At 41.9% G+C, this 144,179-nt stretch overlaps 5 protein-coding genes and 1 long non-coding RNA gene across 16 annotated transcripts; 3 read left to right on the forward strand and 3 right to left on the reverse strand.

The window, feature by feature from the left end:
* Positions 1 to 15,079: 15,079 nt before the first annotated feature.
* Positions 15,080 to 20,200, forward strand: LOC118358510 (VIP36-like protein). 2 transcript variants are annotated; one of them, XM_052479079.1, is made up of 9 exons: positions 15,080 to 15,311; positions 16,867 to 16,985; positions 17,347 to 17,464; positions 17,692 to 17,761; positions 17,957 to 17,999; positions 18,425 to 18,586; positions 18,682 to 18,796; positions 19,454 to 19,573; positions 19,745 to 20,200. In XM_052479079.1, exons 1-9 carry the CDS (start codon positions 15,107 to 15,109, stop codon positions 19,885 to 19,887), a joined length of 1,095 nt encoding a protein of 364 aa, XP_052335039.1. In that variant the 5' UTR covers positions 15,080 to 15,106; the 3' UTR covers positions 19,888 to 20,200. The 2 variants fall into 2 exon arrangements, with proteins under 2 accessions (XP_052335039.1, XP_035592316.1); XM_035736423.2 differs by lacking the exon at positions 17,957 to 17,999 and having other exon boundaries at positions 15,083 to 15,311; positions 17,692 to 17,774.
* An 18,402-nt stretch (positions 20,201 to 38,602) lies between these two features.
* On the forward strand, positions 38,603 to 47,683 carry LOC118358511 (leukocyte surface antigen CD53-like). 4 transcript variants are annotated; one of them, XR_004820472.2, is made up of 8 exons: positions 38,603 to 38,763; positions 40,226 to 40,309; positions 43,060 to 43,248; positions 43,637 to 43,711; positions 43,949 to 44,062; positions 44,294 to 44,433; positions 46,499 to 46,582; positions 46,920 to 47,045. XR_004820472.2 is itself a non-coding variant. In XM_035736425.1 (8 exons), the coding sequence occupies exons 2-8, from the start codon at positions 40,247 to 40,249 to the stop codon at positions 46,986 to 46,988; spliced, it is 687 nt and encodes a 228-aa protein (XP_035592318.1). In that variant the 5' UTR covers positions 38,603 to 38,763; positions 40,226 to 40,246; the 3' UTR covers positions 46,989 to 47,683. The 4 variants fall into 4 exon arrangements, 2 of the variants coding, with proteins under 2 accessions (XP_035592318.1, XP_035592319.1); XR_004820473.2 differs by having other exon boundaries at positions 44,294 to 44,420; XM_035736425.1 differs by having other exon boundaries at positions 44,294 to 44,386; positions 46,920 to 47,683.
* Positions 47,684 to 50,872: 3,189 nt separating this feature from the next.
* On the reverse strand, positions 50,873 to 68,697 carry LOC118358512 (serine/threonine-protein kinase A-Raf-like). 4 transcript variants are annotated; one of them, XM_035736427.2, is made up of 16 exons: positions 68,358 to 68,683; positions 67,187 to 67,391; positions 66,744 to 66,847; positions 66,351 to 66,453; positions 65,980 to 66,134; positions 63,685 to 63,789; positions 62,367 to 62,511; positions 62,148 to 62,178; positions 61,914 to 62,041; positions 61,481 to 61,683; positions 61,105 to 61,281; positions 59,193 to 59,239; positions 57,253 to 57,371; positions 55,010 to 55,141; positions 54,635 to 54,769; positions 50,873 to 54,483 (listed from the first exon to the last, which is right to left on the reverse strand). In XM_035736427.2, the coding sequence occupies exons 2-16, from the start codon at positions 67,295 to 67,297 to the stop codon at positions 54,343 to 54,345; spliced, it is 1,836 nt and encodes a 611-aa protein (XP_035592320.1). In that variant the 5' UTR covers positions 67,298 to 67,391; positions 68,358 to 68,683; the 3' UTR covers positions 50,873 to 54,342. The 4 variants fall into 4 exon arrangements, with proteins under 4 accessions (XP_035592320.1, XP_035592321.1, XP_035592322.1 ...); XM_035736428.1 differs by having other exon boundaries at positions 68,330 to 68,360; XM_035736429.1 differs by lacking the exon at positions 68,358 to 68,683 and adding an exon at positions 67,629 to 67,650.
* Positions 68,698 to 68,800: 103 nt separating this feature from the next.
* On the reverse strand, positions 68,801 to 72,106 carry LOC118358513 (U3 small nucleolar ribonucleoprotein protein IMP4-like). Of its 2 annotated transcripts, none has more exons than XM_035736432.2 (9): positions 72,051 to 72,106; positions 71,525 to 71,633; positions 71,282 to 71,365; positions 71,019 to 71,128; positions 70,619 to 70,751; positions 70,150 to 70,304; positions 69,957 to 70,051; positions 69,767 to 69,840; positions 68,801 to 69,540 (listed from the first exon to the last, which is right to left on the reverse strand). In XM_035736432.2, exons 1-9 carry the CDS (start codon positions 72,051 to 72,053, stop codon positions 69,428 to 69,430), a joined length of 876 nt encoding a protein of 291 aa, XP_035592325.1. In that variant the 5' UTR covers positions 72,054 to 72,106; the 3' UTR covers positions 68,801 to 69,427. The 2 variants fall into 2 exon arrangements, with proteins under 2 accessions (XP_035592325.1, XP_035592324.1); XM_035736431.1 differs by having other exon boundaries at positions 72,077 to 72,097.
* A 254-nt stretch (positions 72,107 to 72,360) lies between these two features.
* LOC118357946 (uncharacterized) lies at positions 72,361 to 75,664 on the forward strand. The gene is made up of 3 exons (XR_004820389.2): positions 72,361 to 72,612; positions 73,900 to 74,016; positions 74,224 to 75,664. It is a non-coding gene; the product is annotated as an uncharacterized LOC118357946 (long non-coding RNA).
* A 12,825-nt stretch (positions 75,665 to 88,489) lies between these two features.
* Positions 88,490 to 102,155, reverse strand: LOC118376636 (rab-like protein 6). 3 transcript variants are annotated; one of them, XM_035763374.2, is made up of 17 exons: positions 101,883 to 102,155; positions 100,801 to 101,293; positions 99,106 to 99,240; positions 98,517 to 98,564; positions 98,258 to 98,287; positions 97,397 to 97,449; positions 97,151 to 97,239; positions 96,583 to 96,723; positions 96,251 to 96,356; positions 95,927 to 96,030; positions 95,305 to 95,705; positions 94,344 to 94,497; positions 93,114 to 93,308; positions 91,835 to 92,150; positions 91,364 to 91,568; positions 91,020 to 91,078; positions 88,490 to 90,879 (listed from the first exon to the last, which is right to left on the reverse strand). In XM_035763374.2, exons 2-17 carry the CDS (start codon positions 100,928 to 100,930, stop codon positions 90,679 to 90,681), a joined length of 2,367 nt encoding a protein of 788 aa, XP_035619267.1. In that variant the 5' UTR covers positions 100,931 to 101,293; positions 101,883 to 102,155; the 3' UTR covers positions 88,490 to 90,678. The 3 variants fall into 3 exon arrangements, with proteins under 3 accessions (XP_035619267.1, XP_035619268.1, XP_035619269.1); XM_035763375.2 differs by lacking the exon at positions 101,883 to 102,155 and adding an exon at positions 101,718 to 101,857; XM_035763376.2 differs by lacking the exon at positions 98,258 to 98,287.
* Positions 102,156 to 144,179: the final 42,024 nt, after the last annotated feature.

Consider the following 144,179-nt stretch of genomic DNA (forward strand, 5'->3'; position numbering starts at 1 on the left):
TTATTGAATTGCAGTGGTAAATGCTGTCCCTTGCCTTTGGCACCATGTAAAAACACTTTCAAATGCCAAAAACATGACACATAATACATTTTCCATTTAATTTACCTGTTATTTAATAAGAAAACATATGTAAGTCCTTTATGCTGCAAAACATCTATTTGTATGCGTTGTGGACTATAAAATTGGTTTTCCCACTGGTGATGTGTTAATTATCGTATTTCGTATTTCGTCGCCCTACGTAGCCTTCACTGCTATTCGCCCAGGAGCTAGCAACGCTAGCTAACGCACACAGATTAGCATCACTGTAGTGCTATTCACTCAACTGTACGACTTGATTAGTTCAGTGTTAGCTAGCTACATAGCTGTCTTTGTTTCCAAGATAATTGTGTAGTTTAGTGTGTGTAGCCTTGGAGTGATTATCTTAATTCACTGAGGTTCGCTAGCCAGCTATTTGTCGTCCTTAACGTAGGAGACTCTGCTAGCTAGCCAACAGCTAACAGCTAACAGCTAGCCAACGTCTACTGAATAGAACCCAACAACCCGGTCGCATTCACAGGTAGTATCACATTTTCATTTCATTACAGTACAACGGTTTGATTTGTTTGATCGTAGCTAGCTACATAGCTAGCTACATAGCCGTCTTTGTTTCAAAGATAATTGTGTAGTCTAGACCGATTTCCTAGGTTAGCTAGCCAGCTATTGTCGTTCTTTTAACTCAACGTAACGTAAACAACACTGCTAGCTAGCCAGCTAGCCCCGAACAGCAGCACTGTAGAAATTATTACACTCAACGGAACGACTTGATTAGTGTAGTGTCAACAACGCAGCTACTGCCAGCTAGCCTACTTTAGCAGTACTGTATCATTTTAATCATTTTAGTCAATAAGATTCTTGCTACGTAAGCTTAACTTTCTGAACATTCGAGACGTGTAGTCCGCTTGTCATTCCAATTTCCTTGCATTAGCGTAGCCTTTTCTGTAGCCTGTCAACTATGTGTCTGTCTATCCCTGTTCTCTCCTCTCTGCACAGACCATACAAACGCTCCACACCGCGTGGCCGCGACCACCCTAACCTGGTGGTCCCAGCGCGTACGACCCACGTGGAGTTCCAGGTCTCTGGTAGCCTCTGGAACTGCCAATCTGCGGCCAACAAGGCAGAGTTCATCTCAGCCTATGCCTCCCTCCAGTCCCTTGACTTCTTGGCACTGACGGAAACATGGATCACCACAGATAACACTGCTACTCCTACTGCTCTCTCCTCGTCCGCCCACGTGTTCTCGCACACCCCGAGAGCTTCTGGTCAGCGGGGTGGTGGCACCGGGATCCTCATCTCTCCCAAGTGGTCTTTCTCTCTTTCTCCCCTTACCCATCTGTCTATTGCCTCCTTTGAATTCCATGCTGTCACAGTTACCAGCCCTTTCAAGCTTAACATCCTTATCATTTATCGCCCTCCAGGTTCCCTCGGAGAGTTCATCAATGAGCTTGATGCCTTGATAAGCTCCTTTCCTGAGGACGGCTCACCTCTCACAGTTCTGGGCGACTTTAACCTCCCCACGTCTACCTTTGACTCATTCCTCTCTGCCTCCTTCTTTCCACTCCTCTCCTCTTTTGACCTCACCCTCTCACCTTCCCCCTACTCACAAGGCAGGCAATACGCTTGACCTCATCTTTACTAGATGCTGTTCTTCCACTAACCTCATTGCAACTCCTCCAAGTCTCCGACCACTACCTTGTATCCTTTTCCCTCTCGCTCTCATCCAACACTTCCCACACTGCCCCTACTCGGATGGTATCGCGCCGTCCCAACCTTCGCTCTCTCTCCCCCGCTACTCTCTCCTCTTCCATCCTATCTTCTCTTCCCTCTGCTCAAACTTTCTCCAACCTATCTCCTGATTCTGCCTCCTCAACCCTCCTCTCCTCCCTTACTGCATCCTTTGACTCCCTATGTCCCCTATCCTCCAGGCCGGCTCGGTCCTCCCCTCCCCCCGCTCCGTGGCTCGACGACTCATTGCGAGCTCACAGAACAGGGCTCCGGGCAGCCGAGCGGAAATGGAGGAAAACTCGCCTCCCTGCAGACCTGGCATCCTTTCACTCCCTCCTCTCTACATTTTCCTCCTCTGTCTCTGCTGCTAAAGCCACTTTCTACCACTCTAAATTCCAAGCATCTGCCTCTAACCCTAGGAAGCTCTTTGCCACCTTCTCCTCCCTCCTGAATCCTCCCCCCCTCCCTCCTCCCTCTCTGCAGATGACTTCGTCAACCATTTTGAAAAGAAGGTCGATGACATCCGATCCTCGTTTGCTAAGTCAAACGACACTGCTGGTTCTGCCCACACTGCCCTACCCTATGCTCTGACCTCTTTCTCCCTCTCTCTCCAGATGAAATCTCGTCTTGTGACGGCCGGCCGCCCAACAACCTGCCCGCTTGACCCTATCCCCTCCTCTCTTCTCCAGACCATTTCCGAGACCTTCTCCCTTACCTCACCTCGCTCATCAACTCATCCCTGACCGCTGGCTACGTCCCTCCCGTCTTCAAGAGAGCGAGAGTTGCACCCCTTCTGAAAAACCTACACTCGATCCCTCCGATGTCAACAACTACAGACCAGTATCCCTTCTCTCTTTTCTCTCCAAAACTCTTGAGCGTGCCGTCCTTGGCCAGCTCTCCCGCTATCTCTCTCAGAATGACCTTCTTGATCCAAATCAGTCAGGTTTCAAGACTAGTCATTCAACTGAGACTGCTCTTCTCTGTATCACGGAGGCGCTCCGCACTGCTAAAGCTAACTCTCTCTCCTCTGCTCTCATCCTTCTAGACCTATCGGCTGCCTTCGATACTGTGAACCATCAGATCCTCCTCTCCACCCTCTCCGAGTTGGGCATCTCCGGCGCGGCCCACGCTTGGATTGCGTCCTACCTGACAGGTCGCTCCTACCAGGTGGCGTGGCGAGAATCTGTCTCCTCACCACGCGCTCTCACCACTGGTGTCCCCCAGGGCTCTGTTCTAGGCCCTCTCTTATTCTCGCTATACACCAAGTCACTTGGCTCTGTCATAACCTCACATGGTCTCTCCTATCATTGCTATGCAGACGACACACAATTAATCTTCTCCTTTCCCCCTTCTGATGACCAGGTGGCGAATCGCATCTCTGCATGTCTGGCAGACATATCAGTGTGGATGACGGATCACCACCTCAAGCTGAACCTCAGCAAGACGGAGCTCCTCTTCCTCCCGGGGAAGGACTGCCCGTTCCATGATCTCGCCATCACGGTTGACAACTCCATTGTGTCCTCCTCCCAGAGCGCTAAGAACCTTGGCGTGATCCTGGACAACACCCTGACGTTCTCAACTAACATCAAGGCGGTGTCCCGTTCCTGTAGGTTCATGCTCTACAACATCCGCAGAGTACGACCCTGCCTCACACAGGAAGCGGCGCAGGTCCTAATCCAGGCACTTGTCATCTCCCGTCTTGATTACTGCAACTCGCTGTTGGCTGGGCTCCCTGCCTGTGCCATTAAACCCCTACAACTCATCCAGAACGCCGCAGCCCGTCTGGTGTTCAACCTTCCCAAGTTCTCTCACGTCACCCCGCTCCTCCGCTCTCTCCACTGGCTTCCAGTTGAAGCTCGCATCCGCTACAAGACCATGGTGCTCGCCTACGGAGCTGTGAGGGGAACGGCACCTCAGTACCTCCAGGCTCTGATCAGGCCCTACACCCAAACAAGGGCACTGCGTTCATCCATCTCTGGCCTGCTCGCCTCCCTACCACTGAGGAAGTACAGTTCCCGCTCAGCCCAGTCAAAACTGTTCGCTGCTCTGGCCCCCCAATGGTGGAACAAACTCCCTCACGACGCCAGGACAGCGGAGTCAATCACCACCTTCCGGAGACACCTGAAACCCCACCTCTTCAAGGAATACCTAGGATAGGGTAAGTAAGGGTAAGTAATCCTTCTCACCCCCCTTCTCACCCCCCCAACAAGATTTAGATGCAAGTGGCTGTTCCACTGGTTGTCATAAGGTGTATGCACCAATTTGTAAGTCGCTCTGGATAAGAGCGTCTGCTAAATGACTTAAATGTAAATGTAAATGTAATGTGTGGAGACTTAGACATAACTATCTATTATTTTGAAACCCAGACAGTGAACAGAAATATGCCATATATTGTATAGATCAATAAAAACAAAGAAGGCTATTAAAATACTTGTCTTTTTACTAGTATGTGTATCCCTCAGTTTTATGTCATTGGTGATACCATTTTGATAATCACTGATTACCAAGACATACAAGGACCTTGAGAATTCTCTCCAGTGACAAACTGTTATCAGTTTAATAAATACAATTATTAGCTAATCACACCCTTTTAGAATGTCATAAATGTGAGGATTCCGTTGATCATTGTGTCTAAATCCAAAGTGTCACTTGGTGTTAGTCAATTGTCACTCCCATGCTTCTTATTTTGGTTCTGGGACAATTGGAGATGTATTTGAGTGTGAGTGCACAGTGCTCACTCAGATGGTCTTCAGCAAAATTAAAGTATATCAATCCCCTGCTCCACACACACAACTAATCAATACAGTGCCCACACAAAATCCTGAGTGGCACGCCGGCTTTAATGAAAAGTTTGACAATTTAAGTGTTTTTTCTTGGCTATGATAATGCTGAAATTCAAGTGACCTTGGTCTTGCTTTGGTTCCAGAGAGTGTCTTGAAAATTCGATGACACAGATGTAAAAAACATAACACCTTACTCTCTAAACCTGATGGATAATTTCCCATCCATTACCATTTTAGGTTACAAATTATGGAAGGACCATCAATATACTGAATGATATGTTCATGGTTCAGCATGTCTGCTTTGTTGAATAGCTAACTGAATGAAGGGCATCTAATTTGAATTCTTTTCAGAAATTTGAGGAACTGTATAAAACTGTAACATTTTTATAAGGAGATAAATCATAACTTTGTAAATAAGGAAAACATCTCATTCCAGCTGTCTCTCGTGGCAGATGATTGCCTATGGTTGTTTCAATATACCATATTGTATACTAAGTTGTTACCGGTAAACACCATGCAGACCAATGAGTATACTATGACGGATTTAGTGTTTCCCAATAGTTTATGAGGTCACTATGACTGTGAAACATTGACTTATGTGCCTGGATAACAAATCCCTAATAGAGGATAGTTTGGAAATTATAGTTTCAATTAAGACGATGTGCTTTCCTTATTGTCAGCACAAACAGCTATAAGGAAGAAGAAACACATGAAAGGACATCCGACACTATGGGTGCGTCCAAAATGGCACCATTTTCCTTATATAGAGCCGTACTTTTGACTAAGTAGTGCACTATAGAGACTTCGGAGCCATTTGGGATGCACCCTATCTGTTGTCCTAGCGACGGGCTTGACAATATTCCCTCAGGCCCTTTGATTTGAATAGTGTGAATATTTATGTTCGATAGGTGTTTGACTGTTCCTACTGTGTGCAGTCTGCAGGAAGATAAAGAGGACAGTTATTGCCAGGATAAATGGCTATTGATTATAGGAAGCTTGTCCTGACAAAGGAAGCATTAAGGGCTCTTCATTATCTCATCATTATCAGGTACACAATGGATGTGAAGAAGAAAAGGCACAATGAATATGCTCCGGATTAACTCTGTCCTGGTTAACACCTTTGTAAAAAAAATACAATCCATATAATCAGAGTAATCCAACATCATTGTAAATACACTTTATCAGATTAAAAAATAAAACATTTACATAGAAAATATATTTTAAAAATGAAAACACTGAACTGATACCAAATAATTACATTGTGATTATCTAAATAGCTTTACCTTTCGTTGGAGGTTGCTGAGGGGAGGACGGCTCATAATAATGGCCAGAGCGGCACAAAAGGAATGGCATCAAACACCTGGAAACCATGTTTGATGTATTTGATACCATTCCACTGAGTCCCCTCCAGTCATTACCACGAGCCCCAATTAAGGTGCCACCTACCTCCTGTGAACCTATCATCTATCGTGTAAGTCAATACATGACAAATTCAAATTGTTACGCAAATCAATGCATGATTTGATGTGAAAGAGTTCCAACTGTGTATAGAATTCATCCTTTACACTGTAAAATAGACTGCTTTACAGCTAACTACATGCAACAATGAGACATGGCAGTAATGGTAGAATATGTGAACAACTGGTAAAGATATGGAGGATGGATGGGACAGACAGACAGATGGAACAGGTTTTTAAAATTCTTCAGAACATTCACATTCACTGATTCTGTGCATCCATTCTATGGGCTGGTTGAAGTCAAAAGTAAACGCAATGCACTAAGAATGATCAGACACAGTAATATGAGGTGCTAATGGTGTGCATGGACCTGTACTGTTTCCCATGTCCCAAGGCTGGTCCATCCATCACTGTTGTCACGGGCCAAGAACGTTTGATTACGCCTAGTCCAACCACTTACATTCAGTCTGTAGGGACAACAAGAAATAGACCATCTGTACCAAATAAATGTATGTCATTATAGCTTGTCCACGTATACTCGCAACCTGGATTTGTTAGACATACGGTGGTAGGCTATATATTGGTGATTTCTGCCACTGAAGGTATGCTATACCAGATAACCTGGTGACAGGGGACTCTGAAAAACATGACAAGATAAGAGCTTGATCTTATAAAAATAATACCTTCCTATCTCATAGGTAGCAACACATGACAATATCCCCCCCATCTCCCTCCACAGCCATGGGAACAGGTGCAACCTGGTATGAATAAAGCGGTAGACCAACACAGCAGGAGAAGACAGTAAATAACATGGTCTGGTGCTCTGAATTCCCTCCACACTCACAAAGCTGAGTAAAGGACACACACGATACAGTATATCAGTGGTTTATGACACTCAGACCTATACCGAATGTATTTCTATGGAATTAGGATTATGGAAAGCACAAATGGTGTTGTGTGGGTGTCGGAAAGTGGATGTGGCAGACTGACTGGCTGACTGGGGTGTTTCAGGTTTCAGCTATAAGCTGACGTTCAGCAGCAGCTTTTCCAATGTAAGTAATATCTTCCCTCGGGACATATAGGGGAAATACTGATGATTTAAAGTCACTTGCTGCATCCTTATGATCTGTGGAAGTCTTAACACCTACATATCGGCGCTCTCATTTCCACCTCAATTTGTTACTCAATGACCAGCCTCTCTCTGGGGAGCAACATCTCCCACAGTAAACTGCATTAGTTTAATTCCTCCTAGGATGTTGCCAAAAAAGATGGCTGGCGCCAACTAGTTGTCAATATTCAATGTCATTAATCACACCCACTATCACCCTTTGTGAGATGAGACGTGGATGAGTAGATGTACTGTACGCATGGATCAGAATGTGCCAACTCATAGTGGTTGACCTGCATTTGGGGAACTTTACCTATACATTCCTTACTCCTTCCATCATTCCTAATAAATCCAGCACTTTTTTCAACAATAATGGTCAAATGTAAGTAATTTTGTGATAAAATGCATCTCTACAACTTTACTTTGGTATAGTAACCTATATTATATAAATAATGATGATTTCTGTGAATCAAATGCACTGATAGTGCAAGTGAGAGGGTGACAGCAAGGAGGTCAGACATCAGAGCCCTGAGGAGCCTGTGATAAACTTCAATGCCACACTCAAAAGTTCAGACTCCCTGCTGTGCTAGGCCAATACATCAAAATCAAATCAAATCAAATCAAATTTATTTATATAGCCCTTCATACATCAGCTGATATCTCAAAGTGCTGTACAGAAACCCAGCCGAAAACCCCAAACAGCAAACAATGCAGGTGTAAAAGCACGGTGGCTAGGAAAAACTCCCTAGAAAGGCCAAAACCTAGGAAGAAACCTAGAGAGGAACCGGGCTATGTGGGGTGGCCAGTCCTCTTCTGGCTGTGATTATAACAGAACATGACCAAGATGTTCAAATGTTCATAAATGACCAGAGATTATAACAGAGAAGCACAGGTGGACTGGGGACAGCAAGGAGCCATCATGGGTGGCACGGTCCTAGGGCTCAGGTCCCCTGAGAGAGAGAAAGAAAGAGAGAATTAGAGAGCTTGTGGGGTGGCTGGCTGTGCCGGGTGGAGATGAACGTGGCCAAGATGTTCAAATGTTCATAAATGACCAGCATGGTCGAATAATAGTAAGGCAGAACAGTTGAAACTGGAGCAGCAGCATGGCCAGGTGGACTGGGGACAGCAAGGAGTCATCATGTCAGGTAGTCCTGGGACATGGTCCTAGGGCCCAGGCCAGTTGAAACTGGAGCAGCAGCATGGCCAGGTGGACTGGGGACAGCAAGGAGTCATCATGTCAGGTAGTCCTGGGGCATGGTCCTAGGGCTCAGGTCTTCCGAGAGAGAGAAAGAAAGAGAGAAGGAGAGAATTAGAGAACGCACACTTAGATTCACACAGGACACCGAATAGGACAGGGGAAGTACTCCAGATATAACAAACTGACCCTAGCCCCCCGACACATAAACTACTGCAGCATAAATACTGGAGGCTGAGACAGGAGGGGTCAGGAGACACTGTGGCCCCATCCGAGGACACCCCCGGACAGGGCCAAACAGGAAGGATATAACCCCACCCACTTTGCCAAAGCACAGCCCCCACACCACTATAGGGATATCTTCAACCACCACATGAGCTGCTTTCTGTAAATTACAATGTTCAAACCTGATGGCCTGACTGCTATCCCTGAAACAGATAATCAATGATGCATTCATAAAATAGTTATATGAAATTCCCAGAGATGGGCATAATTTATGGACAATCGTAGGCTACTTACATGCAAAAAATGTATATCAAGTATTGCCACCTGAGCTGTACTGTTGTCCTCAATTGACTAGATTGAATGTTCAAATTGCACCCTCTACAGTAGACTTTTGGGATTCATACAGATTATATAAAAAAAATATTTAAAAAAAATACTGGGCAGTTGATTTAACCAATGGTTGAAGGGCTTAAAACAAAAAATCCAATGGGAAATGTGCACAGGCTTGTTTTTGAAGGAGGAAGAGCAAGATGGCTGCCACCAGTGGGGGCCTTCAGGTTCCTTGGGGTGTACTTTGACTCTAGGCTGACCTGGGCAGAACACATTTAGAGAGTGGTGGGAAAGTGTAAGAAGGTGCTAAATGTTATGCTCTGTTTGACAGGGAAGAAGTGGGTGGCTTGGTTGGGTCAACCTACAGGGACATGGGTGTCTCATCCTGCGAAAGGGATTCTACACATATGCTGGGAACATGAGAGAGGACAGAACATGAGCTTTGGGTGGGTGGGTGGGTAATACCCAGGCGAGGGAGATGGGACGCTATGGAAGGGAGTTTAGCCCCACGGTAGTTATTCCTGTGAACCCACCATGGCTACCCCCTCCTCCAGTAGTTGATCTCGAAGTGTTGGAGAGACTACGGAAAGATAGGGAGGGGGTTGATCCATCTGATTCATTTAATAGACATCTGGATATTGTATATCAGGATTTTGTGGCCATTTACACAGATAGGGGAACGAGGCAGCTGATGTACTGACTAAACAAGCACTTAGTAGTGGGGATGTGGATGTTTCAATGAGCAAGGCAGAGGTAAAAAGTGGTGGTGCCGAGATGGCAGGAGTAATGGAATAGAGACACTAAGGGCAGACATTTATTCGAAGTTCTTCGGAAAGTTCCAAATCAAATCAAATTGTATTGGTCACATACACATGGTTAGCAGATGTTAATGTGAGTGTAGCGAAATGCTTGTGATTCTGGTTCCGACAGTGCAGTAATATTTAACAAGTAATCTAACTATTCCCCAACAACTACCTAATACACACAAATCTAAAAGAGGTGAATGAGAATATGTACATATAAATATATGGATGAGCGTTGGCCGAGCGGCATAGGCAAGGTGCAATAGATGGTATAAAATAGAGTATATACAGTGCCTTGCAAAAGTATTCGGCCCCCTTGAACTTTGCGACCTTTTTGCCACATTTCAGGCTTCAAACATAAAGATATAAAACTGTATTTTTTTGTGAAGAATCAACAACAAGTGGGACACAATCATGAGGTGGAACGACATTTATTGGATATTTCAACTTTTTTAACAAATCAAAAACTGAAAAATTGGGCGTGCAAAATTATTCAGCCCCCTTAAGTTAATACTTTGTAGCGCCACCTTTTGCTGCGATTACAGCTGTAAGTCGCTTGGGGTATGTCTCTATCAGTTTTGCACATCGAGAGACTGAATTTTTTTCCCATTCCTCCTTGCAAAACAGCTCGAGCTCAGTGAGGTTGGATGGAGAGCATTTGTGAACAGCAGTTTTCAGTTCTTTCCACAGATTCTCGATTGGATTCAGGTCTGGACTTTGACTTGGCCATTCTAACACCTGGATATGTTTATTTTTGAACCATTCCATTGTAGATTTTGCTTTATGTTTTGGATCATTATCTTGTTGGAAGACAAATATCCGTCCCAGTCTCAGGTCTTTTGCAGACTCCATCAGGTTTTCTTCCAGAATGGTCCTGTATTTGGCTCCATCCATCTTCCCATCAATTTTAACCATCTTCCCTGTCCCTGCTGAAGAAAAGCAGGCCCAAACCATGATGCTGCCACCACCATGTTTGACAGTGGGGATGGTGTGTTCAGGGTGATGAGCTGTGTTGCTTTTACGCCAAACATAACGTTTTGCATTGTTGCCAAAATGTTCAATTTTGGTTTCATCTGACCAGAGCACCTTCTTCCACATGTTTGGTGTGTCTCCCAGGTGGCTTGTGGCAAACTTTAAACGACACTTTTTATGGATATCTTTAAGAAATGGCTTTCTTCTTGCCACTCTTCCATAAAGGCCAGATTTGTGCAATATACGACTGATTGTTGTCCTATGGACAGAGTCTCCCACCTCAGCTGTAGATCTCTGCAGTTCATCCAGTGTGATCATGGACCTCTTGGCTGCATCTCTGATCAGTCTTCTCCTTGTATGAGCTGAAAGTTTAGAGGGACGGCCAGGTCTTGGTAGATTTGCAGTGGTCTGATACTCCTTCCATTTCAATATTATCGCTTGCACAGTGCTCCTTGGGATGTTTAAAGCATGGGAAATCTTTTTGTATCCAAATCCAGCTTTAAACTTCTTCACAACAGTATCTCGGACCTGCCTGGTGTGTTCCTTGTTCTTCATGATGCTCTCTGCGCTTTTAACGGACCTCTGAGACTATCACAGTCCAGGTGCATTTATACGGAGACTTGATTACACACAGGTGGATTGTATTTATCATCATTAGTCATTTAGGTCAACATTGGATCATTCAGAGATCCTCACTGAACTTCTGGAGAGAGTTTGCTGCACTGAAAGTAAAGGGGCTGAATAATTTTGCACGCCCAATTTTTCAGTTTTTGATTTGTTAAAAAAGTTTGAAATATCCAATAAATGTCCTTCCACTTCATGATTGTGTACCACTTGTTGTTGATTCTTCACAAAAAAATACAGTTTTATATCTTTATGTTTGAAGCCTGAAATGTGGCAAAAGGTTGCAAAGTTCAAGGGGGCCGAATACTTTCGCAAGGCACTGTACATATGATATGAGTAATGTAAGATAGTTGAAATCGGAGGTTTAAATACACCTCAGCCAAATACATTTAAACTCAGTTTTTCACAATTCCTGACAATTTACCCTAGTAAAAATGTCCTGTCTTAGGTCAGTTAGGATCACCACTTTATTTTAAGAATGTGAAATGTCAGAATAATAGTAGAGAATTATTTATTTCAGCTTTGATTTCTTTCATCACATTCCCAGTGGGTCAGAAGTTTACATGCTACCAAATACTAGTTGAGTGTATTGCCTTTACATTCTTTTAACTTGGGTCAAACGTTTCAGGTAGCCTTCCACAAGCTTCCCACAATAATTTGGGGTGAATTTTGGCCAATTCTTCCTAACAGAGCTGGTGTAACCGAGTCAGGTTTATAGGCCTCCTTGCTCGTACACGCTTTTCAGTTCTGCCCACAAATTTCCTATACGATTGAGGGCAGGGCTTTGTGATGGCCACTCCAATACCCTGACTTTGTTGTCCATAAGCCATTTTGTCACAACTTTGGAAGTGTGCTTGGGGTCATTGTCCATTTGGAAGACTCACTTGCGACCAAGCTTTAACTTCCTGACTGATGTCTTGAGATGTTGCTTCAATATATCCACTTAATTTTCCTTCCTCATGAAGCCATATATTTTGTGAAGTGCACCAGTCCCTCCTGCAGCAAAGCACCCCCACAACATGATGCTGCCACCCCCGTGCTTCACGGTTGGGATGGTGTTCTTTGGCTTGCAAGCCTCCCCCTCTTTCCTCCAAACATAACTACCAGAGGACATTTCTCCAAAAAGTATGATCTTTGTCCCCAACCGTATTCTGGCTTTTTTATGTCGGTTTTGCAGCAGTGGCTTCTTCCTTCCTGAGTGGCAATTCAGGTTATGTCGATATAGGACTTGTTTTACTGTGGATATAGAAAATTTTGCACATGTTTCCTCCAGCATCTTCACAAGGTCCTTTGCTGTTGTTCTGGGATTGATTTGCACTTTTCGCACCAAAGTACATTCATCTCTAGGAAACCGAATGCATCTCCTTCCTGAGAGGTATGACGGCTGCGTGACTCCTTGGTGTTTATACTTGCATACTATTGTTTGTACAGATGAACGTGGTACCTTCAGGCGTTTGGAAATTGTTCCCAAGGATGAACCAGACTTGTGGAGGTCTACAATTATTTTCTGAGGTCTTGGCTGATTTCTTTTAATTTTCCCATGATGTCAAGCAAAGAGGGACTGAGTTTGAATGTAGGCCTTGAAATACAGCCACAGGTAAACCTTCAATTGACTCAAATGATGTCAATTAGCCTATCAGAAGCTCCTAAAGCCATGACAATTTTCTGGAATTTTCCAAGCTGTTTAAAGGCACAGTCAACTTAGTGTATGTAAACTTCTGACCAACTGGAATTGTGATGCAGTGAATTATAAGTGAAATCATCTGCTTGTAAACAATTGTTAGAAAAATTATGTCCTAACCGACTTGCTATAGTTTGTTAACAATACATTTGTGGAGTGGTTGAAAAAATGAGTTTTAATGACTTCAAGCTAAGTGTATGTAAACTTCGGACTTCAACTGTATGTAAAAATAATTAAAGTGGCATTATTTAAAGTGGCACTGTTTAAAGTGACTAGTAATCCATTTGTTAAAGTGGCCAGTGATTGGGTCTCCATGTAGGCAGCAGCTTCTCTGAGTTAGTGATTGCTGTTTAGCAGTCTGATGGCCGTGAGATAGAAGCTGTTCTTCTGTCTCTCTGTCTCAGCTTTGATGCACCTGTACTGACCTCGCCTTCTGTATGATAGCGGTGTGAACAGGCAGTGGCTGAGGTGGTTGTTGTCTTTGATGATATTTTTTGCCTTCCTGTGACATCGGGTGCTATAGGTGTCATGGAGGGAAGGTAGTTTGCCTCCTGTGATTCGTTGTGCAGACCGCACCACCTTCTGGAGAGCCAGGAGAGGGCTGAGTATGCACCCTTGTGGGTGGCCCGTCAGAAAGTCCAGGACCCAATTACACAGGGCGGGGTTGAGGCCCATGGCCTCCAGCTGATGATGAGCATTCTCACATAGGTATTCCTCTTGTCCAGATGGGATAATTGCATTGTCTGCGGACCTGTTAGGGCGGTACGCAAACTGACGTGGGTCTAGGGTGGTCGGTAAGGTGGAGGTGCTGTGATCTTTGACTAATCTCTCAAAGCACTTCATGATGACAGAAGTGAGTGCTATGGGGCGATAGTCATTTAGGTCAGTTATTTTTGCTTTCTTGGGTACAGGAACAATGGTAGCCATCTTGAAGCATGTGGGGACAGCAGACTGGGATAGGGAGCGATTGAATATGTCCGTAAACACACCAGTCAGCTGGTCTGCGCATGCTCTGAGAACGTGGCTAGAGATGCCGTCTGGGACAGCAGCCTTGCGAGGGTTAACAAGTTTAAATGTTTTACTCATGTCGGCCACAGAGAAGGAGGGAGGGCGCAGTTCTTGTTAGTGGGCCGCAATGGTGGCACTTTATTATCCTCAATTTAGTTAGTCTGGAAGCGTGACGTCGTTGTTGGTGACGTGGCTTGTTTTCTGTTTGTAGTCCGTGATTTCCTGTAGACCCTGCCACTCCACTTTGTCCCTGTACAGGCATTTTCGCTTGTTTGATTGCCTTGCCTTGTTTGGTTGCCTTCAGACATATTCCCAGACCTCTTTCCATGGTTAAATGCGGTGGTTCGCGCTTTCAGTTTTGCGCGAATGCCACCATCCATCCACGGTTTCTGGTTAGGGTTGGTTTTAATAGTCACAGTGGGTACGACTTCTCCAGTGCACTTCCTTATAAATTCACTCACCGAAGTCAGTGTATAGGTCAATGTTATACTTTGAGGCTGACCGGAACATATCCCAATCCGCGTGATAAAAACAATCTCAAAGCTTAGATTTCGATTGGTCAAACCAGCGTTGAATGGTTCTAGTCACTGGTACGTCAAGTTGGGTAGGAGGGGACGGCAGAAAGAGACAGAAGAAAGGAGGCTATTTTCACAAGACTAAGGGTGGGACACAGCCGGATGAATAAGACTTTAAATGTGATTGGAAAGCATCCAACAGGAAAATGTGGTTATTGCCAGGAAATAGAGACAGTAGAGCATGTACTGATACAGTGTGGGCAGTATGAGAGGGAAAGAGAGAGGCTGAGATCCTGTATGAGGGAGAGGGGGATACAGGAAATTAGTTTAAAGGGCATGCTGAGTAAAACGTCATTAGATACAGTCTCAAATATATTTTTTAAGAGAAACCACTGGCAGGATCCAGGCTGCATCACCAGCCGTGATTGGGTGGCGCACAATTGGCATAGCGTCGCCCGGGTTTGGCCATCATTGTAAACAAGAATTTGTTCTTAACTGACTTGCCTAGTTAAATAAAGGTTAAATAAAAAATAGGTAGGATTTCGTTTCTTCATGTCTCTGGCCCACACTCCAGTACAGTATGTGGCGGTAATGCACCATAACATTGGATGGCAACCGCAGATAAACACCACCGAAGAAGAAGAATGGCCGCCACCATGAGCAAGTCTAATTGGTTTCGGTTGAACAGTTTTCAGATATTTGATTTAATGTTTAATCAGCGAAACAATCATAAATTAACATGTCTGTTTACTATTGTCCTTATTTTAACGTGTCAGTGTCTGGCAGACGATGGCTACGAAATGGATGACTTTTTAAAAAGGGAGCACTCGCTTACCAAACCATACCAAGGTAATGTTGGGCTGTCTTGCCGGTGTTGTGTCGAACATCTCTCCCCCTTCGCGTTCTTCATTGCTGCGACCTGTTTTGGTTTCAGAATGATTGTATCTTTTGATTTCCAGACAGCGTATACAAATATTGACATTTGTCTTCTACAAAACCAGTAATGAGTTAATCAGAAAGTACTTACTGTATAGCTAGCATTCGCTATTGTCTCTAATGTTGCGATATGGATATTGGCAGTATAGTGTTAACCCACCTAGCTAACAAGTACCACCTAGATTATTGATAGTAAAATAATACGGTGTAGTTATGTAAATGTGTAGAGAATTGTGTTATCCAAGGTGGATCACCACAACCATTTACTAATGACATTATGGGTAGCAAACTAGGTATTTTACAAATGTAGCTTCTGCATTGATCCCTCTAAAAAGGACAAAGTTCGGTTGAAGTGCAACATTTACCTGGAGCTAACTTTGCAGATAGCACTACACGGTGATTTAAAAAGTCACTCAGTCGATCAAAAACATTTTTGCTAAAAGTATTATTATATTCCTATTTAATTTACAATCTGTAGAAACATTTAGAATAGAAAGTTTCAGAACTTTTGTGAAACATCACAGCAGTGTTGAAAAATATATGGCAAATATAAATAAATTGATTGTTGGGGGATAGATGGGAAGGTTTGAGTGGCTCTGAAGGGTGAGATTTAAAACAAGATGACAAATGTAAAATATGCTGTGTCTGAGAAATTTATATTTGGAATTTTTGTGAAACAGCACAGTTAAAAATATATGTCAATGTAGAAATCAAGCTGGATGGGAGGGGTTGATGGTAGCTGAAGGGTGTGATTAAAAACAAACGAACATTAACTGTTGTAAAGTGCATTGGGTCCGTAAAATGTAAATAGTATGTATAAGCTTGAAGTAGGAACCTAAGTGTTGTTGACCATTAGTTTACTCCAATTAAGAGGGGTGGGTAGGGTTAAGGGAAAATAATAAAGACAAATATATTGGAAAAAAATATATGCCATAAATTACAAGAATGTGCAAAGCTGTCATCAAGGTAAAGGGTGGCTTCTGTAGCTCAGTTGGTAGAGCATGGCGCTTGTAACGCCAGGGTAGTGGGTTCGATCCCCGGGACCACCCATACGTAGAATGTATGCACACATGACTGTAAGTCGCTTTGGATAAAAGCGTCTGCTAAATGGCATATATTATTATTATTATTATTATTATTATATTACTTTGAATAATCTCAAATATAAAATATATATTGATTTAACACTTTTTTATGTTACTGCAATATTCCATGTTTATGTTATAGTTTTGATGTATTCACTATTATTCCACAATGTATAAAATAGTAAAAATAAAGAAAAACTCTTGAATGAGTAGGTGTGTCCAAACTTTTGACTGGTACTGTATATATAAAGGACAAAGATCGTGATTTGTTCTCAAAGGTGAGCTACAATATTCTCACATTGCTGTGATACAATGGTGAGACCACTGGACAAAGATGCCTATATCAAGTTATGCATAGGAATTGATTGTGTTTGTTCGGGTAGGGGTGGGCTCCTCCAGTTCCTCCCATTGGGACCTGATGGGCAACGCCATAATCACCACTGAGCATGTGCGACTGACCCCTGACTTGCAGAGCAGACAAGGAGCAGTTTGGAGCCGCATTGTGAGTTAAGCTCTCTCCATCCCCAAGTAGATACCAGCACCCACCAGCACACTACTGCTTATCCTTGAACAACCCAAGACTCCTACATCGCTGTATTGTTAAGAACTCTAACATCATAGTTTGTAGTCTGTGCAACCTATAGGCTTAGACACGCCACAAATTACGGCAATCACTTCCCCTCATTTGTAGTAACATGAGCATAAATTAGGCCTATTCTTTCTGACTACATGTACTACTCTATATAGGACATAGCATTTGAACATATTATGACAGAGAGCACTCCGGTAACATGCCGTGCCACAACCTGCCTTTCCTCATTCACTGTACTGTCTATGTCTGCCTGTATGGTCTCCTACCACAGCCCTGTTACCTGAGGGACTGGGAGCTGCAGGTGCACTTTAAGATCCATGGCCAGGGGAAGAAGAACCTGAATGGAGATGGAATGGCTCTGTGGTACACCAAAGAACGCATGCAGACAGGTACTGCGCTTGCACTGTCTAACACACAAACCAGGGTTTCCCAAAGGGCACCCTGTCCCCTATATAGTGCTCTACTGTTCAAAAGTAGTGCCCCATATAGGTAATATAGGGTGCCATTTTGGATGCACACCAAGGTTAAAAGATTCAAGTCTCTAGTGTTGTTAATATTACAACGCTGTCAGAATTGCCTCCCTAAAGTGTTGACTGCTGGGGTTTAACAATTGCAGGTCCTGTGTTTGGAAACATGAACCTCTTCACTGGCCTTGGAGTATTTTTGGACACCTACCCCAATGAAAATAATAACCATGAGGTACTCCAATCCCACCCTCTGCCCAATCCCCCTACTCAGATCAAATAGCCTACACTCACTCACTCAGGTGGACAGCCCAACACGTATTTATTATGGGGATCTGTCTATTCCCAAACACTGATTGTGTGTAATTGGTTTGGGTGTACAGTGTTGTGTTTATGCTACGACCTGTGTTTCCTTGCTTCCCTCTTGGACACACAGAAGAAGTACAGCCCTTCAACTCAGGTAGCTACAGTAAACTATCAGCCAAGCCCAGTCATTTTCCCCTGAATTGAATTGCATGTTTTGTTTATAACCTTATCACACCACAACCTGTCCCATCCATGTCGGCCATCCCACATCATTTACGTGTCTCTGACTTGTTTGATGGGTGACATGTTTCAACTCTCATCCATTTTGTGCAATATGTGGTACATCGAAAGACGAGTGTGAAGTTGTTCTTGTTTCCCTGAGAATATAACTCTGGCAGAACTTCATGCATTTAGTCAATGGTTGTGTCTGAAATGGCACCCCATTCCCTATATAGTGCACTACTTTTGACCAGAGCCCTATTAGGGGATAGGGTGCCTTTTTAGATGTAACACGTGTGTCTCAGGTCACTGAATGACAAACATCTGGCATATCACAACTACTTCTGTTTGTCTCTGCAGAGGGTGTTTCCATACGTGTCAGGTATGGTGGGAAACGGGACTCTGGCATATGAGCACGATCGTGATGGCCAGTCTACGGAGCTTGGCGGGTGCACGGCCCTAGTGCGCAACATTCCCCATGACACCTTCCTCCTCATCAGATACACCAAAAACAGACTGACTGTGAGAAAAACACACAGCACCACATTTAATAAAGTAAAAGGTGGCTGTTAGCATTTAGTAACATATTGACCTATGTTTGACCTCATGTCCTACAGATACAGATTGATGTTGATGGCAAACAGCAGTGGCGGGACTGTCTGGACCTACCAGGGGTGCGGCTGCCTCAGGGCTACTTCTTTGGAGCCTCCTCTGTTACTGGAGACCTGTCAGGTACTGATCTGGTCCACTGTCTGAACATCTTTTTAGTTGTTCTATTTTTTATTTAACCTTTATTTAACTAGGCAAGTCAGTTAAGAACAAATTCTTATTTACAATGATGGCCTACACTGGCCAAACCCGGACAATGCTGAGCCAATTGTGTGCCGCCCTATGGGACTCCCAATCACGGCCGGTTGTGATACAGCCTGGATTTGAACCAGTGTGTCTGTATTGATGTTTCAAGCACTGAGGTGCAGTGCCTTAGACCGCTGCGGCACTCGGGAGTCTAAAATCTCAGAACAGCACTGTCTCTGTTACTGGAGACCTGTCAGGGACTGGTCTGGTCTTCTGTCTGAACATCTCAGAACAATACTTACTGTCTTTGTGTTTCCCTATCTGCATTATTCTCAAATATTTTTAGAATCTGATAAGTTCATACTAATCAGATCTATGTCAATTCTGAATGGAGAATGGGGGAAAGCCCGTGGTGTAGCGGTAATGCTGAAGTCCTGGGTTCGATCCCCACCTCCACCCTTCCTAATGTGATCTCTGTTCCTGTCTCCCTCTCTTTTCCAGTTGTCTGAATAAAGTGTGAAATGTAAAAAAATGGATTAGCAAATATTCTGAATGTTGAATTGTATTCATTTCTCCCTTCCTGTCGTTTCCAAGACAACCATGATCTGATCTCTATGAAGCTGTACCAGCTGACCGTGGAGCGTCCTCAGGAGGAAGAGGAGGAGGAAGAGCTCACTGTCCCCAGTGTTGATAACTTTGAGCAATTGAATAAAGGTAAGATTATACAATGGCAAGGTTTTCACATCTTGCATGCATCATTTAATTGTTTTTGCAGAAATAGTTTGTTTCAGAAAATGTGTGATAATTGTTTTTGCCTGTCTATTTAAATTAATGCATTTGATTTTAATGTCTTAATTTCATGATTGTGTTTGTCTTTCATTACAGTGGAGGTGCAAGAGGAGGGGATGAGTGGAGTCCAGCTCTTCTTCACCATAGTCTTCTCCATCATCGGTATCTTCGTACTGGGGGTGGTGGCGGTGGTCATGTACGGGCGCTGGAAGGAAAACAGCCGCAAACGTTTCTACTGAGAGGAGAGGGGGATAGTCTGTCAGCATCCCAAATGGCTCCCTATATAGTGCACTACTTTTGACCAGGGCGCATAGAGCTCTAGTCAAAAGTAGTGCACTCCATAAGGAATAGGGTGGCATTTGGGATGCTGTCTGAGAGAGGGGGATAATCTGTGAAGGAGCGCAAGAGCCTGTGAAGGATCAAATAGATTTTTAAACAACATACAACCAACATGCTGTCTGCCATACATAGCTTTATTCAATAATACCTCAACTGAGAGAAATGAACCTATCTCAGCCAAAATAAATCAAATGTGACCCTTTTCATTTTTAATACTGTGAGATTCGTCTTTGTTGCCCTTTATTTCACCTCCGTGTTGAACACATGCCGAAGCTAGCTATCGTAGGAAAGGAGACCATGACCTGTGAATCGCTGACACTGTCATCAGCACACTGCACTCACCTATGTGTGATGTGCATGATGGCTGTGAGAATAGTGCTCTGTGGTTGGTATTGCACTATAGCCTTGCTGTCATGTTCTGCCGTTGAGACACAGAATTGTTTGCACTGACATGAAACGCCCACAAGATGTACAGTGCCTTGCGAAAGTATTCGGCCCCCTTGAACTTTGCGACCTTTTGCCACATTTCAGGTTTCAAACATAAAGATATAAAACTGTATTTTTTTGTGAAGAATCAACAACAAGTGGGACACAATCATGAAGTGGAATGACATGTATTGGATATTTCAAACTTTTTTAACAAATCAAAAACTGAAAAAGTTAATACTTTGTAGCGCCACCTTTTGCTGCGATTACAGCTGTAAGTCGCTTGGGGTATGTCTCTATCAGTTTTGCACATCGAGAGACTGAATTTTTTTCCCATTCCTCCTTGCAAAACAGCTCGAGCTCAGTGAGGTTGGATGGAGAGCATTTGTGAACAGCAGTTTTCAGTTCTTTCCACAGATTCTCGATTGGATTCAGGTCTGGACTTTGACTTGGCCATTCTAACACCTGGATATGTTTATTTTTGAACCATTCCATTGTAGATTTTGCTTTATGTTTTGGATCATTGTCTTGTTGGAAGACAAATCTCCGTCCCAGTCTCAGGTCTTTTGCAGACTCCATCAGGTTTTCTTCCAGAATGGTCCTGTATTTGGCTCCATCCATTTTCCCATCAATTTTAACCATCTTCCCTGTCCCTGCTGAAGAAAAGCAGGCCCAAACCATGATGCTGCCACCACCATGTTTGACAGTGGGGATGGTGTGTTCAGGGTGATGCGCTGTGTTGCTTTTACGCCAAACATAACGTTTTGCATTGTTGCCAAAAAGTTCAATTTTGGTTTCATCTGACCAGAGAGCCTTCTTCCACATGTTTGGTGTGTCTCCCAGGTGGCTTGTGGCAAACTTTAAACACTTTATGGATATCTTTAAGAAATGGCTTTCTTCTTGCCACTCTTCCATAAAGGCCAGATTTGTGCAATATACGACTAATTGTTGTCCTATGGACAGAGTCTCCCACCTCAGCTGTAGATCTCTGCAGTTCATCCAGAGTGATCATGGGCCTCTTGGCTGCATCTCTGATCAGTCTTCTCCTTGTATGAGCTGAAAGTTTAGAGGGACGGCCAGGTCTTGGTAGATTTGCAGTGGTCTGATACTCCTTCCATTTCAATATTATTGCTTGCACAGTGCTCCTTGGGATGTTTAAAGCATGGGAAATATTTTGTATCCAAATCCGGCTTTAAACTTCTTCACAACAGTATCTCGGACCTGCCTGGTGTGTTCCTTGTTCTTCATGATGCTCTCTGCGCTTTTAATGGACCTCTGAGACTATCACAGTGCAGGTGCATTTATATGGAGACTTGATTACACACAGGTGTATTGTATTTATCATCATTAGTCATTTAGGTCAACATTGTATCATTCAGAAATCCTCACTGAACTTCTGGAGAGAGTTTGCTGCACTGAAAGTAAAGGGGCTGAATAATTTTGCACGCCCAATTTTTCAGTTTTTGATTTGTTAAAAAAGTTTGAAATGTCCAATAAATGTCGTTCCACTTCATGATTGTGTCCCACTTGTTGTTGATTCTTCACAAAAAAATTGTTTTGTATCTTTATGTTTGAAGCCTGAAATGTGGCAAAAGGTCGCAAAGTTCAAGGGGGCTGAATACTTTCGCAAGGCACTGTATTATATTGAGCTGCCACAATAATTGTGTAATGAGAGATATAATTGTTCTGAACTTAAGTGCCTAGCTAGGGCCAGTTTAAGATCAGGGCCCATATCCACAAAGCATCTCCGAGTAGGTGTGGCCTTCTAGATGGTAATGAATAAGATTATATGGACGGGGGGAGCTGATCCTAGATCAATGCAGTAACTTTTTGAATACAGGCCCATGTATCACTATGTATACACACACAACCTCTAGTTGGCAATTCTAGCCTCTAGCCCTTGACAATTCTGTATTGCTGTGCTGTAACTACCATCGATATATCATACTGTGCAGGTCATTGGATGCTACTCCCTTTTGTTTGATCAAAGTTACACACTCCGTTTCCTCTGAGACTCTCGACCCTCCTTTGTAGGTTTTAAGTTAACAAACCATTGTCTACCACATCGTGTCAAGCACACAACTATCTCAAGCACTTAATTGAAACAGATCATCTCACCTGTGGCAAATATATTTATTGTAATGAATTAAGTGTTTGTGTAACCCGATTTGAAGTCACTGTTTGTCTAGTACACCAACAACTGTCAACCTTTTATTTGACCTTTATGATTGATCAATTGTGTGTTGTTGACCTGTGAGTTTTTGTTGTTTTCTATGTTGACATGTTTTTACCCTGTAATGAAAAACTACACATTGACCATCCACATTGAGCCTCAAAAGTGAACTGAGTTACCTGAAGTGGTTGTGTAGGAATTGTGGTTCTGTTGGGTATGGCTGAACTGTAACCCCTAAATAAGTAGCCTTAGTTTGTAATCCAATTTATAAAGCTACATTACCGATCCTCTCCAGCCACTTATTTCCTGGTGCCTTACCTGGGTTCGCAGGGTGTTGGTGGCACCTTAATTGAGGAGGGCGGGCTAGTAGTAATTGCTGGAGTGTAATGGTATCAAATACATCAAACGCATGGTTTCCAGGTGTTTGATGCCATTCCATTCCAGACAATATTATGAGCTGTCCTCCTCTCAGCAGCCTCCACTGCGGTTGTATTCTATTCATTAGTGCAAACTGTAGTAAAACCACTGGCGTAGCACATTTTATCTCGGCCTCATGGCGAAATGTGTAAAATAGCATGAGATTAGCTATAATACTGCTTATTTGGACCTTGAACTGCACTATGCCACTGAGTAAAACGGTTTAGATAAACTGTTAACATTGCAAAAAGTTTTGCTATGGTTTTCACTAATGAATACGACCCAGGATATGTCATATGTGTCCCACTTGTTTCTAGGAGGTCAAAAGTCGTATGTGAGACCCTCCAGCGGTGTATTTCTGTTTGTTCATAACGAAGCCCGAATGGATGGGGCTCGATGTGCTGTTTTCACACAAAATGGTTAATTAATTAAATATTGACGTCTCTAGTTAATTATGTTTGGGGCTGTGTGATATGACAGTAATTTATTGTCATCATAAGATATCTTGAAGCAACCCACTCAATCTTTACTATTTAAATAATTATTTCAGTGGAATGAAAATGTGAAGTTTTGAAATGTACCACTAAAATATTATCTTGTTTGTGTACATGAAGAGAATGTGCACTGTAGTGCTCCTGTGTCAAATCCTTTTGAATAAATGTTTCTAATCTAAAACATTTCTAATCTTGCTCATTTGGAAACATATTTTGCCATGTATTTTTACCTCTCTTAACCCTTGTTCACATTGCAGGGCTTAATGCTCACACAGTTTTGTTTTTCAAATCTGTTTTGGAATACTGACAGTCCAAACAGCAAGTTACAAATGACCAAATCGGATTTGTGTGTGTTCAGACAGCAGTAATTTGCTGACATGGCTTCAATAGTTGTCATAGTAATGAGGAGTGTGTGCGCAGTGTTGTAGGCCGATTTGGTGGTGGTGCTTCCTAACACTCAGAAGTTATGTAGCAAGCTAAGGTGACAACAATGTCTGCAATGGACCTTTCACAGTTGATTTGAATGTTCAATATCATAGTGTACAAACACTTTTAAAACCTCAAAGGATAAGATGATCCAACTTTCAAAACAAGTCATTTTTGTCTAGCCACAGAGTCAACTAGCTAGCTAGGCGGTTGTTTTGTTTTCTAGCACATTCACTAATTTGTTTGTAAACAATTAACAAGCTAGTTAGCTACCACATGTTCTTGTCAACTGTCAACAGAGTAGTTAGCAAGCAACAAGATATGCCAAATTACAGTCTTAATACCACTTTAGGGCAAATAAATCAGATTTGACCGTTCAGACAGGAGTTGCATGGCCAGGAATCAGAATTGTATCCGACTTCAAACCACCTATGAAGGTGGTTTGAAATGTGGCTTTAAATATCCTTTTCCATGTGCTTTCTGGCTATTAAGAATGGCAGCCGTTTTACGAGCTCCTAACCAACTTTGCTAATTTGTTCGTTTTATCACATTGTTTGTAACTTATTTTGTACATAATGTTGCTGCTACAGTCTCTTATGACCAAAAATAACTTCTGGACATCAGAACAGCGATTACTCACCTCGAACTGGACAAAGATTTTATCTTTAACGTGTCCGACGTGAAGGATATACTGCGTTCTCGGGAATGAGCCCAAATCCCCATCATTTGCGTGAAGACTTCTGAGAATTCGTAGGCGAGTGAGTAAACCTCCACTAACATCCATTCTATTGGCCAACATGCAATCGTTGGAAAACAAAATGCATAATATACAATCAAGACTATCCTACCAACGGGGCATTAAAAACGGCAATATCTTATGTTTCACCAAGTCGTGGCTGAACGACGACAGATGATATAGAAATGGCGTGATTTTCCATGCATCGGCAGGACAGAGAAGCTACTGTATGTCTGGTATGACGAGGGGTGGGTGTGTGTGTCAATTTGTCAATAACAGCTGGTGTGCGATGTCTAATATTAAAGAAGTCTTGAGATATTGCTTGCCTGAGGTAGAGTACCTTATGATAAGCTGTAGACCACACTATCGAACAAGAGATATTATTCGTAGCCGTCTATTTACCACCACAAACCGATGCTGGCATGAAGACCCCACTGAACCAGCTGTATAAGGCCATAAGCAAACAAGAACATGCTCACCTAGAAGCGGCGCTCCAAGTGGCCCTGAAAGACGGCCCTGAAATAATTTCACAGGACTCTATGTAAACTGGAAACCATATATCCCGAGGCTGCATTTGTTGTATCTGGAGATTTTAACAAAGCTAATTTGAGAACACGGCTACCTAAATTCTACCAGCACATTGATTGATGTACCTGCTCGAGCAAAACACTGGACCACTGCTTCTCTAATTTCCACGATGCATACAAGGCCTCCCCCACCCTCCCTATCGCCCGGGCTTATCTCTATCCAACGCTGGTTGACCAATCGGATTCTATGCTTCAAGATTTCTTCGATCACGTGGACTGGGATATGTTCCAGGTAGCCTCAGACAATAACATCGACATATATGCTGACTCGGTGAGTGAGTTTATTAGGAAGTGCATAGGAGATGTTGTACCCTCTGTGACTATTAAGACCTTCCCTAACCAGAAACCATGGATTGATGGCAGCAGTCATGCAAAACTGAAAGCGCGAACCACCGCATTTAATCATGGCAAAGCGACTGGAAACATGACTGAATACAAACAGTGTAGTTATTCCCTCCGCAAGGCTATCAAACAAGCAAAGTGTCAATATAGAGACAACGTAGAGTCGCAATTCAATGGATCAAATACGAGACGTATGTGGCACGGTCTACTGACAATCACGGATTACAAAAAGAAAACCAGCCCCGTCACGGACATCGACGTCTTGCTCCCAGACAAATTAAACAACTTCTTTGCGTGCTTTGGGGACAATACAGTGCCACCGACATGGCCCGTTACCAAAGACTGTGGGCTCTCCTTCTCCGTGGCCGATATGAGCAAAACATTTAAACTTGTTAACCCTCTCAAGACTGCCGGCCCAGATGGCATCCCTAGCCGCGTCTTCAGAGCATGCGCAGACCAGCTGGCTGGAGTGTTTATGGATATATTCAATCAATCCCTGTCCCAGTCTGCTGTCCCCACATTCAAGATGACCACCATTGGTCCTGTTCCCAAGAAAGCTGCGGTAACTGTACTATATGACTATCTCCACCCCGCTGATCCTTAACACTGGGGCCCCACAAGGGTGCTTTCTCAGCCCTCTCCTGTTCTCCCTGTTCACCCATGACTGCATGGCTGGCCATGCACGCCTCCAACTCAATCATCAAGTTTGCAGGCGACACTACAGTGGTGGGCTTGATTACCAACAACAACGAGACAGCCTACAGAGAGGAGGTGAGGGCCCTCAGAGTGTGGTGTCAGGAAAATAACCTCTCAACATCAACAAAACAAAGGAGATGGTTGTGGACTTCAGGAAACAGCAGAGGGAGCACCCCCCCCATTTGGCTTGTTACCGAAAACTCTCACAAAATTTTAAAGATGCGCAATCGAGAGCATCTTGTTGGGTTGTATCACCGCCTGGTACGGCAACTGCACCGCCCTCAACCGCAAGGCTCTCCAGAGGGTAGTGTGGTCTGCACAACGCATCACCGTGGGCAAACTACCTGCCCTCCAGGACACCTACAGCCCCTGATGTCACAGGAAGTCAAAAAGATCATCAAGGACAACAACCACCCGAGCCACTGCCTGTTCACCCAGCTATCATTCAGAAGGCGAGGTAAGTACAGCTGCATCAAAGCTGGGACCGTGAGACTGAAAAACAGCTTATATCTCAAGGCCATCAGACTGTTAAACAGACATCACTAACATAGAGAGGCTGCTGCCAACATACAGACTCAAATCACTGGCCACTTTAATAAATTGATTTAATAAAGGTATCACTAGTCACTTTAAATAAAGCCACTTTAATAATGGTTACTTATCCTATATTACTCATCTCATATGTATATACTGTAGTTTAAACCACCTTGCCTATGCCGAATGGCCATATCTCATCCATATATTGATATGTACATATTCTTATTCCATCCCCTTACATTGTGTGTATAAGGTAGTCGTTGTGAATTTGCTAGATTACTTGGTATATATTACTGCACTGTCGGAACTAGAAGCACAAGCATTTCGCTACACTCACATTAACATCTACTAACCATGCGTATTTGACCAATACGATTTGATTTGGTCCTCCCACTGCGAATCGGGAAACCATGCCGGTTAAATTAGGCGACAGATGATGAAGTTCACAAGGTGGTGAAAGTGCATGGTATGAGCTTGATGCTCCTTTCCAATAAATGTCAAGGGTCTTATTCTGGTGACATGGTGATCCCAATGCTTGACTTCTGTTTTGACAAATACATTTAAAACATTCTCGCTCTTTTCTATAATCTCATCATGTAGACTAGCCTTCCCGCACTGTCTCCGTGTCACACCCTGACCATAGTTTGCTTTGTATGTTTCTATGTTTTGGTTGGTCAGGGTGTGAGCTGAGTGGGCATTCTATGTTACATGTCTAGTTTGTCTAGTTCTATGTTTGGCCTGATATGGTTCTCAATCAGAGGCAGGTGTTAGTCATTGTCTCTGATTGGGAACCATATTTAGGTAGCCTGTTTGGTGTTGGGTTTTGTGGGTGATTGTCCTTGTTACTGTCTCTGTGTTACTTTGCACCAGTATTAGGCTGTTTCGGTTTTCGTGTTACGTTTATTGTTTTTGATTCGTGTTTACTTTGTTTCATTAAACATGGATAGCAATAGCCACGCCACATTTTGGTCTGACTCTCCTTCACATACAGAAAACCGTGACACTCCGAGCTGTTGGCTAGAGCCGATGTACCAGAGTAGGCACATTTGCTATTTAACGCAAGAGTTTTTGTAACAAAACTATCCGTAGAGTTGAAAAGGGGAAACACAGTGAACATTCGATTTTTATTCAGAACGTGAAAATTTAAGCAATTTTTTTTTGTGCACTAGTCATCACGCACTGATTTTTTAAATCTGTGACAAGTCAGTTTGGTGGAAAATACAACTGGAGGGAAAATGCGCATATTTTCTTTATGTGGATTTTAGAATATTTTCATGAAAATCTGTCGCAACTGGATGGAAATCTAGCTATTGAAGAGGTTTGAATGGAATGCTAGTGTACTTCCTGAATTGACTGGAATTTAAATGGAATTGTCCCCAAGCCTGATAGATAAACATTGGACTGTTTACATTGGTAATTACTCAATACTGTAAAGTAATTACCTGTTTAGCCAAGGCCAGGTGTTTTTTTACAGTAGATTTTACTTAGATATTATAATTTATATTATTTTTATTAGATTTTTGTTTTGTTTCAGACACAGCTGAAACAACAGTAGTACAGTCGTGGCCAAAAGTTTTGAGAATGACAAAAATATAAATTTTCACAAAGGCTGCTGCCTCAGTTTGTATGATGGTAATTTGCATTTACTCCAGAATGTTATGAAGAGTGGTCAGATGAATTGCAATTAATTGCAAAGTCCCTCTTTGCCATGCAAATAAACGGAATCCCCAAAAAACTTTTCCACTGCATTTCAGCCCTGCCACAAGGACCAGCTGACATCATGTCAGTGATTCTCTCATTAACACAGGTGTGAGTGTTGATAAGGACAAGGCTGGAGATTTACAGGCAAGGATATTGCTGCCAGTAAGATTGCACCTAAATCAACCATTTATCAGATCATCAAGAACTTCAAGGAGAGCGGTTCAATTGTTGTGAAAAAGGCTTCTGGGCGCCCGAGAACAGTGAGGCAAAGACTTTTGGAGGATGGCCTGGTGTCAAGAAGGGCACCAAAGAAGCCACTTCTCTCCAGGAAAAACATCAGGGACAGACTGATATTCTGCAAAAGGTACAGGGATTGGACTGCTGAGGACTGGGGTAAAGTCATTTTCTCTGATGAATCCCCTTTCCGATTGTTTGGGGAATCCGGAAAAAAGCTTGTCCGGAGAAGACAAGGTGAGCTCTACCATCAGTCCTGTGTCATGCCAACATTAAAGCATCTTGAGACCATTCATGTGTGGGGTTGCTTCTCAGCCAAGGGAGTGGGCTCACTCACAATTTTGCCTAAGAACACAGCCATGAATAAAGAATGGTACTGACACATCCTCCAAGAGCAACTTCTCTCAGCCATCCAGGAACAGTTTGGTGATGAACAATGCCTTTTCCAGCATAATGGAGCACCTTGCCATAAGGCAAAAGTGATAACTGAGTGGCTCGGGGAACAAAACATCGATATTTTGGGTCCATGGCCAGGAAACTCCCCAGACCTTAATCCCATTGAGGATTTGTGGTCAATCCTCAAGAGGCGGGTGGACAAACAAAAACCAACAAATTCTGACAAACCAAGCATAGATTATTCAAGAATGGGCTGCCATCAGTCAGGATGTGGCCCAGAAGTTAATTGACAGCATGCCAGGGTGGATTACAGAGGTCTTGAAATTAACACTGCAAATATTGACTCTCTTCATGTAATTGTCAATAAATGCCTTTGACACTTATGAAATGTTTGTAACTATACTTCAATATTCCATAGTAACATCTGACAAAAATATTTAAAGACACTGAAGCAGCAAACTTTGTGGAAATTAATATTTTGGTCATTCTCAAAACTTTTGGCCACGACTGTACAATAAATAATAATGAGGACAATTGACCTTTTTCATTATAGATTGTTGATGAGATGTTTGAAAGTTTTATAACTTAAAATCACCATAACCATTTAAGTTTCAGTGAAATACAAAAGATCTGATTATATAAAGTAAATCTAGACTTAAAAAGCAAACTGCAACAGGCTCTGACAATTAGTGGCATATAGTCAGTCATGGCTCTGTAATGGTAAATCATGCAATAAATTGGATTCAGTTTAAATTGTGTATGAAATAAAAAATATGCTTGGGTCAGGCACCATGCTGGGTTGCCATACAGAACAGTGCTGTCTTGTCAACACTTCAACCATTATACCTAAGGAGTAGTCATTGTAACTTGAAGCAGCTACTTTCCTACTGTAAAGATGGATTAGACATTATTTATCATCTCTAAAATGTGAAATGATTGGTGACATCATACATCTATAATATCAAATGCATCCTGTAGAGGGAATAAAAGCGTAAACACCACTTTCTATTCAGATACTTTGTTAATACTAAGTCATCAAAAATATTTTTATTCCTGTAATTATTTTTTTTCTCTCAAATGTCTACATTTTAATATTAACAGTTTGAGAGTTCTACAATATCATCTATTCCCCTTTTTGACCCTGATGTAAACCTTATGTTCCAGTTGTGTGGTGCCTTCATCATGGGTTTTGGAGATTTCCAGGTGATGTAATCTAGATTTTTCTCTCTCATCACATTCCTCTGCCCTATCAACCCTACCAACACCCTGGTAGTCACGGGAACCATCGTGACCTGTGTGTTACCTGGGAATCATGAATCATCACCCATGAAGGAAAACCATTGTATGCTCATCACTGTGAGTTTGCACAGATATTCTTTACTCGTTATTTTATTAGGTAATTTGTCAAGGACTTTGCAGAAAAGGTACGCGTTCCAAATGCCACTCTATAAGACCCTGGTCAAAGAAGTGCTCTATAAAGGTGCCTGTGGTCTGTGAGTGATTTGTGATCTGTTGTAATTGCAGTTTTGCATCCGGTTGTTTAGCTTGATGCTGGTGGAGCTGGCCATTGTGTTTGAGAGGGAGACAAGAGACATCTCAAAGCTTCTCTGCTGTTCTTATGACCTGATTTGAACATGGTAATGGTGGTAGTATTTGTCATATAATCATGTGACCTGTTTGCCACACAGATTGACACTTTCTTTTTAGAAAGACCTGATGGGTAACCTGGACATAGAAGAAATCAAATCACATTTTATTTGTCACATGCACCGAATACAAAAGGTGTAGGAGACCTATAGTGAAATGCTTACTTACACAAAAATAAGTATTAATAACACAATAAAAAAAACAATAACGAGGCAATATACAGGGGGTACCGGTACCAAGTCAATGTGTAGGGGTACAGGTTAGTTGACATAATTGAGGTAATATGTCCCTTCTAAGAGTATTCAGACCCTTTGACTTTTTATCATTTTGTTAGGTTACAGCCTTATTGTAAATTTGAATAAAACATTTTTTCCCCCATAATGACAAAGCATTTTTGCTAATGTATTAAAAATTAAAAACTGAAATAGTACATTTACATAAGTATTCAGACCCTTTACTCAGTACTTTGTTGAAGCACCCTTGGCAGCAATGACAGCGTCGAGTCTTCTTGGGTATAACAATACAAGCTTGGCACACCTGTATTTGGGTAGTTTCCCCCATTCTTCTCTGCAGATCCACTCAAGCTCTGTTAGGTTGGATGGGGAGCAATGCTGCACAGCTATTTTCAGGTCTCTCCAGAGATGTTTGATCGGGTTCAAGTCCGGACTCTGGCTGGGCCACCGAAGAATATCCAGAGACTTGTCCCGAAGCCACACCTGCGTTGTCGTTGCTGTGTGCTTAGGGTCGTTGTCCTGTTGGAAGGTGAACCTTCACCCCAGTCTGAGGTCCTGAGTGCTCTGGAGCAGGTTTTCATCAAGGATCTCTATGTACTTTGCTTTGTTCATCTTTCCCTTGATCCTGACTAGTCTCCCAGTTCCTGCCGCTGCAAAACATCCCCACAGCATGTTGCTGCCACCACCATGCTTCACCGTCGGGTTGGTGCCACATTTCCTCTAGAAGTGACACTTGGAATTCAGGCCAAAGAGTTCAATCTTGGTTTCATCAGACCAGAGAATCTTGTTTCTCACGGTCTGCGAGTCTTTAGGTGCATTTTGGCAAACTCCAAGCGGGCTGTCATCTGTCTTTTACTGAGGAGTGGCTTCCATATGGCCACTCTACCATAAAGTCAAATCAAATCAAATGTATTTATAAAGCCCTTCTTACATCAGCTGATATCTCAAGAGTATCTCTACCTCTCCTGCTGTCTCTATAGAGTTGAAAACAGCAGGTCTGGGACAAGTAGCACGTCCGGTGAACAGGTCAGGGTTCCATAGCCACAGGCAGAACAGTTGAAACTGGAGCAGCAGGTGGAGTGCTGCAGAGTTGGTCCTTCTGGAAGGTTCTCCCATCTCCACAGAGGACCTCTAGAGCTCTGTCAGAGTGACCATCAGGTTCTTGGTCACCTCCCTGACCAAGGCCATTCTCCCCTGATTGCTCAGTTTGGCCAGACAGACAGCTCTAGGAAGAGTCTTGGTGGTTCCAAACTTCTTTAATTTAAGAATTATGGAGGCCACTGTGTTATCGGGGACCTTCAATGCTGCAGAAAGGTTTTGGTACCCTTCCCCAGATCTGTGCCTCGACACAATCCTGTCTCGGAGCTCTACGGACAATTCTTTTGACCTCATGGCATGCACTGTCAACTGTGGCACCTTATATAGACAGGTGTGTGCCTTTCCAAATCATGTACAATCAATTGAATTTACCACAGGTGGACTCCAATCAAGTTGTAGAAACATCTCAAGGATGATCAATGTAAACAGGATGCACTGGAGCTCAATTTTGAGTCTCATAGCAAAGGGTTTGAATACTTAAGTAAATAAGGTATTTCTGTTTTTAGTTTTTAATAAATCAGCAAAAAAAACTAAAACCCTGTTTTCACTTTGTCATTATGAAGTATTGTGTGTAGATTGCTGGGGATTTTTTTATTTATTTAATACATTTTAGAATAAGGCTGTAACATCACAAAATGTAGAAAAAGTCAAGGTGTCTGAATTCTTTCCAAAGGCACTGTTCATGTAGGTATGGGTAAAGTGACTATGCATAGTGTGTCAGACCAGGGAGTTGGGTCAAAACGTTTACACAGATCAGACACAGACAGAGTAGGTTTAGCTTAGTTTCAAAGGGGTTTATAAAAATTATAGTTCAAAAAGAAAATAATAGGTCTCCCCCATGAGACCCTCTCTGGGATACCGTCTTCTTGGCTGTCTTCTTGGCTGTATCCTGTGGGGATCAAAAACTGAACTCACTCCTGTTACTTCTGCAACCGTCCCCAACTATACGGGAGTCCTTTCTTCCCACACTCTCTCCCCTGTTTGCTGCCCTTCTGGCAGCTTTATGGGACTTGCACAACTGGTAAGCAATCAGCCCTTGATTACTCACAACTCCCAATCAGCCCCAATTAGTTCTGGCCGGAGAGCCCGTTGAGACCTGGCACGTCCAGCAGATGGAGCCATCGCCTCATGATGTATACTCAGCCTGTCACCAGGCCTCGACAAGTCTCCTCCTGGTGGCTGAACTGCTGTAGGCCACCCCTCCCCCTTAGCTCTGTCGGAGAGGGGACTGTCTTCAGTGCTACGCATGTCTCCCTTCTCGAAAGGGCATCACCGTTTCCATGCATCGCCCATGACCTGTGCACACCAGAAAAAGAGGAGTGTTGAAGGGACAAGAACAATCTGGTGACCCAATCGTTTGTGTCCTTTCCCCTGGCCATCCAGACCAGGGGAGCATGGTCTGTGACCAGGGTGAAGTGGGTACCTAACAGGTAATACTTGAGAGTGTCTAGCGCCCACTTCATCGCTAAACACTCTTTCTCAACAATAGAGTACTTTTTTCCTCTAGGTATCAGCTTTCGGCTGATGTACATGATGGGGTGCTCCTACCCATCGTGTATCTGGGACAGAACGGCCCATAGTCCCGTATCACATGCATCCGTCTGGACCACCATCGGCATCTGGAAATCGGGTGTTACAAGAATCGGATGTGAGCACAGCGCTACCTTCAGACGGCTGAACGGCGCTCCTGTCTCGCCTGTCCAATTCACCGTTTTCGGGAGGTGGGCCCTGGTTAGATCGGTGAGGGGGAAGCTATAGTTGCAAAGTTGGGGATAAACCGGCTATAGTATCCTGCCAGTCCCAGGAAGGCATTGACCTGTGTCTTGGTGCGTGGAACGGGCCAGTCACGTACAGCGTGAACCTTCCTTCTCCTGGGGCTTGACGTTCACCCGTCCGATCACATACCCCAGGTACTCCACCTCCTCAAACACTCATTTGCATTTCTTGGGGTTTGTGGTCAATACGGCTTGTCTGAGCACGTCCAGCACCGCCTGGAGGCATGTCAGGTGCTCTTCCCAACCTTGGCTGTGGATGATGATATCATCCAGATAGGCTGCTGTGTACTGCTGGTGGGGTCGAAGCACTCTGTTCATCAGTCGCTGGAATGTGGTTCGGGCTCTGTGGAGACCAAACGGGAGCACCTGGTACTGATACAAACCGCCTAGTGTCAAGAACGCTGTCTACTCCCAGGAGGAGGCTGCCTATGGTACCTGCCAATATCCTTTGGTCAGGTCAAGGGTGCTGATGTACCTGGGCCTTTCCCAATTGGTCGATGAGCTCGTCCACCCTCGGCATGGGGTTGGCGTCGAATAAGCTTATGTCGTTCACACCCCAAAAATCATTACAGAAGCAGAGGCTACCGTCTGGTATGGGGAACCAACACGATGGGGCTGCACCATGGACTCACCAATGACCCCCATCCTCAGCATAGCCTCCACTTGTTGTTTCACTGCCAGCCTTCGGGCCTCCGGAATCCGATATGGCCTCTTTCGTACCGTTTCCCCTTCTCGGAGAACACCACCGTGTTCCGATCGACGAGCTCCCTGAGCTCTTGCTTCTGGGCCAGGTCGAGGTCCTCGTTGCTCGGGACCACCACTGGTACAGTTGGCGTCCTGGGTCCCGACCATAACACGGACAAGACTGTCCTCTTGTGCCACTTCTTCAACAGGTTCACTTGGTATATCTGTTGGGGTTTCCGTCTCCCTGGTTGTCGTACGCGGTAATTGCCGTGTTGCCAGGAACTTACTTTCGTCCGTGGGGATTAAGACCAACACCCTGTCTCCCACCTACAATTCTCGGGGCTGGGCTCCCCGATTGTAGACCTGGGCTTGGGCGCGTTGGGCCTTCTCCATATGTTCCCTCACAACTAGCCATATGGCTGTCATCTGCTGCCTCATCATCTCCACGTGCTCTACCATGCTGCTTAATGCAACCGCTATGTCAGATTTCAAAAAAGCTTTACCAAAAAAGCACACCATGCAATACTTTGAGTACGGCACTCAGAGACCAAAACAACCCAAACAGATATCCACCATGTTGTGTAGTCAACAGAATCAGAAATAGCATTATAAAGATTCACTTACCTTTGATGATCTTCATCATAATGCACTCCCAGGAATCCCAGTTCCACAATAAATGTTTGTTTTGTTCAATAATGTCCATAATTTATGTCCAAATACCTCCTTTTTGTACGCTCGTTTAGCTCAGTAATCCAAAATCATGACACGCGATCACTAGGAGCAGACAAAAAGTCAAATAGTTCCATTACAGTCCGTAAAAAAATGTCAAACGATGTATAGAATCAATCTTTAGGATGTTTTTAACATAAATCTTCAATAATGTTCCAACTGGAGAATTCCTTTGTCTTCAGAAATGCAATGGAACTCAAGCTAACTCTCACGTGAATGCGCGTGGCCAGCTCGTGGCTCTCTGGCAGACCTCTGACTCATTCCCCTCTCATTCGCCCCCACTTCACAGTAGATACATCAAACAAGGTTCTAAAGACTGTTGACATCTAGTGGAAGCCTTGGGAAGTGCAGTTTGACCCGATAGACACTGTGCATTTGTTAGGGAATGAGTTGAAAAACTACAAACCTCAGATTTCCCACTTCCTGGTTGGATTTTGTCTCAGGTCTTTGCCTGCCACATGAGTTCTGTTATACTCACAGACATCATTCAATGTTTAAGAAACTTCAGACTGTCTTCTATCCAAATCTACTAATAATAAATCTTAATCCAAATGTACTTATAATATGCATATTATTAGCAACTGGGCCTGAGTAGCAGACAGTTTACTCTGGGCACCTTATTCATCCAAGCTACTCAATACTGCCCCCAGCCATAACAAGTTAAGGTGGTCTGTTGGGCTTCCCACACCTCCTTGGCGAGGTCCAGTAGGCCGTGTGGCCTCCTCCCGTAGAGGAGTTCGAAAGGGGAAAACCCAGTGGAGGACTGGGGTACTTCTCGGATTGAGAACATTAGGTGGGGTAGTAACTGATCCCAGTTCTTCCCGTCCTGCTCGATGACCTTCTGCAGCATTTGTTTGAGCGTTTTATTGAAGTGCTCGATGAGCCCATCCGTCTGCGTGTGAAAAACGAAGGTCCGGATCTGCTTGATCTGCAGGAGAGCACACAACTATTTCATTAGGCGGGACATAAACTCAGTGCCTTGGTCTGTCAGGATATCGTTCGGGATGCCTGGGAACATGCCTGGGAACAGCTCCCAGGCGATTCCTTTGGATACCGCAGCCTGTAAGGGAATGGCCTCGGGATACCGGGTGGCATAATCTACTATCACCAGGATGTACCGTGTCCTCATGTTGTTTTTACCAGGGGTCCCACTATGTCCATGGCGATGCGCTCAAAGGGCACCCCAATGATAGGTAGGGGGACCAGAGGGTTTCGGATGTGTGCTTTTGGGGCAGTGAGTTGACACTCCGGGCAGCTGCGACAGTAGTCTTCCACGGCCCTCCTCATCCCGGGCTGCGATTCATTCCCGGGTTTTCTCCATTCCCAAGTGCGCCCCCAACATGTGGGTGTGGGCCAGCTGAAGAACGCTTCCCACGTACCGTCTGGGCAGCAACAATACTTCTCGAAGTTCCACCTGTTGGCGCGACACCTGATACAAAAAGTTATTCTTGATTTGGAAATTAGGGTATTGCCAGTCACTCACCCCCGGAAGTAGCTGTCCATCCACCACTATCACTTGGATTGTGACGGCTTTCAAGTTCGTATCCTACCACTGGGACGTCCCAAATTGTCCCCTCAGTTGGCCCCCAGCAGGTGTCTCGACTGGACCCTCGAAATTTAGGAGGGGGAGGCTGGGTTCCTCCTCCAGTGGTTCCCCAGGGGGTTGGGTTCCGGCACTCCCTCCGACTCCGGACCCGTAGATAAAGGTTGGTCAAGCGGTTGCTTCCGGGCCGCACAGGCGATGGGTCGTCACCGCTCTCTCCTTCGGCCGGCTCGTAACTTTTTCTTCAGATCGTGCCCCCATAGTGCCGCAAACAGCGGACAATCCCGTCCCACTAGGAGGTACCGGCAACTCTGGTTTTGCATCCACCATCATCTGGAAACTCCCTTGTGGTGTTACGATGTTGGTCCATCCGGTTGGATACCGCTATGTGTTACCGTACACCTACCCCGTTCGGTCTCCTGGTTCCGCAGGCTCATGGTTACGAGCGTAACCATACTTCCGGAGTCTAATAGAGCTTCTGTGTCATGTCTGTCAACCTTCACCGGGACCATGGGTGCAGTTGATTCGTAGTGTGCCCAACAGGAGGTGACATAGTTCAACAGTCACAACAACGTAACCTCTGTCTCTTTCTGGGCTGTCATATGAAGCTCAGGAACTGGGGAGGAACTTTCTCAGCACTGGAGCAGGTGTCGTCCCCCTGTTCATTCTGCTGCAGGTACAGTATACTTTCTACACTTTTACTTATTTGGATCAATGTGTGTGTCCCAAACGGCACCCTATTCCCAATATAGTACACTACTTTTGACTAACGCCCTATTGACCCTGGTCAAAAGTAGTGCACTATATATAGGGAATAGGATGCCAATGTGATTCTCACCATCTTCTTCATTCTACTTAGCCTGTTTCCTCTTCCTCAATCTATAAGACTGTGGTCTTAGTTCAAATGTCCTGACTATGCATCCAAAACATGTTTCTGTTATTGTTTGCTGTTTATTTGCCTGTGTTTCACCGTCCCCATCTTCTGACACTTCAGTCGTAATGGATATGGTTACAAGTAAAAGAAGAACCCATGACTTTCAACTGGCTTATTACGCAATACAGGATCTCATTCACTGTCTGTAAATAGAACACAAAGCAATCGGGTACCTTTTTTGAGAGAAGTAATGTTATGAGTACTTAACATAATGACCAAGCATCTGACAAGAACAGTTGCCATTGAGACTGAGCCATTTTCAGGTATCATTCTGTATTTTCATGTTTTGATTTCATTCTGGCCTGCTCGCCTCCCTATGAATCTCACCTGAGAGACTAATATATATATATAGACACCTAAACCCCACCTAATACCTATATAAAGTATATAAAAGATTTATGCACTATTGTATATATATATATATATTTGTATATATATATAAATAAATAAATATATATATGTTATAGGGGTTGTTTCAAACTTACAGAAAATAATGTATGTAAACAACAATAATCAAATGTTTTGACTGCTCCTACCTGTGTATTAAACCATTGATTATCTCTCAAAATGTGGATGTGCATAGCACATTTTCACTCTTACAGAGTAGGTATGACTTAAACAACAATGAGTCAGTTTTTACTTCAGAAAGCATTTTTTGATCATTGGTTTATTTATAGTTGAAAACATAGGTGCCAAATTCCCCTCCACTGGTAGAAAATGGTTACCACAGCTTTAGACCTTGTGTGTTTCCTTTTGCTAGTTTTGGCACAAGCTCTCAGTATAGATTTGTCCCAGTGTGCCCCAGAATAAGGAAGTAGAATGAACAGACAAACCCCTTGCCTTCAGAGTCTAATAAGAATGTAAAGTACCAGTACGGTAAAGTGAAAGGAGCAGTGCATCCTCTAAACAATGTATTGTAGGGGGTATTGTGCTTGAGTTACACTTGTATCACTATTTCAACTGACAAGGTAAGCACAAGGTTGACATTTTCTTAATTCACTAAAGCTCAATCGATACCATTCTCACAGGAATTTAATGACGTCTCAATGTCATCATCTTTAATTGAAAGTTATATTTTGTTGGTTATAAAACAGGGAGGACATTTGATTGTATTTTGATTGTTATGAGTGACTTACTGCATGAGTCTATTGATCTAATAGACATAGCTAACCAAGGGATAAGAAACATTGGTCATGGGTTTATAAAGAGAGAGTAACTATAAGTTATTAAACCTTGTCTGAGAACAATCTAAAATGTAATGTTGTCAGTATGATTGAAAACATATATTTGAAGACATTTTATAAATGTGGTATAACAAGAAAGGTAGGGTAGTTTGGGGTTTATTTGGCTCTTAGAGGTCATTTGGCAGTAATTGAAATTAGCTTGAATGTCAAGGAGGAAATGAAGTACATTTTAAATTTGACATTGAAACAGTTTCATTTCAATATGTTTATCAATTACAGACACAGCATGGTTTCAGAGGATGAGGGTGATATTGGGTTGGACACATTACTGAACAAAAATATCAACGCAACATGTTGTGTTGGTCCCATGTTTCATTAGATTAAATAAAAGATCCCAGAAATTTTCCATACGCACAAAAAGCTTATTTTTCTCAAGTTTTGAGGGAGCGTGCAGCTGGCATGCTGACTACATGAATGTGCACCAGAGCTGTTGCCAGAGAATTTAATGTTAATTTCTCTGCTATAAGCCACCTCCAACATCATTTTAGAGAATTTGGCAGTACTTTCAACCGGCCTCACAACCGCCAACCACGTGTATCCACGCCAGCCCAGGACCTCCACATCCGGCTTCTTCATGTGAAATCCATAGATTAGGGCCTAATGAATTTATTTCAGTTGACTGAGTTCCTCATGTGGACTGGAATTCAGTAAAATCGTTGAAATTGTTCCATGTTGCATTTATTTTTTTGTTCAGTATATTAACCTGAAGAAGGTGTACAAATCTACCCACATTCATCCCGCAGATGAATTAAATATTGTTATGATGTTGGTTTACTTACACAGATATTTCCTCAAAGACTAAATCGATATCAAGCTGTCTTGGTCTTAATTAACATCAGTGTAAAAACTATGATAAAAACCAGCCTGGTCCCCTGGGTAAATTTAAAGGAATTATTATACACAGGAAACCAGATAAAGCAGGCTCATTTCCTCATACTGTGTGACACTTGATGGCCTCACTACTCAGTTTCAGACAATGGTACCATGCTCCTTCTAATTTCTTTGGATGATCAAAATACAAATCTGACTCAGAGGTGTCCTCACAGTTTTTAAACAATCTTTGCTGAGCATTTGTGTGGTATTGTATGTTGATATTTTCACTGATGGTTTCTGTGTTAAAGACACACTTTTCATTGATCTGTTGGCACACTGTGTGTTTATTTGTCTCTTGTTTTGTTTTTTTCAGGTCTGAACGCACTTCTGGGAAATGGCTCAAAATTGCCTCAAGTGCTTGAAATACACCATGTGTGTGGTTAACTTCTTGTGCTTTGTACGTATCCCAAACATCCATCTGTTACCTTCTACCCTTCCTTCCCTCAATGAGATTTAAAAAAAAAACATGTTCAATATTTCAGTGTCCATTTATCATTTATCATTTATTTAATTTGTACAACGAGTGGGTATAATCCTGAATGCTGATTGGTTAAAACCGCATTCCAGCTGGTGTCTATTCCACACTTTACCACCGGCTAAATCTATGACTTTAAAATGCCTATTTACTCTGTTCCACTTTTTTTAGACTAACATTTGGTTTTCAAAAGCGGAGATTAGTATACAACTTGCTGTCTGTCTCTCCGACATTTGCAAAGTTGCTTCAATATTCAAATTGGATCTCCAGCTGTCCATAGTAACGTTCATAGTAATGAACGTGTCGTGACGAGACAGGCAGGCGGACAGCGTTTCTCAACCAGTTTATTTAATGGATATATACACAGAAATGTCAATTGAAAAAGGTCAAACGAAACGAAATGCAGCTAGCTTGCAGTCTTTCCAGCTTGTTGTTGGCCAGCTCCTTTGAACAATAGTGCCCTGACTAGAGAGCACATTCTCTATGCCAGGTGAAATGGCACCTCATTAGATCATTGTTATTGTGTATTTAAATAAATGTCACTAGAAAACAGCTTAAACAAATGCAAATACGGTTTCTTTGCTGTTATTCTGGATGCACTTTTTTGATGTGATTGTTAGCCGTAGTTGGCTAGCTAGTAAGCAAGGGATAATAATGTTGCCAGCCAGTATGGCAATGGAACATTTACAACGAACGACTGGGTCGCGTCCATAGATACAGAACAAAAAGACTGAACGGCTGGGTCGCGTCCATAGTTACAAAACAAAATGACTGGATGGCTGGGTCGCGTCTCTAGCCACCCGAAACGATAGAACAAACTACCAGCCGGCTTGGGCGGCAGGGTAGCCTAGTGGTTAGAGCGTTGGACTAGTAACCGGAAGGTTGCAAGTTCAAACCCCCGAGCTGACAAGGTACAAATCTGTCGTTCTGCCCCCGAGCAGGCAGTTAACCCACTGTTCCTCGGCCGTCATTGAAAATAAGAATTTGTTCTTAACTGACTTGCCTAGTTAAATAAAGGTAAATAAATTGGGTAGCAACCCTAGATTTGTGGCAGGAATATATATTGTGTAAGGATGAAATAGTATGAATAAATTCATCAAAATAATGTTTTTAATGAAAATATGTTGGTAACCCGTTGTATTAAAATGATTATGTCCTCGAAGCCAGTGTTTGGAGGATATATTTGACATCAAAACTATGAAATAACATATGGAATCATGCAGTAACCAAAAAATTGTTAAACAAATCAAAATTTATTTTATATTTGAGATTCTTCAATTAGCCCCCCTTTGCCTTGAGCTTTGCACACTCTTGACATTTTCTCAACCAGCTTCATCTGGAATGCTTTTGCAACGGTCTTGAAGGAGTTCCCACATATGCTGAGCCATTGTTGGCTGCTTTTCCTTCACTCTGCGGTCCAACCCATGCGAAACCATTTCAATTGGGTTGAGGTCGGGTGATTGTGGAGGCCAGGTCATCTGATACAGCGCTCCATCACTCTCCTTCTTGGTCAATAGCCTTTACACAAGCTGAAGGTCTGTTGGGTCATTGTCCTGTTGAAAAACAAATTATATTCCCACTAAGTGCAAATCAGATGGGATGGTGTATCGCTGCAAGAATGCTGTGGTAGCCATACTGGTTAAGTGTGCCTTGAATTCTAAATAGCACACCCACACCACCATCACACCTCCTCCTCCATGCTGCACAGTGGGAACCACACATCCGGAGATTATCCGTTCACCTACTCTGCGTCTCACAAAGACATGGCAGTTGAAACCAAAAATCAGACATTTGGACTCATCAAACCAAAGGACAGATTCCCACCGGTCTAATGTTCATTGCTCGTGTTTCTTGGCCCATGCAAGTCTCTTCTTATTGGTGTCCTTTAATAGTGGTTTCTTTTCAGCAATTCGACCATGAAGGCCTGATTCACGCAGTCTCCTCTGAACAGCTGATCTTGAGATGTGTCTGTTACTTGACCTCTTGTGAAGCATTTATTTGGGCTGCAATTTCTAAGGTTGGTAACTCTTAATGAACTTATCCTCTGCATCAGAGATAACTTTGGGTCTTCCTTTCCTGTGGTGATCCTCATGAGAGGCAGTTTCATCATAGCGCTTGATGGTTTTTGTGACTGCACTTGAAGAAACTTTCAAAGTTCTTGAAATGTTCCGTATTGACTGACCTTCATGTCTTAAGCAATGATGGACTGTTGTTTCTCTTTGCTTATTTGAGCTGTTCTTGCCATAATATGGACTTGGTCTTTTACCAAATAGGCCTGTCTTCTGTACACCACCCATACCTTGTCACAACACTACTGATTGGCTCAAACGCATTGAGAAGAAAAGAAGATACACCTGTTAATTGAAATGCATTCCAGGTGACTACCTCATGAAGCTGGTTGAGAGAATGCCAAGAGTGTGCAAAGCTGACATCAAGGCATAGGGTGGCTGCTTTGAGGAATCTCAAACCTAAAATATATTTAGATTTGTTTAACAGTTTTTTGGTACTACATTATTCCATATGTGTTATTTCATAGTTTGGATGTCTTCACTACTATTCTAAAATATAGAAAATCATAAAGTAAAGGAAAAACCCTTTAATGAGTAGGTTTGTCCAAACTTTTGACTGGTACTGTATGTTGAACACATGCTGTTGTGTTTGGTTCTTGTCAGATCTGTGGAACTGCAGGTTTTGGTTTTGGAGTGTTCATGATGATGAACTCTAAGGTGTCGTCTCTCATCCCATCCCTGTCCTCCCTGAACATTGCCAACATGCTCTTCATCACCGGCATCATCATGACCTGTGTGTCCTTCCTGGGGTTCCTGGGGGCCCTGAAAGAGAACCGCTGCCTCCTTGTCACTGTAGGTCTCACATTTGACATAATTTCATATTTTTTTGAGACATTGGTCTCATCCCACTGGGCAGACACCAGTTCAACATCTAGTTTTGATTTACATTTGGTTGAGTTGTCTAACATGAATTCAACATGAAATCATCCAACAATGTCACCCTGTCGTTGGATTTAAGTTAAAAGTTGGGTGAAAAAAAGACAAAATTCCCTGATGTTGATTCATTTTTTCAAATCCAATCAATTTTCCACATTGATTCAATGTCATCACATTGAATTTTTGAGTTGAAATGAAGTGGAAATAACATTGATTCAACCTGTTTTTGCCCAGGTGGGGATCATTCACTGTCTTTGCTTAAATTAAAATGACTTACAAACACTTGTACTTTCTTGATTTTCAGTTTTTCATCCTGCTGTTCATTCTGATGTTGGTGGAGCTGACTGCAGCCTTTCTACTGCTTTTATATGAGAGCAAGGTAAGATATAGCAGAAGGGCACTGGGATGTGGGCACTGGGATGTTGGGAGGAGGTTTGAGAGGGGTGACAGAAATTGAAGTGAAGAAGAGAACTTTAATACATTACTAATTTACATGAGGAACGTCAGGGATTGATAGAGGGCCATTGTTGTGAGGAAAGCTCAAAGATGACAGGAGATAATCAGGTAGTGTTTTATGAGATGTTCATACTGCCAAGTAATTAATGTGTGTGCTTAGATTGACAGCTTCCTACAGAGGGATCTCACAGACAGTCTGGAGAAGTCCAGGGAATCAGCTAAAGGTGGGAATTCAACAATGAGCAAGGGCGACTGGGACATCATTCAGACCATGGTGAGCATGTGCTGTGAAATATATAAGAAACATTTAGTGTGCGTACCAAATGGTACCCTATGTACTATATGACCAGGTCTTATACGGAGACACTGAGACTTTACAATGAAACATGTATACTCCCTCTTTTGCCCTCCCAGGCATGTGAACAAAAGTGAGTGGAAATGTGATGTTGTTTCATGTGTTGATAACACTGATTTTGTCATGTTTAATTCTATTACATACATGTAGTTCCAGTGCTGTGGGGTCCATAACTCAAGTGACTGGAAGGATAAAGTGCCTGCGTCCTGCTGCTCCAAGACCCAATGTGACATCAATCAGCCAGTATACTGGAAAGAGATATGCTGCCAGGCTTGAGGTCAATTCAGGAAGTACACTGAAATTCCATTTACAATTCCCTTCAATGCTTTTCAATGATGAACATTTTGAATTGGAATTAGAATTTTAGTTTACTTTCTGAGTTGACTGGAATTGAAATGGAATGGTACCACATAATGGTATTCCCCTCTTCAAAGGGGGAGACGCCTTAGACCTAAACTGTTATAGACCTATATGCATCCTACCCTGCCTTTCTAAAATCTTTGAAAGCCAAGTTAATAAACAACCATTTCGAATCCCACCGTACCTTCTCCACTATGCAATATGGTTTCCGAGCTGGTCACGGGTGCACCTCAGTCATGTTCAAGGTCCTAAACGATATCATAACCGCCATCGATAAAAGACAGTACTGTGCAGCCGTCTTCATTGACCTGGCCAAAGCTTTCGACTCTGTCAATCACTGCATTCTTATCGGCATACTCAATAGCCTTAGCTTCTCAAATGACTGCCTCGCCTGGTTCACCAACTACTTCTCAGATAGAGTTCAGTGTGTCAAATCGGAGGGCCTGTTGTCCGGACCTCTGGCAGTCTCTATGGGGGTGCCACAGAGCTCAATTCTCGGGCTGACTATTTCCTCTGTATATATCAATGATGTTGCTCTTGCTGCTGGTAATTCTCTGATCCACCTCTACACAGACGACACCATTCTGTATACATCTGGCCCTTCTTTGGACACTGTGCTAACAAACCTCCAAACGAGCTTCAATGCCATACAACACTCCTTCCGTTCCTGCTTTTAAATGCTAGTAAAACTAAATGCATGCTCTTCAACTGATTGCTGCCCACACGCTCCCGCCCGACTAGCATCACTACTCTGGACGGTTCTGACCAAGAATATGTGGACGACTACAAATACCTAGGTGTCTGGTTAGACTGTAATCTATCCTTCCAGACTCACATTAAGCATCTCCAATCCAAAATGAAATCTAGAATCGGCTTCCTATTTCGCAAAAAAAGCCTCCTTCACTCATGCTGCAAAACATACCCTCGTAAAACGGACTATCCGACAGATCCTTGACTTCGGCAATGTCATTTACAAAATAGCCCCCAACACTCTACTCAGAAAATTGGATGAGTCTATCACAGTGTCATTCATTTTATCACCAAAGCCCCATATACCACTGCGACCTCTATGCTCTCGTTGGCTGGCCCTCACTACACATCCGTCGCAAATCCCACTGGCTCCAGGTCATCTATAAGACTTTGCTAGGTAAAGCCCCACCTTATCTCAGCTCACTGGTCACCATAGCAACACCCACCCGTAGCACCCACTCCAGCAGGTATATCTCACGGGTCATCCCAAAGCCAACATTTACTTTGGCCGCCTTTCCTTCCAGTTCTCTGCTGCCAATGACTGGAATGAATTGCAAAATTCTCTGAAGGTGATCTCCCTCTCTAACTTAAAAAAATATATATATTTTACCTTTTTTTAACTAGGCAAGTCAGTTAAGAACAAATTCTTATTTTCAATGACGGCCTAGGAACAGTGGGTTAACTGCCTGTTCAGGGGCAGAACGACAGATTTGTACCTTGTCAGCTCGGGGGTTTGAACTTGCAACCTTCCGGTTACTAGTCCTAACCACTAGGCTACCCTGCCGCCCTACTTTAAGTATCAGCTGTCAGAAGGAGAGTGATGGAATGCTGCATCAGATGACCTTGCCTCCACAATCACCCGACCTTGCCTCCACAATCACCCGACCTCAACCCAATTGAGGTGGTTTGGGATGAATTGGACCGCAGAGTGAAGGAAAAGCACTCAACAAATGCTTAGCATATGTGGGAACTCCTGTTGGAAAAGCATTCCAGGTGACTAACTCATGAAGCTAGTTGAGAGAATGCCAAGCGTGTGCAAAGCTGTCATCAAGGCAAAGGGTGGCTACATGATTCCATATGTGTTATGTAATAGTCCTGATGTCTTCACTATTATTCTACAATGGAGAAAATAGTAAAAATAAAGCAAAACCCTGTAATGAGTAGGTGTGTCCAAACATTTGACTGGTACTGTGTGTAAAAAAAATATAGCTGTCACTCAGCAATGTTTTCTCTTCTTCATCTCAGGGTTGTTACAATAAATTGAAGGCCTGGTTTGAGGGGAACTCCCTAGCCACTGGAGTTGCTGTGATTGTGCTCTGCATTATTGAGGTATGGTCATCTTCCCATACTTGTTAATACTTGTTAATGAGTGATGGGTTTATCCACATTCACATGACAAACATGTCTTATTCTTGACCACGATAAACTGTCAACTATATGTATCAATCATCATGTATAGCTTCTAAGATATATGTATTGTGTCCCAAATGGCACCCTATTCCCTATATAATGCAGTGTGAACTAATTTTGACCAGATAAGCCCATGCACTATGTATGGCCATTTGGGAGGCTGTTGCATGAGTTTTTAAACATGTATTAGATGGAAATGAAAACTCCACCAGAACACCATATAGGCTAACACATCAATTTTTTTCTATGTTGGTAGGTCCTGGGCATGTGTTTTTCCGTGACTCTGTTCTGCCACATAAGCCAGTCTGGACTCAGCTACAAATGATGAAAACAGTGTTTATTTTCATGTTTGTTTTTTTTGTAAAATAATTCCCTCTCGGTTCATGCTCTCTATGATGTTTCATTTCATTACATGCTAAAAGGTAGGCAGGCACTTTTTACATTTTAGTCATTTAGCAGACACTCTTATCCAGAGTGACTTACAGGAGCAATTTGCTCAAGAGCACATCGACAGAGTTTTCACCTAGTCAGTTTGTGGGTTCGAACCAGTGTCCCTTTTGTCTTCTTAACAGCTAGGCTACCTACCTGCACTTTTGAATGCTATATAATACTATTGATACTGTGACTGCACTGACACATTTTGTAAACAACCCAAATAATTCCATAAACATTGAGCTGTTATTTCATTTTAACCCCACAATGAACCTGACTGAAATTACTTTTCGATCTTTGAAAGTACGCAGTGACTGACTGTGTAGTTACTTATGTTATTTGTGACAGCTGCTTCTCAACATCACATGGTTTCCTGTCACTAACTTTCAACCTGCTTTGTGAGTGTTCATATAACCACTATTTTTAGCTTATCTGATGTAGCTGGTGGTTTCACAATATAACAACGAGGGCGATGAAGTCGGATAAAAGGAGCCTTTGTTAAAAGTCCTCTCTGAGTGAAAACGCAACCACATTTTTTTGGGCTGGGTTGTTTGTGTTTGTAACAAGGAAATAAAGGATGATAAAGTTTTTCACCCCACCTTAATATACAGAACAAAAATATAAATGTAACAATTAAGTTTTTACTGAATTACAGTTTATATTAGGAAATAAGTCAATTGAAAGAAATGCATTAGTCTCTAATCTATGGATTTCACATGACAGGCAGGGGTGCAGCCATGGGTGGGCCTTGGAGAGCATAGGCCCACCCACTGGGGAGCCAGGCCCAGCCAATCAGAATTATTTTTTTCCACTCAAAAGGGACTTATTACATACATACTCTTCTGTGGATGCAGCTTATGGTAGAGAAATTAACATTCAATTATCAGGCAACAACTCTGGTGGACATTCCTGCAGTCAGCAAGTTACATGCTCCCTCAACTTGAGACATCTGTGGCATTGTGTTGTGTGACAAAACTGCACATTTCAGTGGCCTTTTATTGTTCCGAGCACAAGGTGCACCTGGGTAATGATCGTGCTGTTTTATCAGCTTCTTGATATGCCACACCTGTTAGGTGGATGGATTATCTTGGCAAAGGACAAATACTCACTAACAAGAATGTAAACAAATGTGTGCACATTTTAGCAAAATAAGCTTTTGTGCATATGGAACATTTAAGTTTTTTTTTTTTTTCATCACATTAACATGGGACCAACACTTTACATTTTTTCTCAATCCTGGGGTGGGATATATTTAACTTGAGGTGAGAGAACCATATGCAACATCTTGCAGGTACATTTGCAAATAAACTTGAAGGTAGCCTATGCATTAAAGGTCCAATGCAGATGTTTTTATCTCAATATCAAATCATTTCTGTGGAAAATATCACAACCTTACTGTGATATCTTTTTCATAAAAAAACAAAAGCTTCTTAGCACATAGCAATATCTCAATCAAGAATTTGAGAAAAAAAATGAAAACTACCTGTTATTGGCAGAGGTTTGGAACTCTTTCTTATTGGTTTATTAACTAATGTAATCAATTAAGAGACAGGTCAACAGGCAGGCATAAAACTCATTGTGGAAACACACGATACAGAAATTCACTATATTCAGAAAGTATTCAGACCCCTTGACTTTTTCCACAGACTTATTCAAGAATGATAAAATAGCTAAATAAAAAAACTGAAATAAACCATTTACATAGGTATTCAGACCCTTTACTCAGTACTTAGTTCAAGCACCTTTGGCAAAAAATTACTGCCTCAAGTCTTCTTGGGTACAATCTTGGCACACCTGTATTTGGGGAGTTTCTCCATTCTTCTCTGCAGATCCTCTCAAGCTCTGTCAGGTTAGATGGGGAGCAGGCTCTCTGGCTGGGCCACTCAAGGACATTCAGAGACTTGTCCCGAAGCCACTCCTGCATTGTCTTCGCTGCGTACTTAGAGTCGTCCTGTTGGAAGGTGAACCTTCGCCCCAGTCGGAGGTCCTGAGCGCTCTGGAGCAGGTTTTCATCAAGGATCTCTCTGTACTTTGCACCGTTCATCTTCCCTCGATCCTGACTCGTCTGCCAGTCCCTGCCGCTGAAAAACATCCCCACAGCATGCTACTGCCACCAACATGCTTTACCATAAGGATGGTGCCAGGTGTCCTCCAGATGTGATGCTTGGCATTCATGACAAAGAGTTCAATCTTGGTTTCATCAGAACAGAGAACCTTGTTTCATATGGTCGGAGAATCCTTTAGGTGCCTTTTGGCAAACTCCAAGAGGGCTGTCATGTGCGTTTATCAAAGGAGTGGCTTCCGTCTGGCCACTCTAACATAAAAGCCTGATTTGATTGGTGGAGTGCTGAAGAGATGGTTGTCCTTCTGGAAGATTCTCCCATCTCCACAGAGCAACTCTGGAGCTCTATCAGAGTAACCAATGGGTTCTTGGTCACCTCCCTGACCTAGATCTTTCTCCACCAATTTCTCAGTTTGGCCGGGCGGCCAGTTCTAGGAAGAGTCTTTGTGGTTCCAAACTTCTTCCATTTAAGAATGATGGAGGCCACTGTGTTCTTGGGGGACCTTCAATGCTGCAGAAATATTTTGGTACCCTTCCCCAGACCTGTGCCTTGACCCAATTCTGTCACGGCGCTCTACAGACAACTCCTACCTCATGGTTTACTTTTTTTGCTCTGACATGCACTGTCAACTGTGGGACCTTATATAGACAGGTGTGTGCCTTTCCAAATCATGTCCAATCAATTGAAATTACCACAGGTGGACTCCAACTTGTAGAAACATCTCAAGGATGATCAATGGAAACAGGTGGAAAAACATGTGCTTAATTTTAGAATAAGGCTGTAACTTTATCAAAATTTGGAAAAAGTGAAAGGGTCCGAATACTTTCCGAATAAACTGTTTATAGAAAATGTTGACACCCCTTAATTTGTGGATTTGTCCATTTCAGCCACACCCATTGCTGGCAGGTGTATAAAATCAAGCACACAGCCATGCAATCTCTGTAGCCAAACATTGGCAGTAGAATGGCCTTACTGAAGAGCTCAGTGACTTTCAACGTGGCACTGTCATAGGATGCCACCCTTCCAACAAGTCAGTTCGTCAAATTTCTGCCCTAGTCGAGCTCCCTCGGTCAACTGTAAGTACTGTTATTGTGTGGAAACATTTAAGAGCAATAATGGCCACGAAGCGGTAAGCCACACAAGTGTACAGAATGGATGTAGACACTCATTACGAGTTCCAAACTGCCTCTGGAAGCAACATCAGCACAATAAATGTTAGTCGGGAGCTTCATGAAATAGGTTTCCATGGCATAGCAGCCGGACACTAGCCTAAGCTCATCATGCGCACTGCGAAGCATCAGCTGGAGTGGTGTAAAGCTCGCCAACATTGGACTCTGGAGTGATGAATCACACTTCATCTGGCAGTCCGACGGACAAATCTAGTTTTGGCGAATGCCAGGAGAACACCACCTGCCCCAATGCATAGTGCCAACTGTAAAGTTCGGTGGAGAAGGAAAAATGGTCTGAGACTGTTTTTCATGGTTCTGGCTAGGCCCTTTAGGGAAATCTTTGGCTGAAATCTTTGGCTGAATGGAAGTAAGTCCCCGCAGCAATGTTCCAACAGCTAGTGGAAAGCCTTCCCAGAAGAGTGGAGGGGGTTTTTGCAGCAAAGGGGGGACCAACTCCATATTAATGCCTATAATTTTGGAATGAGATGTTTGGCAAGCAGTGGGCCTTTTAAGTAAAGAATAAAAACAGACATTTAAGCATTCAATAAGTATTCCACAGTTTTATTTAAAGAATAAAATCCTGCATCAATATTTTAAGACAAACCTAAGATCTCCTTTAAATTTTAAAATAATTGTTCTTTTTTGAAACCATCACAAAAAAGAAACAAGTAGAATTTTGTAATTTAAAATGTTTTACTGTACACAGCAGAATATACTATTTATTGCAAACTGAACACCCCTGATACCTCAAACTATACACACAATTATTTAAATTCACCTAGAGATATGCAAAACTACCGAGTTCGTTAATTATATTTTCTGGTCAAATATGACAGTCCGGTTTCTCTGCCATGCGCCCCTGTAATTACCGTGTCTGAAGCACAGTAAGTGGTATCTTCAATGTGACGTCATGCCTTTAGAACAGTCCATTTCAGGAGATGTCAATTCCTTTATTTAGTTTGTACAAGATTCCAGTAAATGTGGCACTTTTGTCCTCCTTTCTGCAAACACAAAACAGAATAAACTAATGGGGAAGTCACAAAAAAATAAAATAATAATAATAAAAAGAGCTCGCCAGAGTCCCTGTGACAAACATGTTTACTAATTACTTCAGCAGAAACCGACCGACTTACATTATGGTAAAGCAATACCACCAAACGTAAGATGCTAGACTATTCCTGCATTATGGACATCTCTAAACACACAGGACAATAAAATGTCTATAAAAAGGGATTTCATTTGGAAAGATATGTTTCATTCAGCCTTTGGGCTATTCAATTACTTATGACCTACAAGACAAAAGTAATGTTTGATGTACAACGCCTTAACTGTGTTCCGTGGTTTTTTCTTTCTTTTGCTGCATATTGCAATAATAACAGTACATGCCATTTTAATGACACATTCCATGTTTACTGGTCTAATCAGAGGAGGGTATGGTTGCAAAATTCTAATTTACCAAAAGTTTGAGTTTTCCAGAAATCCTAGTTAGAGGATTCCGGATTTCCTGCTCATTCTGGGAATATGCCAACCGGGATTTCTGGGTATGACAATGTAGCCCAGTGGCCCAAGAGGACACTGTATATGCAGTATAGTGGGTGTATACGACATTATTCCACCCCAGTAAATTACTCATTGCGGCCAAGTAACAGTTGCAAAAGAAAATGTAATCGAAAGCCAAATAAATACACCTGCATGACACAGAGTATCAGAAATCTGAAGCTCAATTAGAATAGTTTGAGACAGTACCATGACTAGAAAGGACATTTCGTTAAGTTAGAGAGAACCCAAACCATCCATGATTTAAATGCTGTAAAGAGTGATCTTATCACTCAGTAAATATTGAATCCACCAAAAGGTCCATGACAGCAGATCCATCACACTGCTTTATGTAATGACAATAACATTAATAAATAAGATGAGAAATCTTTCCCAACCCTTTTCTACCAAAATCCCCAAGCCAAACCTATTCATACAACCCAATCATAACCACCAACCTCATTGGAATGAGGAAACAAAATAGGGTGCCCAGCCCCTCTAAAGAATCTAGGTTAAAAACCTGTATATCATCTGTTTTTTATAAAAGCTGTCAGTTATGTTTGTTAAGTAACCATCGACCCATGATAGAATCGGCACTTGTTTAAATTGATAACGTCAAATACAGCATCAAGAAATCACGCCCCTGTACTGTCCATTGCGAGCATACATAACACCAAAAACAACAGACCCCTTTATGGGTTAAGATCACAGTTACAGTTAGTTAAAATAAAAAAAGTTTACAATGATGATTCAAATCTGCCTCTTTTGTAACCAGTATTCAGCCAAATAACTGCCATCCCCACCCCATTGCACCATGGAGCCATCTACTTAGCATCAATTGAAAAAGCCTCTCAAAATAACAATCAATGCACTTTCACTGAAAGAAGCTGGAAACAAATAGGCTATCACTGCTAATGCAAACCAAGTAAGCAACCACCTTTCACTAGTTACAACGCTCAATTGAAGTAGCAGCCCGCAATCAACAGCAATAGGAAGGAGGAACAGGATAAATTATTGATTTAACAGCAACTATTTTCCAAAGTGTTTAAGCTACTCAAAAATATGGCTTGTATTTGTTTTTAACTGTTCCAAAAACAAAAGTTAAATTGAAAGTAGGAATCAGACGTCAAACTAGAGGTCACATGATAATGACTAGCACATTTGAAACTAAACCAAAAACATCCACGGAAGAGGCTACTTTTCACTTCAACCACAGCCATAACCGTAGTGTTACAATGAGCAAGAAATCTGTACAAGTAAGGCAGCTTGTTTTAACTAGATTAGTCAAAGCTAGCACAAGTGCTGCCCCATGGTGCATTGGAGAGTCAAGCAGACTGTAAGCATGTAAATCATTGAGAATACTCTTTACTCATCTGTTAAGACTACAGGTTTCATGGTCATACAGAAGCTCTCTGGGCTGAACTAACCTACCGGAACCACCCCGTAGCCATGATACATGTATTTAATGGAAAAAATGCACAGGATTGAACATGTCTGGGTCGTATTCATTAGGCACCAAACAGAAGAAAACAGACTGAAAGATGGAGGGACTACCTTACCTTGTCCAATAAGAACGACTTGGTTTTTTTATATTTCCGATGGCAAAGCACTATGTCATGGTGTGAACTAATGAATAAGACCCTTCTGTGCATTCCAAAATGTTGCTGTACCCATGACACTGCAGTTCACGGCTTCCAAACTGCTGGTCTTAGTGGCATATCGATCCATGTTGTATAGCAGCAATACAACTTATTCATCTTCATATTCTAACAACGCATTGACAACACTAATTTACCAAAACCGTTACGGGACCGGAAGGACCAATAACTTAAAATATGGTCATAAAACCCAAGTGAAATTCACTTCTCAGTTTGCTGTTGTTTTGCAAGCACTTCTTCCATCGCTTGCACTTAATCTCAGAACGCAGACTTCAAGATGATTAAAAAAAAAAAGTTGTGTCCCTTCCCCCCCCAAAAGCAGCCTTGAAATCCATAGCCACAGTTACAGTATAGGAATGTAGGGGGTCTGACATGGCCAGGCTAGCGTGTGTTCTGCAGTTCCAGTTTGTGTAGGCCTGTGAGCAAGAGGAAAGGAGGGGAGCTGTGCATTTTGAAGTAGAGTAGGGAGAGTGAGGGCTCAGGAAGTTGTGATGGAGTGTCTGCATGACGAGGGGTTATATGTGTTGGTGGTGGTTGTCTGTGGGAGGAGCCCCAGCCAGTGCCAGAGGAAGGGGAACGCTGGGTTGTGTCCCAAATGGCAGTCTTATAGTGTCCCATAGGGATCGGGTAAAAAGTAGTGCACCATGTAGGGAATAGGGTGCCATTTGGTACGTAGCCTCTGGGGTGTTGGGATGGGCAACTGTCAGTACACTCTCTCTTATGGGAATAATGCAGCCATCGGTTGCATCAGTGATGGTCTCTTTTCTTCTTACTCGCTCAGACAGAGGGCTTCTGGGACTGGGGGCCTGGCAGGTCAGGGCTCAAATGGGCATCAGCCGAGTGGTGTTGAACAGGAGTGGGTTCAGTTCCTCTGCATGCACAGCCCTGTGGAGGGAGGGCTCTGAGGCACTCCGCTCGATTTTTGGTAACAGGTCCTGGACCTGCTCAATGCCTAACATGATCTGAGGAGAAACAAAGTAAACATTGTAGAATTGGAAAGATACTCACATTCGAACCAAGGAGGCGGAGATGGATAAAACAAAAAGAGAACTGTATGTAAAAGAGGAAAATACCCTGTTGTTGACTTTAAATGCTTTGGCAGTGCTCTCTCACCTGTGGAAAGAGGGGCCTCTCATCACGTTTGAACTTCAGGCAGTCAATGATTAGCCTCTTCATTGATTTGGGTGAGCTACTGGACAGCAAACTGAGGTCTGGAGACAAATAGCCTCGCCCAACCATAAAGAGTATCTGAGAGGAAAGACAGGTTGGTAAATGTATGTCTCTTGTTGGGAATAGAATATACAACCATATCAGTTCTTATGTACGAGACGTTTGAATGTGAATGATTTTAAATAGCATACGTCAGCTGCACCCTTCAGATCTGTATTAAGAGGTAAACCGCTCCCATCCTCCTCTCGGTAGTCTCATTTTATATTTATGTTTTATTGTAAAATTATAACAATTTCATTGCCATTATAATCATTTCACCTGGTCTCTGTTGTTGATCTGGGAATAGGGCAGAGTCCCTGACATCAGCTCAAACAGAACCACACCGTAGCCATACACGTCTGACTGAAACGTGTAAGGGTTGGTGTCCTGCATCCGGATCACCTCAGGAGCCTAAAAACAGAAAACGCACACATATCGTTGGACAGCTGATTCAAGCACAAACATTTTATTTGATCTGTTCCATGAAGATTAATTTAAGACTAAGACTTTTTCCATTTGCCTGGCTACCCAGTTTCTCCTCTGCAATGATTCTGGATTGGAGTACATCCCTGACTGTTCACCGAATGCGAACACATTCGGGCTGTCTGACTGGACCAGGAACTAATGGGTTGGGCCAGAGCCGGAACACACGTGGGTAAAGCGGCAGTTTGAAAATGTGTCATTAGCTTTGATACTCTGATTGGTTTGAGACGATTAGATACCCAAAGACTTATAGTCATTGCGCCAACGCTAGATAGCAACTTTCCTCAAACTGCACACAGAGCAATACAAATTGTATTCACAAGTTCAGGAAATTCAGTTGTGTCACGTTTTTGTGTACTTGCCACGATACCTCCGATTATAGCAACAACCCTAACTGTTATACTAACATAAAGCTGAGTCTGTCCTCTTAACAGTAGTTTTAAAAACAGTCTTTCCCACAAATACATTTTGAAAATATTGCTCAACTGTCAGTGTGCTTGTACTTATCACAAAGCATCTCTCCCTTCACTTCATGTGCAAAGCGGAGAGGGAGAGGCAGCGAAACAGAGACAGGACAGAGACAGGGCAGTGACTTTCATTGCAGGAAGCAGGTTAATCCAGATTCATACACATTGACAGATGGAATGGAATTGCTTTTCCATTACTTCTAACCAAATTTCCAAAAAAGTATGTATAATATTGTATTGACACTGGGAGGCTGCTCTTTGATCCCATGTACCAACTCTTGCTGTCGCGCAAGGCACTCCCCCATTCATAATAATACTTGTTAAATGAATTGTTAAAAAAAAGTAAATCCACTTTGTATGGCCTTGTTCGCGAGTGTCAGTGGTACGGTTTTGGGGTCACGACGAAAATATTAATACATTCTAATAATATCTAAACAGTTAACTAGAAGGTACAAGATATGTTTTGTTTTGGTTACTAGTTTCTTCTCCATCATATTTTATAGGCTAGGCCCACCTGCTGCTGAAACGTCTGACTGACTCCTTGAGCAACGGCCCACTCATCTTGCACACATGCAGGTGATGCGAGCAAACAAACGAGCTGAAGTGTCATTCCGATCCTGGTGGATATGTAGATTTTTTTTATTTGACTGACAAAATCTTTAAACTGTGCCTAAATATATTAAATTAATTTCCATGACCTTTCCAAAACTTTTAGGATGTTATAATTTTCCAAACCTTTTTCAGGCCTGGAAAACACAATTTCAAGATGTCATGACTTTTCTAGGATTTTCATGACCGTAGGAACCCTGGTTAATGCACATTATGGTTGAACAAAAATTTGTTTTAGAACCCCCAAAAATCTGCAGGAACGATGTTTAGCCTAATCACCGAAATTATAGACATAATCAAAATGACTTCGGTAAGAGGGCAATGTCGGTGTCTAATTCTCAGTTAAGTGTCCCAGTTCAAGTTACTGTTGTCTTAAATTGTGAAGACCACTTTTCTCTCTCTGCAACAGCTCGACTTGCACATGCACAAAACGAGCACATGCAGATAGATAAGCTCTGTAACATCTTGAAAGTGTGCCTCAAAGTGTGCCTAAAAAAATATATACATATTACCGTGGTGGCAACAATTCAGCAGCTGCACAATATAACAGAAACTGTTTGCTTATCGGCGTTGTATTTTTTAAGACCTTTGAAAACTGAATTGAAGACATTGTAAGACTTAAGGCCTTTAAATCAGATTAATTTAATTAAGACAAACACTTTAAGGACCCGCAGACACCCTGTTTAAGATGTTACAACTGCGGTCTTATACTGAAAGATTAATCACGCATAAACTACAACCCCTCTAAACTCTCCAGGAAAACTCAGACATTACAAAATCACATTGCTAAATGTAGTTTGACAGTTGATGTGAAATGATGCTACCCCCACTATCAGCCAGTGATATCTAGGATGTATTCCTAGACACCAAATGGAAGAAAAAGGCTTGAAACGGACTGCCTGAACTTGTTCAATGAGACACTGTGCTGTAAATTAATGCAACCCAGGGGTGCAAGGAACTTACCATCCACAGAATGGAACCGCTAGGCTGTTCTACCTGCTCGGAGCCACTCCATCGAGACTTCACTGTGGCCAGCCCAAAGTCCCCGATCTTCACAGTCCAGCCCTCATGGAGGAAGATGTCTGACACCAGAGCTCAGGAACATGGCAGCAGGTAGGTAGGTATATACATTTGGAAAAGAAAAATCACACTGATGATTTTAATACAACCTTCAAAATGACTAAATAGACTTGAAATTGATAGCATTCTACAAAAGTGATCTAGATTTAGACACAAGCTTTGGCCTCAAGTGATACTGGTGGTGGGCATCTTTCTCTGACAAACATTTGATACATTTAGTTTCATTTTGACAAATACGATAAATTGATACATTTGTTCTAATTACTCTCCATGAATGTTTGATTTGACAGAAATAATGTGTTTTAAAGGCTACTTCGCATTTAAAAAGAGGAAGACTACAAGATACTCTGGCACAGTTTGAAGGTTTAAAAAAAAAATCTCACACCAAGCAATATAAGCACTAAACTCATGATGCAAAGATTTCACAACTGAACACATAGACAGTCCATAAAATATTAATATCAGTGGTGAACACAGCACTGAACACAGACAAAACACACAAATTAATAGGGTGCTCAAAAATGCTTCTGTGGTCATTGATCATTGGCTTCTAACCAACCACATAGGCCTACACTAGAACTGACAGATCCTCACCAGACAGTGTTAAGCACACCACAAATCCAAACTCATGGCCCGTATTCATAAAGAGTCTTAGAGTAGGACTGCTGATCTAAGATCAGGTCCTCCCTATCCATATAATCTACACTGATTCAAATGATAAAACGCAACATAGTAAAATCTTTTAAATTGTTATGAGTTACAGATGAAATAAATTCATTAGTCCCTAATCTATGGATTTCACATGACTGGGAATACAGATATGCATCTGTTGGTCACAAATACATTAAAATTTAAAAAAATAAGTTAGGGGTGTGGATCAGAAAACCAGTCAGCATCTGGTGTGACCACCATTTGACTAATGCAACATCTCCTTTGCATAGAGTTGATCAGGCTGTTGATTGCGGCCTTTGGAATGTTGTCCCATTCCCCTTCAATGGCTGTGCAAAGTTCCTGGATATTTGCAGGAACTGGAACACGCTGTCACACAGATCCAGAGCATCCCAAACATGCTCAATGTGTGACATGTCAGTATGCCATGGAAGAACTGGGACATTTTCAGCTTCCAGGAATTGTATACAGATCCTTGTGACATGGGGCTGTGCATTATCATGCTGAAACATGAGGTGATGACGGCGGATGAATGGCATGACAATAGGTGTCAGGATCGTATCACGGTATCTCTGTGCATTCAAATTTCCATCGATAAAATACAATTGTGTTCGTAACCCTAACCCCACCATGGGGCACTCTATTCACAACAGCAAACCGTTCGCCCACACATGGTCTGCAGTTGTGAGGCCGGTTGGACGTACCGGCAAATTCTCTAAAACGATGTTGTGGTAGAGAAATTAAAAGTAAATTATCTGGCAACAGCTCTGGTGGACATTACTGCAGTCAGCATGCCAATTGCACGCTCCCTCAAAATATGAGACCTCTGTCATTGTGACGTGTGACAAAAGCTGCACATTTTACAGTGTCCTTTTAATTGTCCCCAGCACAGGGTGCACCTGTATAATCAGCTTGATACGCCACACCTGTTAGGTGGATGGATTATCTTGGCAAAGGAGAAATGCTCACTAACAGGGATGTAAACAAATTTATGGACAAAATTTGAGAGAAATAAGCTTTTTGTGCGTATGGGAAATTTCTGGGCTCTTTTATTTCAGCTCATGAAACATGGGACCCTTTACATGTTGCATTTATATTTTTTGTTCAGTGCAAATTCATCTTCAGAAGTAAAAGCCCAGCTCAAGAAAGGATACTGTTTGATTTCAGGTCTCGATGAATTATATTCTTGGCATGAAGATAACTGAAAAAAATAAATAGAAAAAAGCCTGTTTTATTTCTAAATGTATACATAAAGTAAATACAAAAGCAGATAAGCTAAAAAAGAACATACTGCATGTTAATACTTTTCAAAAGCACCATGTGTTGTGATAAAGACAGTTGAACAAAGCTCATGAGGCATTTAAGTTATATTCTAAAAGAATCAATAGCTATACAGTTGAAATCGGAAGTTTGCATACACTTTGGTTAGTCATTAAAACTTGTTTTTCAACCACTCCACAAATTTCTTGTTAAGAAACTGTAGTTTTGGCCAGTCGTTTAGGACATCTACTTTGTGCATGACACAAGTACATTTTCCAACAATTGTTTACAGACAGATTATTTCACTTATTATTCACTTTATCACAATTCCAGTGGGTCAGAAGTTTACAAACACTAAGTTGACTGTGCCTTGAAACAGCTTGGAAAATTCCAGAAAATTATGTCATGGCTTTAGAAGCTTCTGATAGTCTAATTGACACCATGAGTCAATTGGAGGTGTATCTGCAGATGTATTTCAAGGCCTACCTTCAAACGCAGTGCTTCTTTGCTTGACATCATGAGAAAATCAAAAGAAATCAGCCAAGACCTCAGAAGAAAAAAAATGTAGACCTCCACAAGTCTGGTTCATCCTTGGGAGCAATTTCCAAATGCCTGAAGGTACCACGTTCATCTGTACAAACAATAGTACGCAAGTATAAACACCATGGGACCACACAGCAGTCATACCGCTCAGGAAGGAGATGCGTTCTGTCTCCTAGAGATGACCGTATTTTGGTGCGAAAAGTGAAAATCAATCCCAGAACAACAGCAAAGGACCTTGAAGATGCTGGAGTAAACAGGTACAAATGTATCTATAGCCACAGTAAAATGAGTCCAATATCAGCATAACCTGAAAGGACACTCAGCAAGGAAAAAGCCACTGCTCCAAAACCGCCATAAAAATGTCAGACTACGGTTTGCAACTGCACATGGGGACAAAGATCATACTTTTTGGAGAAATGTCCTCTGGTCTGATGAAACAAGAATATAACTGTTTGGCCATAATAACCATTATTATTTTTGCAGGAAAAAGGGGAGAGGCATGCAAGCCGAAGAACACCATCCCAACCGTGAAGCACGTGGGTGGCAGCATCATGTTGTGAGGGTGCTTTGCTGCAGGAGGGATTGGTGCACTTCACAAAATAGATTGCATCATGAGGTAGGAAAATGATGTGGATATATTGAAGCAACATCTCATGACATCAGTCAGGAAGTTAAAGCTTGGGTCTTCCAAATGGAAAGTGACCCCAAGCATACTTCCAAAGTTGTGGCAAAATGGCTTAAGGAGGGCAAAGTCAAGGTATTGGAGTGTCCATCACAAAGCCCTGACCTCAATCCTGTAGAAGATTTGTGGCAGAACTGAAAAAGCGTGTGTGAGCAAGGAGGCCTACAAACCTGACTCCGTTACACCAGCTCTGTCAGGAGGAATGGGCCAAAATTTACCCAACTTATTGTGGGAAGCTTGTGGAAGGCTACCCGAAACGTTTGACCCAAGTTTAAATTGTTTAAGGCAAAGCTACCAAATACAGAGTGTATGTAAACTTCTGACCCACTGGGAATGTGATGAAATAAATAAATAGTTCTCTACTATTATTCTGACATTTCACATTCTTAAAATAAACTGGTGATCCTAACTGACCTAAGACAGGGACTTTTTACTAGGATTAAATGTCAGGAATTGTGAAAAACTGAGTTGAAATGTATTTGGCTAAGGTGTATGTAAACTTCCAACTTCAACTGTATATCATGAATTTAAAATAAAAATGGATTGCCACTTTAATAAGTGTTTGAAGTGAAATAGCTTACTCCATGCCCTGTGCTGTCTGCCTGGCAACGTCGATGCGGCGCATGGTTTCAAACTTGGTCTCGGAGACATGCAGATGACGGTACAGGCTGCTGCCCTCACACCACTGTGTGATGATGGCAAAGTTAGGCTTTGTCATAAAGCCCATAAACAGCAGAATGTTGACGTGGCGTGTCTTTCTGCAAGGGGGGGGACACCAATATCAGTCACAACACACAATACTCATGTTAACTCATGGTAGGTCAGTTTCAGTCAAAACAGCTACATAAATTGCAATACAGCACCATCATCAAGTAATGTGCCTTATATCAAGACCCCCCCCCCAAAAAAACATGAATTAATTTGTCAATGTAAGAAGAGGGCAGGTACAATACTCACCTGAGGACTTGCATTTCATTTTTAAAAGCCTGCAGCTGCTCAGGTGTTGGCTCTGTCACTTTGAGGATCTTGATGGCCACATCTCCATGCCACTTTCCCTTGAAAACAGTCCCAAAGGACCCTGCACCTATCCTTTTCTGCATGGTGACTTCTCGAGAGTGGACCTCCCAGTAGTAACTTGAGTCTCTATAACCGCCACGGTGCTGAAACACACTTTTACTTAACACCATTTTCAACAACATCCATCACTAATTAACAAGGAGCACCAAGGGTTCAGTCTCAGAAAAATACCACTTTCTAAAAAAAGAAAAGATAATGACGGCATCTCCCAAAAAGACTGTAACAAATGATGCCAGAACCTTTTTCCACTCAGATGAGATCCTGATTCCATAGAAGGGTTTTAGTAGCGCCGGCAAATATAAACTTTACTTACCACTTTCTTTTTGTCGTCAGATGAAGAGGGCTTGCGCTCTTTATGCTCTGAGGGAGATTTAGGGGGTCTCCTGCCAGGGGAGTCCAGGGAGGGGGGGCTGGTGGAAGGTTTGGATGAGGGTTCAGGACCTGTAAATAACAGTATTCAAATGAGCAGATTATGAAACAAATGAGCAAGTGCAAAATAATCTCAAAGACATGAGTAAGGATAAAGAAATCAGATTTGAAATCTCACCCATTGTATTGTTTTGTATTTTTAACGCCTCCTAAAAAGGACAAACACATTGTCTAATATTAATGAAACATTCACAGACACATTGATGGCCACTGTGTGTGATGTATGCTATTGTAGGGGTTGAGAAATAAGCAGAAGACACATTTCCATGGTTCACTGTAACAAATAGACTAATGAATTTGTTTTGTAAACCCTGTGTTGTAGGAGTGACTGTCTCACCTCTATGATGCTGACTCCGGCAGGGCCCACAGTGCTGACCATGTGGACGTTGGGGGTGGAGGTGGACCGATGCCTCTGTAGGGATGGTCCATCTCCAACTGGCTGGGGAAACAGGAAGGCAGAGGTCGGGGACAGAAGTCCATGCCTACAAGACACAAAGGGGCACAACAGAACAGGTTCGGTTCATTTCTGAAGAGCTACGGTTATCCATTTGAGGGGGCACCAATACCATATGGTTTCTGTGACTGCATCCTAAATGGCACACTATTCCCTTTAAAGTGCACTACTTCTGACCAGAGGCCTATGGGATAAGTAGTGCACTACTTCTGACCAGAGGCCTATGGGATAAGTAGTGCACTACTTCTGACCAGAGGCCTATGGGATAAGTAGTGCACTACTTCTGACCAGAGGCCTATGGGATAAGTAGTGCACTACTTCTGACCAGAGGCCTATGGGATAAGTAGTGCACTACTTCTGACCAGAGGCCTATGGGATAAGTAGTGCACTACTTCTGACCAGAGACCTATGGGATAAGTAGCGCACTACTTCTGACCAGAGACCTATGGGATAAGTAGCGCACTACTTCTGACCAGAGGCCTATGGGATAAGTTGTGCACTATATAAGGCATGGCCCACAGAGCATTTTCCTAAGATCGGTGTCAACTTACTGACTTAGAATAAAAAGGTACAATTTCAAAATGTGGCATTGAATCATTACATTTACATTTACATTTAAGTCATTTAGCAGACGCTCTTATCCAGAGCGACTTACAAATTGGATCATCAGTTTCTCTTGTTATGTCAGTCACTCAATTAGGCTATGTCAGCTACATTTTTTAGAATAGTTTACCCAGCCATCTAAACTTTTAGTAACCATGGTCAAATTATTAAATTTTGTTAGTCCCTCTCACTCAGGCAATCAAAACTGTAAACATTTCTCTACACCCTAGGGCAAAATGAGTAGAAATGCATGAAATGTGTTATAAAATGTCTAAATCTTCACTCCGCCCCATGGCAAAATGTGTAGAATTGTAGAACTCTAAAAATAATTATCCGCTGTCAAGAGGGGGGGCCGCAAAACATGTTTTGCTTGTAATATGGGGGGGACCCTCCCAACAGAATGTCACTTAGGGCCCCCAAAAGGCTAGGGCCAGCTCTGACTGCATGTGTGGGTATGGGTATGGAGACCCACAAGTCACTGCGGTCTCATGAGTTCAGATTTTTTTGTGGCCCCCACCCCCATCAAAGTTACCCATCCCTGATATAGGGAATAGGGTGTCCTTTGGGACGCATGTGACTATGGTTCAGATCCACTTACCCAGAAGAATCTGGGGTTAAGGCTATGTCGCTCTGGGATATGGAGTTGTCTGGCAACAGTATGGATATCTGAGGGTACTCATCTGTGCAGGGATTAGGTGTGAACCTGGAAATAAGGTACAGTACACACACAGAGGGTAAGCAGAGGGTAAAGAGCTGTTCCAGCCACACAATGCTAAAAGTAAAACAAATATGAAGTGATATTGGTGACATTGCACAACAAAATGCATGGAGAACATTATGGGATTTGATTATTTTAGTTTGTGACCAACTTTTTATTTAGTTCGGTCTTTTTGAAGGGCGGGGTGGGTGGGGTGGAACTACAGAAATTCAGCCGTGACAACATACTCATTTTGATTTGGCTAATGAAAAAGCAGCCTTTTGTACAAATGGTGCTCTATTTTTTGCGAGTGCTTTTGGAGCAGGTGTGTTTCTTGGGTCATCGCTATATCAACATGGTTTCTTATTAGGATATCAAGAAAGCTGGAACGTTTATTATAGGACAGTTTGGGCCTTTCAAATGCCAAGACAAAATAGCTAGCATTGCCTTTTATCTTTAGTGTTAGTAAGCCCATGGATGTGAAACAAAAAAGGCTGGACCCACAAGGAAACCCACATTGCGCGCACGCGCGCCCTCCCCCCATGTGAACCACTCTAAATTACCCCTAAATATAATGTACCCTCAATTTGTATTAAGCATGTATGTGCTCTATGTAAAAAGAAAAATGTTTTAAAAAGGCAGGGGGGGGGGTGTATGTGCAATAAATGTAGTCTAATCTAGATCTTCACAATAATTAATCATGACCTGTAGGCCAAGTCGTCCCTGGGAGATAAATTCAGCAGCGTAAACAGAGGGGGACAGCTATCCTAAACAGTTTAGCCCAAAGGGATGAAATGCTCTATAGCCCCACAAGGAAGCAACCCGTGTAAATGTTACCACACTATTGACTCATACAATCTAGAACAGTATCCCCATTCCGTCTCCATGTCTTCGACCAGGGCTCTAAAGTACAACCCTTTGGATCGCAATATGGGGCGGCAGGGTAGCCTAGTGGGTAGAGCGTTTGACTAGTAACCGAAAGGTTGCAAGTTCAAATCCCCGAGCTGACAAGGTACAAATCTGTCGTTCTGCCCCTGAACAGGCAGTTGAAAATAAGAATTTGTTCTTAACTGACTTGCCAAGTTTTAAATAAAGGTAAAACATTTTTTTTTTTTTAAATAAATAAATAATAATATGCTCCTAGATATTTTGCTGTGTGACATTACATATTATTTTGGGAGCACCAGTGAGACAAAACATGTAATAAAAATAAACATCCAGAGAATTGCTGTAATGGTAGGGTTCAGTGTGCAGATGTTTCCAAGTCCCCTAGAGAAAAAAGCAAGCACAGATGAATTTGTTTAATCCAAAGCCTACATGTAAATAATAATAATAAAGACCGCTTCAGTGATTTGTATTTCTTGCAACTTTCTGAAGAAGTCATGCGTCTACCACTGTGCCGGCAAAACTTATTTTTCAAGGCTTCCCCAAAAAACTTGGGGAATGATATATCATGATTTGTATCAATCGGGTAGTTTTTTGTTTTGCAAACTCTATTCCACATGCAGTACAGAAACACCGTCAGCCAAACACCAGTCTCTTGAGGTGCGTAATTGAAATAAAAGGGCAACTATACTTGCCAAAATATTTTATTGTGGTCTGCTGATGTGGTTTAATCATTGTTATCGAAATGTTGTTTGATATGAAAAGTGAGATTTTTAAGCATGAAAACCAGAAGGGGGAAGAAAACAAAGGGGAAATCCAAAACGTTTGTTTCTTGTGTTATGGCGAATAAATGTATTGACTGGTAAGAATTCTGAGTGGCTGGTAGTTATTTTCATATAACTGCCATAGTGGTTGGTGGACCAAAAAGTTGGTTTATGAACAGTGCCTAAAAACTATCACGAGTCGTTCCCAAACCACTCATGGGCATTCGTTTACACCTGGTTACTCTACCAGTACATCAAAACATTTGGGGGCACAAAAAGAAAGGAAAAAGGTCAGCTTCTTTAGAAGACCACTGATCATAGCAATGAATGAATGAGTGATCTCTTGCATGTCGTCACTCACAAACTTAACGTGCTTAAAGAGACAGGGTAGAATTGTCTATGTAATGCATCTCACTAGGTTGTGCTTTTACACGATATAGAAAGCTAATATAAAAATATATCTTCTGGCACTCCTAGATTTGTTGTGGGAAAACTAGTGCTACCAATGAAAAATGCTAATTTAGAACCCTGTCCTCGACAGACTCACCGTTTTGTCATAGTGTCCATGTCCACACACACAGTGGGAACTTTGCTGCTGCAGTGCTGGTGAAACTTGTAGCCACATGTCTGACATCTGAAGCCGTTGAACAGAAACTTGTGGCAGAAGTCACAATAGGCCAACTTGAAGAAGGTTTTCCGTACCTGCAATAAAAATAATGTGAAAGTATATTTGTCAGACATTTCAGTTGAAGAGAAAGTGAGGTGAGAGTTGTGACAAAGTAGTGTTAAGTCTGCTATACTAACCCACACAGTCTGTACATGTGTGCAGAAGGTGGTGGTGTTAACCACTTCTGGAAAAATAAGTGTTGCCTTACAATACACAAATGCAAAGGTGAAACATTTACAAGAGCTACTTACAAAGTTATGCATGGCGAGAGGGACATCATCCAACACATCTACAAGCAGCTCTTCTCCTACCAGCGGGGTGATGTCAGTGTTCCAATCAGTTAGTCTCTTGCGACTGTGGGGGAGAGGGGGGGGTCAGATAAAAAAAAGTAATAATGATATAAAAAAAACACAAAAAAAAATCTGAAAACTGTATTACCATGAAAGAAATGTTGCCAGAAATGTATCTTGGGGTTAAGACGCATCAACAATGAACCACTTACAGATTATTTCGTAAACAGACACTGCTATGAACCTTTTACTTATTGAACTGTACACACACCTTGCCAGATCAGACAAGAAAGATGCTTAAAAATGGAGATGGTGCAAAACAAGATATTAAAATGGGCTAGGGCAGACACTTACCCCTCTAGGAGTCGAAACACTGCGCAACAGTCCTGGCTCAGGCCCCTCACTTTAAGGGCTTTATCCAAACTGTCATAAACAGTCTGGCCAGGGCGAACATTCACCTGCAGACACAAACAGTAGGGAGTTTCATGTAGTTTAGCAATTTCAAGTAGGGTGTGCAAGTGGCTTGTTGTGTCAGCGAAAGATAACTACTTTCACATAATAAAATATAGCACCAACTTCATTTACAGTTATGAAATTGTGTGAGTATTCACAGTGAATTATTTGGATCTCTATGGTAAATCATGCGTTTTATGATAAGAAATAGATTGGAACTGGGCCTTAGGCACCAGCTGTCTGCTAGGAGTTAGTCATTGATGCAGTCGTGAATCATTAGTGTTGAAAATAATTCAATTTTCCGTGTAATATAAATGCCCAAAAGATTATTGTGAAACTCTTACCACAGTCCTCTGTTTATTGGGGAGGTAGACACGGATGGTGCCGCCACCTCGGGGCACATCCTCTGGACTGGTCTCACCAGAGGAGGAGCAAGAGGAGGAGTTGGAGGACATGATGAAAGGCAGGAGGAGCAGGGGAGGCAGCACTGAGATGCTTCAACCGCAGGCGAACTTCATGCACTGGGGATCCGGGGGAGTGAGCCCTTACCTGGAACAGACAGTGCTACGAATTAGCTACGATCCATCTGAATTCAATCAAACGAGTGAGACAAATGTGCCCACAATTATGAACATAGATTGACTAAGTATGTTGCAACTTGCAAGGATTATACAACATTGTGTAAACTAGGTAAATAACTGCTAAATACACAGAAGAGGCCTCATTTTTACAACTCCAAAAAATAGCTTCTCACAGTAAAAACAGTCTAAAAAGGGTTGCTTGTACCAAACAGCTGAGTTGGTGTAGGTTGTCAATGGCTCGAACAAATGTTATTTATCATGGATGATTACTACTTTGACACTAACTAGTTAAACTTACTAACCAGCTAGCTAACTTCATAGGCAACTTTACGTAGCCTAGACATTGCTAGTTAACGTTCATTACTACAGCATGTCTCGCTGCACTTTGACTCACAGCTAGACATTTAACGTTAATGTGCACGCGAAATTGCATTATTGTTGTCAAGTACCGTAGGAGCCTTGTTGGCTTTGTAAAGCTACAAATGTTATAGCTAAAGTCGTTGGCAAGGTAATTACGTAGCTATCCTAGCTTAGCATATAGTAATGATATGACTGTTTAGCAATATGACATTTCCACATTTTGGAAGCCATATTTCTCTCAGCATAACTACCACTGAGGCGTGCAATTTGTTTATATTATTTTGACGGAATGACAATACCGCGTCGACGAGGTTGTTATAAATAGTTTCTTAATTCCTGTCAGGTGTTTTTTTCACGTTCGAGTGCTTTCATGAGGCGGAAAGGGATTAGCTAGCTAGCGCGTTAGGTTGCTACTTTTGCTGTCTGATACCATCAAGTAACGAAAAGCTTCTTTCACTCTAATTTACGTAATAACATAAGCAACTGCTTAATTCATAATCGGCAATTCAGTACCATTGCAAAACGAGTAATTCATAAACAACTAACCGCAAATTTGGTTTTGGAATAGTCTTACCTGAAGGAGCCATCTTGAATGCTCTTCATCAGAAGTAGAATCTCTTGGAAAGCGGAACACCTCCGTGATGCGCGCTCCCTATTGGTCAATTCTCACATGTACACTCGCTCATTGGATAACATAATATAACAATGGGGCGGGTGTTACAAGTAAACATGATAAAAAAAAGAAAAAAGTTAACATTCTACAAACTTATGTTACAGTAAACTACAGACAAACGACGTGGATATGATTCAGTTGACCTATTAAATATCCGGGGGGAACATTGTTACATCTGAATCTACCATATTAAATGGCACATCCATAACTATTAATTTTAAATAGCTACATGCAATAAATGGTGGTTGGGCCTCATTCTGTGATAAAGCAAATGTACAGTATGTATGATCCTGATTTTTTTTGCAGTAAAGTAGTTTGTATCATATGAGCAAGTAAAAACAAGATTAAAACCTGGGACTGATTTTATTTTCACATGTTGATCATCTCTTCGCAAGTCACTAGCTCAGTTACAGTACATATTTATTTTTTATTTAACTAGGCAAGTCAGTTAAGAACAAATGCTTATTTACCATGCTGCGCCAATTGTGCACCGCCCAATGGGACTCCCAATCACAGCTGGATGTGATGCAGCCTGGATTTGAACCAGAGACTGCAGTGACCCCTTTTGCACTGAGATGCAGTGCCTTAGACCGCTGCGCCACTCAGGAGCCCAAATGTGTGTCTTTCTATAAACTTGTGTACCAGTGAACATTTCTTGTGGTTATTATTGTGAATAATTTTGTTGACAGAACTCGTTGTATTAAATACCAATTATTTAAAAAATATTGAAATGCTGTTATCTTTTTCATTCTCTGGAAGGTTTACCATGGCTATTATACATTTAAGAAAAGTTGACTAAAGCAAACAGACATGCCTACTAGGCATGACAAAGAAACATGCAGTTTAACGCCATATTACCATGAAATACATATACGAGGAATGATGTGTAAAACTTAACACAGCATTATGCAACTATGTGGTTGGGCTGCTTTTGCCATGAGCGGTCCATGAAAGGGGCATACTGGTTGAGCCTACTCCACGCTGAGAAACTTCCTCTTTTTGGCAGTGTGTGTGTACGAGTGGTGGCGCCATTCAACGTCCGCGGTAGCCTCATTCTCCAGGGTACCAAGCTTGATCATGTACACTACAGACGGAAAACCAGTTGTTAAAGCACTAGTGTTTAATATAACAATTATAATGATGTGTGTACATCATCAACACACACAAGAGGAAGATACACAAATGGTTTATGGGCTGCAGTGCAAGAAAGGGTAAAACACAATTAATACAAAATTCCACCTTGTAAAAAAAATAAATAAAAAACTCCTTTGATGTTGCTAATGATGAGAAGGGGAAAACATTGCACTTACATTTCATTTCAAATCTGGGCCCAACTTCTGACAACTCAACGTTCTTGTGGTCTGTTTTCTTATAAGTGTGATGTCTGCAATGAAAATAGGTCCTTACTTTAAGTGAATAAGTCTGAGCCTAGAAAATTAAATCAGAAAAACACAAGGTACATTTTCCCAAATAGCTCATCCAAAGCATCCCTCTACTCACCTGAAAGATATAAAATCCTCCTGGTTGGCAAATGTGATAACTCGTCTACTGTCCTCTTTAGGCACTGGGAACAAATACTTGAGGATATTGGAAACCTGATTGAGATTTACTTAGTCAGTGTCAAACATTTGCATACATTACTCAAATAATAAGTCTAAACATTTATTAAGAATTGTTAAGTGTCAAGACTCACCCTCTGTCCAAGTCGTGAAGAGAAGTTGTGAAAGATGAGGTGGGGGTAGGCCTCAGACATGGTTTCAATGTCCGGCACATCATGTCTCATTACCACATTGTAAAGGGTGAAGTATGCAGTTGGTCCAAAAGGTAGGTGGCACACCACCAGGCCATCTATTAATACCACAGGCAATATAAAAGTAGTTATTTTAAGGTTACCTCAATGCAGTGTTTTTATACTTGGAAATAGTCATTATAGTCTACCCAGACCCATTTGTGCACTCTTGCCTACACTATTGCTGTTCTTGTGAAGCCAAACATGTCAAGGAGTGACAAGGAAATAGCACGATATAGCACAAACAGACTGGATAATTACAACCTCTGTTTGCATTAAACAAACACCTAATATTATTAAACCTAGAGGAATATTAGTGCAGGGCTATGATACTTAATTGAGAGGATTTGGTGTTGGTTATGGATGGGCTTACCTGGCTGTCCTCTGGTTTCATGAACAATGACCAGGTCTGTAACATTGTTGGCTTTACAGGCTTGTACCAGAGCATTGATCTCATGACCTCCCCTGTTCATACGCTGAGCCCCTGGAAAGATCAGCTTCACCTCCTGTCAACAGTAAAAGTTACACACCAGGCACAATTGAGGAGATGTCATTACTGTAAACATACTTTGTGTTAGAGATTGGGCAGAGGACAGACATTTAACAAGAAGGCATCTCTCAATGAACCTTTCTACGATTCCTTAATCCTATCTCCTTGCCTCCTATATTCTCCAAAGCCTTTTTAGAAGGAGGCGAATAAAGAGGATGCAAGGAATCAAGGAAAGACAAATTGAGATAGGGCCAATATCCTGAGACATATAATGGGGACAGACTTTGACAAACATCTTGAGTCGAGAGCTGGGGTCTCTTGATGTTGTGACCATGACCTTTGGATCCTCCACTCCAGCCCATTTATATTCATCATCCATGTGAGAGCTGACACCTGCAAACACAGAGAAGGTCCCAGTCAGTCACTGGTTTGCTCATTGTCATGAGCGATATAATATTTACAGTGTATGTGCAGATGCAGAACCTGATGTGTGTAAAAAAAAACAGAATTATATGGAGAATGTCATTCTATTTCTATGGAACAAACCTTCAGCTCCCTCATCGTCATACTCCAGCAATTTCTGTAACTGTACTGCTTCTCTGCGAACCTCCGTAGGGATGAGACGATTGTCTGCGAAAAAAGAAGAAGAGTCATAGTCTCGGAACTAACTAACGTTACCCAAAATGTCACTTGTTTTCAAGGCCATGCCTATTGCCAGCCTAAAAAGTATCAAAACATTTCAGATTGTTCATCATTCACCCAATCTTCTGAATTACATGCAATCCTCACCATCAAGAGCAGATTTCAGCTTCTGTTTCTTCTCCTCAATAGTCCGCACTCTGTCCTCCTGGGCCTTCCTATACAAATACTCCCGTCTCAGTCTCGTCTCTCGGCGAAGCTACAATCAGACAAAAACACACCATGTACAGTTGAACGCTGGCTATATCATTCATTCATAAAACAGTATCATAGATTAAAGTTTCAAAAAATTAAATTAAAACACCAGACATAAATCAAAATAGTGGCTATCCATTAAACTCATGTAGCATAAATAAAACCAACCCAGATCAGTCTAATAAAATCTTAAATACACAACAGTTCAAAATGTCCACTTGGCTGTGTTTGGCTTGCAAACTAGCTAGCTAGCTAACGCTAAGAAGCGTACCATTGCCAGCATGGTAACCTGGATCAGCAACGTTTAAACAGAGTCCGACATCAAAATATTTGTTTAATTTCTACTCTGAAGTCGGAAATAATCTGATGTTTTAAGAAATATGAGATTATTAAAAGCTAAACAAATGTTCAGTAAATTTACCATTGTGTTGCTTTGCTAACACTCACACGCATGGGAGGCTGTAAGGAAGACACCAACACTCTTTTTCATTGGATACGCCAACAGCCAATGGCAGTGAGCAAAACTGTCTAGCAAGATGACACGTTCGCGCCATCGAAAAATAAAAGTCCCAGGGACAAGCCATAAGAAACATTGATTGAACCAAATATTGGAAATTCATAAGCATTTAACGTTCGCATATTGAGTCATTAGCTGTTTTTTATTTTCACAGATATAAAGACAGCTTCCATTCACATTTGTAAATGTGTACTAAGCTATCCTATATTTGCGTATTAAACATTCACAACTTTATATGATTCAATGTGATTAAATCAACCCAACTATGCAAAAACAAGAAGAAGAAAACAAGCGCTCTCTCTATTAGGCTCGATATGTTTGGTTGGCCATTTTCTGACATGCCCCTCTCAGACACTGACATACGCTGACAAAACCACCTTCTGCTCAGTTTTACCTCATATTTTGAACATTCAACATTCAACAACATAAATGATTCTACTGACTACAGTGTTGTTCTGGCTTGGAGGTAAGGTCCAGATATGCTTTAAAAAAGTGCTTGAGAATTTTTGGTGTATTTGTTTTGAACATTTGCTGTTTTTGATCTGACCAAGGATATATTTCAATAACCAAAGCTAAATGAAGGCATAGCAACAAAAAAATTGTTTTACAGAGTGAATATTGTTTTGACTGAACTGATATTCAAAACTTTATTTAAGTGTTTGTTACAATGTTACAAAACACTGTCAGCTGTTTTCAAAATAGAAAAGTTAAAGATGACTCAAATAAACAATTAAATATACTTTATGAAACCATTTGGGATGCGTAACAAGTTTAATTCTACTGCCATTCACATGCTAACAGATTCTACCCCCAACCCACAAGACTGCTGAACATTTAATCAAATAGCCAACAGGACAATTTACATTGACACCCCCCCCTCCCTTTGTTTTTACACTGCTGCTACTCCCTGTTTATTATCTATGCATAGTCACTTTACCCCTACCTACATGTACAAATTTACCTCGACTAACCTGTACCACCGCACATTGACTAGGTACCGGTACCGCCTTTATATAGCCTCGTTATTGTTATTTTATTGTGTTACTTTTTCTTACATTTTTTACTTTAGTTTATTTAGTAAATATTTTCTTAACTCTATTTCTTGAACTGCATTGTTGGTTAAGGGTTAAGGGCTTGTAAGTAAGCATTTCATGGTAAGGTCTTCCTACACCTGTTGTATTTGGCACATGTGACAAATTTGATTTGGTTGTGATATTTAAGACGGGAAATTCAAAATAACTTTTCTTGAACTGATGTCTTGATAGGTCTACGCCTACAAGTACAATTAGAAAATTAGCTATGTAGCTTACGAACGGTTTGGCCTACAAACTAATATGACCACTCCATGGACTCATTTGAAGGTAACCAGTACCAGCTAAGTAACATAATACAATAATCCTCATCAAAATCTGTTAGTGTAAGTTAGCAATGTTTTTTTGCATGGGCTGCGTCTCAATCCGCATATATATAAGGCCGCTCGAAGCTACACTCTGTTGATCTACTTGTGTGCACATGGGTGGAGTGGGATTTTTGGGGGCAGCGGACTCTTTTCGTTGTGTTCCACGCAGAGAGGAAGTCCACCTTGTGTAGTGTATATCCACTAGGGACTTGAGGAGCCAGAATAGTTTACCAAGCTAGAGGGGCCGAGGCACTCTTTTTTTACTGTAGCTAAAGACAACATGCCTGTTTACAAATACTAGTAGCTAGCTAGTTACATGTCAGTCTAGCAATTTTGGTTCCCCACTCATTGCAGGCCAGCTGCTGCTACCAATGCCAGAGTGATGGCTGGGGACCCAAACACCAAGCCCTTATGTCTTTGTGGGATGCGAGGCATTCCCTCTGAGGGTAAACCTGATGCAACCATATCCAGGTAATAAACATTAAATACATGTGACTATATACATTTATGAAAATTATACCAATATAGACATTGTAATTATATGCATAAAAGTGATCAAGCATCTTAGTAAGAGAATAAGGGCCTTTGTCCAAAGCATATGCTACACAGTTGTTACAGTACATTGATAGCCTTCATATTCCTGTTCAATACTAATGGAAATGCTTATTTTATTCAAAGGGTCTTCTGGCCTTGATGACACTAAGATCTACAGCTACTGCCACTCAAGAACCAGAAGAATTTCAGAGAACTGCTTTGGGATCCTTGCTACAAGACGTGAGGATCCTATAGAAAGCTGAGACCATTGTGAAGGCCTGCATGGCCCTCCACAATTACCTGCACCACAGACACTAGACATTGACAACACAGTCATCAACACAGTACATCCACCCCATGTTTGTTGACTACTCCATAACCACTGGGGATCTGTGTCCAGGAGAGTGAAGACAGCTCCCTGGACCAAAAAACATGTAAATGTTGGGAGTGTGGATTGGAAAACGTGTTTACATACATTCTCTTATTTTGGTTGATGTCTGTCATGTTGAGTTACACACAATGGTTTTCTGTTCTTCTTATTCACACTTTACAAATCACAACAAAGACTACAATAATGACAGTCACTTCATCCTTGTTTTAGCTTTTCATATTCTTTGGAGGCTCAACCTTGTTATGTGTAGTGGCCTTTCAGTGGAGACCTTGCTGCTATAGTACATGGGTGAGATTGAGTGTCCAACTGTAGACAATAAGGACAGACCCCCCAAGACATTAACCTAATCTACAAAGTAGTACAAGTTTACTGAGTGATTGATTCAAAACAGTAATATTTTCTGCCACAAGTGCAAATACATTTGCAGACCTTTTAGATATTTATTTACTATCTCAAGAGGAAAAGAGTGATAAGTAAAACACAGGGTAAACGTGTGGTGAAAGGGGAAATAAGAGAAAAAACTAAGTAAAAACCAGTAACAAGAATTATTTCCTCAGTCAATATAAAAAATCATGCAAAAAAAACCTGTAAATTACCCACCACTCTTACGTGTGAATAAGAAAAAAAGCACACAACACACGTTTTTGGAGTGAGACGGAGGGCTCTGTATCACTCGAGAGCGGATGGGTCGGACACTGTACTAATTGATGGCCCTGTGAAAGTACATCATCACGTCCCTGACAAACGGGAGACATTGATCAGCTGGAATAAATACTATCCATGGTACCATGACATCGAAGATGGCCATTGCTGGACACTGCTGCCGTTTCTGTAACTCCTGTTGCCAAGTCATCCACCTGCTGCATAATGTCAGTGTCCAAAGGATCCTCAGCTGTCTTCCTCAGTTGGCCATTGGAGCTGGGTCAGGAAGATGGAGCGGAGGTTGATGAGTTGCAGGGCAGAGAGCAAGGGTGCGCCTGGACAGTACGTTGGGTGTTGGTGAGAAGGGCATTGGGGAAAGGGGCCGGGAGGTGAAGAATCAGGAGGCGATTAACCACTTTTAGATAGGCCCTCAGGGCTCTGCTTTGTCCAAAACACCAGCCCCCCCAAAACTACAAGCAGATTATGAATACATTAGAATACAATGCACACAATCTTAAAACATCTCCATGCGCTCCTTTGAGATAAAATGTTTACCCAAAATAACTGATTTAATAAACATCTCAATCTAATTATCACACTGTCTGTTTTCAGATGTTTGAACTAACCCTGCTATTCATTATGATTTGACAACACAGGCTCTGAATATTTCCCACTAACAATTTATTCCATACAGAAAAGAGCTGATTCCTCATGTTCTAACTAGGTCGGCTAAACATAAGATATCATGACGAGAATATACCATATCTGGCATATTGATGTCTGACGATGTTTCACGTGAACACGAAGCTAATCCAGTTGTCAGACAATCGGCGGGACACACACGAGCGGCAGCCCCACTCCTCGTCTCCTTCACCTTTTTCAGATTGCGAATGGGTCCGGAATCCTTCTCCATGTTTCTTTGATATTAATATCGGGTCAAGAATCCTTCTCCATGTTTCTTTGATATTAATATCGGGTCTGGAATCCTTCTCCATGTTTCTTTGATATTAATATCGGGTCCGGAATCCTTCTACATGTTTCTTTGATATTAATAACGGGTCCGGAATCCTTCTCCATGCTTCTTTGATATTAATATCGGGTCCGGGAATCCTTCTCCATGTTTCTTTGATATTAATATCGGGTCCGGAATCCTTCTCCATGTTTCTTTGATGTTAATATCGGGTCTGGAATCCTTCTCCATGTTTCTTTGATATTAATATCGGGTCCGGAATCCTTCTACATGTTTCTTTGATATTAATAACAGGTTTCTACATGTTTCTTTGAATTAATATCCTTCTACATGTTTCTTTGATATTAATAACAGGTCCGGAATCCTTCTCCATGCTTCTTTGATATTAATATCGGGTCCGGGAATCCTTCTCCATGTTTCTTTGATATTAATATCGGGTCCGGAATACTTCTCCATGTTTCTTTGATATCAATATCGGGTCCGGAATCCTTCTCCATGTTTCTTTGATATTAATATCGGGTCCGGAATCCTTCTCCATGTTTCTTTGATGTTAATATCGGGTCTGGAATCCTTCTCCATGTTTCTTTGATATTAATATCGGGTCCGGAATCCTTCTACATGTTTCTTTGATATTAATAACAGGTTCCGGAATCCTTCTCCATGTTTCTTTGATATTAATATCGGGTCTGGAATCCTTCTCCATGTTTCTTTGATATTAATCTCGGGTCAGGAATCCTTCTACATGGTTCTTTGATATTAATATCGGGTCTGGAATCCTTCTCCATGTTTCTTTGATATTAATCTCGGGTCAGGAATACTTCTCCATGTTTCTTTGATATTAATATCGGGTCAGGAATCCTTCTCCATGTTTCTTTGATATTAATATCGGGTCAGGAATCCTTCTACATGTTTCTTTGATATTAATATCGGGTCAGGAATCCTTCTACATGTTTCTTTGATATTAATATCGGGTCCGGAATCCTTCTCCATGTTTCTTTGATATTAATATCGGGTCCGGAATCCTTCTACATGTTTCTTTGATATTAATATCGGGTCCGGAATCCTTCTCCATGTTTCTTTGATATTAATATCGGGTCAGGAATCCTTCTACATGTTTCTTTGATATTAATATCGGGTCCGGAATACTTCTCCATGTTTCTTTGATATTAATATCGGGTCCGGAATCCTTCTCCATGTTTCTTTGATATTAATATCGGGTCCGGAATCCTTCTCCATGTTTCTTTGATATTAATATCGGGTCCGAATCCTTCTCCATGTTTCTTTGATATTAATATCGGGTCCGAATCCTTCTCCATGTTTCTTTGATATTAATATCGGGTCCGGAATCCTTCTCCATGTTTCTTTGATATTAATATCGGGTCCGGAATCCTTCTCCATGTTTCTTTGATATTAATATCGGGTCAGAATCCTTCTCCATGTTTCTTTGATATTAATATCGGGTCAGGAATCCTTCTACATGTTTCTTTGATATTAATATCGGGTCCGAATCCTTCTCCATGTTTCTTTGATATTAATATCGGGTCTTTGATATTAATATCGAATCCTTCTCCATGTTTCTTTGATATTAATATCGGGTCCGGAATCCTTCTCCATGTTTCTTTGATATTAATATCGGGTCCGGAATCCTTCTCCATGTTTCTTTGATATTAATATCGGGTCCGGAATCCTTCTACATGTTTCTTTGATATTAATATCGGGTCCGGAATCCTTCTACATGTTTCTTTGATATTAATATCGGGTCCGGAATCCTTCTACATGTTTCTTTGATATTAATATCGGGTCCGGAATCCTTCTCCATGTTTCTTTGATATTAATATCGGGTCCGGAATCCTTCTACATGTTTCTTTGATATTAATATCGGGTCCGGAATCCTTCTACATGTTTCTTTGATATTAATATCGGGTCCGGAATCCTTCTACATGTTTCTTTGATATTAATATCGGGTCCGGAATACTTCTCCATGTTTCTTTGATATTAATATCGGGTCCGGAATCCTTCTCCATGTTTCTTTGATATTAATATCGGGTCAGGAATCCTTCTACATGTTTCTTTGATATTAATATCGGGTCTGGAATCCTTCTCCATGTTTCTTTGATATTAATATCGGGTCCGGAATCCTTCTCCATGTTTCTTTGATATTAATATCGGGTCCGGAATCCTTCTACATGTTTCTTTGATATTAATATCGGGTCCGGAATCCTTCTACATGTTTCTTTGATATTAATATCGGGTCCGGAATCCTTCTCCATGTTTCTTTGATATTAATATCGGGTCCGGAATCCTTCTCCATGTTTCTTTGATATTAATATCGGGTCCGGAATCCTTCTCCATGTTTCTTTGATATTAATATCGGGTCCGGAATCCTTCTACATGTTTCTTTGATATTAATATCGGGTCCGGAATCCTTCTCATGTTTCTTTGATATTAATATCGGGTCCGGAATCCTTCTCCATGTTTCTTTGATATTAATATCGGGTCCGGAATCCTTCTCCATGTTTCTTTGATATTAATATCGGGTCCGGAATCCTTCTACATGTTTCTTTGATATTAATATCGGGTCCGGAATCCTTCTCCATGTTTCTTTGATATTAATATCGGGTCCGGAATCCTTCTCCATGTTTCTTTGATATTAATATCGGGTCCGGAATCCTTCTCCATGTTTCTTTGATATTAATATCGGGTCCGGAATCCTTCTCCATGTTTCTTTGATATTAATATCGGGTCAGGAATCCTTCTACATGTTTCTTTGATATTAATATCGGGTCTGGAATCCTTCTCCATGTTTCTTTGATATTAATATCGGGTCAGGAATCCTTCTCCATGTTTCTTTGATATTAATATCGGGTCCGGAATCCTTCTACATGTTTCTTTGATATTAATATCGGGTCCGGAATCCTTCTACATGTTTCTTTGATATTAATATCGGGTCCGGAATCCTTCTACATGTTTCTTTGATATTAATATCGGGTCAGGAATCCTTCTTTGATATTAATATCCATGTTTCTTTGATATTAATATCGGGTCCGGAATCCTTCTCCATGTTTCTTTGATATTAATATCGGGTCCGGAATCCTTCTCCATGTTTCTTTGATATTAATATCGGGTCCGGAATCCTTCTCCATGTTTCTTTGATATTAATATCGGGTCAGGAATCCTTCTACATGTTTCTTTGATATTAATATCGGGTCCGGAATACTTCTCCATGTTTCTTTGATATTAATATCGGGTCCGGAATCCTTCTCCATGTTTCTTTGATATTAATATCGGGTCCGGAATCCTTCTCCATGTTTCTTTGATATTAATATCGGGTCCGGAATCCTTCTCCATGTTTCTTTGATATTAATATCGGGTCCGGAATCCTTCTACATGTTTCTTTGATATTAATATCGGGTCTGGAATCCTTCTCCATGTTTCTTTGATATTAATATCGGGTCCGAATCCTTCTCCATGTTTCTTTGATATTAATATCGGGTCCGGAATCCTTCTCCATGTTTCTTTGATATTAATATCGGGTCCGTTTCTTTGAATCCTTCTCCATGTTTCTTTGATATTAGTTTCTTTGATATGTATCCAATCCTTCATGACTATCGGGTCCGAATAATATTAATATCGGGTCAGGAATCTTCTGTTTCTTTGATATTAATATCGGGTCAGCTAAATGGCATATATTATTATCGGGTCCGAATATTCTCCATGTTTCTTTGATATTAATATCGGGTCCGGAATCCTTCTCCATGTTTCTTTGATATTAATATCGGGTCCGGAATCCTTCTCCATGTTTCTTTGATATTAATATCGGGTCCGGAATCCTTCTCCATGTTTCTTTGATATTAATATCGGGTCCGGAATCCTTCTCCATGTTTCTTTGATATTAATATCGGGTCTGGAATCCTTCTCCATGTTTCTTTGATATTAATATCGGGTCCGGAATACTTCTCCATGTTTCTTTGATATTAATATCATGTTTCTTTGATATTAATATCGGGTCCGGAATCCTTCTCCATGTTTCTTTGATATTAATATCGGGTCCGGAATACTTCTCCATGTTTCTTTGATATTAATATCGGGTCCGGAATCCTTCTCCATGTTTCTTTGATATTAATATCGGGTCAGGAATCCTTCTCCATGTTTCTTTGATATTAATATCGGGTCCGGAATCCTTCTCCATGTTTCTTTGATATTAATATCGGGTCAGGAATCCTTCTACATGTTTCTTTGATATTAATATCGGGTCTGGAATCCTTCTCCATGTTTCTTTGATATTAATATCGGGTCCGGAATCCTTCTACATGTTTCTTTGATATTAATATCGGGTCCGGAATCCTTCTCCATGTTTCTTTGATATTAATATCGGGTCCGAATCCTTCTACATGTTTCTTTGATATTAATATCGGGTCCCTTCTACATGTTTCTTTGATATTAATATCGGGTCCGGAATCCTTCTCCATGTTTCTTTGAATCCTTCTACATGTTTCTTTGATATTAATCTCGGGTCAGGAATCCTTCTACATGTTTCTTTGATATTAATATCGGGTCCGTCCGTTTCTTTTATTAATCCTTCTCCATGTTTCTTTGATATTAATATCGGGTCCGGAATCCTTCTGCATGTTTCTTTGATATTAATATCGGGTCAGGAATCCTTCTACATGTTTCTTTGATATTAATCTCGGGTCAGGAATCCTTCTACATGTTTCTTTGACATTAATATCGGGTCCGGAATCCTTCTACATGTTTCTTTGATATTAATATTGGGTCAGGAATCCTTCTACATGTTTCTTTGATATTAATATCGGTGTTCAAATTTCGTGATATCTCCCTCCAGCTGTTGTTTTTGCATACTTGGCCCAATACAACCGTATGGAAGGGTTTTAAATGTTCTCGTATTCTCACCAGCTCGCACAGACACTCCTTAGAACTGCACATTGACATAATTGCACATAGCAAATCTCAAAATAAAAGCACAAGAAAAAGCTTAATAGCAGACCTTTCTTCTTCTTCAGTATATTGGCGATCGCACAAGTTAATGGGGCATCCTGCCACCTACTGTGCGGAATGGAAACAGGATTCCCCAAAATGCAACAAAATACCAACAAAATGAATACAAATACTACCATAAATAAAATACATAAAATATAAACTAAGGGGAATCTGGGATGGCGGTTCTTGTGGCGCCAGTACCCATTGCAAAATCTTTAAGACCCAAAAGCCTTTCTGCTGCAGTCACAATACTGTCCAGTTTCGTAGACTTCTTCGAGACTTGTGCCGTACAGTTTATAACTGTGGCAATGAATGCCACATAATCCACCTTTTTAACAAGCAGGGTATCTTTTTATTTCAGGCTAAGGTGCGTCCACTACCATATCTTCCCTAGCATATTTTTAATTGCCTCCGCATAGGATATTCAATTGAACGCTCTAAATTTTGCCACCTCAACCTCCTTTACAGGGCACTCCAGGAACTGGGGATCATGACTCTCATCACAATTGCAACACCGTTGTCCTTCTACACACCATTCTTCAATATACTTGGTCTGTCTGCACACACATGAAACATGGCCAAATCCTTTACAATTGTTACACTGCAATGCTTTGGGGGCGAAAGCTCTTACAGCGTATCTTATATAACCAAGCTTCAAATGCATAGGTATTTGCCCTTTATCAAAAAACAACAGGACCGACAGACTTGTATTTGTTTTTCTCCATTCACCTATCGGGTCAGACGCTGTGCACCAACCACACCAGGAATTATCTTCAGGTATTCAACCTGAACATCAGTTGTCACCCCTGAGATGACTCCTTTGACGGTTGATCTACTCAAGAGTTCAAAACACAAAACTTCTGTTGTTCGGATTCTATTGAGGCTCACTGCAATCTTGCTATGTTCTTCAGAAATACAATTCATCAAAATAAGACCACTCAAATGGGCCAAATCAAATCAAAGTTTATTTCTCACGTGCGCTGAATACAACAGATGTAGACCTTACAGTGAAATGCTTACTTACAGGCTCTAACCAATAGTGCAAAAAAGGTGTAAACAATAGGTAAGTAAAGAAAAGAAACAGTACAAAAACAGGCTATAAAAGTAGTGAGGCTATAAAAGTAGCCACATACAGACACCGGTTAGTCAGGCTGATTGAGGTAATATGTACATGTAGATATGGTTAAAGTGACTATGCATATATGATGAACAGAGAGTAGCAGTAGCATAAAAGAGGAGTTGGCAGGTGGTGGGACACAATGCAGATAGCCCGGTTAGCCAAGCACTGGTTAGTCGGCCCAATTGAGGTAGTATGTACATGAATGTATAGTTAAAGTGACTATGCATATATGATAAACAGATAGTAGCAGCAGTGGAAAAAGAGGGTTGTGGGGGGAACACAATGCAAATAGATTTGCAGGTTTGATTACCTGTTCAGTAGTCTTATGGCTTGGGGGTAAAAACTGTTGAGAAGCCTTTTTCTCCAAGACTTGTCACTCCGGTACCGCTTGCTATGTGGTAGTAGAGAGAACAGTCTATGACTGGGGTGGCTGGGGTCTTTGACCATTTTTAGGGCCTTCCTCTGAAACCGCCTGGTGTAGAGGTCCTGGATGGCAGGCATCTTAGCCCCAGTGATGTTCTGGGTCGTATGCACTACCCTCTGTAGTGCCTTGCGGTCAGAGGCCGAGCAATTGCCATACCAGGCAGTGATGCAACCAGTGCTCTCGATGTTGCAGCTGTAGAACCTTTTGAGGATCTCAGGACCCATGCCAAATCTTTTTAGTTTCCTGAGGAGGAATAGGCTTTGTCGTGCCCTCTTCACAACTGTCTTGGTGTGTTTGGATCATGTTAGTTTGTTGTTGATGTAGACACTGAGGAACTTGAAGCTCTCAACCTGCTCCACTACAGCCCCGTCGATGAGAATGGGGGCGTGCTCAGTCCTCCTTTTCCTGTAGTCCACAATCATCTCCTTAGTCTTGGCTAAATTGAGGGATAGGTTGTTATTCTGGCACCACACGGCCAGGTCTCTGACCTCCTCCCTATAGGCTGTCTCGTCGTTGTCTGTGATCAGGCCTACCACTGTTGTGTCGTCTGCAAACTTAATGATGGTTTTGAAATTGTGCCTGGCCATGCAGTCATGGGTGAACAGGTAGGACAGGAGGGGACTGAGCACGCACCCCTGTGGAGCTCTAGTGTTGAGGATCAGCGTGGCAGATGTATTGCTACCTACCCTTACCACATGGGGGCGGCCCGTCAGGAAGTCCAGGATCTAGATGCAGAGGTGTTTAGTCTCAGGATCCTTAGCTTAGTGATGAGCTTTGAGGGTACTATGGTGTTGAATGCTGAGCTGTAGTCAAGGAATAGCATTTTCACATAAGTGTTCCTTTTGTCCAGGTGGGAAAGGGCAGTGTGATGTGCAATAGAGATTGCATCATCTGTGGATCTGTTTGGGTGGTATGCAAATTGGAGTGGGTCTATGGTTTCTGGGATAATGGTGTTTATGTGAGCCATTTCCAACCTTTCAAAGCACTTCATATATATATATATGTAACGGATGTGAAACGGCTAGCTTAGGTGGTGCGCGCTAAATAGCGTTTCAATCGGTGACGTCACTTGCTCTGAGACCTTGAAATAGTAGTTCCCCTTTTGTGGAGCGATGGGTAACGGCTTTTGTGGAGTGATGGGTAACGATGCTTCGTGGGTGTCAGTTGTTGATGTGTGCAGAGGGTCCCTGGTTCGCGCCCGGGTATGGGCGAGGGGACGGTCTAAAGTTATACTGTTACATATATATATATATATATATATATATATATATATATATATATATATATATATATATATATATCAGCGTGGTCTAGTTCATCCTGATAACCTTGTAGTCCTCACGCAGATGAGTAGGGACTCAGGACATCTTTTTTTTGTGTTTTTCAGAGTCAGTAGATAGGCCTCTTTCGTGTCCTAAATGTTCATAACTGTGACCTTAATTGCCTACCGCCTACCGTAAGCTGTTAGTGTCTTAAAGACCACAGGTGCATGTTCATTAATTGTTTATGGTTCATTGAACAAGCATGGGAAACAGTGTTTAAACCCTTCACAATGAAGATCTGAAGTTAATTGGATTTTTTAAAATTATCTTTGAAAGACAGGGTCCTGAAAAAGTTTATTTTTTTGCTGAGTTTATCTTACTATACACCAGGGGTTCTCAAACAGGGTCCGTGGACCCCTACGGGTCCCTGGTGTAATTGCAAGGGGTCCGTGAAATAAAAAGTGTTATGAATGTTTCCAGTAACTTTACATTTAATATAGAAGGGGCGGGGGTCCCTGAAGACCACTCAAAACCTTGCCTGCCTTGCCTCAAAATATGAAGGAGTTCCTGTACCCAAAAAAGGTTGAGATCCACTGCTATACCCACTACTGAACTAATGAACAAAAGAAGCAAACATATGTTTGTGGGTTTCAATGGATCCAACAAATTGCTTGCAGATATTTTCCCTCTTGAGACTGTCCAGCCTGTCTTTATGTACATTACAGACAACTACGCTGTTCAGTCTCTCTTTGCCCATGCTAGCCCATAGCCAAGTCTCCAACCTGCGGAGTGCACTGAAACTCCTCTCAGCCTCACATGAAGACACTGGCACTACAAACAAAATTCTGATCAGCACCTCAACTTGGTCAAACAACCCCCGCACCTCCAATGGAAGCCTCCTGAGATCCTCTGCTGCCTCTCCACTGCTGCTACATGGGTATTTGTTGCAAAAGAGAGGCAACTGCACTGAAAGAGAATCTATGTTCAGCTCAGGGTACTGATATAGAGGCTCATCCAACTCCCCCGTGAAAAGCGCTCTTTCCAACTTTTGCAGGACGTTTAGACTGTCCTGGTCAAAACGGTCGCCAAACTGAACCTTCACACAATCCAACACTTAAAAAGATTCTGCCCAAATTCATCCACTGCTTTGCCAGCAAATCGTCTTGAGTGTGTCTCAATGAATTCAATGGAGTCATTCTATGTTGTTGCTTTCTCATACAGTGCAAGGAAGCTTTCGTCTTTTCTCTTGCCCCTAAGAGGACACACAGTCGACTGCAGCCTGCATACCAGAGACAGTCTGAGTTTCCTTCTGCAGTGAAATGTTTAGGCATTCAAGCTCTCCAAGAACAGCAGAGGCAAGTGTGAGGCCCAACAGTCTTGCCTTTGCTGAAGTGCTCAAATAAGCCACTGGCAGTTGAAGCTGTCTTGGATGCAGTTTTTGCCATCTCCTCTAGGCTGCTTTGTACCCGCTCATACTGCCCTAGCACAGCTCTAATAGCAGTATTCCGCACAGTCCACCTTGTTGGACATAGGGGTTTCAGGGTGGTCAGATGTGTATCTTTGGACGTGGCAATTGATTCAAACATGCTCTTAAACTTTCATGACTGTGACATCGGCTGATGTAAAAACGGCTTTATGAATACATTTGATTGATAGAGGACACCTAACTGATGGACACAAGAAAGGAAATCCCGGGTCAGTGGGGAGGCTGAGCAGTCAGCCTGTGTAATCAGATTTACACAGTGTGCTCCACAATGCACATAGAGGGCTAATGGCTGCCGCCTCCTCACAATTGCCTGTGCACCTGTCTATTTTCCTGCCATGTTTGAGGCACCATCATAACTCTGCCCACGTAAACCAGACATGGGCAAATTGAGCCTCAACAACACATCAGTTGCAATTTTGTAATGCCCTCGCCTGTTGTCTCCGACACCCTGTATAGCCCAATAAACTCCTTGTGAGGGACAAGGTCATGGTAAACATAACGCAGGCAGACACTCTCCTGTTCAGCACCAGACATCTTGAGTACCATCAACAATTACTGAAAATTGTACAATCGGAAGAGACCTAATCTCAGCTGCAATGCCTCGAATGACTGTATTGGCCATGATGTTCAGAATCTCATTCTGTGCTTTGGGGCCTGTGTACATTGTGGTACGCTGTTAACCACTTCAGTAAAATGGGATCATCCTCTTCTGCCCTAAGTTTCAAAATCTGGTATAAATTCCAACCGTCATCCGTGTGGCCTCTAAAGGCTTGTCCCCGTCTTGCTGCATGCCGCACCGAAGTAATAATTTTCATCAAGCAATGCCTTGCGTCTTCCTGCTGTTTACCCCACGCGCTGGATAACTGGGCACTGGATTTAGCTGGTGTGCTGTTAGTTACAAAGTAGTGGTGGGTTTGGAAGTTTTGATGTGCTGTGAATTTTACAATGGCTCTTCTCCAGTTCCTAATTCCTGCACTAATGAAGGCAGCATCCGCTCTTTGGCCAAAAGATGGCTGGCTTGAAAACCCTTGGCTACAGTGAAAACACAACACTCCTTTGTTTGATGGATTATGATGTGGCCAGAGGAAATCGCAAAACCATCACTCTTGAAACGTCAACACACTGTTGGCAAGAGTTTGCGGTTCTATAAATTGTGGGTGTGGCTGATATGGTTTTGTGCCATCACTGAGGTAACTGGACAATGCTGTGCCGCTGTCCCCTATACTGGTGCTGCTGGCAACAAGGTTTGCACCTGGTCCTGCCGTGGCTGTGACACTGTCATCTGAAGTCTCTTTCCCTTTCACTACCCTCACTTACTCGCAGTCTGTCGCCTAGAAAATAAACAAGGTGTTTGCCATACTCCTAACTACCGGTACCCAAAACTACACAATCACAACGGCAATACGATTGCCTTACCACAAATATTGGTTCAGAGTGGGGGTATCCATGGCATTGTCCAATGATGTTCCCTATTTTACAAGTCTAAAAAAGAGAGAACCGAGAGAAAAAGAGAGAACAGCTCTGCTGTCTGTGTGCCATCTGTTGCCTGCTCTGCCTAATGACATCATTATGAAACATTTCATTTCTTTCTTATGAACACAACTAGTCTTTGAGATATTAGACTACTGTGGTTCTTACTTTGTGTTTTGGTGTACTGAAAAATGCTCTGATGCCCATCTTTTTTTCTGCCATTTTTCTACCTGGCTGACGACACACACATATACATACAGTGTGCAGGTTATTTACAGTAGGAGATGAGCTTCTATCATTCTATAATGAGATTCGATCTACCAGGTTGCTAGCTAGTCAGCTGGCAAATGTGAAACGGATTGAAGTGACAAGGGTTGACAGCTGTATGAGTTCATTTACACAACATAAGCTGCAACCTTTTGTAATTGTAATATAGTTTGTTTTCTTTTTATACTGGCTGGTTTACCACAATAGATTAATTTGTAGAGCTAGCGAGCACCAATTCTGTTTCTGTGGTGTTTGCTATCTTTACTATCGTCAGTTTACTCCAAGATCGCCACACAGGTGCTTCGAAGTCCCCTAGCGTCAATTTAGCTTTTGCAACGAGACCATTAAATATATTTAAGACAATGGTAGAAGAGTGTAGTTCTGTTCAGTTTATCGCTAACCTTATCACAGGGACTTCGAAGCACTACAGCTGCATGCTGATCTTGGAATAAACTGACGATAGCAAAGATATGGAATAGGTGCTTGCTAGCTAATGTTTGCTTTAGTTTGTTCCATCGGTTTGCTCGCTAGCTCTGAAAATTCAGCTATTGTGTGTGTGAACCCTGCAAACATAAAACAACATCGCTATGGTGTGTTTGACTGGATTAACCTCACGTTAGTTACGTGCATTGAGTGCCTTTCAGACGGTAACTAGACACGAACACTCTGTCACCTTGCCAGCTAAAGCACACTACATTACATTGCATTGCTTGCTTCATTGACTCGAATTCAAACAGTGACCTGTAATTCATGGCAGCGAAAATGAAGACTGATGACGGTTGTGTTTTATTGTATTGCGTGGTAGAAGTAAAGAAATCTCTAACATATCCTTTGTTTGAACTACTTACTGGAGGTCAGCCACCAAGGACAGACTGTCAGATTCCCACACATGCACAGTACCTGCATCATGTGCCACTGCTGAGGGGTGGGGGCAGTGGATGAAACCATTGAGGCAAAGGGCGGGGTCGCAATCTTTTGAAACTTAAAAATGCGCTATTATGTGTCTATAATCAGCACAAGTGCTTTCATTGAATATTATTATTAGTGTGATTACATAGTTATGTTTAAAGTGATATATTGGGGGGTGACAAATCATATTTTTCCCAGAATGGGGGGGGTTTAAATTCTACAAAATAAGACATGCATTACTGCTTTTTAAAGTTACAAACGTGTAACTTATTCGAATCTAAAGCCATTGTATTTAATTTTAATATACACATAGCCTATCCTGTACTTCACTTTCATCTGAATAACTAAATGTCAAGAAAAGTTACTCTGCTCCCTGGTGGTAACAAGAGCTAAGTGCTGATTATATTTGTTTTGTTGTTGTTCGCAATAGCGTTCATTATTTTCAAAGCAGTAAAAATGAAACGCCATCGATGAAGAAATACGTTTGCATTTATTAGACAAACCAAACACAAGTTCACATCCAGTGAGAATATGGAAACATTTCATGGGATGAAAATAAATATACAAATTGTTCCTTTCAATACATTAGTTTGTTATTGCACAACATATATCTCATGCTTCAATTGGAACTGTGCTTTTAGCATTTTGCTATGAACAACCCAATGACAACTACAAACAAGGAAGCAGATCACACAGTATTCAAGATCAATGCATTGTTTCAGATTTTAAAACATAAATTTTACATTTCATTTTGATATCAGACCAGTAAGAGTGCACTGTAAACTGACAAATGTAACATCTAAAAGTCTGTAAGTTAAAAAACATACCTTGTAACATTGTGGAAATAAAATGTATGTCATTCCTGAATAACACTTGCATTTATTTCCTTGTCTGATATGCATATGAATGCATGCTGCTCTTAATTAAATTGATGGGTGTCTGTCATTACAGAATAGCATGGTGGTCTTCCCAAGGTAAACAGATTGGAATTACTCGTTACTTTTTGTGATGCAACTATTCAACCTGATGTAGCACACCAACCAACACATGGGAGATCTACACATTTGGAGTAGCCAATAGAACCCTTTGTATTTCAGACAAACCAGGTGATATACATATGACCTGGTTGTAATCTTAGTATGAAACAATCCCATTTGTATTTCCTCGTAATAAAAACTTTGATGAGAGTAGTATTAATGAAGCACTACTGTTGTCGACAAGTTTCAGGCCATAAAAAGCTGCATTCAATGTTAGTAGGCTGCCTTTGAAATATCTCCAAGAAAAACAGCCATTGCAAAAAATAATATTTCAAATGAACTTCAAAACGAGACAGTAATGCTTAGTTAAAATAATAGGAGTTTTGAAATGCAGAACATTTATGAAATAACAATTCATTGTTTGTTTTGCCTTATTTGTGTAAGCAGTTTATTACTTCTTCAATTATTCATAAATTGTTATTGTCTTTACAATATAAAACATGATTCCAATCCAAGGTCCAAGCAGCAGCTCTGAATAAAAGCAAACATTTCCATATATTGTGTGTTGGGCTGCCGAGGTTGTGGTACTGGCTCTAATTCAAAGTACACATATGATACGTTGGAGTAAAATACAGTTACAGTTCACCTATCGAAGGCACCGGACATCTGTCTGATGCTACTTCCTGTCAGTTCGGATGCAGTTCAATTGACTTACAGTAAGAGCACTTTACACTTGGTTGGTGTTTGTATGCAACTTCCTTTTAAGGCAAATAAGGAAAACACACTGAAAATGTGTACTGAGGCGCTAAAGGTGACACAAAGCTAAAGGTGACACAAAGTCTGCGTCCTAAATGGCACCCTATTCCCTATATAGTGCATTACTTTTGATCAGAGCCCTATGGGCCCTAGTGAAAAATACCACCCTATATAGGGAAAAGGGTGCATTTGGGATGTAGAAAAAATAAAACTACGGTCAGTTTAGCTGTAAAATGGTGCATTGGGGAACCTGTTCCATTTTGAGGGAGTGCATTATCATATAAACAGAGATAGCAGTTCTTTAGGCTAGATTAAAGCAGCACAACTTCCAACAACCATTACATCACTGAGTCAGAGAAACACAACCAGTGGATCAAAATAAGAGGGCAATCTTCAATATGTGAAATATGACCATCTACCTTGAAAAGGCTCCACAATGTAATATCTACACTGCCAATCAGTCAAGCAATTATTATAGGAAATAGAGGACATTCAGACAAAAACATGTTAGCCCTGCCTAGCCCTTTTGGAGTGGTTCACTTTAGGTTGGCATCTTTTAAAAAGTTAAAAGGAAAAACCGTAAGCAAATACAAATGTTAGGTTAAATGTTCAGAAAATAAAAAAGTAAAATCTTTCCTTAGTGGCTCCTTGATCTTTGTGTGTAAGTCTCCTTCCTGTTTCTCATCTCATCCAAAGGTCAAGAGGGTGATGTCATCAGTAGTGCTCATGGGAAATAATATCAATGCAACACACAGCCACCACAGAGTCTAGGTTTTTACCTGGGAATGGGTGAGCATGACAATGGTTATGGCTTGCGATGCTGCTTGTGCACAAATGAATCTGGTTCTAGGAACCAAAAGGTTTCAAATGACAAGTTGGGTTCTGCAGCTCTTCAGAGTCAAGTTCCAAAAAAGGAGTACTTGGGTTCTAGAGTTCTTCATAGTCTCCACCCTCTCGATTTTCTGACCCCTCCCCTCCGGCCAAGAAATCCTCCAAGTCATCCACATCCTCGGTTTTCTTGGTCCGAGATTTCTTCTTTTTCTTCTCTTTGTCATCTCCTGTTCCTGTCTCATCTTTCTCTTTTTTCTTGTCCTTTCTATGCTTCTTCTTGCTGCTCTTCTCCTCCTCCTAAGAAAAAAGGCAGAATAATTTCACAGAATGTCAGATTTTTTTTCTTCTCCAAATGTATGCCTACTATGCTGTATACAGTAAACACTCGCCACTTCACTTGACATGATAACCATCTGAAAAGACATCCACTCCCTTACCTCTTTGTTTTTCTTCTTCTTTTTCTTCTTTTCTTTTGAGGAGTGTTTGCTTTCCTTCTCTGAAAAGCAATTTGTATAATTTGAGCAATAAATACAAAGCAATTTTGTGTCATAATGTGATACACTTTGGTATTGTTCTCGGTCATGTGCTACGGTACTATTCTATGGTACTGGGTCATATTCATTAGATAACAAATGGAAGAAAATGGACTGAAACAGGGTAGAACTACCTTAACTCTTGTCCAATAAGACACTTTTTTCTTTTTACGTTGCAAAACATTTTAATACAGTATGCACTGATGAATACGACCCTGTTCTCGATATATTTGTGGCAGTGGACTTGCCTTCTAGGTCCTCACTGCTGTCCTTGGCTCTGGGGGCCTCCTCAGTGAAGCCCAAGCCAAACAGGTCTGTCTCATTCTTGCTCTTAAAGGAGGGCTTCAGGACCGGCGTGGCCTTCAGAGGCTCAGGGATCAGAACGGCTGGAAGGATGTCATCATCTGACAGCTCCAGATCAGACAGTACTTCATCCCTGACTGGGAAAACCTCCTGTGGATGGATGCAGAGGGAAATAATGATATCCCACAAGTTCAGACTATCACATATAGATTTTAACCATGTATCCTAACATAAAATAACAATAAAATAATTTATTGAAAATGTGTATTACACCCACATGTATAAAATTAATATTTCACAAATGCAGCTCTACATATTTTACCAGGAAAGTAATTTCTATAGGTTGACAACTACTCAATCTAACCATGATGAATTGTAGCTTACAACCCTAAATAACATCCTTTTGCCATAGCTACCTTAGTTATCTTCTGGATGACCACCTCCTGCTCAGACTCAAAATCAGGATCATCCATGATGAAGGAAAGCATCTGTTCAGCAACAGGGGCCTCTGGGTCAGAGTCTGAACCCTCCACCCCAGGGCTTCCCCCCTTCTTTGCTCTGGGTGGGCCTGGCTGGGGGCCTGGCTGCTCCAGGGCTACTGCAGGGATCATGGTGAGGGAGATTGGCTCTGCCTCCAAGAGGACAGTGTTCTCCAGGAGCTGGGAAGCAGGAGTCAAAGGCTCCGGAGCTTGAGGCTCCATGGCATGGGGCATTATGGACTCAGTGCCCAGTCTAAAATGGAAAACAAAAATACCACTTACAAACACTGATTATTACTATAAATTACACTACATTAAAAAATATGAACGATATAAGAGGGGTGTAAAACAAAAAGGAGACTACATTAACAAATATGAACGATATAAGAGGGGCGTAAAACAGAAAGGAGACTACATTAACGGATATGAACGATATAAGAGGGGCGTAAAACAGAAAGGAGACTACATTAACGGATATGAACGATATAAGAGGGGCGTAAAACAGAAAGGAGACTACATTAACGGATATGAACGATATAAGAGGGGCGTAAAACAGAAAGGAGACTACATTAACGGATATGAACGATATAAGAGGGGCGTAAAACAGAAAGAAGACTACATTAACAAATATGAACGATATAAGAGGGGCGTAAAACAGAAAGGAAACTACATTAACGGATATGAACGATATAAGAGGGGCGTAAAACAGAAAGGAGACTACATTAACGGATATGAACGATATAAGAGGGGCGTAAAACAGAAAGGAGACAACATTAACGGATATGAACGATATAAGAGGGGCGTAAAACAGAAAGGAGACAACATTAACGGATATGAACGATATAAGAGGGGCGTAAAATAGAAAGGAGACTACATTAACGGATATGAACGATATAAGAGGGGCGTAAAACAGAAAGGAGACTACATTAACGGATATGAACGATATAAGAGGGGCGTAAAACAGAAAGGAGACTACATTAACGGATATGAACGATATAAGAGTGGCGTAAATCAGAAAGGAGACTACATTAACGGATATGAACGATATAAGAGGGGCATAAAACAGAAAGGAGACTACATTAACGGATATGAACGATATAAGAGGGGCGTAAAATAGAAAGGAGACTACATTAACGGATATGAACGACATAAGAGGGGCGTAAAACAGAAAGGAGACTACATTAACGGATATGCTGGACATTTATTTGGGGCTTACTTTTTTAGCTCTGATTCACGGTCAAGGTGGTCATCCTGCGCGGCAGGAGGGGGTGCTTCCTCCTCATCGCTGGACATGGTGAAGTCTTTACTGGTGAGAAGGCCCAGGGTGCTGGGCTGGGGCAGCTCTTTGTCATCTGGGTCTAGTTCATCCTGATAACCTGCCACCATAGGGTTCCCTCTGTCTTCTCCCTCACTGGGGACACACAACAGAGCATCTAACGTTTTTATTTTCGCCTTTTTAAATATATGTATTTTAGACAGAGCAGAATGGTAGAGGCATTCCAGTGTTCTCTCATCTCCAATTAAAACATTGTTGGTGATTCTTAAATCCTCCTCCACATTCTATTTCAAAGGAAGCGTTGAGTAAATAGAGCCATCTGAAAACTCTCACCACAGATGGCTTCTCCCAGATGGTACTGCGTACTGTTAACTTACAGTAGACATTTTTTATCTAGTAGGGAAGGAAAGAACTAGTGGCAATTTTTTTATTTTACCAGGTAAGTTGACTGACATTGTCATTTACAGCAACGACCTGAGGAATAGTTACAGGGGAGAGGAGGGGGATGAATGAGCCAACTATAAACTGGGGATGATTAGGTGGCCATGATGGTTTGAGGGCCAGATTGGGAATTTAGCCAGGACACCGGGGTTATCTTGGGGTTATATGGGATCTTTAATGATCTCAGAATCAGGACACCCGTTTAACGTCCCATCCAAATATAGACAGGCCCTACATACAAAATGGCACCTTATTCCCTATATAGTGCACACATTTTCGCCAGAGCCCTATGGGAATGGGGTGCCATTTAAGATGCATCTAGGGACATATAAATAAGAATAAATAGAAAGGTTGTGTCCATTCAAGTCAATGTTGGCATAAAGGGTGACCTGGCGGCCATCGCGAGTGTGCCTTAGGAGCAAAGCAGGAAGTAAAAGCAGGAAGTGTAACGATCAATCTGTGCTGTGATTTGAGGAATCAACTAAAATGACATTACAAGAAAATACACTCCATTGCATGAGCCATATCAGGAAGCATCATTTGAATGAACATTCTACATTACCATGGAAATTATTACATCACAATACCAGGAAGACATTGTGAGTGTACCCACGAGTTTACCAGTCAAATTGCCACGGTTAGAAGTTCCAAGCCCATTCTATTTATTCTTATTTCTATGGCCAGGGACACATTCTCATTTGTGAAAGTAAGAACTCTGCTACTGCTTACCTGTCACTGTCCAGTGCAGGTGCTGGCTGGGGGACCTTGACTTTAGAGGGGAAGCTGTCCTCCAGGAAGCTTTTATCCAGACCCTCGTCTGGCACAAAGTCATCCACACTCTGAACTTTAGCAGGACACACAGGGGAAGGCTCTGGCTCTGGCTCTGCAGACAGAGACAAAACAGTGAACAAAAGAGCCTTGATGCGTAAATGGCATCATATCCCCTATTTAGTCCACTACTTTTGACCTATATAGGGAATAGGGTGCCATTAGGGATTGATCCTTTAACACCACAGACTTACACTGATATTGGTACAGTGATAACTCACCTCAGAATCCATGTTTTTACCAGCAATACATGAAAAAAACCCAGCACAAATGAGGGGAGAATCTAGAGCAAACAGAATGCTTAAAACCTGCTAAACTGTATTGGGCTAAAAGATCAATGTTACCTCCCTCAATACAAAGTGTTGTTCTGTAAAACTGTCAAAAAGAATCTGGCGGTTACCACATGGAAGGTTCGAGCATGCAGTTTTCCTTAATTCAGATTTTTATTTTTTATTAATCCCCTCAGATGAGATTCTAGTGCCAAGCAGTGCAATGGTCCTTACAAATACTTCACAAAAATCCAATCAATCATTCACAAAGATTTCCTGTGACTACTTCCTGGTCGAGTACACACAGGTTTTACATGCATAGCTTAGTCCTTTCCTAAGCTTTTTGGATACAATATTGGACAAAACACACTGTGACAACAAACGGTTAAAAGCAGTGTTTGGCCATCCTATTGCCATTGAACAGAACATTGTCTGTCATTTTCTGTTAATTTCCAGATGATTCTACATGTTAAATTCCCACACCATACAGGTGATCGCTAGCATTCCGTGGCCACTCAGTGCTTCTGTCCATTCGTCAGTGCAGTGTGTGTTTGTTATGGAAATAGTCAAATACTGATGCAGCGACTACTTACCTGGCATGGCTGCAGGGAATTCTGGGGCAGGGGCGGAGCCAAAGAGACGTGAGATGAGGCCACGTTTCTGAGGCGGTGCCTGGGCAGGGGGGGATGGTGATGGTCCAAGATGATCAGGACTCCGAGCCTGCGTCAGAGTGGGGGACTGAGGCTCAGTGGAGGGGGAAACCATCCCGGCTGGCAAGGCAGGAGGTGGAGGAGAGGGAGAAGGCGAGAGAGACTGGAGGCTAGGGACCTGGGCAGCGATGGGTGGCTGCTGAGGGGTCCCAGGGCTAGAGCTGCCAGTGGAGGCCCCACTTGGAGTGACGATGGGGGATTGGGAGCCCGAGCAAGGGCTCTGACCGTTGGCTGGACAAGGTGAACCATAGCCTTTATTGCGGGTCTCCGTATTCTCCAAGAAACTGCAAAACAATGGGTGCTGTGTTGTTAGTATTGGCAAATCAGTGCTGCATCAAGGAAAGAAACATTAAAAAATTTGCTATAAGTGTTAAAGAACAACACAAATACACTGCTATCAAGGCAAATACACATTGTGATAATCAGTGTACATGCCAAAAACTGATAAAGTATAAATATCACTGAACACACCAAACAAACTAATACAGTGAAAATATCATATTACATTTCATAGTTTTGATCCTCAGTCTCCTGCTGCACGCAGAGCTCCTCCAGAGTGGCGTCCATGTCTAACTGGTTGGTCTCGAGCTGCCGTAACAGAGTCTCCCTCTGTAAAGATCAACAGAGGCTTGGAATGACTGACCATGAACCAGAGCACTAATACTCCTTTCACAAGCACTCTCAGAAACCCTTTCACAGGGAGTGGTTAGTACTTAGTCTGTGCCTGCTGTATTTCTGATGTGATTTCATGACCTCCATGAAATTCACAAGATGGTTATGACCAGAGGTATATATTTCATAATACAATGTAGTAAAAGCTAGAACTAACCTGCAGTTGCAGGAAAGGGATGTTGAAAAATCGGTGTAAATATTTCAAGCCAAATCCATTCTTCATAGAGGCTTCAGCGTAGTGAATATAGGAGGAACCCATGGGTCTGCAAGAAACCATCAGTCAAGTATATAGACACAGCTTATGACTACTTCTAATTGTTGCAAAATGTAGGCAACATTCCCCAATTTCCCAAGTGTTCCAAAAATCTTGGTTGGGGGATCCAGGATTTTGTTCTTATTCCCTCCTGATTTCAGGAAAACCAGGACTTTTTTGGGGGAAAAAATCTTTGCAACCCAAATAAGACTAAAACAGGGAGTTCAGTTAACTACCTATTGAGATTAGCAATAACCTGGCGGATGTCATCAGGTAGGATGACACGGTGGTCACCCATGTCCCTGTGGTTGCCTAGGACACAGACTGGAACATGAGTGGGTACTTTGGGTAGTTCTCTCAGGATGTAGTTGAACGTCCTGCAACGTCATAAAAAAAGAATAAAACAAACTTATAGCTATTGTTTCTCCCTATGTGAGGAATTACAAATATGTGTGTCTCCCCATACTTGGCCAAGTTCAAAGTAAATACAATGGTAATCTGTTTCACACTGTTCTGACTTTGAAGCTAAGCTGAGTCAGATGCCTGCCAGTGACTGTGGGCTAAGTGGTTCATGGCCACACACCGGCTTACTGAGACCTAATCCCCCATGCATGTTCCATTAGAGTTCATTGATTTATTAATTGAACCATGGCTCCATCCCAAATGTCCCCCTATTGCCTATGTTGTGCACTACTTTTCACCAGGGGCTTATGGTCTCCTAAATTCTACTTGAATATCTGCCATTTAATGTAAACCTTGTAACTAATGTACTGGACTGTTCTATAATGCACAACACAGACTGACCATTGCTTGGTGATGTCAAACATCATGATCACACCGTTGCAGTTCTTGTAAACGTCAAGGAACTCTGCATCCAAGGCCACCTCGTCAGACTATAACAAATCAATTGTTATTATTTAGATAATTGAAAATAAATGAGTCTTATGAGAATGTGACCTTTGTTTACCACTTACTAGCTACTATACAAAAAGCTCCCCAGTGGGACTCGTTAGATAAGCCAAATAGAGGAATCTTAAACGTGATAGTCACCTCTTGGGGTTCATTCTCCACTTTCAAAGTGTCCCCTCGTTTTTTACCTCGGCCTGTGAGAAAGCAGAATGTCAAGAAGCTGCAATTCAGAACATTAAACTGGACATTACATTGAACTATTGCTGTCAAGCATTACAACACGAGAGAAAGCCATGTCATAGAAATAAAATCCCTCGAATGGGCATCCTCATTCAAATCAATGAGTCTGTAATACAGTCAGAGGGGCTATTCCAGTTCTAGTGATTCTATTTCTATGAACCATATACATACAGTATGATTAAACATGGCATTATTTTAAAACAAAAATGTGAATTCCTTTATTTCTAGCTTTACCGTCTGCTAAGTGCAACAAATACAGGATTGCCAGAAGCAGAAAAGCTCTTATGTTCTTATTGGCAAACACATACTCAATTCTCTTCTTTTAAAAAGAGACAGTAGCTCCAGGTTATAGCATACAAAGTAGTCAAACAGTCATTTTCTTGCAAGCAATGAGCAATCTTTTTATTTCAGCCACACTGCAAACTAAGTAACGACCAACCTTCACAAGAGGGACAAACCCAGTGCACATAAGCAACTCATTTCTAGGAACAACAGATGTAGGATCTTAATTTGAGCCAGCTTGCTACAGCAGGAAAATAATCCTGCAGCAACAGCAAATGTGAATTGTATGTGGATTATAATTGATGGACATTTTTATAGGGTATGATAGATTTTTCAGTAGGGGAAAAAAAGTGGAAATTACAATCTTCAGAAGCATTTTTAATCCTTAAACACACTACATGTTTTTGCATTGCAGGAAAGTTCTCCTGTAACAGGGAGATCAAATTAAGATCCTACATCAGTGCACACAGTGACTCTCACCTACACCCTCAGGGAGAGGGTATTTTTGGCCTGAGGCAAGTGCAAAAGAGGAGCAAGAAAAACAACATTAATATTGCGAGGAGAAAAAAATGACACAGAAACAAGATTTATTTATAAACATTTCTGAACAAAAAAATAGTAAAAGTATGGATGGACAATGGGATAATACATGGACACTAATACATCAGTAGAAACAGTAGCTATCAACTGATTGACTCATGAGTCACATACATTCACCCAACAAAGTCATCACACTCACCTTTATCCACCACGTCCCACACCTCCACCTTGACCACGTCATCAGTGGCTGAGATACAGAGAAACAGTCATCACAAGCCTCAACTGACAAAGCCTCACATACTAAAGCACAAACTACTATGTATCCCAAGGCTCTGTGCACACATATGATAGCTGGGAAAGACAAGCTGGAAAAAGTTGTTTCTGTACTACAGGTGGAATTGCATCATTACCCATGGGCCTCTTTATTAATCACATGGTCTGAGGAGGGAAATTGTTTGAGGGAATAGGCCTACTGTGGTCTGGATGTACACTAGAGATTGTTTTCACTACCCCACTAATGCCACAAAACACTTGTAGGCAAAACTACTGATCAAGCTAACTACGCAATACTATTTCTCAAACATAGTAGGCTTAAATGGATATTATTTACCTTTATATGTGCCATGTTCAACTGTGAATTACAGTTGCAGAAGTAGGAAAAGTAAACTTCACAAGTATATATTGTTGGCAGGATTAGATAGGTTTTAGCCTGGAGTGAATAAAAAAAATATAGGACTAAAAGCGTTGATCAAGGTGTGAAGTAAAGTGTAGAATCCCAGTTCTCTTACTTTTGTAGTTCCAATGGATGCTGGTTGCCTGGATCTCTTGAGTGGGGACGTAGTCATCCGTGAATTTCTTTCCTTGCAGTCGATGCCATAGAGTGCTCTTTCCAGTATTTCTGTCTCCACGGATAACTATTTTCACTTGTGAGAAATAATAAAACAAAGAATGACTAGCCTACCTCTTAAGTACAGTAACCTACAGTACCAGTCAAAAGTTGACACACCTACTCATTCAATGGTTTTTCTTTATTTTTACATTGTAGAATAATAGTGAAGACATCAAAACGATGAAATAATACATAACACATATGGAATCATGTAACAACCAAAACAGTGTTAAATTGTTTTTTTTATATGAGATTCTTCAAAGTAGCCACCATTTTCCTTGATGACCGCTTTGCACACGCTTGGCATTCTCTCAACCAGCTTCTTGAGGTAGTCCCTAGAATGCATTTCAATTAACAGGGGTGCCTTCTCAAAAGTTAATTTATGGAATTTCTTTCCTTCTTAATGTGTTCAAACCAATTTGTTGTGTTGTGACAAGGTAGGAGTGATATACAACCGATACCCCTATTTGGTAAAAGACCAAGTCCATATTATGGCAAGAACAGGTCAAATAAGCAAAGCGAAATGACAGTCCATCATTACTTTCAGACATGAAGGTCAGTCAATCTGGAAAATGTCATGAACTTCAAAAACCATCAAGCGCTATGATGAAACTGGCTCTAATGAGGACCGCCACAGGAAAGGAAGACCCAGAGTTACCGCTGCTGCAGAGGATACGTTTATTAGAGTTAACTGCTGGTTGCAGCCCAAATAAATGCTTCACAGAGTTCAAGTAAACAGACACATCTCAACATCAACTGTTCAGAGGAGACTCAGGCCTTCATGGTTGAATTTCTGCAAAGGAAGAAGAGCATTGCTTGGGCCAAGAAACATGAGCAATGGACATTAGACTGGTGGAAATTTGTCCTTTGGTCTGATGAGTCCAAATTAGAGATTTTTGGTCCCAACCGCCGTGTATTTGTGAGACGCAGAGTAGGTAAACGGATGATCTCCGCATGTGTGGTTCCCACCGTGAAGCATGGAGGAGGTGTGATGGTGCTTTGCTGGTGACACGGTCTGTGATTTATTTAGAATTCAAGGCAGACTTAACCAGCATGGCTACCACAGCATTCTGCAGCGATATGCCATCCCATCTGGTTTGTGCTTATTGGGACTATCATTTGTTTATCAACAATACAATGACCCAAAACACACCTCAAGGGCTATTTGACCAAGGAGAATGATGAAGTGCTGCATCAGATGACCTGGTCTCCACAATCCCCAGACCTCAACCTGATTGAGATAGTTTGGGATGAGTTGGACCACAGAGTGAAGGAAAAGCAGTGAACAAGTGCTCAGCATATGTGGGAACTCCTTCAAGACTGTTGGAAAAGCCTTCCTCGTGAAGCTAGTTGAGAAATTGCCAAGAATGTGCAAAGCTGTCATCAAGGCAAAGGATGGCTACTTAGAATCTAAAATATATTTGGATTTGTTGAACACTTTTTTTGGTTACTATTATTTAAACGTTTTGTTGTATTCACTATTATTCTACAATGTAGAAAATAGTAAAATTAAAGAAAAACCGTTGAATGAGGTGGTGTCCAAACTTGTGACTGGTACTGTTAATTATATGCATAAAAAAAACACACAACTTACTGTTGTACTGTACTCCTTTGGCAAAGCGTCTCTGTAAACTATGATTCATGGACTGCATACCAGCGGGGATGTTCTTGTCCCTCGGCTGGCCTGGTTCAGAACCAACTAGCTTCTTCAGAGCTGAAAACATCTCGACAGGAAGCTGATTTTACTAACCCTCAGTCAGAAATGTGTGAAATACAGTAATGTTTGACAGAACCCCCAAAATGATGGAAATTGTGTTATATTGGATGATGATCTGATCAACACAAGTAGGCCTAAGCTATCAATCCAAATTGTCAAAGTAGCACTGCATTACTGTGGTACACAGAAGTAGCACTACACCCCATCTGGAAGATGTAACGTTATTGCCAGGTGGCTAGGCTTGCATATTTCAAGTTCGTTAGGACCAGATTTTTCTACTAAAAGGATTCCCGCAAATCTCTCAAGGGCAGACAATAACGTTAGCTTGATCAGCCGTTTCTTCTCTCATGTTGTCATAGGTTACCATCACCTGCCAGAAAGAAACCACAGAAACAATTTTAACTACTTATTCATGTATAATTTCCTCCAGTAGCCTACTTAGCTAGCTAGCTAACGTGAACTAGCTTATTGGGGAGAACCAGGAAAACTGCTTCTTGAAAATTATGATTTTTCAACTGAGCTAAATACTAGTTCATAAACACCAGCATATTTCTAAACGATTGTCAGTAACGTTAATACCAGCCTTGCTAACTATTCTTCGTGGGCATCGTCAGCTGATACGTTGTAACAGTTCGTCGCTAGCCGGCACAGTCTGGGGATAGCTAACAAATTAGCTCGCAAGCTAGTGATGCTGGTCTACAGTAACTTAGCTAGCTGTCAGATATTCCCTCTTGTTCATATTCGCTATTTCATCGACGTTTTTGCAATTGCACCTGATATGGTCACACGCTCACCTGTACATCTGCTGCCATTACTAATAGTAAATACTAGCTGGCTAGTTTATATTGACGATGTGGCTGGCTAACGCTAGTTAGCATCACGATAAGGTACCGTTAACCAATGTTACTGCTAGCTAGCAAGGTAAATTGGCAGTGCTTGATGTCCTGAAAAATACCCACCGGCAATCAAAGTATTCTTCAATGTAACGTCAGCAAACGTGACATGGTTATTTCAAAATCCAGCTCTTGATAAATGTGAAAGACGCTAACGTTACACATTCCTTAGCACTGAACAGCTTGCTCCCTGAGGTGGAATCATTAGTCAAATATAATTTCGTTTTGTAACTAAAAGAGAGTTTTCTATTGGACAAATTCGTTTACTTCTGTTTAAGAAACGTTTGGCAACAGAATCGGCCAGTGGTTGCTCAGTGGGTTGTACCAGAGAGGAAGAGGAAGAAAGGCCCAACTCGGTGGGAAATCTATCTTCCTCCAGCAGGTGGCGTTTTTCGTTGTTTTTCACCCACCAAGAAATGAGGTCAACGAGAGAGTGTTGAAATTGGTCAACAAAAAAATGAATTACTTATTTTTACGTGAGGTTAATTTGATTGAATATAATTTTCGTAATGCTTAGTACGAGTCTTCTGATATAGTGAACAAAAATATAAACGCAACGTGTAAAGTGTTGGTCCCATGTTTCATGAGCTGAAATAAAAGAGGCCAAACATTTTTCATATGCACAAAAAGCTTATTTATTTCAAAGCAGACCATGTGTATGCCGGTGTGCTGATGTCAACCTTGTGAATGGAGTGCCCCATGGTGGTGGTGGGGTTATGGTATGAGAGTGTTGAAAGGCATAAGCTATGGACAAACAAACAAAATTGCATTTTATCGATGGCAATTTTAATGCACAGAGATACCGTGACAAGATCCTGAGGCCCATTGTTGAGTCATTCATCCACCGCTATCACCTCATGTTTCAGCATGATAATGCATGGCCCCATGTCGCAAGGATCTATACACAATTCCTGGAAGCTGAAAATGTTCCAGTTCTTCCATGGCCTGCATACTCACCAGACATGTCACCCATAGAGCATGTTTGGCATGCACTGCATAGATGTGTACAGCAGCATGTTCCAGTTCACACCAATATCCAGCAACTTTTCACAGCCATTGAAGAGGAGTGGGATAACATTCCACAGGCCACAATCAATATCCTGACCAACCCTATGGAAAAGAGTTGTGCATGAGGCAAATGGTGGTCACTGAGTAGTTTTCTGATCCACGCCCTACTTTTAAGGTATCTGTGACCAACATATGCATATCTGTATTCCCAGTCATGTGAAACCCAGTCAGATTAATTTAATTGACTTATTTTATATATTTTTAACTAGGCAAGTCAGTTAAGAACAAATTCTTATTTTCAATGACAGCCTAGGAACAGTGGGTTAACTGCCTGTTTAGAGGCAGAACGACAGATTTCTACCTTGTCAGCTCGGGGGTTTGAACTTGCAACCTTCCGGTTACTAGTCCAACGCTCTAACCACTAGGCTACCCTGCCGCCCCAATATATGATCTGTAACTTAGTAAAATATTTGAATTGTTGCATGTTGAGTTAATTTTTTTGTTCAGTATGAGTAGGATACGTGATATCCCGCAACTTTGAGAAAAAACTCTTTATATCAGAGTTGTCTTGAGATGGCTATGCATTGTCATGGGATGAAAGCTAGTAGCATAGCCTCTTTCTCCATTGAATACAGGTTGACATCAACAACCCTCATTGAATATTTTTTAAATGATTACAATGATTTGATGTTTCTACCAACCCAAAGAAAGGACTTTGTGGACAACTCCCATTGTTAGGGTGGAGAGACATGCATATTGTCAGTATATCCATAATCTTTGGTTGTACCCAATGGTTTACAATATTGGTTGTACCACGGGTACTTGCTCCCTCAAGCTAGCTTGTATTTGTTTTTACTCCCTCTAGTGCCGGGATCATCAACTAGATTTAGCCAATTTTTTTCTTGAGCAGATGGTCGGGGGCCAGAACAGAATTACAAAAAATGTGTAGACCGTAAAGAGTTCCAAACAGATATAATTTGACTAAAACATAATAATTTCAAACCTTGCTTACATTTGTATATGATCACGTGTCTCTTTAATATGCGTGGGAATACTTGGGAACCACTGACGGTCAGTGACGTTTATGATGAGGGAGAATTTCATTTTTTCATGAGCATGGCCTTATTTCTATTACAGCATATTGTATGACTCTCATTCCTATTCCATTCAAAGTAACAGCGATAAGCTTAGGCTACAACATGATACTCAAAATGTCCCTATCGCATCATGAGGTTGCTACAACCTAGCCTATGAATGAAAGTTTACAACTTAAGTGCACACAAGTCGAGCTACAAATTTGTAATCAAGTTGACCGCCTTGCACACTCTTGCCTGCATCTAGCTGATATAGGGTGTAATCATTAGTCCAACAGTTGCAAACAAGACAAATATTGGACAAATTCAGGTAACTTTATCCACGTTTTGTTCCGTTTGCTTCTGTTTAAGAAACGTTTTTCAACAGAATCTGCAGAATGAGTACACCCCTGATCATGCGTAAACAGTTTCCATTTCATAGCAGCCATGTTGTATTCCTTCTCTTCCCTTCATTTGTGGACTTCAATGCACAACACATCAGCTTTGTGTGACCAGGCTGAAAAACCTTTCCAAGCCAAACCGCTACACACAGCCTACATCGTTGTCACCATATTAGCTAAAGTAACGTCATAGTCAGCATAGCTAATAGAACTAACGCGTTAGGTAACCCATCATGCAGTAAGGTTAGTGTACAGTCAGTAAGCAGTTACACCAGCGGCCTCTGGTGGCAATAAATTATCAATATCAAAAGCTTACCTTGACTTTGAAGAGTTCCAGTGTTGTGTTGGAAAGTCATAGCCATCAAGCTAAAATAACATCCCTCTGTTTGAGCAGGGTGTTTCAGTAGGCTAAACTAGCTAGCTGCATTTGCTTGCCAAGTAAGTGAAAGTGAACAAAAATGACAATATCTTTCTCTATTTCTCTTGCATCTCCTTCATTTTGGAAGAAATTATTTTTTTCAAAACTGTTCAACTAATTGTATTTCTCTCTCTTTGAGTCAACTACTCACCACATTTTATACACTGCGTGCTAGCTAGCAGTAGCTTATGCTTTCAGTACTAGATTAATTCTCTGAAAAAAACCCAATGGGGTGGACAACATGTCAGTTCATGCTGCAAGAGCCCAGATAGGTTGGAGGACGTCCTCCGGAAGCTGTCATAATTACTGTGTAAGTCTATGGAAGGGGGTGAGAACCATGAGCCTCCTAGGTTTTGTATTGAAGTCAATGTACCCAGAGGAGGACGGAAGCTAGCTGTCCTCCGGCTACACCATGGTGCTACCTTACAGAGTGTTGTTGAGGCTACTGTAGACCTTCATTGCAAAATAGCATGTTTTAATCAGTTATTTGATGACGTGATTATATTTAGTATACTTTTATCTAAAAAACATAACTCATATAACCACTGAGCTATATATTGTAGTGAACGGTGGGTCAGGGAACTGAATTTGGGTCTCTAGCATGAAAGGCAAAACCCTACTCATCACGCCAATAGGATTAACCCACATGGTGGGAATTGTAATGTGGCTCATATAGCGAGGATCACTACACTGCCCTCTCTGAACGGGAAGGCACATCCCCACACTTCAACTAACCTAAGCCCCCTCACACATCCGAGCCATGAGTTCCGATGGCCTCACACCTGCCATCCCACTTTTGACACCAATCTAGCCCTGACCGGGACTCAAACCCGGGTCCAGCAACTTTAAAGCCAACTCATTAACCGGTACACCAAGAGGTCAAAACCTCTTGACAAGGTTGCTAGGTATTGGGTTAATGTTGCTACAATATTAACACTTGTGACAGGGTAGGAAGGAACCAATGTTTCAGTCAGTGTTTCCCAAGGGCCCTAATCAATGCTGTTTAAGCTTATTTCGATGAGAGCAATATAACTGTTTTGAGAAATATTTGTTTGGGCTGTGGCCAACTGTGTCAAGAAGGTATGATGGTTTATTTATAGCAGTTTCTATTTAAGTTTGACAGTATTTAACAGTTCCATATTTTCCTAATGGAGGGTTTCCTTTTTAATTTTTCTTGGATTAGAAACAACATAATATAAATACAATTAATTAATTCAAATCAATCCCATATTCTATATTCTTACACATTTTTTCAGATTTAAAAAACAGATACAAATATACCTTATGGAACAACAGCAACTGTGAAGAGACACACAGGCACAGAAACACGCTTACATGCATGATGAGACACGCACTCTCCACACATGTACAGATGGATTTTGTATTTTAGATACACTGGAAGGAATTCAGACCCCTTCCCTTTTCCACATTTTGTTATGTTACAGCCTTATTCTAAAATTGATTAAATAAATAAAATACTCATCAATCTACACACTACCACATAATGACAAAGCAAAAACAGGTTTTTAGATTATTTACATAAGTATTCAGACCCTTTGCTATGAGCTCAGGTGCATCTTGTTTCCATTGATCATCCTTGAGATGTTTCTACAACTTGATTGGAGTCCACCTGTGGTAAATTACATTGATTTGACATGATTTGGAAAGGCAGACACCTGTCTATATAAGGTCCCACAGTTGAGAGTGCATGTCAGAGCAAAAAACAAGACATGAGGTTGAAGGAATTGTCCATAGAGCTCCGAGACAGGATTGTGTCAAGGTTCAGATCTGGGGAACAGTACCAAAAAAGGTATTCAACTTTGAAGGTCCCCAAGAACACAGTGGTCTCCATTATTCTTAAAAATAAGAAGTTAGGAACCACCAAGACTCTTCCTGGTAAACTGAGCAAGAACCTGAGGGTCACTTTGACAGAGCTACAGAGATCCTCTGTGGAGATGGGAGAACCTTTCAGAAGGACAACCATCTCTGCAGCATTCCACCAGTCAGACCTTTATGGTGGAGTGGCCACCATAAAGGTCTGAACACCTCTGGAGAGACCTGAAAATAGCTGTGCAGCATTACTCCCCATCCAACCTGACAGAGATTGAGAGGATCTGCAGAGAAGAATGGGAGAAACTCCCCAAATATAGGTGTTCCAAGCTTGTAGCGTCATACACAAGAAGACTTGTGGCTGTAATTGCTGCCATAGGTGCTTCAACAAAGTCCTGAGTAAAGGGTCTGAATACTTATGTAAATGACAAATGCTTTGTCATTATGGGGTATTGTGTGTAGATTGATGAGAAAAAAACCATTTAATCCCTTTTAGAATAAGACAGTAATGTAACAAAATGTGGAAAAAGTGAAAGGTTCTGAATATTTTACGAATGCACCGTATGTGGTAATAGAGTAGTGGCTTGAGGTGACACACTTTAATGTGTTGAGAAATGTGTTAGGAAATGTTATGTTATGTAATATTTTCAATTGTATAACTGCCTTAATGTTGCTGGATACCAGAAAGAATAGCTGCTGCCTTGGCTCATGAGGAACCTTAATAAATACAAAAGACTATTATAAACGTATCCAACAAGCAAACGTTTCAACCTGAACCCTTTAATAAGCGATGCTTGTTTTTTTAAATGTCTCCATACTGGTTCCCTAGCGATGTGGCCTATAATCTGTGATTAAAGGGGCAATCTGCAGTTGATACATACATTTTTGAACTTAGATGAATCATACATACCCATTGGTTTGTGAAGAATATATAAATTCCTCATGAGCTTAGCTCAACTGTTGTACCCCATCAGAGCTCAAAATATAAGCTTGTTTAACTCCAATGTTTGTAACAAAGTAAATGTAAACAAAGACTGTAGGCCTATAGACATGAAATGACTATAGCTTCCCTCCAGGTTTGAAGACCAACACTTTTCTCCAGGCTCAGATTAAAGATATGAAAAACTGTCTTTGCAATGAACAGTTAATCAGAGCATCTGGAGGCTATTTATCGGTACTTATGTATGTAAATTGATGGCCCGCCTAACTGAAAACTAGTACAGCTATATTCCTTTAGTTGTTAATAACCTGTTACCTCACCTTCTCCTTCCAGATGAGCACACAGCATATCTGTTTACCATTAACTCTTGGCTATACAGCACAAACAAAATCTAGGTCCAGGCTAGATATAACCCACCCGGTCTATGTTGTATCCTGTTGCTTGTCCTCTTTATCCTCATATGAGCTTTCAAAAGACAGTATTGTCCATGTCCATGTCTGGAGGACTCGCTCCCAGGCCGAATATGCATCCGTGGCCTAAGAACCCGAGTCTGTATGAGGAGTAAAAACTGAGACGAACTGAGCTTTGGAGACGCAGCCAGACCTGTCGGAGGGAGATGGAGAAGACCTTAACCCAGCCTCCATTAGCTGACCTGGTGAAGGAGAGATGGAAGAAGACCAGGCTCAGAGTGACCAGCTGGAGAGCCAAAAGGAAGCTGCAGGCCTGCCTACTGACACAGATTAACCAGCAGACACAACACCAACAGGCTGGCCAGGTACAGGGTCTGGGCCAGGGGAACAGTGGGCTGGGGAATGATGGCCAGATTAGCCACCACACACATGGAATATGTGGAATGGTATCAAAATATGGAAACCACATGTTTTACTCTGTTCCATTAATTCCATTCCAGGTAATACAATGAGCCCACCCCCTATAGCTCCTCCCACCAGCCTCCACTGCTGTACTGTCCCTACAGGATTCAGAGATAACCGATTTTTTTTTGCAAAATCAACATTTCTCTGCATATTATAGATGGGTTAGCTGACTTCGTCACGAAAACGATGCACATGCTTCAATGAGGCAGAAGTCCATTAACTGTAGTGATTCTGGATTGCAAGATAGCTACCAACAATAACAAGAAGCTGCCATGTTGGAATCATAAGAGGCTCGTTTCAGCTTGTTCTTGATACCATCTCTTGCTTTGAGGTGTTTTGACGGATTTCATGTCAATGCTAATATGGTTCAAATTTGCTAGCAAGCTAACCAACAACTGTAACAATGTATTTGAGAGACAAGTGCTCACTGTGCACATTTAATTATGTTTTCAATATACATTGGAGACAAAATATAGTTTACAAGTTGTCAACATTCTAAGCCAACCCAGTCTGTTTTGCCCCATAGTTGCGCATGCGCTGGTTGTTGCTAAATAACTAGCCAGTCTAAAGAGCAAATTAAATGTAACCATACTCTAAAGTCATAAATCATCAATGCTACTATTTAGGCCTATATAACATTTGCGAAGTCATCAACAGCTACAGTGCCGTTAGATAGAATTCACACCTCTTGACTTTTTCCACATTTTGTTGTGTTACAGCCTTAATTTAAAATAGCTGGAATTTAGATTTTGTTGTCACTGGTGTACACACAATATCCATAATGTTCATGCCGAATTATGTTTTTTATTTATTTTATTTTATACAAATTCATTAAATGAAAGCCCCTTTGTCATGACAAGTCTAAATAAGTTCAGGAGTAAATATGTGCTTAACAAGTCACATAAATTGCATGGATTGAAATAATAGTGTTTGACTATCATCTCTGTACCACACACCATTATCTGTAAGGTCCCTCAGTCAAGCAGTGAATTTCAAACAGGTTCAACAACAAAGACCAACGAGGTTTTCCAATGCCTCGCAGAGAAGGGCACCTATTTGTAGATAAGTAAAAAACATTGAATATCCCATTGAGCATGGTGAAGCTATTAATTACATTTTGGATGGTGTATCAATACACCCAGTCACCACAAAGGCATCCTCCCTAACTCAGTTGCTGGAGAGGAAGGAAACTGCTCAGGGACCTCACCATGAGGCCAATTTTGACTTTAAAACAGTTACAGAGTTTAATGGCTGTGATAGGAGAACACTCAGGATGAATCAACGACATTGTAGTTATTCCACAATACTAACCTAATTGACAGAGGGAAAAGAAGGAAGCCTGCGCAGAATAATCCATTTTTTAATTCAGGCTGTAACAAAAATGTGAAAAGTCAAAGGGTATGAATACTTTCTGAAGGCATTGTATTGTTTTAAATTCAACCCAGGGTAAAATAAATAAATAGACACTACATATAGGTCTAGGGTTTTACAAGCTTTGGTTGATTTCAAATGTAATCTTCATGTTAATAATGAAATACTGTATGTTGGATTCACGTCTCCATCTCAACCAAAAATCAACGTAAATGTTAAAGAATTGGACTAGCCTTAATCAAACATTAAAATACATTGATTTTATTAATTGTTCAGCAGTCTTATGGCTTGGGGGTAGATGCTGTTGAGGAGCCTTTTCGTCCTAGACTTGGCGCTCCGGTACAGCTTACCGTGCAGGAGCAGAGAACAGTCTAACTTGGGTGACTGGAGTCTCTGACAATTTCATGGGCTTTCCTCTGACACCGCCTATTGTATAGGTCCTGGATGGCAGGAAGCTTGGCCCCAGTGATGTACTTGGCCATTCGCACTACCCTCTGTAGCACCTTACGGTCAGATGACGAGCAGTTTCCATACCAGGCGGTGATGCAACCGGTCAGGATGCTCTCGATGGTGCAGCTGTAGAATGTTTTGAGGATCTGGGGATATGAAGCTCCTGTAAGTGAAACAGTTCGCGCACACACACGCACCAGGTTGAATGGCTATTATACACACTTGCACAATATACAGACAATGTTGTGACTCTTGTCAGTTTGGTTGTTGTGTGTAGGTTACCTACCTGGCGTCCATAATAAATTCTTGAAAGATGCGTCGGATCAGAGCTTCTGTTCCTGGATCTGACAGCTTGTTCAGTTTCACCTGCCTTAGCCACGACTTCTTCCTGTTTGACATGGGGATATCAATTCAAAGACATCCCAGTGGGAAAATACATCACTTCAACCATTTTACCTACTGAGCTCCCCACTCAAGTAGGGTGAAGGTAAATTACGTTTGTAATGTCATGTAACGGTGCACCAATGTAGCCTGTGTGCCAGTCAGTATCTGCTCTCCATAAGAAGTCGGCAAGAGAGCAGAAATAGACTCAGGCTAACAAGGAGGACATTACGTACAAACATGACAGCAATGTTCTCCAGCAGGTTAGATCTGTGAAGGAGGTTGGTCCGATCCTCCGAGAAGCTCATCACATAGACACCGGCTTCTGCTGCTGGATGGGCACATATATGTAGTGCCAGGAGGCGGATGTAGTGCCTGGAGTCAAAATGAAAATGTTCTACGTGTACAGTATGTGACTACTATGACTACTACTATGACTACTACTGTCCTGATCTTGACCCTTTGACCCCCCTCTCTGGTACGCCTCTCCACCTTCCTCCTACTGCGGACCTCGGGAGAACCCTCCAGCGGGTTCCCACCTACACACAGACCGACAAGGATACAGTAGGATAGGATAGGACAAGAGAATATAATTGAATAGAGGAATAGAATAAAGATGACAAAGAACACATAAGGACCAGCTGACTGAGCACTGAGGTATACAATATGCATGGTAAATTATTCATTTCAATGGATGGGAATCAGTACTTACCAAAAAGCTGTTGGGTTTGTCGCCAATCTTTCTGTCGATCATCGTGGCCTCGAACACTGTTCCAAACAGCATAAAGCTATCTCTCAAAGATGTGGACAGGACAAAATAGGTTCAACACTGAAATCAATAGGCGTATACAGTAACTTAATGTCTATAATTGTATTTTATCTTTGTGTGTGTATGGACCCAAGGTAGACTAGCCGTTGTCATGGCAATCCTAATAAAGAACAATTTAATAGTATAACTGTAACAAATCTCCCATCATCAACCTCTCTATCTCTCCTCACCTGAGTTAGGGGCTGCACCGGCATCACCTCCGCCCCTAGGGTCTTGCCCTTCTCCCCCTCCTCCCTTGCTCCATCATACTCCTGCCCCTGCTCCTCCTGATCTTATCTGATCTAATGATGCCATCGGGTAGAACTTTTTAATGTTATATAGAAATGCACTGTTTTCACATACTGTATGTAGACACTGGTTTGGAGCTGGAGATAATGAACTTGAGGTTAAAGTGGCGGAGTTGCCTTTTGAAGTGCCTTGGGCTTCTATTTCTCTCTCACTATGGCAATGTATTTATTCGTGATGTGTGAATATCCAGGTGTTTACATGTTATACAACAGCAGTCCTTGTTAGAACAGTAGGCTACATGTTGCACAGCAGGTTATATGTTGTACGCAACCCTCGTCAACAGACAAGGAGTGTTGCGGTCTCTCCCCCTTAAATCCTTGGCACGTTCCCTGCATTCTCGGGGGTCTCCCAGAAATGGGAAATGTTCGGCAGGGCCGACATAGGTAACGGCTGCTCTTGCACACCAATGGCCTCGGATCTTCCTTTATGCGTTTCCCCCTGTGAACCTGATTCAGGCCACGCTTGAGGGTGCATCGGAAGGGCTTGTCGTTGATTTCTGTGGCTCCCCGTTGGCCCAAATGACCTTGGTTTAGGTCTGGCACCCATGGCCGGAGATTTTGAGTCTGTGAGCTCGGCCCCTGAAAGGTCCAATCTGATGGCAAGGGATTTACCTCTGAACGTTATTGCTATAATACAGTCTACAAGGGCACCATCCATGACATTTACATTTTACATTTATGTCATTTAGCAGACGCTCTTATCCAGAGCGACTTACAAATTGGTGCATTCACCTTATGACATCCAGTGGAACAGTCACTTTACAATAGTGCATCTAAATCTTAAAAGGGGGGGGGGTGAGAAGGATTACTTATCCTATCCTAGGTATTCCTTAAAGAGGTGGGGTTTCAGGTGTCTCCGGAAGGTGGTGATTGACTCCGCTGTCCTGGCGTCGTGAGGGAGTTTGTTCCACCATTGGGGGGCCAGAGCAGCGAACAGTTTTGACTGGGCTGAGCGGGAACTGTACTTCCTCAGTGGTAGGGAGGCGAGCAGGCCAGAGGTGGATGAACGCAGTGCCCTTGTTTGGGTGTAGGGCCTGATCAGAGCCTGGAGGTACTGAGGTGCCGTTCCCCTCACAGCTCCGTAGGCAAGCACCATGGTCTTGTAGCGGATGCGAGCTTCAACTGGAAGCCAGTGGAGAGAGCGGAGGAGCGGGGTGACGTGGGAGAACTTGGGAAGGTTGAACACCAGACGGGCTGCAGCGTTCTGGGTGAGTTGTAGGGGTTTAATGGCACAGGCAGGGAGCCCAGCCAAAAGCGAGTTGCAGTAATCCAGACGGGAGATGACAAGTGCCTGTATTAGGACCTGCGCCTCTTCCTGTGTGAGGCAGGGTCGTACTCTGCGGATGTTGTAGAGCATGAACCTACAGGAACGGGCCACCGCCTTGATGTTAGTTGAGAACGACAGGGTGTTGTCCAGGATCACGCCAAGGTTCTTAGCGCTCTGGGAGGAGGACACAATGGAGTTGTCAACCGTGATGGCGAGATCATGGAACGGGCAGTCCTTCCCCGGGAGGAAGAGCAGCTCCGTCTTGCCGAGGTTCAGCTTGAGGTGGTGATCCGTCATCCACACTGATATGTCTGCCAGACATGCAGAGATGCGATTCGCCACCTGGTCATCAGAAGGGGGAAAGGAGAAGATTAATTGTGTGTCGTCTGCATAGCAATGATAGGAGAGACCATGTGAGGTTATGACAGAGCCAAGTGACTTGGTGTATAGCGAGAATAGGAGAGGGCCTAGAACAGAGCCCTGGGGGACACCAGTGGTGAGAGCGCGTGGTGAGGAGACAGATTCTCGCCACGCCACCTGGTAGGAGCGACCTGTCAGGTAGGACGCAATCCAAGCGTGGGCCGCGCCGGAGATGCCCAACTCGGAGAGGGTGGAGAGGAGGATCTGATGGTTCACAGTATCGAAGGCAGCCGATAGGTCTAGAAGGATGAGAGCAGAGGAGAGAGAGTTGTCAACCGTGATGGCGAGATCATGGAACGGGCAGTCCTTCCCCGGGAGGAAGAGCAGCTCCGTCTTGCCGAGGTTCAGCTTGAGGTGGTGATCCGTCATCCACACTGATATGTCTGCCAGACATGCAGAGATGCGATTCGCCACCTGGTCATCAGAAGGGGGAAAGGAGAAGATTAATTGTGTGTCGTCTGCATAGCAATGATAGGAGAGACCATGTGAGGTTATGACAGAGCCAAGTGACTTGGTGTATATCGAGAATAGGAGAGGGCCTAGAACAGAGCCCTGGGGGACACCAGTGGTGAGAGCGCGTGGTGAGGAGACAGATTCTCGCCACGCCACCTGGTAGGAGCGACCTGTCAGGTAGGACGCAATCCAAGCGTGGGCCGCGCCGGAGATGCCCAACTCGGAGAGGGTGGAGAGGAGGATCTGATGGTTCACAGTATCGAAGGCAGCCGATAGGTCTAGAAGGATGAGAGCAGAGGAGAGAGAGTTAGCTTTAGCGGTGCGGAGCGCCTCCGTGATACAGAGAAGAGCAGTCTCAGTTGAATGACTAGTCTTGAAACCTGACTGATTTGGATCAAGAAGGTCATTCTGAGAGAGATAGCGGGAGAGCTGGCCAAGGACGGCACGTTCAAGAGTTTTGGAGAGAAAAGAAAGAAGGGATACTGGTCTGTAGTTGTTGACATCGGAAGGATCGAGTGTAGGTTTTTTCAGAAGGGGTGCAACTCTCGCTCTCTTGAAGACGGAAGGGACGTAGCCAGCGGTCAGGGATGAGTTGATGAGCGAGGTGAGGTAAGGGAGAAGGTCTCCGGAAATGGTCTGGAGAAGAGAGGAGGGGATAGGGTCAAGCGGGCAGGTTGTTGGGCGGCCGGCCGTCACAAGACGCGAGATTTCATCTGGAGAGAGAGGGGAGAAAGAGGTCAGAGCACAGGGTAGGGCAGTGTGAGCAGAACCAGCGGTGTCGTTTGACTTAGCCAACGTCTTCCGAATAGAACTCAACAACCCGGTCGCATTCCGCTTCGCTCCACAGGTAGTATCACATTTTCACTCTAATCACTCTAAGACTACACAATTATCTTGGATACGAAGACAGCAATTATTATTATTATTATATTACAGCAAAGACAGCTATGTAGCTAGCTAACACTACACTAATCAAGTTGTTCATTTGAGTGTAATAGTGCCATTATGATATAATAGTGTAATAGTTTCTACAGTGCTGCTAATCGGTGGACGTTTGCTAGCTGGCTAGCTGCTGGGCAGAGCAGTGAAGACTACGTTAGGACGACGAAATACGATAATTACGCAATTATCTTTGATACAAAGACGGCTATGTAGCTAGCTAAGAAGAAATTGCTAAGATTAGACAAATCAAACCGTTGTACTATAATGAAATGTAATGAAATGTAATGAAAAAGTTATACTACCTGCGGAGCGAAATGCGGATGCGACCGCTCGCTCCAACCCGGAAGTAAAGAGGGTCGTATGGGTATAAGTGGCAGGCTTTCGAGCTTAGGTGCCAAAATGGAGGAATTGTTCCATTTCAGAGCTCTCCATTTGACATTTGAATGTTCCTACAGGGGATTTTCAAGCTGGGCTGTTCATTCTCCACTCTGAAGGTGTATATGGCAGCTATTTCATGTGGGAATTGTTGGTGCCACCTTCCCCTCCACTGTATTGTGGAGGCTATTTCTCTGGCATAAGTCAGCAAAAGGCAGGGATTACATGACGGGGTACGCACCACTCAACCAGGGGTCTGGCAGCATTTTGGCCATTGTTTAAAAGGTTACCACACATGTTTGAGGTTTTATTGGATGCTTGGATGTCACTGCTCCCAGTGTAGCCCACAGTGTACTTACCGCTGGGACAGGAGAGTGTCATTAGGCAGTGTGAGGATTGTGCAATACCAGGGTAAATCTCAATATTTTTGTATGTGAGCAGAATTTTCACAAATAGTGCATGCAGATATTTTGTGAGAAATGTATGCAATGGTTATAAATTAGGGCGCAGATGTGTCCTTATGGTACGTTTCGACCAGAAGCGGTGCTTCCACTTGACAGCTCTTTACTCCAAAAGATTGTCCGCTTCGTGGGCGTAGGTGTGAACCTATTCAAGTAATTAAGTAAATACATGTGTTTAAAATGTTAAACAACAATGTATTATTAGCTAGCTAGCTACAGCAGGCCACTGTAGGCTAATGAGCTGCTTGCTAGCTAGCTAGCTAGCTACTGTAGCTAACCAACTTTTCATACTATGCAGTATATTTGGAAAGTATTCAGACCCCTTCACTTTTTCCACATTGTTTTAGGTTACATCCTTATTCTAAAATTGATTAAACATATTTTTTTCCTCATCAATCTACATACAATACCCCATAATTACAAATAATAAACATTTTAGACATTTTTGCAAATGTATTAAAAAGAAAAACATACTTTTTATTTACATACAATTTTAGACCCTTTGCTATGAAACTCGAAATGGAGCTCAGGTGCTGTTTCCGTTGATCATCCTTGAGATGTTTCTAAATCTTGACTGGAGTCTACCTATGGTAAATTCAATTGATTGGAAAGGCACACACCTGTCTATATAACGTCCCACACTTGACAGTGCATGTCAGAGCAAAAACCAAGCATGAGGTCAAAGGAAATGTCCTTAGAGCTCCAAGACAGGATTGTGTCAGGGCACAAATCTGGCGAAGGCTCCCGAAAAATTTCTGCAGAGTTTAAGTTCACCAATAACACAGTGGCCTCCATCATTCTTAAATGGAAGAAGTTCGGAACCACGAAGACTCTTCCTGGAGCTGGCCGCCCAGCCAAACTGAGCAATCGGGGGAGAAGAATCTTGGTCAGGGAGATGATGAGGGGCCGTGGTCAGGGAGGTGATGGAAGAACCTTCCAGAAGGACACCCGTCCCTGCAGCACTATACCAAGCTTGGAGTCATTGCCAACAAAGTATTGAGATAAACTTTTGTTATTGACCAAATACTTATTTTCCACCATAGTTTGCAAAAAAAATAATTGAAAGTCCTACAATGTGATTTTATGGATTTTCTTTCTCATTTTGTCTGTCATAGTTGAAGTGTACCTATGATGATAATTACTGGCCTCTCTCATCTTTTTAAGTGGGAGAACTTGCATAATTGGTGGCTGACTAAATACTTTTTTGCCCCACTGTACTAAGATGTCCAACATTTACAAACAATTTTGATTATTTGTAGATTTTGAAATTATATTTTGATTAATTTAATGTTGATTAATTGAAGTGAAGAGTTTAAACTTATTTTAATTGTTACCTTAAACATTATTCAGGATGAACTAATGTTAATGTTCATTCATCACATATCACAATTCTGTAATAAAAAGGCGTGAAGGGGGTCTGTCTCTAATTTGTCTATTTATGTGTTGCTTTCTCAAATGAACAGCATTTCTTTCCAGTTGTGGGCTGTCCAATTGATTTTATTTGATTGTCACTTTGTCTCAGGTTATCAGCCATGTGAACCCATTTTGCATTATATCATAATGGCATGCATCCCCAATGCAGCCATCGGCCTATAATATGATGGCATAATTTGCCTGATGGTCATGTGCAATCAATGTGCCCCTTGTCATTGTACATCTGAAGCAGAGAATCTAAACTCACAAATCATTTGGATATTGATATGTTCTCAATTTAAAATTCTATGAGTAGATCATGTATATGAGGCTAACCATCAGCCACATTTTCTACATGATTTTTCTCACATGAAATTGTTGAGTGGAAATCCAACCCTTGTATTCTAGTTAAGACTACTGTCCTGGCAATTTGTATGCTAATAAAAAATGACAAAAAAGGAAAATAATTTGGCATGGGGAGCGTTGTAATTCTACCTCGTTTGTTTGCTGAGAATTATTTTAGAATACAGAGACAAAATCAGAAGGTCAATGGCATGGAGGAGGATTGCAGAGATGCTGGTGTTGATGGTGGGTAAAGAGATTTGCACAACAATGTTTGTAAGTCAAAGCCACGATTTCCTTTACCTAAAGGCCTATGCATTTAACTGGAAGTGAGCTATAATCATCAATGTCATGACACAAGTATCATCAAAGAACCAAAATCATAATGATAAGAAAACCATATTGCAATTGGTAGCATATTACATGGGAAATGCATGCTTAGTGTATAATTTACTGGTGATTTCTATCCTTTGGTATGCAAATTTCATTTTATTTACTGAACACATTCACAAACGGTGTCTTGATCTCAGTTTTGAGATTTTGGTTGCTTGATGTTCATAGCTAGCTAACAGAACAACAAATCTCAAAACAACAATGTCTCCAATCAGGCATTATGATTTTGTCTCTGTATTCTAGCAAAGCAAAATCAAATAGAATTGGAGAACCAGACACAGCGATGGTTGGCTTTCCTCCATATTTTTTGTTTGTGCTTGCCCGGAACTAAATGACAGGCGGAACTATGTTTCATGAACGGAAGTTTTTCAAGCAATCATGTGCTCCTCGCCTGAATGGTTAATGGCAGGGGTGGCCACATGCAATTTGTATAAAGTAGAGCAGAGATGACCTTTTTTCTATTGCTCTGCTAGAAGGGTTCGCGCCACTCACCTTCCCACAATCCCCTGCGCATTTGATGTTAATGTTTTCCTAATGGGTGGGTTGAATTTACATATCAATAAGGTGTTATGTCATTGGCTATGCTTGCAGATAGGGGGAGATTGCCCACTGAATTACTGTATTTTTTCATATTTACGATGTGTACTGAGTTCACTATTTACATGTCCTGATGTGTATGGTACCTGTTAAATATTGGGGGTGTAAAGGACGTCAAGCTGCTTGCTTAGCGAGTACCACTTCCTCCTGATTCAGCCCATACCTGGCGCAAATTCGGGACCTCTGCCTCACAAACACACGTGACTGTCCTCCCTCAAGTGTCTTAGCCAATCGCGCCACCTCAAAAGCTAGCTGGACAGCCTTTCTTTAAAAACACAACGCAAGAGAGTTAAGAAATACAATCACATCTGTTACACTGGTGCCAAGACCAGACATCTTGTCATCGTTGGACAGCTGTTACACAAGGGCGAATTGAGTTATTGCACATGGGTACTTCAGAGTTGGCGTTCCCTAAAGGAAATATGCAAATACATTCTAGAACGTGGCAATAGGATCTTGCTAGGCTCAGTTGGAGTGTATGGCAGATGGTTGGAAATGGTCAGAGTCAGCATCTCTATCAGACAAAGTCATGTTAGGATATCTCAGATATCCTGTTAGAGCTTTTGTGCCGATTCCACTGCTCTGTTTCAGGTGAAAAAATTATGGTCATATTGCTATAGTGTGTAGGAGGGAGCTTCCAAGATGTGGGAAGTGTGCAGGAGGGAATGGGACAAAGGATTGTGTAGTTTCGTGGATAAAGTTGTGTGGGTCATCTTTACGGGGGCTCATGTTGCTGGGAATCAGAAGTGTCCGGTGCGAGAGAGGCTGGTTGAAGCGGCCAGAGTCAGAATAGTGCAGAGGGTGACATATTCTGAGGCAGTGAAAGAAAGTGGAGGAGGATGGGTCAAGGGTGAGGGATCCTGAGACGATCCCAATGAGTAGTAGATTTGTGCCAGCACAGATGGATAGGGCAACGAGTGAGTTATGCTTCAGTAAGGTTGGCTTCCTAGCATTCATAGCAATGGTTATCAACTGTACTGCAGAAATGGAACGTAAATCACAGAGAATAGATGTTGTGGTGGCAGCTGCAGAGAAGTATTTGGGTATACGAGATTTGACTTCAGAAGAGCTACAGGGTGTGTTGAGGGGTAGTGTCCCCTGCGATATTGAAGGCCTACTTATGTTACTTTTCTGAGTCAATTCAGATAGCATTCAATGTCCTATATTTGTGTTAAACAAGGCAGCCAGCAATGTAAATAAAGAGAAAGATAATCATCCTGTGTGGATCCTTTCCCCTGAATGTATTTTCAGCCAGGCCCATCTTTTCAAAGAAACACCCTTTATTTCAATCTCTTGTTGAGTAAAATAAGGAGTCTTTTGCTTCGGTCCTTGTTTCATTTTCACATGTTGTTATCTGGTAAATAACCAACAACTATGGATAACCACAAGGAGAATAAGGTGAGGAAATAGTCCTTGTCTGCCAGGCCCATCTTTTTAAAGAAACACTATTTATTTCAATCTCTTGTTGAGGAAAGTAAGTAGTTTTGTTCTGGTCATAAAATTTTCCAGAAAATTGCGATAAACAGCCTTATAGTCAGGCAGAAAACAGAACGTTCTATTCTCAGCCAGGCCAATTTTTCAAAGAAAACATTAAATTGTATCTCTATTTGAGCAAAATAAAGTGCTGGTCCAATGTTTCCCGGGCTGAAATAAAAGATCACAGAAATGTCAAAAATGCCTCTCAAATGTTATGCTCAAATGTGGTTACATCCCTGTTAGTGAGCATTTTATCCTTTGTGGTGTGGCATATCATCATTACACAGGTGCACCTTGTGCTGGAGACAATAAAATGCCACTCTGAAATTTGCAGTAAAACTCATTCTGATTGGCTGAGCCTGACTCCCTCTCTCCGAAGTGGGTGGGCCTATGCCCCCCAGGCCTATGCTGCACCCTTACCCAGTCATGGGAAATCTATAGATTAGGGCCTAATTTTTTTTTTTTAATTGACTGATATCCACTAACTCAGCAAAATATTTAACATTTTTGCATGTTGCATTTATATTTTTGTTCAGTATAGTTTTATAGTTTTGTAGTGATCACAAGAAAATCCTAATCATGCATGTAAAGAGCCCCACAGGCAGGCATTACAACATTGTTACATTAGGTATTTGTTTAATTTGTATTTTTTTCCTTTGTGATGATGATCAGGGCCTGTTAGTGATAGTGTTGTGATAACTGCATTGTGATTGTAATTTTGTAAAAAAAGTTAAATGTGAAGTACCTTGAAATGTGTTGTTTTACAGGGTAAGCCATAGTAGTATGGCACCCCTGGAGAAAATTAGAGTGAAGGGCCTTGCTCAAGGGAACGTCTACAGATTTTTAACCCTGTCTGCTCAGGTATTTAATCCAGCGACCTTTCGGGTTGCTTGCTCAACGCTCTGACCGATAGGCTACCTGACACATATGTTATGACCTTTATGCTATAGGTTATACAGCGTATCCTATGTGCTGCATAAGTTTAAAACTCATTACCCATTTAAACAATATTTCTCTCATCATACAAATCTCTTGAATGTGTTGCTTGTACATTTTTGGTTTTGGAGTGTGTGATACTGTGAGAAGCAGAATGTGAAGGGCAATCAGCAGTTGCTTCATCCATTTTTGGACTTGATATGTACCCATTGATTCTCGAAGAATATCATTTATAAATGCCCCATGTGCTTAGTTCAACTTAGGGCTGTGGCAGTCATGAAATGTTGCTGTGCACTGTCATGCAATAGACTGTCGGTCTCATGCTAATTAACATAAACATGTTTAGCATCTCCAGGCCTCCACACATACAAGGTGCTGATGAGAGCTTTTGGAACATGTACATTTAAAGTAAAATAAATGTAATATACACCATCACAATACATCCATTATTAGTCAGATCTAAAGAAACATTATGATATGAAGAAAATGTATTTCAGAAGAAAATAATATGAGTTGGCCTATACATAGGGCTTTGTTATCTGGCTATGCGCTATGCAATAGGCTGTAGACTTGTTCATTTAGTTGACAATATATGCTTATAAGTCCCGTGCCATTATTTAATTTGATATGATTTTATAGTAAGAATAATATGAATGAATTTAGCTGAATAAAATAGGAAGGATATTTTCCCCATTACGGAGCGAGTGTGCGTGCACATGAAGTGACAATGTTGAGCGTAAAAGTGATCATTTGAAACAGGTCATATATGCTAGAGTTAGAGTAATTTGACAACTTTAGTTGTGAATGATACAAACCTTATGTCTTAGAAATATAAATATAAATGGGCGACTGGTGCGACTATAGGCTATTCATGATTTGAAAAAGTCGCAAAAAAAGCTTGCGCTCTTTTCCTTGCCTCAGGCTGCACAGCTGTTCCCTCGTCAAGTGATCATATTTTCACCCATCAGTCTATTCTCCAATTTAATCTTGTCTCCGCTAAAATGTAAAATTAGTTTAGATTTAGAATGTCCCATTATCAAATTGTCAGGAATAGGGGCAGGGGAAAAAGGCATGTCATCTGTATGCTCTGGAATAGCAAATTGAGAGCACGCGCTGATCTGTTTTAGTAGGCTACTTTGCCCAAGAAGGTATAAAGGAGAGAGAGGAGGAAGTATACACACATGTTGGTGAGATATTCTATACAGCTAAAGGTAATGTGTCACCCAATTCATTATGAACATATAAAAAATCCCTATTACTAGGCTATTCAAAATCAAATACAAATTCACTATATGTAGGCTAACTAGGACCACTTTGGACCAGCATTTTCATGAATACTTTCAAGTGATATCCTCCGTGTCGACATTGTACATTTTGTTGTATATGTCTGTTACCCAAAATACATTCAATTCAACGGTAAGCAGCCCTGCACAATCAATGAACCAACAGCATCGCCTAGGGCTATACATTCGCTCTCATACTCATGGATACACATTTTGGAGCGTAGCATAAGCTAACCAGAGTCTTCTTGGATGGGCACTTCTAATGTAACTCTATGGCAGCACCCAAGGGGTTTACATTTTCGAGATCTGCCCGTAGATTTTGCGTCGAGTAGCCCCCTCATCAGAGACAGAACACTGAGCCAATCATGTCGCAACTAGAGAATATTACCAACCCCTGCGCTCTGTACTTTCTGCTGGCTGCCCCACCACCACAGAAAGCACTGAGCTAGGCTGAAACACCTGCATTTTGGAGCTGCCTTAACCGAGAAAGAAAAAAAAAGTAATTTTTGCATGCGGCTTTATTAACGCAATGATATATTAATGAACATTTTTGTCCTTGTCGTGTATATTCAATGTCAGATTTGTTATTGATACCCATCTACCCATTGCCTTCTTTATGAGGCTTTCGAAAAGCTCCCTGGTCTTTGTAGTTAAATGTGTGCTTGAAATTCATGTTGTAAATATGGGTGACAGAGGAAAGGATTGTCATTCAAAAATCCTGCCAACCCCTATTATTTCACACAGTGTGAGTCCATATAAATTGCGTGATTTGCTAAGCCACTTTTTACATATTTTTTAAAGCTCAAAACAGCCCCACCTGTCCTGAATGACAGGTCGCCACTGGGTGGGTATCTACCCCACCTGTCCTGAATGACAGATCGCCACTGGGTGGGTATCTACCCCACCTGTCCTGAATGACAGGTCGCCACTGGGTGGGTATCTACCCCACCTGTCCTGAATAACAGGTCGCCACTGGGTGGGTATCTACCCCACCTGTCCTGAATGACAGGTCGCCACTGGGTGAGTATCTACCCCACCTGTCCTGAATGACAGGTCGCGACTGGGTGGGTATCTACCCCACCTGTCCTGAATGACAGGTCGCCACTGGGTGGGTATCTACCCCACCTGTCCTGAATGACAGGTCGCCACTGGGTGGGTATCTACCCCACCTGTCCTGAATGACAGGTCGCCACTGGGTGGGTATCTACCCCACCTGTCCTGAATGACAGGTCGCCACTGAATGCTGTTATTTTAGTCATTCATTTTTTTTCTCTATTCTGTGACTGTTGTTAATGTCTTCTCGCCTTGTTTTCTTTTTGCTGATATTTCCCAAGATTTCCAAACTACAGATTGAAGGTCAAATCTAAGATAATGAGTTAGTCCTATATACTTGTTAAAAAGATGTTTAAAAATTATGTTAGGGGTTCCAGAACTAACTTCACCACATGGGGGCACACTCTAGTGGAAGTTGAAATACTGTATGAGGAGGCAAGGAAAATCAATAATCAATAGTGTGTGATTGCGGGCCAGAAATCGGGGCATCAGGGTTCCTTGCATCAGCATTCCTGCATCAGCATCCCCTTGGTTTCTGCATGAAGGCCCCCCTTCGAGCACACCATCCTCATTCTTGTGTGACACTTTAGATATTATGAATTTCCCCTGATTGTCTATACAATTTAAAATGTGGGTCAAAAGGGAAATAAAACTATTAACTGAGTTTTTCGGGGGCGAAGGACATTGCCTACTGCCTGCTTTGTACCAGTACCCGTACAAATCAGCTGGGCTTGACAATCTGGACCCGCTATTTCTGAAACTATCTGCCGCCATTGTCGCAACCCCTATCACCAGCCTGTTCAACCTCTCTTTCATATCGTCTGAGATCCCCAAGGATTGAAAGCTGCCGCAGTCATCCCCCTCTTCAAAGGAGGAGACACCCTGGACCCAAACTGCTATAGACCTATATCCATCCTGCCCTGCCTATCTAAGGTCTTCGAAAGCCAAGTCAACAAACAGGTCACTGACCATCTCGAATCCCACCGTACCTTCTCCGCTGTGCAATCTGGTTTCCGAGCCGGTCACGGGTGCACCTCAGCCACACTCAAGGTACTAAATGATATCATAACCGCCATCGATAAAAGACAGTACTGTGCAGCCGTCTTCATCGACCTCGCCAAGGCTTTCGACTCTGTCAATCACCAAATTCTTATCGGCAGACTCAACAGCCTCGGTTTTTCGGATGACTGCCTTGCCTGGTTCACCAATTACTTTGCAGACAGAGTTCAGTGTGTCAAATCAGAGGGCATGCTGTCCGGTCCTCTGGCAGTCTCTATGGGGTGCCACAGGGTTCAATTCTCGGGCCGACTCTTTTCTCTGTATATATCAATGATGTTGCTCTTGCCGCGGGCGATTCCCTGATCCACCTCTACGCAGACGACACCATTCTATATACTTTCGGCCCGTCATTGGACACTGTGCTATCAAACCTCCAAACGAGCTTCAATGCCATACAGCACTCCTTCCGTGGCCTCCAACTGCTCTTAAACGCGAGTAAAACCAAATGCATGCTTTTCAACCGATCGCTGCCTGCACCTGCATGCCCGACTAGCATCACCACCCTGGATGGTTCCAACCTTGAATATGTGGACATCTATAAGTACCTAGGTGTCTGGCTAGACTGCAAACTCTCCTTCCAGACTCACATCAAACATCTCCAATCAAAAATCAAATCCAGAGTCGGCTTTCTATTCCGCAACAAAGCCTCCTTCACTCACGCTGCCAAGCTTACCCTAGTAAAACTGACTATCCTACCGATCCTCGACTTCGGCGATGTCATCTACAAAATGGCTTCCAACACTCTACTCAGCAAACTGGATGCAGTCTATCACAGTGCCATCCGTTTTGTCACTAAAGCACCTTATACCACCCACCACTGCGACTTGTATGCTCTAGTCGGCTGGCCCTCACTACATATTCGTCGCCAGACCCACTGGCTCCAGGTCATTTACAAGTCCATGCTAGGTAAAGCTCCGCCTTATCTCAGTTCACTGGTCACGATGGCAACACCCATCCGTAGCACGCGCTCCAGCAGGTGTATCTCACTGATCATCCCTAAAGCCAACACCTCATTTGGCCGCCTTTCGTTCCAGTACTCTGCTGCCTGTGACTGGAACGAATTGCAAAAATCGCTGAAGTTGGAGACTTTTATCTCCCTCACCAACTTCAAACATCAGCTATCCGAGCAGCTAACCGATCGCTGCAGCTGTACATAGTCTATAGGTAAATAGCTCACCCTTATTCACCTGCCTCATTCCCATACTGTTTTTATACTGTTTTTATTTATTTACTTTTCTGCTCTTTTGCACACCAATATCACCAATATCTCTACCTGTACATGCCCATCTGATCATTTATCACTCCAGTGTTAATCTGCAAAATTGTATTATTCGCCTACCTCCTCATGCCTTTTGCACACATTGTATATAGATTGCCCATTCTTTTTCTACTGTGTTATTGACTAGTTAATTGTTTACTCCATGTGTAACTCTGTGTTGTCTGTTCACACTGCTATGCTTTATCTTGGCCAGGTCGCAGTTGCAAATGAGAACTTGTTCTCAACTAGCCTACCTGGTTAAATAAAGGTGAAATAAAAATAAAATAAATAAAAGTCCTAGTGTCCTTTGCTCTGCCTGCCGAACACCTGCCCTCGCCTTCATTAACAGAACTGCTGGAAAGCACTGGCGGGGGCGAAGGACACTGTCTACCATGTGGCCTATCTAGCTAGTTATCATTGTCGCCACCTCCTCTTATTCTGTGGGGTTTATCAGCGGTTGGCATCCAACGTCATGGTGCATTACCGCCACCTACTGTACTTCAGTGCCCCTGCCTCCTGCCTGTGTACCTGAGTAATAGCTTAAAAAATGGACCAATATAAGTATAAAGAGGGGTTCCTGCAGATGCTGGAATGCCCACATGCAGGAACGCCCGTATTGCGGTTCGCAATTACACCTTCCTCAGGAAAAGGACAATTGTGTTACATCAGAGACCTGACAGGTTTTGAGAAGAAAATAAACTGATTAACAAATTGTATTTTATTAATAGAAAATTCCATTGCCAATGAAAAAACATGGAACTTATAGGAAACATTCTGGCTAATGCGATGGATGAAAATAAAGAGGCACTAGAATGTTTTCCTTTTATATTATCTGTTTGTTCCTTACATACTATAGCAGTCTGCTCTGCCCCCCCCCCTCTTCTCTCTCAGGTCACACTCATTCATCGTCCTTCAGATATGACAAAGGAAATGTGAAATGGTGCTGTGGAGAAGTCTCCCACTGTGGTGTCTATCCCAGAGCTCACTCTTACCTCAGTCTCTGTGGTTTAGGCTTTAGGTCTATCCGGTGTGTGTCTGACATAACTACGTGTGTGAGAGAATGTCTAAACTCTGTTGGATAAGCAGAGGTTCTGTCAAAGCTTCTTTCCTTTCATGTTCCACACATAATGGCTCCCTTGTATAGAAATCCCATCCAAGATGGCACCAGGTTATTCTACATCACTGCTGCCGTGTAAATATCTTTGGCTCCTCATTTCTCAGAACAGCTAACAGTGGTTCTCATTGAATTTTTTCCGACATCTGGTAAAGATCTACCTTAGAGCTCCTGACAGACTTTTCCTAAAGGTAAGTCTATAGCCTACAATTTAAGATGTGTGGCTGTTACTGAACATTCGCAGCAGCAAGAAGATGTAAATGTCATTAATATATGAAGGGGTTGTGGAAGGTTTTATACTACTGTTGCCATTGAATGGATTAACTAATATCTTAGCAATCAAATCAGTGAATTTGGCAGTAAGTAGTTAAAGAGCAAGTAAGCAAAGTAATCATCCACATCTGTTTGCCAATGTTCTTGTCATGAGCACAGCAGTAATAATAATATTACAGGTTGTATCCAGACTGTATCACAACCCGTCATGTTTGGGAGTCCCATAGGGTGGCGCACAATTGGCCCAACGTCTTCCGGGATTGGCCGTTGTAGGCTGTCATTGTAAATAAGAATATTTTCTTAACTGACTTGCCGAGGTAAATAAGGGCACTTTTTTAAAAGTGTTACTATTTTAGTTATACAATTGTTTGTTGAATAACAACGTTTGAATCCCTTGAAAACATGCATATGTAAGGCTATGCAAATACTATAAAGCACTATGAAAAAGGCATAGGATGTGTCCCAAATGAGATCCAAGCCCCTACATTGTGTCTATGGGCTCAGCCAACAGCATATTTATACATTTTCCTTTGAGAGGGTCAAAGGTTCAAGGCAATGTTTTGAATGCAGAGGTTCAAAAACAGTGTCCACGTTGAGTATGCATTGCAGGGATTAGAGGAAATAGAGGAAATGACCAGCGACTCAGAATAAATGATAAGGGTAGGTAAAGGATGCTGAAACATTAGCCCACACACATCTTTATGAATAATCCCATGATTGTCCACACAAGCACATAATTGTAAAGGTAGCCTGTATACCTGGCTTCTGTTATAAATATTCAACATCAGAAGAGTTCAAAATATAAGATGGGAAGTGCATGAAGAGTTTTTTTCCTGTTTGAAATCCATTAAAATAAATATATTTAAAGTTATGCAACAGTTATTGACTGTTATCAATGGTGAGTTATGGGATTTAATGTAAATGTTAGATTTACTGTTTCTCCTAAACAGAGGATGAGGTTATTGTGATCTACACCTACTGTATAATGTTGAGTACTATAACTGGGAGATGGGGTGTAATTCAGGGATAAACTAAATAAATACACTGAGGGATTTCAACAACGTACCCAGTGTCATTGTGTAGTTACAACAGAGTGGGGGTGAGATTTGGACACACACAGACATACACATTTTACTGTAAATCCTGAGAGACTTCTGAGGGAGCAGAAATATCAGGGTAACCATACTGTACGCCAGGGTAATGTCCCAAATGGTACCCAATTCCCTATACAGTGCACTAATCAGAGAATAGTGTGCAATTTGGGATGCAGTCCAGGTGTGTTCTTCATAGCAAAGTAGGGGACTAGTACTTTGGTGTGAGGGAAGTTAAACAGTTTGCTAGGGTCCGCTGTGGATATAGCTTTTTGTATCCTCTGTGCTCCATGGAGTAGGAGATAACTGCTTCATGTGTTTCAGTAGAGGGCAGACTTGCACTAATTTTACTTCCACATATGTGTGACATAGAGCGTGGGTTAGCCCATAGACATGGTGCCTTGTGGATAGTTACCCATTGTCTGACAGAGACCTTTTTTCCGTCTTTTAGCCTCCGTGTCTCCTCAGCTTTAGGTCCATAGGCCTACAGGCCGGATGAGACATTTTCAACATCCCAAATGGCAACATATTCCCTTTTATAGTGCTCTTCTTTTGACCAGAGTACTAAATAAGGAATAGGGTGCCATTTGGCACACAGCCATAGGGGAAGAGTGCCCAACAGCATCCCATCCATCTCCCATAATGATCTCACTCTGACCACTTCCTCTGTGTCTATATTTTCCGTGCTGTCATTCTCTGTTCTGGTTTCCTCCCTGTCTAGGAGTAGAGAGAAGGTCTTCAAGGAGAGCTCTCAGGTTTCTACTGAAAGGTACACAAGCAACCTTCTCACTGGAAATGGTCAACAGTGCCTGACCCGTCAGGAGCTCTGCTGAGTTGATTTATATTAAGGGCCAGATATGTGACTTATACTTTACATGCTGTCCTATTGCAAGCCGTGCACCCAGGCAAAGCCCACAGTTTAAATGTTTATTTTGGATCACTACACACCTACAGTTGAAGTCGGAAGTTTACATACACTTAGGTTGGAGTCATTAAAACTTGTTTTTCAACCACTCCACATATTTCTTCTTAACAAACTGTAGTTTGTGCATGACACAGTCATTTTTCCAACAAATGTTTAAAGAAAGATTATTTCACTTATAGCTCACTGTATCACAATTCCAGCGGGTCAGACGTTTACATACACTAAGTTGACTGTGCCTTTACACAGCTTGGAAAATTCCAGAAAATTATGTCATGGCTTTAGAAGCTTCTGACAGGCTAATTGACATCATTTGAGTCAATTGGAAGTATATCTGTGGATATATTTCAAGGCCTACCTTCAAACTCAGTGCCTCGTTGTTTGACATCATGGGAAAATCAAACACAATCATTCAAGACCTCAGAAAAAGAATTGTAGACCTCCACAAGTCTGGTTCATCCTTGGGAGAAATTTCCTAACGCCTGAAGGTACCACATTCATCTGTACAAACAATAGTACGCAAGTATAAACACCATGGGACCACGCAGCTATTATACCGCTCAGGAAGGAGATAAGTTCTGTCTCCCAGTGATGAACGTATTTGGTGTGAAAAGTGCAAATCAATCCCAGAACAACAGCAAAGGACCTTGTGAAGATGCGGAAGAAACAGGTACAAATGTATCTGTATCCACAGTAATACGAGTCCTATATTGACATAACCTGAAAGGCAACTCAGCAAGGAAGAAGCCACTGCTCCAAAACTGCCATAAAAAAAGCCAGACTATGGTTTGCAACTGCACATGGGGACCATGATCGTACTTTTTGGAGAAATGTCCTCTGGTCTGATGAAACAGAAATAGAACTGTTTGGCCATAATGACCATTGTTATGTTTGGAGGAGAAAGGGGGATGCTTGAAAGCCGAAGAACACCATCCCAACCATGAAGCACAGAGGTGGCAGCATCATGTTGTGGGGGTGCTTTTCTGCACGAGGGACGCGTCTCCTTCCTGAGCGGTATGACGGCTGCGTGGTCCCAGGATGTTTATACTTGCATACTATTTTTGGTACAGATGAACGTGGTACCTTCAGGCATTTGAAAATTTCTCCCAAGGTTGAACCAGACATGTGGAGGTCTACAATTATTTTTCTGAGGTCTTGGATGATTGTTTTTGATTTCCCCATGATGTCAAACAATGAGGCACTGAGTTTGAAGGTAGGCCTTGAAATATATCCACAGATATACCTCCAATTGACTCAAATAATGTCAATTAGCCTGTCAGAAGCTTCTAACGCCATGACATCATTTTCTGGAATTTTCCAAGCTGTTTAAAGGCAGTCAATTTAGTGTATGTAAACGTCTGACCCGCTGGAATTGTGATACAGTGAGTTATAAGTGAAATAATCTTTCTTTAAACAATTGTTGGAAAAATGACTGTGTCATGCACAAAGTAGATGTCCTAACCGACTTGCCAAAACAATAGTTTGTTAACAATACATTTGTTGAGTGGTTGAAAACAAGTTTTAATGACTGCAACCTAAGTGTAAGTAAACTTCTGACTTCAACTGTATTATTGCTGGAAATCCTTCAGCTGAGGCACAAGAAGGACACTTCATGATGTGTTCCCAACATCCCGTCTTTCATCCCTGGCTTACGGTAAGAGCTCTGTTTTACCGCTCTGGGGAAGGTTTTGAACGGCTGTGTGGCTGTGCGGCTCTCAGGGTGTGTACCAGCTGTGAGCTCACAATTACGCCAGAAGGCCTGCTGAGAGAGGCTTCCTCCCTCACACACACACCCTGACTTTGATCAGCACTATATCAGTTCTTACCAGCACCTCACTTTCTACCTGCTGAGGTAGAACATTTGTGACAGTTCTAAAATGAGCAAGTCAAACACTTCACTTCTATTTTTAATTTTTATTTTTTTACATTTTTAATAATTCACCTTTATTTAACCAGGTAGGCTAGTTGAGAACAAGTTCTCATTTACAATTGCGACCTGGCCAAGATAAAGCAAAGCAGTTCGACACATAAAACAACATTGAGTTACACATGGAAGAAAAAAACTTACAGTCAATAATACAACAGAGAACGTCTATATACAGTGTGTGCAGATGAGGTAAGGGATGTAAGGCAATAAATAGGCCATGGTGGCAAAGTAATTACAATATACTAATTAAACACTGTGCAGAAGATGAATGTGCAAGTAGAGATAATGTGGTGCAAAGGAGTAAGATAAATAAATAAATAAATACAGTATGGGGATGAGGTAGATTGAATGGGCTATTTACAGATGGGCTATGTACAGGTGCAGTGATCTGTGAGACGCTTTGCCAGCTGGTGCTTAAAGCCAGTGAGGAAGATATGAGTCTCCAGCTTCAGTGATTTTTGCAGTTCGTTCCAGTCATTGGCAGCAGAGAACTGTAAGGAAAGGCAGCCAAAGGAGGAATTGGCTTTGGGGGTGACCAGTGAGATATACCTGCTGGAGCGCGTGCTACGGGTGGGTGCAGCTATAGTGACCAGTGAGCTGAGATAATGCGGGGCTTTACCTAGCAAAGACTTCTAGATGACCTGGAGCCAGTGGGTTTGGCGATGAGTATGAAGCGAGGGCCAGCCAACGAGAGCGTACAGATCGCAGTGGTGGGTAGTATATGGGGCTTTGGTGACAAAACGGATGGCACTGTGATAGACTGCATCCAATTTGTTGAGTAGAGTGTTAGAGACTATTTTGTAAATTACATCGCCGAAATCGAGGATCGGTAGGATGCTCAATTTTACGAGGGTATGTTTGGCAGCATGATCGAAGGATGCTTTTTTGCGAAATATTAAGCCGATTCTAGATTTAATTTTGGATTGGAGATGCTTAATGTGAGTCTAAAAGGAGAGTTTACGGTCTATTCAGATACCTAGGTATTTGTAGTTGTCCACATACTCTAAGTCAGAACCGTCCAGAGTAGTGATACTGGACGGACAGGCAGGTGCGGGCAGCGATTGGTTGAAGAGCATACATTTAGTTTTACTTGCATTTAAGAGCAGCTACGTAAGGAGAGTTGTATGGCATTGAAGCTCGTCTGGAGGTTAGTTAACACAGTGCCCAAAGAGGGGCCAGAAGTATACAGAATGGTGTTGTCCTTGTAGAGGTGGATCAGAAAATCACCAGCAGCAAGAGCTACATAATGAATGTATACAGAGAAGAGAGTCACCCCGAGAATTGAACCCTGGGGCACCCCCATCAAGACTGCAGAGGTCCGGACAACAGGCCCTCCGATTTGACACACTGAACTCTATCAGAGAAGTAGGTAGTGAACCAGGCGAGGCAGTCATTTGAGAAACCATGGCTGTTGAGTCTGCCGATAAGAATGTTGTGATTGACAGTCGAAAGCCTTGGCCAGGTCGATGAATACGGCTGCATAGTAATGTCTATTATCGATGGCGGTTATGATATCGTTTAGGACCTTGAGCGTGGCTGAGGTGCACCCATGACCAGCTCTGAAACCAGATTGCATAGCAGAGACGGTATGGTGAGATTCGAAATGGTCAGTAATCTGTTTGTTAACTTGGCTTTCGAAGACCTTAGAAAGGCAGGGTAGGATAGATATAGGTCTGTAGTAGTTTGCGTCTAGAGTGTCTCCCCCTTTGAAGAGGGGGGTGCTTGCGGCAGCTTTCCAATCTTTGGGAATCTCAGACAATACGAAAGAGCGGTTGAACAGGCTAGTAATAGGGGTTGCAACAATTTCGGCAGATCATTTTAGAAAGAGAGGGACCAGATTGTCTTGCCCGGCTGATTTGTAGGGGTCCAGATTTTGCAGCTCTTTCAGAACATCAGCTATCTGGATTTGGGTGAAGGAGAAATAGGGGAGGCTTGGGAGAGTTGCTGTGGTGGGTGCAAGGCAGTTGACCGGGGTAGGGGTAGCCAGGTGGAAAGCATGGCCAGCCGTAAAAAAATGCTTATTGAAATTCTCAATTATAGTGGATTTATCGGTGGTGACAGTGTTTCCTAGCCTCAGTGCAATGGGCAGCTGGGAGGAGGTGATCTTATTCTCCATGGACTTTACAGTATCCCAGAACTTTTTTGAGTTTGTGCTACAGGATTCAAATTTCTGTTTGAAAGAACTTCACCAAGAGTGGTCACTTGATAACTGAGAAAAGAACGCCCTGGCGTCCACCTTGTTCACATTTAATTATAATAGAATATAACTATATACATTACTGGTCAAAAGTGTTAGATTACCTACTCAAGGATTTTTCTTTATTTTGACAATTTTCTAAATTGTAGAATAATAGCGAAGACATCAAAGCTATGAAACAACACATATGAAATCATGTAGTAACCAAAAAAGTTAAAACAAATCTAAATATATTTTAGATTTTAGATTCTACAAAGTAGCCACCCTTTGCCTTGATGACAGCTTTGCACAGTCTTGGCATTCTCTCAACCAGCTTCACCTGGAATGCTTTTCCAACAGTCTTGAAGGAGTTCCCACATATGATGAGAACTTGTTGGCTGCTTTTCCTTCACTCTGCCGTCGAAATCATCCCAAACCATCTCAATTGTGTTGAGGTCAGTTGATTGTGAGGGACAGGTCATCTGATGCAGCACTCCATCACTCTCCTTCTTCGTCAAGTAGCCCTTTCACAGCCTGGATGTGTGTTGGGTCATTGTCCTGTTGAAAAACAAATAATAGTCCCACTAAGTGCAAACCAGATAGGATGGTGTATCGCTGCAGAATGCTGTGGTATCCATACTGATTAAGTGTGCCTTGAATTCTAAATAAATCTCAGACATTGTCACCAGCAAAACAGTCCCACACCATCACACCTCCTCCTCCATGCTTGATGGTGGGAACCACACATGCGGATATAATCCATTCAGACACTGTGGTTGGAACCAAAAATCTCAAACTCATCAAACCAAAGGACAGATTTCCACATGTCTTATGTCCATTGCTCATGTTTCTTGGCCCAAGCAAGTCTCTTATTATTATTGGTGTAGCAGTTTGACCATGAAGCAGTTTGACCATGAAAGCCTGGTTCATGCAGTCTCCTCTGAGCAGTTGATGTTGAGATGTGTCTGTTACTTGATCTCTGTGAAGAATTTAGGCTGCAATCTGAGGTGCAGTTAACTCTAATGAATCCTCTGCAGCAGAGGTAACTCTGGGTCTTCCTTTCCTGTGGTGGTCTTCATGAGATCCAGTTTCATCACAGCGCTTGATGGTTTTTGTGACTGCACTTGAAGTTCATGAAATTTTCAGCATTGACTGACTTTCATGTCTTAAAGTAATGATGGACTGTCATTTCTCTTTGCTTATTTGAGCTATTCTTGCCATAATATGGAATAGGTTTTTCACCAAATTGGGCTATCTTCTGTATTCCACCCCTACCTTGTCACAACACAACTGATTGGATCAAACTTCTCATTAAGAAGGAACTACATTTCTCAAATGAACTGTTAACAAGGCACATCTGTTGATTGAAATACATTCCAGGTGACTACCTCATGAATCTGGTTGAGAGAATGCCAAGAGTGCAAAAATTTCATCAAGGCAAAGTGTGGCTACTTTGAAGAATCTAAAATCAAAAAAATATTTTGATTTGTTTACATTTTTTTGATTACTACATGATTCCATATATGTTATTTCATAGTGTTTTCTTAAATAATATTCTGCAATGTAGAACATAGTCAAAATAAAGAAAAACCTTGGAATGAGTAGGTGACTAGTACTGTGTGTGTGTGTGTGTGTATATATATATATATATATATATATATATATATATATATATATATATATATATATATATATATATATATATATATATATATATCTAACAAAAATATAAACGCAATGTGTAATAATTTCTAAGAATTTCCTGAGTTACAGTTCATAGAAGGAAGTAAGTCAATTTAAACAAATTCATTAGGCCCAAATCTATGGATTTCACATGACTGGGCAAGGGCCCCTTGGGAGCCAGGACCACCCACTGGGGAACCAGGTCCAGCCAATCAGAATGAGTTTTTTCCACAAAAGGGCTTTATTACAGACAGAAATACTCAGACGATCCCTCTGGTGAAAATTCCAGATGTGAAGGTCATGGGCTGGCGAGGTTACATCTGGTCTGCAGCTGTGAGGCTGGTTGAATGTACTGCCAAATTCTCTAAAACGACGTTGGAGGTGTCTTATGGTAGAGAAATTAACATTCAATTATCTGGCAACACTTCTGTTTGACATTCCTGCAGTCAGCATGCCAATTGCACACTCCCTCAAAACTTGAGACGTTTGTGGCATTGTCTTGTGTGACAAAACTGCACATTTTAGAGTGGCCATTTATTGTCCCCGGCACAAGGTGCAGCTGTGTAATGATTATGCTGTTTAATTAGCTTTTTGATATGCCACACCTGTCGGGTGGATGGATTATTTTTGTCAAAGGAGAAATGATCACTAACCTGGATGTAAACAAATTTGTGCACAAAATTTGAGCGAAAGAAGATTTTTGTTTGTGTGAAAAATTTCAGCAACCTTTTATTTCAGATCATAAAACATGGGACCAACACTTTACATGTTGCATTTATATTTTTGTTAGGTATATTTATAAACTGTGGTTTGAGCCCTGAATCCTGTACGTCTGAAAGCCATGGTATATCAGACTGTATTCAACGGGTATGACAAAAAAAATATTTTTAATGTTTTAATTACGTTGGTAACCAGTTGATAATAGCAATAAGGCATCTCGGCGGTGATGTGGTATATGACCAAGTATCAGACACATTCTGCTCAAATGAGCTCACTTCCAGACATCATCATGTGGTGAGTACACACTCCTAATATCCTTCATTAGTCTGACACACACACACACACACACACACACACACACACACACACACACACACACACACACACACACACACACACACACACACACACACACACACACACACACACACACACACACACACACACACACACACACACACACACACACACACACACACACACACAGATGAAAGACTGCTTCCACACCCATGGTAACCCTAGTTAACTGTGTTATAGAGCTTATTGGAGTGGAACAAACAGCCCAGTGTTCATGGGAGGTCTGGAGGTCACAAACTGCTGCTTACTTGTATATTCTGTAGTTGGGAAAACATTACCATGACCACACCACAACATCAACACTGCTATTGTATTATAAATATACCTGACTGAGCATCCCATTAGGTGTAGAGACAGAATAAGCATCCTATTGTGTTTCTTAGACATTTTTGGTTGTTATATTAGGGTTAATAGGTACTTTTTCCTCACACCACATGGGGAAGCTTTCCTCCAGCAGAGCCTTAATGAGACTATGTGAAAACATAATGAAACAGCTCGCTTTGTTTTTCATCGCCCTGGCCCCGCCATAACACGGTGCCATGGTGAAAATGAGGAGAGGAGTATCTCACTCACACCCTGCTTCTTCTGATTAGGCTTTCTGCCCATCCGTCTACATCCAAAATGGCACCCTATTCCCTATCTATTGCACTACTTTTGACCAGACTGCTGTATTGGAAACGTATCCCTATGGGCCCTGTTCAAAAGTAGTGCACTATATAGGGAATAGACTGCATCAATGCCCTGTTAGCTCAGCTCACTGCTTCCTCAATGTGGCCATGGCCAAATCAAGCAGGTGGTGAAAGGTTAGCCTTAGGTCACTGTCAGGGTTCAATTCCTGGGTTCCCAGGTTGAGGAGAGAGAGCCAAATGTCTCTGACATCGCCCTGGTTCCCTGGAGAAGCTGGGCATCCAATAACAACCGACCCCAGTCCCAGCAGGTGTAGGTGTAACTGGTATGAGGCTGTAAAACGGAGGAGGGGCCAGTGGGTTAGAGTGATCTGGGTCTTTTCATTTTTCTTCTGTGCGTTCCTCTGATAGGACAGGTTGTGGAGGGCAGTGTCATGCAGGGATGGCTGAGGACGGATATCTGGTTGTTGATTATGATTAGTTTGAAAATAAAATAATGTAGCCGCACACTAACTTTAATGCAAGACGTCTATTGATTATCAATTCGGCAGCAACTGAAGCTGCCCTTGTCAGGGTTGTCCAACACTACCTCTGTATGGGTACCTCATCTCATTGGGTTAGTGATGACAAAGTGTCTGTCTTTCTATCCAGAGCCATTGGAGAGATGCAACTGCTCAATCTCCCAAAAGCATTTTTTTATTTGATTACACGCCCGGCAACATCCCAAATGGATCCTGCTGTTACTAGTAGCTATGCAAATGTATGTTTCTCTGCAAGAAATAGTCTCTCAATAAAGGGGGTTTGAATTAATGTTATTTTATTCGAATAGACAATGTGTTCCAATGTTTGGGTATTGTTTGTTATTTCTGTAAATAGATATGGATGAATAAAAAGTTGTAATGGTACCTACCACATGCCAACATGGTCATAAAAGTGGCTGCGTGACTGGATTCTCTGGACACCTCTTTCCGATAGCTGAACAAATGTACTGCGCATGTGTTAATTCAGCTGCCCAGAGGTGGAACAGGCTACTCTGTAAAATGAACACGGTGAATGAAAAATAATGATGGTGAATTATGGACAATTTTTGTTAGAAAAATGTATGGGTCTTGGATGGGCTTTGAGGAATGCTAATGTTCTCCAAGTGAACATTCTTTTTAGGACAGAATTAGGAAGTCACTGACTGCCACATCGGATTTATGAATCTGACCACTTTAGATTGTGCTGTTGAACCTAAGCTATGTTTCGTTTGAAGTTGGGAAAGAAGATAGTACGCAGGTCAAAGGCTTTGAGGAGAAGTGCAGAAAACAGAACATGGTTGAGCTTGGCATGTGTCATGGAACATGAAATATGAAATGACCCGTCCAATTATCTGTTGGTCCTTTGGGAACACACCTGTTTGACAGGAATACCACAATATGATTAATAGGGGACAGTGTGTGTCTCCTCTCTGGCTGTCCAAAAACAAAACAAGAGGTATTTGCAGGACAAGTATCAAATCAAATCAAATTTGATTGGTCACATGCACATGGTTAGCAAATGTTAATGCGAGTGTAGTGAAATGCTTGTGCTTCTAGTTCCGACCATGCAGTAATCGGTGACTACGTGTAGCTGATACCTGAGGAAAGATTAGAATCATTACTTAAACCCCAGGGATACGCTCCTACACGCTCCAATGGGCATGATTGCATCTGGCATGCAGAGACCAATTTTGTCCTGTTCGAGTATAGATTTACTCAAAGATTTATTGAAGTTAACCTGAAATGTGTGAAAGCAGAAGTGTTCAAGGTGCTTGCAATCTGCGGCCGCAGTTCAAATGTAAAATATGAATGGGGCATTGTAAAGAATCAATCAAATGTATTCACAAAGTGCTATACAGAAACTCAGCCTAAAACCCCAAACAGTAAGCAATGCAGATGTAGAAGCACAGTGGCTAGGAAAAACTCCCTAGAAATGCAGGAATGTAGGAAAAAACCTAGAGAGGAACCAGGCTCTGAGGGGTGGCCAAAGCTCTTCTGGCTGTGCCGGGTGGAGATTATAAGAGAACATGGCCATTCAAGGCCAGATTGTTCTTCAAGATGTTCAAACGTTCATAGATGACCAGCAGGGTCAAACAATAATCAAAGTGGTTGTAAGAGCGTGCAACAGGTCAGTACCTCAGGAGTAAATGTCATTTGGCTTTTCATAGCCAAGCATTCAGAGGTTGAGACAGCAGGTCTGGTAGAGAGAGAGAGAGAAACGGGTCACAACTCCTGCAGCTCTGTCGCACGCTGGGTATGTACATAGTCAACGGTAGGCTTCGAGGGGACTCCTATGGTAGGTACACCTATAGCTCATCTCTTGGCAGTAGTACTGTAGACTACTTTATCACTGACCTCAACCCAGAATCTCTCAGAGCGTTCACAGTCAGCCCACTGACACCCCTATCAGACCACAGCAAAATCAGTCTACTTAAACAGAGCAATACTCAATCATGAGGCATCAAAGCCAAAGGAACTGAGTAACATTAAGAAATGCTATAGATGGAAGGAATGCAGTTTGGAAACCTACCAAAAAACAATTAGGCAACAACAAATTCAATCCCATTTAGACAATTTCCTGGGTAAAACGTTCCACTGTAATAGTGAAGGTGTAAACCTGGCAGTAGAAAATCTTAACAGTATATTTGACCTCTCAGCTTCCCTATCAAATCTAAAAATCTCAAATATAAAACCGAAGAAAATTAACAATAATGACAAATGGTTTGATGAAGAATGCAAAAATCTAAGAAAGAAATTGAGAAACCTGTCCAACCAAAAACTTAGAGACCCGGAAAACCTGAGTCTACGCCTTCACTATGGTGAATCACTAAAACAATACAGAAATACACTACGGAAAAAGAAGGAACAGCATGTCAGAAATCAGCTCAATGCAATTGAAGAATCCATAGACTCTAACCACTTCTGGGAAAATTGGAAAACACTAAACAAACAACAACACGAAGAATTATCTATCCAAAATGGAGATGTATGGGTAAACCACTTCTCCAATCTTTTTGGTTCTATAACAAAGAACAAAGAGCAAAAACATATACATGATCAAATACAGATCTTAGAATCAACTATTAAAGACTACCAGAACCCACTGGATTCTCCAATTACATTGAATGAGTTACAGGACAGAATAAAAACCCTTCAACCCAAAAAAGGCCTGTGGTGTCGATGGTATCCTCAATGAAATGATCAAATATACAGACAACAAATTCCAATTGGCTATACTAAAACTCTTTAACATCATACTTAGCTCTGGCATCTTCCCCAATATTTGGAACCAAGGACTGATCACCCCAATCCACAAAAGTGGAGACAAATTTGACCCCAATAACTACCGTGGAATATGTGTCAACAGTAACCTTGGGAAAATCCTCTGCATTATTATTAACAGCAGACTCGTACATTTCCTCAATGAAAACAATGTACTGAGCAAATGTCAAATTGGCTTTTTACCAAATTACCGTACAACAGACCATGTATTCACCCTGCACACCCTAATTGACAACCAAACAAACCAAAACAAAGGCAAAGTCTTCTCATGCTTTGTTGATTTCAAAAAAAACCTTCGACTCAATCTGGCATGAGGGTCTGCTATACAAACTGATGGAAAGTGGTGTTGGGGGTAAAACATACAACATTATAAAATCCATGTACACAAACAACAAGTGTGCGGTTAAAATTGGCAAAAAACACACATTTCTTCACACAGGGTCGTGGGGTTAGACAGGGATGCAGCTTAAGCCCCACCCTCTTCAACATATATATCAACGAATTGGCGCGGGCACTAGAAAAGTCTGCAGCACCCGGCCTCCTCCTGCTAGAATCCGAAGTCAAATGTCTGCTGTTTGCTGATGATCTGGTGCTTCTGTCACCAACCAAGGAGGGCCTACAGCAGCACCTAGATCTTATGCACAGATTCTGTCAGACCTGGGCCCTGACAGTAAATCTCAGTAAGACCAAAATAATGGTGTTCCAAAAAAGGTCCAGTCACCAGGACCACACATACAAATTCCATCTAGACACTGTTGCCATAGAGCACACAAAAAACTATACATACCTTGGCCTAAACATCAGCGCCACAGGTAACTTCCACAAAGCTGTGAACGATCTGAGAGACAAGGCAAGAAGGGCATTCTATGCCATCAAAATAAACATAAATTTCAACATACCAATTAGGATTTGGCTAAAAATACTTGAATCAGTCATAGAGCCCATTGCCCTTTATGGTTGTGAGGTCTGGGGTCCGCTCACCAACCAAGACTTCACAAAATGGGACAAACACCAAATTGAGACTCTGCACGCAGAATTCTGCAAAAATATCCTCCGTGTACAACGTAAAACACCAAATAATGCATGCAGAGCAGAATTAGGCCAATACCCACTAATTATCAAAATCCAGAAAAGAGCCGTTAAATTCTACAACCACCTAAAAGGAAGCGATTCACCAACCTTCCATAACAAAGCCATCACCTACAGAGAGATGAACCTGGAGAAGAGTCCCCTAAGCAAGCTGGTCCTGGGGCTCTGTTCACAAACACAAACACACCCTACAGAGCCCCAGGACAACAGCACAATTAGACCCAACCAAATCATGAGAAAACAAAAAGATAATTACTTAACACATTGGAAAGAATTAACAAAAAAACAGAGCAAACTAGAATGCTATTTGGCCCTACACAGAGAGTACACAGCGGCAGAATACCTGACCACTGTGACTGAACCAAAATTAAGGAAAGCTTTGACTATGTACAGACTCAGTGAGCATAGCCTTGCTATTGAGAAAGGCCGCCGTAGGCAGACATGGCTCTCAAGAGAAGACAGGCTATGTGCTCACTGCCCACAAAATGAGGTGGAAACTGAGCTGCACTTCCTAACCTCCTGCACAATGTATGACCATATTAGAGAGACATACTTCCCCCAGATTACACAGATCCACAAAACAGATCCACAAAAACAAATCAAATTTTGAAAAACTTCCATATCTTTTGGGTGAAATTCCACAGTGTGCCATCACAGCAGCAATATTTGTGACCTGTTGCCACGAGAAAAGGGCAATCAGTGAAGAACAAACACCATTGTAAATACAACCAATATTTATGCTTATTCATTTTATCTTGTGTCCTTTAACTATTTGTACATTGTATATATATATATAATATGACATTTGTAATGTCTTTACTGTTTTGAAACTTCTGTATGTGTAATGTTTACTGTTAATTTTTGTTGTTTTTCACTTTATATATTCACTTTGTATGTTGTCTACCTCACTTGCTTTGGCAATGTTAACACATGTTTCCCATGCCAATAAAGCCCTTGAATTGAATTGAATTGAATTGAATTGAGAGAGAGAGAGAGAGAGAGAAAGAGAGAGAGAGAGAGAGAGAGAGAGAGAGAGAGAGAGAGAGAGAGAGAGAGAGTCGAAAACAGCAGGTTCTCTAGCCGTTCTCTAGGCAGAACAGTTGAAACTTTCTGACATGCAGGCTTTATTTTCATTCCAGGAGCAGTGCTCCTGCGAAGCATAAGGGTCTCTCGCGAGGGCCATGTTTTTCTTGTCAGTGGCTACTGTTTTCTTTTGAGGGCTTATGTTCCTGCTGATAGAGCTGCGCTGACGTGGAGCGCCATGGCACAAAATGAAGAGTTTCCCTCCCAACATCTGCAGAACGTAGGCCTCAAAAAGGCATACAGACGAACCCATGCAGGATTCTCATTATTACACATTTTAAACATCAATTGACGTCGTGTCTGCTGGACTCTGCTCTGGTCGGCTTGGAGCTGATGACTGCGCCACAGATGTTGGTGTTCCCATAGATTTAGAATATGTAATTTAATAGGATATCTATGGGTGCTCCATTGAGTGGATGCTGGCCTATTGACTCTGATGTAGTGGTATGTTAAACATGTTATATGGGTTTAGTCATCTAATGTGGCCTTTGCCTTCTCTGCGGCTGTTCTCCAGCAGGCACCTTGTGTGTTTTACACCCTACAGATGTGTGTTTGTATTTCAAAATGAACACACATGTCCTTAAAGGTCCAATGCAGCCATTTTTATCTCTATATTAAATCATTTCTGAGTAACAATTAAGTACCTTTAGTTCTTACACTAAAGGGGCATTATTCTAATTTTCACAATTTCATAGTATTATTCCAACCTCATAATGTGGAAATATGCACTCGCCAGCCAGTTTATTAGGTACAACACCGCTCCTACAACATTGAGTCACGTGGCCGTGGCTTGCTATATAAAGCAGGCAGACCTGCATCAAGGCATTCAGTTACTGTTTAATTTAACGTTAACATGGGCAAAATGAGTGACCTAAGCAACTTTGAACGTGGTATGATCGTTGGTGCCAGGCACGACAGATCCAGTATCTCAGAAAAGGATACCCTCCTCTACTTTTCACGCATGACAGTGTCTAGGATTTACTGAGGATGGTGCGACAAACCAAAAATATTCAGTCAGCGCAGTCCTGTGGGCGACAACAGCTCGTTGACGAGAGAGGTCGAAGGAGATTGACAAGAATCGTGCAATCTAACAGGTATGCCACAAACAGACAATTAATGGCACAGAACTCCATCTCGGAATGCACAGCTCGTCAATCCTTTTAACGGTTAGGCTATTGCAGCTGACACCCACACCGGGTTCCACTCCTATCAGCTAAAACAGGAAGAAGCGTCTCCAGTGGGCATGCGATCACCAACACTGGACAATTGAGGAGGGGAAAACGTTGCCTGGAACATGACGGTGAGTTCAGTTTATTTGAGTGGCCTGGTCAGTCCCCAGACCTCAACCCAATATCTTTGGGATGAGATGGAACAGGCTGTTCGCATCGTTGGGATGAGATGGAACGGGCTGTTCGCATCGTTGGGATGAGATGGAACGGGCTGTTCGCATCGTTGGGATGAGATGGAACGGGCTGTTCGCATCGTTGGGATGAGATGGAACGGGCTGTTCGCATCGTTGGGATGAGATGGAACAGGCTGTTCGCATCGTTGGGATGAGATGGAACGGGCTGTTCGCATCGTTGGGATGAGATGGAACAGGCTGTTCGCATCGTTGGGATGAGATGGAACGGGCTGTTCGCATCGGGCTGTCGCTTTTCCAACTGGCACTGTACTTACAAGATTGACACAGTGGCCTTGTGGTTAGAGCGTTTGCTCTGAGATTGCATACCAGAAAATTAGGACCTGATGCATCTCTGCTTGGCACTCAGCATTAAGGACATAGATTGCGGGTAAGGCCCTGTGATAGACTAGTGTATCTAGGAGGTGTACTTGTATATTAAGCTGCCTTAGGAGTTAGGCTCCTGCCATTCTGGCTGGGACAAGGCTACTTACTTACTATCCCAACTATTTTTAGGAGGCGAGTCAATCATTGCATCCCAAATGGCACCTTATTCCCTACAGAGTGACCTATTTGGCCCTGGACAGAGGTAGTGCGCCAAATGGGAATAGGTTGTCATTTAGGACCTACTCAGTACAACGCACCATTGCCTCGTTCTGTTGTCCTTTTTCTGAACTATAATGTTGCGTGGTGAAGTGACTCTTAGCAACAGCAGCCTTCTGTTTAGGCTGGTAATGGTACAACATGGAGCAGAAAAACACATACAGACATGATAGATTTCTCCTGCTGACACATTCTTTTAAGGTCCTTATTTCTGGCATTACTTTGAGAGAGAGTTTTTATTTTTTTAACTTTTATTATTTAACCTTTATTTAACAAGGCAAGTCAGTTAAGAACACATTCTTATTTACTATGACAGCCTACCAAAAGGCAAAAGGATTCCTGCGGATTCAAGGTCAGGATTTTTGTTGTTGTTTCTTTGCATTGTTTGTAACTTATTTTGTAACTTA

The sequence above is a fragment of the Oncorhynchus keta genome, chromosome 25 (genome assembly GCF_023373465.1).
Source record: "Oncorhynchus keta strain PuntledgeMale-10-30-2019 chromosome 25, Oket_V2, whole genome shotgun sequence".
Classification (NCBI taxonomy): Eukaryota; Metazoa; Chordata; class Actinopteri; order Salmoniformes; family Salmonidae; genus Oncorhynchus; species Oncorhynchus keta.

Bases quoted from the DNA above. Each gene is read 5' to 3' on its own strand.
- LOC118358512 (XM_035736427.2), bottom strand. From the start codon at position 67,297: ATGTCCTCCAACTCCTCCTCTTGCTCCTCCTCTGGTGAGACCAGTCCA. The intron at 66,848-67,186 runs GTAAGAGTTTCA...TTGTGTCTGCAG, and splicing joins CCAATAAACAGAGGACTGTG to GTGAATGTTCGCCCTGGCCA. The intron at 62,179-62,366 runs GTGAGACAGTCA...TGTCCTTTTTAG, and splicing joins CCGGAGTCAGCATCATAGAG to GAGGCGTTAAAAATACAAAA.
- LOC118376636 (XM_035763374.2), bottom strand. From the start codon at position 100,930: ATGTTTTCAGCTCTGAAGAAGCTAGTTGGTTCTGAACCAGGCCAGCCG. The intron at 94,498-95,304 runs GTAAGTAGTCGC...CTCTGTCTGCAG, and splicing joins ATTCCCTGCAGCCATGCCAG to AGCCAGAGCCAGAGCCTTCC. The intron at 91,569-91,834 runs GTAGCTATGGCA...ATCCATCCACAG, and splicing joins TCATCCAGAAGATAACTAAG to GAGGTTTTCCCAGTCAGGGA.
- LOC118358510 (XM_052479079.1), top strand. From the start codon at position 15,107: ATGGCCGCCACCATGAGCAAGTCTAATTGGTTTCGGTTGAACAGTTTT. The intron at 17,762-17,956 runs TAATAACCATGA...GTGTTTCCTTGC, and splicing joins GACACCTACCCCAATGAAAA to TTCCCTCTTGGACACACAGA. The intron at 18,000-18,424 runs GTAGCTACAGTA...TTGTCTCTGCAG, and splicing joins AGTACAGCCCTTCAACTCAG to AGGGTGTTTCCATACGTGTC.
- LOC118358511 (XM_035736425.1), top strand. From the start codon at position 40,247: ATGGCTCAAAATTGCCTCAAGTGCTTGAAATACACCATGTGTGTGGTT. The intron at 40,310-43,059 runs GTACGTATCCCA...GGTTCTTGTCAG, and splicing joins TGGTTAACTTCTTGTGCTTT to ATCTGTGGAACTGCAGGTTT. The intron at 44,387-46,498 runs GTATACTGGAAA...TCTTCATCTCAG, and splicing joins AATGTGACATCAATCAGCCA to GGTTGTTACAATAAATTGAA.
- LOC118358513 (XM_035736431.1), bottom strand. The intron at 71,366-71,524 runs GTGAGGATTGCA...CTTTTTTCGCAG, and splicing joins GCTGAAATCTGCTCTTGATG to ACAATCGTCTCATCCCTACG. The intron at 71,129-71,281 runs GTTTGTTCCATA...CTGTGTTTGCAG, and splicing joins TGACGATGAGGGAGCTGAAG to GTGTCAGCTCTCACATGGAT.